A 122,500-nucleotide genomic window follows, 5' to 3' on the forward strand; every position below is an offset into this window, starting at 1 on the left:
CCAGACTTGTTGAGAAAAATGTGTTCTACTTGGACGGTTGTCCACACTTCTCCCCTTGTAGTTATCGCCACCTAGTGTTTACACGTAGTGTACATGTGTACAGTACAGTAAACCTTGTTTATTATTGAGGGTTACGTCCCAGTTATGTTCGACTTACCACAGTGAATATTATTACAAATAATAATATATTTTATTTGTAAGAACCACTTTACATTAAGTAAGCAACCTCAAAGTGCTACAGAGAAATAAAAAAAAGATAATAAAAATAAAAACTAGAACAGCCTAATAGCTAGAACTAGTATGCATTCATCTAAATTTTTTTTTTTTTTTTTTTTTTATATAAAGAAGGGGCTTTAAGCCTTTTTAAAAAGCATTAACAGTCTGTGGTGCCCTAAGGTGGTCAGGGAGAGTGTTCCATATGAAGACTTATACTTCCTTTTTATTGTCATTCAAATTTAAACTTTACAGCACGGATAAGAACGAAATTTCGTTGCATAAACTCATGGTAGTGCAGGATTAAAAAAAAAAAATTAGGTGCATATATAATTTAATATATGTAAATAATATATAAATATATACATATTATAAATATGTATAAATAAATAGATTACTGTACAGATAAATACATTGCACTTTTTCACATGCATCCACGTTTATGGATGTATGTTGTCTATTTTATTCCAGCGAGTTAATCCATTTTGGGGGGAGTTGAGGGGATAATTTAGTTATGATGCGTTCATGAGTCTTACGGCCAGAGGGAAGAATCTGTTACAGAACCTGGAGCTGCGGAACCTCTTTCTAGAGTCCAGCAGTAAAGAAGGGGTTTTAAGCCTCTTTTAAAAGCATTGACAGTCTGTGATGCCCTCAGGTGGTCAGGGAGTGTTCCATATAAAGACTTAGACTTCCTTTTTATTGTCATTCAATTTTAACTTTACAGCACAGATAAGAACGACATTTCGTTGCATAAACTCATGGTAGTGCAGGATTAAAAAAAAAAAAATTAGGGGCATATGTAATTAAATATTTATAAATATATATATATATATATATAAATAAATAGATCACTGTACAGATAAATATACTTCACTTTTTCACATGCATCCATGTTTATGGATATATGTTATATTATCTATTTTATTCCAGCGAGTTAATCCATTTTGGGGGGAGTTGAGGGGATAATTTAGTTATGATGCGTTCAGGTCTTACGGCCAGAGGGAAGAAGCTGTTACAGAACCTGGAGCATCTGCTTCGGAGGCTACGGAACCTCTTTCTAGAGTCCAGCAGTAAAGAAGGGGTTTTAAGCCTCTTTTAAAAGCATCCACAGTCTGTGGTGCCCTCAGGTGGTCAGGGAGAGTGTTCCATATGAAGACTTATACTTCCTTTTTATTGTCATTCAAATTTGAACATTACAGCACGGATAAGAACGAAATTTCGTTGCATAAACTCATGGTAGTGCAGGATTAAAAAAAAAAAACAATTAGGTGCATAGATAATTTAATATATGTAAATAATATATAAATATATATGTATTATAAATATATATAAATAAATAGATTACTGTACAGATAAATATACTGCACTTTTTAACATGCATCCACTTTTAAGGATGTATGTTATATTGTCTATTTTATTCCAACGAGTTAATCCGTTTTGGGGGGAGTTGAGGGGATAATTTAGCTATGATGCGTTCAAGAGTCTTACGACCAGAGGGAAGAAGCTGTTACAGAACCTGGAGCATCTGCTTCGGAGGCTTCGGAACCTCTTTCTAGAGTCCACCAGTAAAGAAGGGGTTTTGAGCTTTTTTTTAAAAGCATCCACAGTCTGTGGTGCCCTCAGGTGGTCAGGGAGAGTGTTCCATTTGAAGACTTAGACATCCTTTTTATTGTCATTCAAATTTGAGCTTTACAGCACGGATAAGAACGAAATTTCGTTGCATAAACTCATGGTAGTGCAGGATAAAAAAAACAAAAAACAATTAGGCGCATATGTAATTAAATATATATAAATAATATATAAATATATATACATAAATAAATGCATAAATTACTGTACAGATAAATATATTGCACTTTGAGGGGATAATTTAGTTATGATGCGTTCAAGAGTCTTACGACCAGAGGGAAGAAGCTGTTACAGAACCTGGAGCATCTGCTTCGGAGGCTTCGGAACCTCTTTCTAAAAGAATCCACCAGTAAAGAAGGGGTTTTAAGCTTTTTTAAAAAGCATCCACAGTATGTGGTGCCCTCAGGTGGTCAGGGAGAGCGTTCCACATTAGTATATCATTTCTTGAGCATTTGAAGATTGGATTTTTTTCACGTACAAGAAACTGGCAGCTCAACCGCAATAATTTTACCGTAAAATTTACTGTCAAAATAGCAGCTTTTTTTTTTCCTCACTAAAAATAAAACTCATCTGGCTCCTCTCGATGTGGAGGAGCAGCGGCTTCACTTTGAGCTCCTCCCGGATGGCAGAGCTTCTCACCCTATCTCTTAAGGGAGAGCTCCACCACCTGGCGGAGGACGCTCACCTGGTCAGGATGCCACCCAGGTGTTTCGGGCACGTTCGACCAGTAGGAGGCCACGGAGAAGACCCAGGACACGTTGGGAAGACTATGTCTCCCGGCTGGCCTGGGAACGCCTCAGGATCCCCCGGGAAGAGCTGGACCAAGTGGCTGGGGAGAGGAGAGACTTGGCTTCCCTGCTTTGGCTGCCGTCCCCGCGACACGACCTCGGATAATTTTGTCAATTGAGCTGCCTTTTTAAAAAATGTTTACAGTGAAAACCTTTGTTATGCTCTATTACTGTAAATAGTAAAACAGTATCAGTTTTTTTTTTACAGTAAAAGACTTGGTGCTTATTTGCCATATTGCTACTGTTTTTCCATTTACAGTAAAATGCTGGGGGGGGGGGGGACAGTCAACTTTACCGTATAATCTCTTGTCATTTTTGATGGACAACTTTGTAAGTGAAGCAGATAAAAAGTATAACCTATTTTAACACGACAAAATTAATTGAAAATATACAGTCGTGGTCAAAAGTTTACATACACTTGTAAAGAACATAAAGTCATGGCTGTCTTGAGTTTTTGCCAATCATTTCTACGACTTATTTTTTTGTGATGGAGTGATTGGAGCACACACTTGTTGAAGTTTGCTTCTTTTATGAATTTATTATGGCTCTACTGAAAATGTGAGCAAATGTGTTGGGTCATAAGTATACTTGCTTACATGTCCCTTGGCGAGTTTCACTGCAATAAGGCGCTTTTGGTAGCCATCCACAAGCTTCTGCTTACATTTTTGACCACTCTTGACAAAATTGGTGCAGTTCAGCTAAATGTGTTGGTTTTCTGACATGGACTTGTTTCTTCAGCATTTTCCACACGTTTTACGACATTATACAGTGGGGCAAAAAAGTAAAACCTCTTCTCACTCCAGCGCTTACCAAAGGCATGCGGTAAATTTAGGCCTGCACTTGAAAAATTTGAATGTGATGCAAGGATACCATCATGAAAAGCACATTTGATAAAAAAAAAAACGTTATTATGGTCTTACCTTTACTTATAAATTAAGTCCATGCGCAGCTCCTTCTGGTCAAAAGCATCGATAACTTGTTTATAGAAGTCTTCCTTATCTTTCTTCAGTTTTAAAAGTCTCTCTGTCTCGATGGAGATCTTCCTTTATTACCTCTTGCTTCGATTGAAAGTCCAGTTTTAAAAACTGTTTTATTTTAGATATGTAATCCTCCATGTTAAAAGTGCAAGTGAGAGGAAAAAATAAACGATCGCTGCTCACTCTTGCTGCTTGTTGTCACTTCTTCTGCAGCCGAGTAGTCGCAAGAAGAATCACTAGCGCCCTCTACCACCAGGAGGCGGGAGTCATTTAATGACTCATATTTGACACACGCAGCTACGGTATATTAATAAAACATAGCTGCTTACTGTTCTTTTTAGCATATTCAATAGCTTGGACCTTAAATCCGACTGAATAGCTCTTAATCTTCTTCCCTTTATGAGATTTCAAATTATAGAAATCAGCCTCCTGCATTTTGAAAAGGATGACAGGGGAAGTGTCACTCGTGACGTGACGAGTTTGACCCGGGGGGAATTCTAGACATGCGCTAATAAAAATATTTTGCGAAACGAGTTTGACCCGGCGTTAATCCTGAGGTGGCAGTAATGCTAAGCATGCACTAATTATTTTGCGAAACGAGTTTGACCCGGCAGTAATTCTAGGCAGGTGCATACTATATACCCGATGGCAATTCAAGGAAATACGGTAAGTCATCACAAAACTTTGTGTGGCAGACAAAAGCTGTCTTTAATCCCACCAAGCGGAAGGCTTGTAAAACTCCACTGTGTAGGACGGGTGTTCCGTTTCTTTCATGTATTGTAATCAACAGAAAGATATCGTCTTGACCCGAGAATCACACAACAAAGAGGAAGCATGACCCAACTCCTCTCCAGGTACCTTTTCTTTGAACTGTTTTAATCAAAGGCGATTGTCAGAAGTATTTGTTGTTGTTGAACCCCAAGATGCAGAGACGGAGGCAGGCATGGTATATGAAAACCTGATTGAATTAAACCTACACAAGAACAAACAAATAGCACGCACTTGGGCGGGATAACAAACTAAGAGAGCTAGCACTGGGAGCTAGAAAAACAACAACGAACTTTAGCATGGAAGCTAGAGGATAACAAACAGAAAAACTGGAAATAACTAATGCTAACAGAAACAGCTTACCGCTACGACGACCAGGACAAAATGTAGCATGACAGGTAGTAGCTGTAACAAAACGACACGACAGGTCGCACGAGAAGAGTGATATGTGGCAACGACAATACAACGATCCAGCAACTGACAAGACAAAGCAGGTACAAATAGGAGCAGGCTGATTGGCAACAGGTGTGGCCAGGTGCCAATCAGCCGCAGCTGAGGAGGAACACAGCACTCAGGGAACAAGACAGGAAGCTGACAAAATAAGAGCACTAGACAGGAGATACTAAACACAGAGGAAAGACAAATGCAGAGGAAAAAACTAAAACACAGACAAACTGTCAGGGGAAATCCTGACAGCGATGGCTGTTTACGACCCCGGTCTCTTAGAAACAGCTGTTGCCATGTAAAACCTACTCGGTGGCCTAGTGGGTAGAGTGTCCGCGCTAAGATCGGTAGTTCGGGAGTTCAAACCCCGGCCGAGTCATACCAAAGACTACAAAAAAGGAACCCATTACCTCCCTGCTTAGCACTCAGCATCAAGGGTTGGAATTGGGGGTTAAATCCCCACAAATGATTCCCGGGCGCTGCCCACTGCTCCCCTCACCTCCCAGGGGGTGAACAAGGGGATGGGTCGAATGCAGAAGACAAATTTCGCCACACCTAGTGTGTGTGACAATCATTGGTACTTTACTTTAATCAGGGAAAGTCCAAATAAAAGAGGAGGGGTGCAATCTGCAAGAGTACAGCCCAGGCGGCTCTCCTCAATTGAGCCGAATTGAATCCTGTCTCTGTTTAATTCCTTTCTTCTGGTCTTGTTTAATAGATGTCATCAGTGTTTGAACCTGACAAGGACAAAAAAAAGTGAAACAGGTGTGCAATAAGCGACACGGACTCATAATACTGTAAAATTTATTTTCATGGCATTAATATAATGTATGTGAGCAGACCTGCTATCAAAACAACAAAGAAAACAAAGAATATATTTTACAGGAAATAAGCATCAGCAGCATTACTACCACTCGTTGAGATGACTGAACAGGAAGTGGAGTCCAAGAACAGGAAGTGGAGTCCAAGAACAGGAGTGCTGGTGGGACTGGACCGGCGACTTTACCAAACCCGCCCTTGCTGAGTCAGGTACTTCTGTTTTTGCACTGAAATTACTACTCGGAATCCATTCCTTCTGTGGCATCACCAACCTAAAAAAAAAAAAAAAAGAAAGGTGTGGATTTAGACTAAGCAGCCAGACGTGTCCCACTTCCAATTCCGAACCGGCTTGCAGAGGCGAGACCCACAGCGGCCATGGGGCTACAGGTTCTGACAGCACTGCAGCTTGCCCCCCCTCTGGTGGTCCGTGGTGGGGGGGACGCTGATGTCCACCACGTTGTTCCCCGGGGACTCGTCGTGAGCCGATCGCTCCGCGATCTGTTTCTGCGACACGATGCGGTAGATTTCTGCGTCGGGAACACAAAGCTTCAGTTTCAGCCTGGAGCGCGGTGGCGATACTGGAAGACGCTCACCTGTGAGGATGTTCTTGAAGGCCTCTTCCACGTTTGTGGAGTCCAGGGCGGAAGTTTCTATGAACGACAAGTTGTTTTTCTCTGCAAAACACATTTCGACGTCAAACGTTTCGTCCGATGCACGGGAAAATTACCTTTTTTTTAATCAAGCCTGCACTTTTAACCAAGTGCATTTTTAATAAATGCAATTCATTCATTCATTCAAACACTGAAAAATAGCCTTTGTGTCCTGCTTCCCGACGTTGGACTTTTGCCATAAAAATAACTATTTGAATCCCTCAGAAATGTTATATTCAGGGGATCCCCCACCGAAATGTGTCAAAAAATGTCAATTAACAGAGAATTTGACCACTAAAATGCCTAGCCTCTTCCTGCTCTGGCACTGAAAATAATATAAAGGCAAACGGTGTAGAGCAGGGGTCCCCAAACTTTTTGACTCGGGGGACCGCATTGTGTTAAAAAAATTTATCCGGGGGCATATATATATATATATATATATATATTTGTATATATATATATATATATATATATTTGTATATATATATATATATATATATATGTATATATACACACACAAACACACGGGAAATAACACAGAGGCTATTTCATCCCTACAAGCCTGTTCCGCAGGTTTCCCTGCTCTTCAGGGGATTTTGTAATAACATAGGCTGCAGCACCCCCCGCGATCCCGAAAGGGATAAGCGGTAGAAAATGGATGCATCTATAATAAAATCCCCTGAAGAGCAGGGAAACCTGCGAAACTGGGGATTTTAGAATAAACTATATAATAAAATCCCCTGAAGAGCAGGAAAATCTGCAAAACAGGCTTGTAGGGATGAAATAGCCCCTGTGTTTTTTCCTGACCTAACGTATATTCCGTTCTACCCCGGTATTGAGTAATGTATAATGGATAAACCACAGTAACCTCGAGAGTGTGTGTGTGTATATATATATATATGTATATATATATATATATATATATATATATATATATATATATATATACACACATATATGACAACGAGAGTAACAAGCGGTAGAACATGTATTAGAAAGGACCGATTAAAAGAAATAATACAAAAAGAAAATAAAAATGTCAATATTTTAACTTGGGACTTTCCACGGGCCGGATTATGGATGCTTGCGGGCCGTATCTTGGGGACCCCTGGTGTAGAGTATGGGTGTCAAACTCTGGCCCGCGGTCCAAATTTGGCCCGCCGTGTAATTTCATTTGGCCCTTTAGGCAATATCAAATAAGCATTAGAGCTGGCCCGCCGGATTTATACACCGCATTTACCACTCATACTTGCCAACCCTCCCAATTTTCAGTGCCCCTCTAGAAAGTCTCCCGGGGCAACCATTCTCCCGAATTTCTCCCGTTTTCCACCCGGACAACAATATTGACAAACACATTTCGGGAGAACATCCGCACCGTAACACAACATGACAAATGCCCAGAACCCCTTGCAGCACTAACTCTTCCGGGATGCTACAATACACCCCCCCCTGCTACCCCCTACCAAAACCCCACCCCTCCTAATCCCGCCCACCTCAACCTCCTCATGTCCTAAATTCCAAGCTGCTGCTTTGAGGCATTTAAAAAAAAATAATAATGCACTTTGTGACTTCAATAATAAATATGGCAGTGCCATGTTGGCATAAACAACTTTAACACTGTTACAAATATGCGCCACACTGTGAACCCACACCAAACAAGAATGACGAACACATTTCGGGAGAACATCTGCACCGTAACACAACAGGACAAATACCTAGGATCCCTTGCAGCACTAACTCTTCCGGGACGCAACAATACACCCCCCCCCCCCCCCCTGAATGGTTGATTTATTCATTATTTTATTTTAAAATGTATTAGCCTGTGAAAAAAGTTCATGTTGATATTTACCTCAGAAGGCTGCAAATAGAAAAGAGGCATTTAATATATAATTAAATTGTATTTTAAATGCCATTGCTATTTTTGAATTATTATTATTTGGTACTGGATTTTGCATGTCACTATAAAGTTATATAGGCCTTGTATGTTCAATATTCAATGCAAAACTGGTTTGGGTCCCTATTAAAAGGTTCATTTGTTCAACCTTGGCCCGCAGCTTTGTTCAGTTTTAGAGTTTGTCCCACTCTGTATTTGAGTTTGACACCCCTGGTGTAGAGTGCGAGTGCTGGGCTGGTAAATAGTGGTAGTGGGATCTGTTCCTGGCTCAGGAGGCTATGGTTTATTTATTTTCTTAATTTTGACATTAGGCCAGCCAGCGACAGGAACCCCGTGCTGCCCGGAAGAGCCAGCAGCAGGCCGCAGAGGACAGCCAGCGAGAGACCACACCCCACACGGGCAAAAAGCCGGGACGCCCCGCCCGAGGGGCCCAGAGACTCCCCTCACCTGGACGGGAAGATCGCTCCTACCCCACCAGCAACCGGGCCCCCACGAGCCCAGCCCCTGAAGAGCACATGGGGCCCGCCCCAGGCCACCCCATGCAAGTCGGCCGCCCAGCACGGGACCACAGGAACCCAACGATGGAGATGGAACAACCCGCAACCGCCCTGTCGATTCCTTAAATTTAAATAATAATCATAAAACATAAAAATATATATAAAAAAAAATAATTAAAAGAAGATCACAGACGTGATGACACACAAGGTCACTACCCCAGCAGCACCTCGGAATACCTTATGGTGCACCAAGCTACCACAATAGACGCGGGGACTAGACCCTGCAGGCCCCAACCAAGACGGGCACCCGGAAGGGATGGACTGTGGGACCCAGGAGCTCCAGACACGCATTGTTGGAATTGGGGGGTTAAAACACCAAAATGATTCCCGGGGGCGCGGCCACTAATGCTGCTCACTACTCCCCTCACCTCCCAGGGGGTAAACAAGGGGGATGGGTCAAATGCAGAGATGAATTTCACTACACCTACTCTATTTTTGTAAAAAGAAACTGTTAAATGAATTCCCACGTTCATTAAATTAATGGAAATGTGTTCAAAACCGGAACGTAAGTGCTTCAAAATAAAAGCTGGTGGAATCTCTCTGTGAGCTGACTCGCTGCAGTCGGTTACATTTCGAAACGGTCTGCATTACTTGATTTACAATAAATTGATTGTGGGGGTCTACTAATCAATTTTAAAATCGTCCCTGTTCTAATTGCCAAGCATCTTAATCGATTATTCCCCTTACCACTAATATTTATATATATTTTTTTTAATTGGTCAGCTTGAAGCGTCCCTCTGTCTCTGACTCACTCGAGGTCATGTGACACGAGTGTCTGTAAGGATTTTACTTCCTGGTTTCGGCGACGAATGGACGTCTGTCAGGAGTACAAAGTTCATTGTACACGACCACACTTCAGTCCCATAAGGTATGACAGCCAGTAACAAGCTACATGTAGCTAAGCTACATGTAGCTAAGCTACATAGCTTAACTACATTTCCCAGAGCCATGTAGCAAGGTAGCTTACATCAAAGATACAAAGAGAGAAAATGGACTGTGAATCCAGGCTAAAAACACAATTGCAACACGGAACGACACAGAAGTTCTTTATACCGACCACAATCAGACTGTATAATGCACATGTTCCTTTTTATATAATAGACTGTATTTATGTTATTCTCATGTGAATAATGCTGTATAATAAACTGTATGTATATTATTCACATGTTAATAATGCTGTATAATAAACTGTATTTATATTATTCACATGTAATAATGGTGTATAATAGACTGTATTTATATTATTCACATGTGAATAATGCCGTATAATAGACTGTATTTATATTACTCACAAGTGAATAATGCTGTATAATAGACTGTATTTATATTATTCACATGTGAATAATGCTGTATAATAGACTGTATTTATGTTATTCACATGTGAATAATGCTGTATAATAGACTGTATTTATATTATTCACATGTGAATAATGCTGTATAATAGACTGTATATTTATATTATTCACATGTGAATAATGCTGTATAATGGACTGTATTTATAATATTCACATGTAAATAATGCCTTATAATAGACTGTATTATTCACATGTGAATAACGCTGTATAATATACTATTTATATTATTTACATGTGAATAATGCCGTATAATAGACTATATTATTCACATGTGAATAATGCTCTATAATGGACTGTATTTATATTATTCACATGTAAATAATGCCGTATAATAGACTATATTATTCACATGTGAATAATGCTGTATAATAGACTGTATTTATATTATCTACATGTAAATAATGCCGTATAATAGACTATATTATTCACATGTGAATAATGCTGTATAATAGACTATTTATATTATTAACATGTGAATAATGGTGTACAAGACTGTATTTTTTTACATTATTCACATGTGAATAATGCCGTATAATAGACTGTATTTATATTATTCACATGTGAATAATGCTGTATAATAGACTGTATTTAAATTATTCACGTGTGAATAATGCTGTATAATAGACTGTATTTATATTATTCACATGTGAATAATGCTGTATAATGGACTGTATATTATTCACATGTGAATAATGCTGTATAATGGACTGTATTTATAATATTCACATGTAAATAATGCCGTATAATAGACTATATTATTCACATGTGAATAATGCTGTATAATGGACTGTATTTATATTACTCACATGTGAATAATGCTGTATAATAGACTATTTATATTATTAACATGTGAATAATGGTGTACAAGACTGTATTTTTTTACATTATTCACATGTGAATAATGCCGTATAATAGACTGTATTCATATTATTCACATGTGAATAATGCTGTATAATAGGCTGTATTTATATTATTCACATGTGAATAATGCTGTATAATAGACTGTATTGATATTATTCACATGTGAATAATGCCGTATAATAGACTGTATTTATATTATTCACGTGTTAATAATGCTGTATAATAGACTGTATTTATATTATTCACGTGTGAATAATGCCGTATAATAGACTGTATTTATATTATTCACATGTGAATAATGCTGTATAATAGACTATTTATATTATTCACATGTAAATAATGCTGTATAATAGACTGCATTTATGTTATTCACATGTAAATAATGCCGTATAATAGACCGTATTTATATTATTCACGTGTGAATAATGCCGTATAATAGACCGTATTGATATTATTCACATGTGAATAATGCTGTATAATAGACTGTATTTATATTATTCACATGTGAATAATGCCGTATAATAGACTCTATTTATATTATTCACATGTGAATAATGCCGTATAATGGACTTTATTTATATTATTCACATGTGAATAATGCTGTATAATATAGACTGTATTTATATTATTCACATGTGAATAATGCCGTATAATAGAATGTATTTATATTATTATTATTATTATTATTAAGCCACGTTCCTCAGCTACATGTAGCTTGTTCCTGGCTGTTATACTTTAATGGACTGAATTTTAACAAACTTTGTTCTCCATTCCTTGTTTAGCTGCCATAACTGACAGCGCCGTTTCTTGTCCTCACAGCTAAAATTGATACTCGCTGACATGGCAAGTCTACCTGCGAAGGCGCGGGCCTCGTCCGTGGGCACGGCCCTCAGGTGGCGCAGGTCGCTCTTGTTGCCCACCAGCATGATGACGATGTTGTTGTCAGCGTGGTCCCTCAGCTCCTTCAGCCAGCGCTCCACGTTCTCATACGTCAGGTGCTTGGCGATGTCGTAGACCAGGAGCGCCCCCACTGCGCCCCTGTAGTAACTGAAGTCCACAAAGGGATCGCAATTAGGTCATCGTCATAGAAAATATGCGGCTTGGACAGAAGAGGTCATATTCAGCGTTTTATATGTATTTTATATGGATATATACATATATCCATATTTAGAAGTTATTTCTTTTCTTTAGTCATATTTGAAATAGCTAGTGTTCCATCTTGTAGTCTTTTTATCTTTTCTAATTATCTCCTCACCGATGGTACACTGTGGACTGCCTTGAGCTTGGAATGCAGGAGTAGCAATACTCCTTTTTCCTATCTCAAGGTAGTCTACAGCTGAGGAAAACTATGGATGTGTGGATTCACTCTGAAGACAAGACTTCCGCAGTGTTTTCAGATCAACTGGGCGATGCGAATTGAATGTGTTGTTTTTTAGGTTGGTCTCTCCAAAGCTTTGGAATAAATTGCAAAATACCTATTCTGTTCTGGGTGTTCATTTAAAATCAGCTTATGTGTCATCAAAAGAACTTGGGATTTGACCAGCAACTTAAATTCCCTCGGAGGAACATTTGGTCCAAACGCAACATAACCAAACTGTAGCAACATTGTTATTGTAAGAGGAACTATTTCTCTAGCGTGCTAACACAGCGACATGCTATGGTATTAGCCATAAAAGCTAACTATAGAAACTGATAAGTTAGCTTCTATGTCAGCACGAACACTGCGATAGGACACCAATTTGTACTGAGTGAAAAACATGAACAATGATATTACCGTATCTGTAAAGTATTATTTCATGTTTTGTTTGTACACTAAACAGTGTATGTACTGTCATGATCAATATTAAAGTGACTCCCTCCATGCACAGTTGTTCGTCTGGTGCATCTGGCCAGGGACCGTTTTTTTTATGTAAGCACTCCATTTATGTTGCAATTGCCCGCCTACAAATTCCACATTTGCAGCTTTGAGTGACTTTCACCTCACTCTTATCGGCTTCCTTCTGCTCCAACGTATTACTCTTCTGTCGTGCTTGCTTCTATTAGCAGCAATTCATCCTCAGTATATTCAGCTTAAAAAAAAATAAGTTTGTGAATTCTTATGTGTTCTATTTTACGCATTCAGTTCCAAATAACGTGACGATTTTTTTTTGCCCGGGGGTAAGATGGTATGTTTGAAGATGATTCCCCTGGAGCAGCAACACATGAAATACACTACTTGTTCAACTTTGCCATGCACGTTAGGTGTATTCACATTTAAGTATCAGATCGGTATCGCAGATACCTGCCTAAATTTTGACCAGTATCGCACGTGTGCTTCAAATCCTGACCTAAAAAGCTAACCAGACTGATGATTTAGTTTGACCCTCGTGATTTAGGTCTACATAAATAAACTTTGATCAATCGATCGAGGAACTCACGCCGAGGTGATGGCTCGGTAGCGTTCCTGTCCCGCTGTGTCCCAGATCTGGGCCTTTATCGTCTTGCCGTCCACCTGGATGCTGCGCGTGGCAAACTCCACGCCGATGGTGCTTTTGCTCTCCAGGTTGAACTCGTTCCGAGTGAATCGAGAGAGCAGGTTGCTCTTGCCGACCCCCGAGTCCCCGATTAACACAACTGGAGAAAAGACAGAGGACGGAAAAATGCGTCAGTGTGTATTTAAAAACAAAAACGTACCACAATGGACATTTTATTTGTTTTTTTACTTAACAAACTGCATCACAAAGAAAACACTTGGCGAGTAAACAATTTTTCAAGCAGCACTTGAAAGATACCGTCATCCAAGTAATGTTGCAATTTTCAACAAAAACAAAGCAAGAATGCCTGATAGAACATTCATAAAGTAAGTCTCCACTTTTCAAAATTCGCTAGCTTAATGCTAATTTACATTAGCTTTGCCATATACATGCTACTTATTAGCATTAGCGACTTTACATGGCAACTTTAACATAAAAAAATTGTAATAAAAAGGACAACAAAGATGCACGTTACAACCAACAGGTAATGTGTAACTTACAGTATAAACACTTTGTAGGGCGCAACATAAGACCGGACTGGCACACTCAGCTTCATGGCAAAGACTACTAAAACAAAATATAACAACTGGACAGCATGGTTATCAAAATCAGCTCATAATATATTTCATGGAAAAATGTACTATTTATTAATTAAAGTCCCGAAATATGGTACTGTTAAGTACCGGTATCTATTCCTAGGTTTTTCTCGGTAATGTCGCAATTTTCCACGATAACAAAGCAAGTATGCCTGATAGAACGTTCATAAAGTAAGTCTCCACTTTTCAAAATGCGCTAGCTTCATGCTAATTTACATTGGCTTTGCCATATACATGCTACTTATTAGCATTAGTGACTTTAACATCTCAAATTTAGGAATAAAAATGACATTGAAGATCCACGTTACAATCAAACAGCTAGTGTGTAACTTACAGTACAAACACTTTGTAGGGTGCAACATAAGACTGGACTGGCACGTTCAGCTTCATGACAAAGACTACTTCTTAGCTAGGCAACACACTTTGTAGCCTGTACACTACTGCCATCTAACGTCTTGAAAATGCAACTGCATACAAAGTCTATAATACTTGCAAATGAGACTGAGAAATGTAATAAGAAAACAAGTTATCATAATCAGATCATAATGTGTTTCATGGAAAAATTTAATATTTATGAACATATACAGAAGTCCCGAAATATGGTACTATTGAGTACCGATATCGACTCCTAGGTTTTTCTAAGTAATGTCACAATTTTCCACGATAACAAAGCAAGTATGCCTGATAAAACGTTCATAAAGTAAGTCTCCACTTTTCAAAATGCGCTAGCTTCATGCTAATTTACATTGGCTTTGCCATATACATGCTACCTATTAGCATTAGTGACTTTAACATCTCAAATTTAGGAATAAAAATGACATTGAAGATCCACGTTACAATCAAACAGCTAGTGTGTAACTTACAGTACAAACACTTGGTAGGGTGCAACATAAGACTGGACTGGCACGTTCAGCTTCATGGCAAAGACTACTTCTTAGCTAGGCAACACACTTTGTAGCCTGTACACTACTGCCATCTAACGTCTTGAAAATGCAACTGCATACAAAGTCTATAATACTTGCAAATGAGACTGAGAAATGTAATAAGAAAACAAGTTATCATAATCAGATCATAATGTGTTTCATGGAAAAATGTAATATTTCTGAACATATACAGAAGTCCCGAAATATGGTACTATTGAGTACCGATATCGACTCCTAGGTTTTTCTAAGTAATGTCGCAATTTTCCACAATAACAAAGCAAGTATGCCTGATGGAACGTTCATAAAGTAAGTCTCCACTTTTCAAAATGCGCTAGCTTCATGCTAATTTACATTGGCTTTGCCATATACATGCTACTTATTAGCATTAGCGACTTTACATGGCGACTTTAAAGGCCTACTGAAAGCCACTACTAGGGACCACGCAGTCTGATAGTTTATATATCAATGATGAAATATTAACATTGCAACACATGCCAATACGGCCTTTTTAGTTTACTAAATTACAATTTTAAATTTCTCACAGAGTTTTTTGTTGAAAATGTCATGGAATGATGACGCGTATTATGACGCGTGTTTGTGCCGTCTCGGGTTGGAGGGGACATATTAGCTCAGCACCACACACGGCTAAAAGTCGTCTCTTTTCATCGCATGATTACACAGTAATTTGGACATCTGTGTTGCTTAATCTTTTGCAAGTTGTTCAATTAATAATGGAGACATCAAAGAAGAATGCTGTTGGTGGAAAGCGGTGGATTGCAATTGCCTTTAGCACCAAAACACAGCCGGTGTTTCTTTGTTTGTTGTGAAGCTTTAACACAGAGCGGTCAAGCGAACATGTTTCTGTACGTCAACCAGCAAGTTTTTGGATGGGAAAATTGTGATATTAAGTCGGCTCTTACTGGAGACTTGAGTGGATTATGCGACCTCCTCCTGTAGCTGTCAAAAAGGCAGCTGTGATCTTGGCTCCGGCTTCTCTCAGAGACACTGGCGTTCACCGCAGCCCTCTGACTTTCAGGTATGACTTTATAATCTCACTAAGACACTATTAACACAATAGGCAGATAAGGGATTTTCCAGAATTATCCTAGTAAATGTGTCTAATAACATCTGAATCGCTCACACTGCCGTCGCCTGGAGCTGCCGCCTTTTTTTTTTTTCTTTTTCTAGTCCTTCACTCTAACTTTCCTCATCCACGAATCTTTCATCCTCGCTCAAATTAATGGGGAACTCGTCGCGTTCTCGGTCCGAATAGGTTTTGCTGATGGTGGCTATGATTATAAACAATGTTCAGATGTGAGGAGCTCCACAACCCGTGATGTCACGTGCACATCGTCTGCTACTTCCCGTACAGGCAAGGCTTTTTTATCAGCACCAAAAGTTGCGAACTTTATCGTCGATGTTCTCTACTAAATCCTTTCAGCAAAAATATGGCAATATGGCGAAATGATCAAGTATGACACATAGAATGGACCTGCTATCCCCGTTTAAATAAGAACATCTCATTTCAGTAGGCCTTTAACAGCTCAAATTTAGTAATAAAAAGGACATGGAAGATGCACGTTACAATCAAACAGCTAGTGTGTACAAACACCGTTTCCATGAGTTGGGAAATTGTGTTAAAGTACCAATGATTGTCACACACACACACACTAAGTGTGGTGAAATTTTTCCTCTGCATTTGACCCATCCCCTTGATCACCCCCTGGGAAGTGAGAGAGCAGTGAGCAGCAGCGGTGCCGCGCCCGGGAATAATTTTTTTGGGTGATTTAACCCCCAATTCCAACTCTTGATGCTGAGTGCCAAGCAGGGAGGCAATGGGTCCCGTTTTTTTATAGTCATTGGTATGACTCGGCCGGGGTTTGAACTCACAACCTTCTGATCTCAGGGCGGACATTCTAACCACTAAGCCACTGAGAACGTTAGAGGTAAATATAAACAGAATACAATGATTTGCAAATCATTTTCAACCCATATTCAGTTGAATATGCTACAAAGACAACATATTTGATGTTCAAACTGATAAACATTTTTTTGTGTGTGCAAATAATCATTAACTTTAGAATTTGATGCCAGCAACACGTGACAAAGAAGTTAGAAAAGGTGGCAATAAATACTGATAAAGTTGAGGAATGCTCATCAAACACTTATTTGGAACATCCCACAGGTGTGCAGGCTAATTGGGAACAGGTGGGTGCCATGATTGGGTATAAAAACAGCTTCCCAAAAAATTTCAGTCTTCCACAAGAAAGGATGCGGCGAGGTACACCCCTTTGTCCACAACTGTGTGAGCAAATAGTCAAACAGTTTAAGAACAACGTTTCTCAAAGTGCAATTGCAAGAATTTTAGGCATTTCAACATTTACGCTCCATAATATCATCAAAAGGTTCAGAGAATCTGGAGAAATCACTCCACGCAAGCGGCATGGCCGGAAATTGAATGACCGTGACCTTCGATCCCTTTGATGGCACTGTATCAAAAACCAACATCAATTTCGAAAGGATATCACCACATGGGCTCAGGAACACTTCAGAAAACCACTGTCACTAAATACAGTTTGTCGCTACATCTGTAAGTGCAAGTTAAAGCTCTACTATGCAAAGCAAAAGCCATTTATCAACAACAAACAGAAACGCCGCCGGCTTCTCTGGGCCCGAGATCACCTAAGATGGACTGATGCAAAGTGGAAAAGTGTTCTGTGGTCTGACGAGTCCCATTTCAAATTGTTTATGGAAATATTCGACATCGTGTCATGCGGACCAAAGGGGAAGCGAACCATCCAGACTGTTATCGACGCAAAGTTGAAAAGCCAGCATCTGTGATGGTATGGGGGTGCATTAGTGCCCAAGGCATGGGTAAATTACACATCTGTGAAGGCACCATTAATGCTGAAAGGTACATACAGGTTTTGGAACAACATATGCTGCCATCTAAGCGCCGTCTTTTTCATGGACGCCCCTGCTTATTTCAGTAAGACAATGCCAAGCCACATTCAACACGTGTTACAACAGCGTGGCTTTGTAAAAAAAAGACTGCGGGTACTTTCCTGGCCCGCCTGCAGTCCAGACCTGTCTCCCATGGAAAATGTGTGGCGCATTATGAAGCGTAAAATACGACAGCGGACAGTTGAACGACTGAAGCTCTACATAAAACAAGAATGGGAAAGAATTCCACTTCCAAAGCTTCAACAATTAGTTTCCTCATTTCCCGAACATTTATTGAGTGTTGTTAAAAGAAAAGGTGATGTAACACAGTGGTGAACATGCCCTTTCCCAACTACTTTGGCACATGTTGCAGCCATGAAATTCTAAGTTAATTATTATTTGCACAAAAAAAAAAAAGTTTATCAGTTTGAACATCAAATATGTTGCCTTTGTAGCATATTCAACTGAATATGGGTTGAAAAGGATTTGCAAATCATTGTATTCTGTTTATATTTACATCTAACACAATTTCCCAACTCATGGAAACAGGGTTTGTATGTATGTATGTATGTATGTATATATATATATATATATATATATATATATATATATATATATATATATATATATATATATATATATATATCAATCAGTAAGTGCTTCACAAATGACATTCCCTGATCCCCCCCCAAAACCAACCAGTTTCCCTAACATTGCACTAGGAAGTCAACACCTCCCGCGTTTGTTTTGACACCCGCGCGGTCCTTCGGCCTGAACCTTGTCCAAGATCTGCTATTGTCTCGAAGGAGCCCGACGAGCACCGGGCCTGAGGTCTGACTCAGTCCGCTCCAGGAGGGCCTCCTCTGTACCAAAACAACAGCTGCAGAGGTGGGGCCTTTCTTTTTATTCCCCCCCCCCCAATTTCTCCAAAAAGGAAACGGAGCCTAACTTTGACACCGTTCCAGTCCGGCCTGCAGGAAGCTGATAACGCGGGCTCCTTCCAAACCTGAATCGACACTTTCAAGCCGCCTTGCCCTTCCTGTCGTCCCCGCTGCCCCCTGGCAGAAAGGGCGAGATAGACAGAGAGAGAGAGAGAGAAAGCCCTGGCCTCCTGCAGATGCACTATTCATCCCACAGAGGATACTTTGTTACATCTAAATGGCCTTTTGCCGCCTGCACCCCCCCGGGATGTTAATGTGCCACAGGAGCTGATATCAGCATCAAAGAGGCATTCTGGATCCAGCTGAGCAGATGCATCAGCACAGAGCAGCCAGGATCCTCTCACATGAAGGCAAAAGTTGCACATGCAGGCCTACAAGAGCTCCTAGATCCTGCAGGCTTGCAATAAAAATCAGCCCACGTTCGGACTATCATCACCTGGTCAGCATCCAGACGCAATAAAAGACCATAAAGTGCGTTCGTAAAGCGAGGTCGGAGGAAAAGAAGAATGTGGTCAGCACCCCCCCCCCCCCCCCCCCCCCCAACCCCCTCTTCTTCCTCCTCCTCCTCCTTTTTTTTTCTGTTGTTGTTTTTACCTTTGAACAAAAAATCGTACTCATCGTCCCGGTTCCCCATTCTCGACGAGGCCACGCCGACGTCCGTCCACGGGGGGAAGATGCGGGTGGTCGCGGTGAAGAAGCAGGAGAAAAGTGGCGGAGGAGTGTGCGCCGGTGCTGCTGTCACAGGGCGAGCTCGGCTGCACAACCGCGGAGCTCCCAGCTCTGCAGAGGGAGGAGTCCCTGCGCTGCGAATAGCTGCCGCCAGAGGGCGCTGTCGATGGCGGTCAGGACCGCAGACTGGACGGGAAGAGGGACGTCCTACAAGAATCATTTCTGCCACCCCAAAAAATGTTTTATAGAATGTATAGGTTTTATATACATTTTATATATATACTTTTTTTTTAGAATGTATAGGTTTCATATACAGCGTATATAAACAAAATAATTATATAATGTGTAGGTTACATATACATTTTATATATTTACTTTTTTTTAATGTATAGGTTTCATATACATCGTATATAAACAAAATAATTATATAATGTATAGGTTTCATATACAGCGTATATAAAAAAATAAAAAATAGAGAATGTATATGTTTCATACACCGTATATAAAAAATAGAGAATGTATAGGTTTCATATACATCGTATGTACAAAATAATAATTATAAAATAGAGAATGTATAGGTTTCATATACATCATATATAAAAATAGAGAATGTATAGGTTTCATATACATCGTATGTACAAAATAATAATTATAAAATAGAGAATGTATAGGTTTCATATACATCATATATAAAAATATACAAAATGCATAGGTTTCATATACATTGTATATAAAATAATAATAAAATAGAGAATGTATAGGTTTCATAGAAAATATATAGGTTTCATATACAATGTATATAAAAAATAACAAACAGAGAATGTATAGGTTTCATATGCATCGTATATAAAAAATATATAGAATATATAGGTTTCACATACATCGTAAATTTTTTAAATAAAATAAAATAGAGAATGTATAGGTTTCATATACATTGTATATGCAAAAATTATAAAACATATAGGTTTCGTATACATCGTATCTAAAAAATAGAGAATGCATAGATTTCATATACATTGTATAAAAAATATAGAATGTATAGGTTTCATATACATTGTATATAAAAAATAATAAAATAGAGAATATATAGGTTTCATATACATTGTATATAAAAATAGAAAATGAATAGGTTTCATATACATCATATATAAAAAATAATAAAATATATAATGTATAGGTTTCGTGTGCATTGTATATAAAATAACAATAATAAAATAGAGAATATATAGGTTTCACATGCATTGTATATAAAAGATATAGAATGTATAGGTTTAATATACATCGTATATAAAAATATAGTAAAATAGAGAATGTATAGGTTTCATATACATTGTATATAAAAATAGTGAATGTATAGGTTTCATATATTCATTGTATATAAAAATAGAGAATGAATAGGTCCCATATACATCGTATATAAAAAATATATGTAGAATGTATAGGTTTTATATACATCATATATCAAATATAATAATAAAATAGAGAATACATAGGTTTCATATACATTGTATATAAAAAATGGGGAATGTATAGGTTTCATATACATTGTATATAAAAATATAGAATGTATAGGTGTCATATACATTGTATATAAAAAATTATGAAATGGAGAATGTATAGGTTTCATATACATTGTTTATAAAAACATAGAGTCTATAGATTTCATATACATCGTATATAAAAGATATATAGATTGTATAGGTTTCTTATACATTGTATATAAAAAATTATAGAATGTATAGGTCTCATGTACATCGTATAGTGTATATAAAAAAAGTTATAGAATGTATAGGTTGCATGGGCAGCACGGTGGCACAGGGGTTAGTGCATGTGCCTCAAGGTCCTGAGTACTCTTGAGTTCAATCCCAGGCTTGGAATCTTTCCGTGTGTAGTATGCATGTTCTGGATCTTTCTGTGTGTAGTATGCATGTTCTCCCTGTGACTGCATGGGTTCCCTCCTCCAACAAACATGCACCTGGGGATAGATTGATTGGCAACACTCAATAGTCCTAAGTGTGTGAATGTTGTCTATCTGTGTTGGCCCTGTCATGAGGCGGCGACTTGTCCAGGGTGCACCCTGCCTTCCGCCCGAATAGAAAAGGCTCCAGCACCCCCATTCCCAGCAAGTATGATCTCAATGGGTTGTGAGTTTTTCCTTGCCCTCATGTGGGCTCTGAACTGAGGATGTCGTTGTGGCTTGTGTGTGTGTGTGTGTGTGTGTGTGTGTGTGTGTGTGTGTGTGTGTGTGTGTGTATATATATATATATATATACTCTACACATAAAGATCCTGAGCCAGGGATTGAACCCAGGACTACTCAGGACCGTCGTATTGTGAGGCAGAGTCACTAACCCATCCTCCGCCGTGCTGCCACATGTATATATATATATACATATATATATATATATATATATATATATATATATATATAAAATCTCTTTGTATTTTGTAATTATTATTATTAGCTATCCATCCATTATCTACCGCTTATTCCCTTTGGATTATTATTATTATCATCCATCCATCCATTTTCTACCGCTTATTCCCTTTTGGGGTCACGGGGGGCGCTGGCGCCTATCTCAGCTACAATCGGGCGGAAGCCGGGGTACACCCTGGACAAGTCGCCACCTCATCGCAGATTATTATTATCATTATTTCCTTTTTCTTTATTTAATTGATTTATCCGTAAATGTTATTATTTAGTTTTGTTTTTTTGGGAGGGGATGGGGATTCAAACAAAAACATATTTTGACATTCCGGCCAGACACCAGCTATATGACGTATGTAAATATGATGTAATGGATAGGAATATCTGATGCTGGATGTCAATTAAAAATTAAATGAAACAAAATATATATTTGTTTTATTATGATCCGGAGAATCGGAACTATTTTGAATTGTATATTGGAAGTGCTTGGGTGTGTTTATTGTTCAACTAAAACAACACAAGTAAGAAGTCTTTTGGTGTCGAGTTTCCCTTTAAAAGCCACGCTGACACTTGGCTCCGCCCCTCCGCCGCAAACTCTCCTCCTATTGGTGGAGCGGCAGGTCAGCTGATGCGGCAATGTTGCACGTGCGTGACTCGCTCTGGATTCAAGATGGCGGCGTCACTGTGGCGGTGCTCCCAGGTAGTCTCTTCTATCTCTTTAAATCACATGAATACATATATTACATAATATCAGCATACACACTTTTAAGTTGTTTGTCTCTCTCGGTGTAGTTAGGCGGAGAACATCAATGACGTGACAAGATGAATGGGCTTCAGTTATTGTAACACGTAAAGCTCTTATTCTTATTAAAATGGAACACTACCAGCTAAATGTCATTATAACTTACTTTATTTCAAAGTTTAATTACCTCTAATGTGTGCCAAATAACGTTTATTTACTGCTAGTGGTCCACAGTACACATATATACAGTACAGGCCAAAAGTGTGGACACACCTTCTCATTCATCCATCCATCCATTTCCTACCGCTTATTCCCTTTGGGGTCGCGGGGGGCGCTGGTGCTTATCTCAGCTACAATCGGGCGGAAGGCGGACTACACCCTGGACAAGTCGCCACCTCATCGCAGGGCCCTTCTCATTCAATTCTTTATTTTCATGACTACCGTATTTCCTTGAATTGCCGCCGGGGCGCTAATTAATTTAAAACCTCTTCTCATTCCTGCGCTTACAAAAGGCATGTGGTAAAAGTAAGCATGCGCTAATTATTTTAAAACCATATCTCATTCCGGCACTTACCAAAGGTATGCAGTAAAAATTTGTGTGTGATGTAAGCTTGGACCTTAAATCCTACTTAATAGCTTATAATCTTCTTCCCTTTATGTGATTTCATCCATCCATCCATCCATTTTCTACCGCTTATTCCCTTTGGGGTCGCTGGTGCCTATCTCAGCTACAATCGGGCGGAAGGCGGAGTACACCCTGGACAAGTCGCCTCCTCATCGCAGGGCCCTTCTCATTCAATTATTTATTTTCATGACTACCGTATTTCCTTGAATTGATGCCGGGGCGCTAATTAATTTAAAACCTCTTCTCACTCCTGCGCTTACCAAAGGCATGCGGTAAAAGTAAGCATGCGCTAATTATTTTAAAACCTCTTCTCACTCCGGCACGTACCAAAGGTATGCAGTAAAAATTTGTGTGTGATGTAAGCTTGGACCTTAAATCCTACTTAATAAATAAATAAATAAATGATAAATGGGTTGTACTTGTATAGCGCTTTTCTACCTTTAAGGTAGCTTATAATCTTCTTCCCTTTATGTGATTTCATCCATCCATCCATTTCCTACCGCTTATTCCCTTTGGGGTGGCGGGGGGCGCTGGTGCCTATCTCAGCTACAATCGGGCGGAAGGCGGACTACACCCTGGACAAGTCGCCACCTCATCGCAGGGCCCTTCTCATTCAATTCTTTATTTTCATGACTACCGTATTTCCTTGAATTGCCGCCGGGGCGCTAATTAATTTAAAACCTCTTCTCACTCCTGCGCTTACCAAAGGCATGCGGTAAAAGTAAGCATGCGCTAATTATTTTAAAACCATATCTCACTCCGGCACGTACCAAAGGTATGCAGTAAAAATTTGTGTGTGATGTAAGCTTGGACCTTAAATCCTACTTAATAGCTTATAATCTTCTTCCCTTTATGTGATTTCATCCATCCATTTTCTACCGCTTATTCCCTTTGGGGTCGCGGGGGGCGCTGGTGCCTATCTCAGCTACAATCGGGCGGAAGGCGGACTACACCCTGGACAAGTCGCCACCTCATCGCAGGGCCCTTCTCATTCAATTCTTTATTTTCATGACTACCGTATTTTCTTGAATTGCCGCCGGGGCGCTAATTAATTTAAAACCTCTTCTCACTCCTGCGCTTACCAAAGGCATGTGGTAAAAGTAAGCAAGCGCTAATTATTTTAAAACCTCTTCTCACTCCGGCGCTTACCAAAGGCATGTGGTAAAAGTAAGCATGCGCTAATTATTTTAAAACCTCTTCTCACCCCGGCACTTAACCAAAGGTATGCAGTAAAAATTTGAGTGTGATGTAAGCTTGGACCTTAAATCCTACTGAATAGCTCTTAATTTTCTTCCCTTTATGCGATTTCAAATCACTGGTATTGAAATCAGCCTCCTCCATTTTGAAAATGATGACAGGGGAAGCGTCACGAGTTTGACCAGGCGGTAATACTAAGCATGCGCTAATTATTTTGCGAAGCGAGTTCGACCCGGCGGTAATTCAAGGCAGGTGCATACTTTATGCCCTGCGGCAATTCTAGGAAATACGATATTTACATTGTAAATTACATAATACAAATAGATAGTAAATAATAATAAAATTATATATATATTTATGTATTTTTTATTATTAATTTTTATTATTTACTATCTGTCACATCAAAACTATGAATGAACACACGTGGAGTTATGTACTTCACATCCATCCATTTTCTTCTGCTTATCCGAGGTCGGGTCACGGGGGCAGCAGCCTAAGCAGAGAATTCCAGACTTTCCTCTCCCCAGCCACTTGGTCCAGCTCCTCCCAGACGGGAGACATAGTCTACCCAACGTGTCCTGGGTCTTCCCCGTGGCCTCCTACCGGTGGGACATGCCCTAAACACCTCCCTAGGGAGGCGTTCGGGTGGCATCCTGACCAGATGCCCGAACTACCTCATATGGCTCCTCTCCATGTGGAGGAGCAGCGTCTTTACTTTGAGCTCCTCCCGGATGGCAGAGCTTCTCACCCTATCTCTAAGGGAGAGGAAACTCATTTGGGCCGCTTTTACCCGTGATCTTGTCCTTTTGGTCATGACCCAAAGCTCATGACCATAGGTGAGGATGGGAACGTAGATCGACCGGTAAATTAAGAGCTTCGCCTTCCGGCTCAGCTCCTTCTTCACCACAACGGATCGATACAGCGTCCGCATTACTGAAGACGCCACACCGATCCGCCTGTCGATCTCACGATCCACTCTTCCCTCACTCATGAACAAGACTCCGAGGCCACCAAAAAAAGGTGAAATAACCGAAAACACGTTTTATATTCTAGTTTCTTCAAAACAGCCACCCTTTGCTCTGATTACTGCTTTGCACACTCTCGGCATTCTCTCCATGGGCTTCAAGAGGTAGTTACCGGAAATGGTTCTCACTTCGCAGGTGTCATAGTTTTGATGCCTTCAGTGACAATCTACAATGTAAACAGTCATGAAAATAAAGAAAACGCTTTGAATAAGGTGTGTCCAAACTTTTGGCCTGTACTGTGTATGTATATATATATATATATATATATATATATATATATATATATATATATATATATATATGTGTGTCGTGAGGCGACTAGCCAAGTTCAGTATTTGTTTTCACCTTATTTGCACTACTTACTTTATTGTAATTGATATTATTACTTTTTTATTTGAATTTCTCAGTTCTTTTGTTTTGTGTTCATGTTTACAACTTTGTTCAATAACTAGAGTTTTGTTGTTGACCTTAAGTGTTTGTGTGTTTTGAGGCAACAAGCCAGGTTCAGTAGTTGTTTGCACCTTATTTGCATTACTTTATTGCAATTGATATTACTTTTGTAATAAATATTTAATTTTTTGACTTAAATCGTTGTCCGTGTGGTATTATTATCATAATCAATTAATAAAGGCTAAAGTACAAATTTGTTTTTCAAAAGTATCGATACCCCGAAGCCCCCCCCCCCATCAGATGACGACACTTACGGTATCGGCGATACTGGCCGGTATCGGATAGGATCGGTATCGATACCCAAATTTGCGACATTGCCCACCCCTATATATATATATATATATGTATATATATATATATATATATATATATATATACACACACACACACACACACAGTACAGGCCAAAAGTTTGGACACACCTTCTCATTCAATGTATTTTCTTTATTTTCATGACTATTTTTCCCAACTTTTGGCCTGTACTGTACTTTATCATTTCAACTGAGTAAATATTGCAAATTCAGTTGGGTTATGGCAATATTTCCCAATTTTATCTATTTAATAATTCCATGCTACTGTTCATACGATTACAATTTGTCATGTATGTTTTCATTATTGATGAAGAATTGAGGATGTTGTCTCCATTGCAGCTGCTTGGTAAAAATGTTTTGCCACCTCGCTCCCGGCCACTGGTGTCCTCCTGTTTTAGAGGAGATGCTTACAGATTACACAGGAGTGCAGCAGCATTGCAGGTAAACCATGAATTCTATTTTAAACGTGACATTGTGTCCCTCGTGTAGTTTGCTTTTTGTTTGTGTGTATAGTTAAGAAAAAAAGGTGTTTTTGTTGTCTGGGGAAAGTTCTTGTGTGGTCATTAAAGGCCTACTGAAAGCCACTACTACCAACCACGCAGTCTGATAGTTTATATATCAATGATGAAATATTAACATTGCAACACATGCCAATATGGCCTTTTTAGTTTACTAAAAGGCAATTTGAAATTTCGTGCGATGTATCCTGTTGAAAACGTCGGTATGATGACGCGTGACGTCTCAAATTGTAGCGGACATTTTGTTCTAGCCCCATCCCAGCTATAAATCGTCTGCTTTAATCGCATAATTCCACAGTATTCTGGACATCTGTGTTGCTGAATCTTTTGCAATTTGTTCAATTAATAATGGAGACCTCAAAGAAGAATGATGTATGTGGGAAGCGGTGTATTGCAGCTGCCTTTAGCAACACAAACACAGCCGGTGTTTCCTTGTTTACATTCCCGAAGGTGAAGCTTTACTATGGAACAGAGCGGTCAAGCGAACATGGTTCTCTACCACATGTTAACCGGCAGGTTTCGGTGAGAAAATTGTGGTAATAAGTCCGCTCTTACCGTAGACATGAGCGGAGCTTGCGTCGTTCCTCGTGCACCTGTCAAAGAGGCAGCTGCGGACTCTCTTGCCTCCTCCGACCGGCCGCCCCCGAACGTGGGATGCTTCCGTCGTGGAGGAGGGGGAAAAAAAAGCTCACCCCGGCCCAAACGGCTGCCTTCGCTTCGCCTTGTCGGGAAACGTGGCCTCCCTCAGAGACATTGGCGATCACCACACCCGTGGCCACGCCCCTCCGACTTTCAGGTACGATTGTATAATCTCACTAAAACACTAGTAACACAATAAGCAGATAAGGGATTTTCCAGAATTATCCTAGTAAATGTGTCTAATAACATCTGAATCGCTCCCACTGCCTCCCCCTTTTTTTTTTTTTCTTCCTCCAGTCCTTCACTCTCACTATCCTCATCCACAAATCTTTCATCCTCGCTCAAATTAATGGGGAAATCGTCGCTTTCTCTGCCCGAATCGCTCTCGCTGCTGGTGGCCATGATTGTAAACAATGTTTAGATGTGAGGAGCTCCACAACCCGTGACGTCACGCGCACATCGTCTGCTACTTCCGGTACAGGCAAGGCTTTTTTATTAGCGACCGAAAGTTGTGAACTTTATCATCGATGTTCTCTACTAAATCCTTTCAGCAAAAATATGGCAATATCGCGAAATGATCAAGTATGACACATAGAATGGACCTGCTATCCCCGTTTGAATAAGAAAATGTCACTTCAGTAGGCCTTTAAGTGTTGTTTTTATTTCCAAGAATGTAAGACTGCGCATTGTTTCATCAGGTGCGATATGCCTCAGGACGTAAAGGTTTCCTGGGAGAGTTTGTGGACAACCTTCGTCAGGAGTTCAGTGACAATCGGGAACTGAAGGAGAACATCAAGAAGTTCAGAGATGAGGCCAAGAGGCTGGAGGAATCCAATGCACTCCAACAGGCACGCAGGAAATATGTAAGAAATCCCCACTCTTATTAACTAATAGTTGCTGTTTTTATTGGTGCGTTTTCAGTACCAATTGCAATTATATTTTGATTTGTGTTGTTTTCCTGAAGAAATCTATAGAGTCGGAGACAGTGAGGACCTCTGAAGTATTTAAAAAGACACTGGACTTCTCGTTGGAATCTATGAAGGAGGTAAGTAACACAACAAAACCAAAATGCAGTCAAACCTGTTTATGTGGACAACCTGTTCAAGTTGACCAACTCATCAAGTTCCTGTTGTTGGTGCTCTTATTATACTCGCTTAAAGGGGAACTGCACTTTTTGGGGAATTTTGCCTATCGTCCACAATCATTATGAGATACAAGATGACAGGTCTTTTTTTAATTTTTAATTTCAAATATGATAAAAAACGCTTTCAAGTTGTGGCTAATGGGAGTCACTGTTGTAGTCTTCAAATCCTTTAAAACAACTTCAAAAGCCTCCAATATTTTATATAGACACTGAAAGTATATATACATTATCATGTAGTAACATACAACTTCATAACAATATGTAATATGTACAATATACACACTGCAAGTATATATATCATGTAGTAACAGACACTTTCATGACAATATGTAATATGTACAATATACACACTGCAATTATATATATAATGTAGTAACAGACACCTTCATAAAAATATGTAATATGTACAATATACACACTGCAAGTATATATATAATGTAGTAACAGACACCTTCATAACAATATGTAATATGTACAATACAAACACTACATATATATATGTATATATATATTAGGGCTGGGCAACGATTAAACATTTTAATCGAAGTTAATCGCACTATTTGTCCGATTAATCGTGATTAACTGCATTGTATACGCAAAGCCCAATAATGAATTCAAAAGTAGTGTGTAGTGCACCTTTATTGGAATATTCTCCCACATGAACAAAAGCACCAAAACAGTTGTGCAAACACAATTTAAATCAGTCCTTGTTAAATAGCATATTTTATGAAAATCAAGTCAAAAAATGTAAATACAAACATTTAAGCTTATTTCCACTGCCAGGGTATTTAAGTTATCCTGTTTGTTATGGAAAATAAATATAATCTACATACAAATCTCTGAGCCACAATCATAACATCTGAACAGGCAATTTCTGAGGTAACAGCAGAAACATTTTTTTTTTATCAGGGTCTTATGTTTAAAAAACCTATATTATAGGTAGTGGGCTGTTTTAGGGAATTTTTGATTAAATTATCCGTAGTAGCAATATTAATAATGTTGTGTTTATTCTGCGTCGTGCACTTAAAATAATTATGACCATATCCAGGAATTGATATGATGGGAATTTTCCGATTGTTTGCTTGGTGCTTTGATAAACTGAACGCATATACATGGTACTATATTGTGATGTTATGAGCCAGGGAAAAAAAGAACTACCCTACCCAGCATGCAACAGGAGTGACGAGCATGCGCGGTAGCCCGGTATAGGTTGTGTCGTCATGACGGCATCTTGTATGTTGTGATATGCACGCTCTGAAAGCAAACGTTAAGAACTCAGCCAACACTCCTCGTCTGCATTATTCATAAATAGACAGACAACACATATACTCGGCTGCTTCACAAACCGCTGGATGTAGCCGGCATAGTATTCCCATGCTAGCTAGCCGGTCTAGCAGGCACTCATCTATCAGTCCAAAACGGCCCGATCTATCCACATTCAGAATTGTCTGGCGGTCGTAAGTGATCCCGGAGTGACCACGCTGTAAGCCAGCCATGAAATTTGCAAAATTGTCCGGTATTTTTGCCAAATGTTCCATCTTTACCAAGAGCCCCTCGACGCCGAAGTACATCCGGGAGATGCCATCTTGTTAAGAAAAGGCGTTAACAAAATAAAAGCATGTAAACAACATACGCAAATGTGCGATAAAATAATTGTCGGCGTTAATAGATTGATGAGTTAACGTGTAATTAATGCATTAATTTGTCCACCCCTAAAATATATATATATATATATATATATATATATATATATATATATATATATATATATATGTAGGTGTGGGAAAAAATCACAAGACTACTTCCTCTCTACAGAACTGTTTCATGAGGGGTTGCCTCAATCATCGGGAGGTTTTGATGGAAGCATTCACATACAATGGTTTAACAGGCAGGCGTTGGGTGTGGTGATTGGCTCATGTGTTACCTAGGAGGTGTTTCAGTCTGTGGCGGCATGTTGAAATGATTTCACTGCGCTTGTTGAGGGATGATAGATCTGGATGATATATAATAAACAGTTTTTCTTTTAAGCATAGGTCGCATCTTTTATTACCACTGTTGTAAGGTCTGCTGGATTTAAGAATTTGCCATGTTATTGAATATTCAACATTATTGTCTTTGAGGTTCCAAATGTGTTTGCTGAGTTCTGTAGAATTCCGCAAAGTCTGGTTTCTAAAGGAGGCGTTGTGATTATTCCATCTTGTTTTGAACGCTCCTTCGGTTAATCCTAGGTACGTGTCGGATGTGTTAATGTCCTTGCATGTTACCTTTGCTTGGTAAACGACTGATGTCTGTAAGCACCCTCCGTTGAGAGGGCAATCAGGTTTCTTGCGACAGTTACATTCCTTATTGGTTTCAGAGTCGTTTAGTCTGGGGGTAGGCAGTCCTTTTGCAATTGCTTTGTTGTGGTTTGAAATGATTTGTTGCATGTTATTCATACAGCTGTAGCTCAATTTGCTTCCATTAAAACCTCCTGATGATTGAGGCAACCCCTCATGAAACAGTTCTGTAGAGATGAAGTAGTCTTGTGATTTTTTTCCCACACCTACATATTGCGCTCTACCACGGTATCGAGCACTATTCTCTGGATAATCCAATCAAGACATATATACATATATATATATATATATATATATATAATGTAGTAACAGACACCTTCATAACAATATGTAATATGTACAATATACACACTGCAAGTATATCTATAGTGTAGTAACAGACACTTTCACAACAATATCTAGTATGTACAATATACTTACTGCAAGTATATACATAATGTAGTAACAAACACCTTCATAACAATATGTAATATGTACAATATACACGCTGCAATTATATCTATATTGTAACAGACACCTTCATAACAATATGTAATATGTACAATATACACACTGCAAGTATATATATAATGTAGTAACAGACACCTTCATAACAATATGTAATATGTACAATATACACACTGCAAGTATATATATAATGTAGTAACAGACACCTTCATAACTATATGTAATATGTACAATATACACACTGCAAGTATATATATAATGTAGTAACAGACACCTTCATAACAATATGTAATATGTACAATATACACACTGCAAGTATATGTATGTATAAAACATAGTAACAGACACAATCATAACAATATATAATATGTAAAAACATTTGGGCATTTTATGCACAGCCGGAACTAATTGTTTGGCGCATTTATTTCCGTTTCCGTAGCAGCGCACTTCTGACTTCCTGCAACAAATATGTCCCTACTTCCGGAACCAAACGCAAGTGTTTTTCTAATCATGGCATACTTGGTAACAAACAACAAAGATGACTATCCATCTATCCATTTCCTACCGCTTATTCCCTTTTGAGGTTGCGGGGGGCGCTGGCGCCTATCTCAGCTACAATCGGGCGGAAGGCGGGGTACACTCTGGACAAGTCGCCACCTCATCGCAGGGCCAACACAGATAGACAGACACCTATTTTTGGACAAATGAGCATTCACAACCTTATCTTTTTGAAGCTGAATATACGGAGGATGAACTGCTGCTTATAGAAGCGAGAATGGAAAAAGACGCTGAAACGTTGGAGCAGACGTAAGCTGAGAGAGTGCGACATGGTCACGCTTCAAATTTGTAACTTTTGAGCCAAGCTATGCCGTATTACAGGGGTAGGGAACTTATGGCTCTAGAGCCAGATGTGGCTCTTTTGATGACTGCATCTGGCTCTCAGATAAATCTTAGCTGACATTGCTTAACACCATAATTATGAATAATTTCGCTGGTAATCATAGTACTAAAAATAACGTGCAAAATATAAAACATTTTCATGCATTTAAATCCATCCATCCGTTTTCTACCGCACCTGTTCAAGAAGTCGCATTAATGGTAAGAAGTATTTTATGTCACGATGGGGGGGGGGGGTCGCAGCTTGCTGCAGGGTCGTTCTCCCAGGAAGGCAGACGGACTACTCGGGACATGGCATTTAGGTAAAAACATGATTTAATTTTAACTAAAAAAAGATACAAACAATAATCGCTTATAGTGGAGGCACAACTTGGGCTAAGGAACAAAGCTAACGCATAAACAGACTATGAACATAAATCAAACAAAACTTACTTGGCATGGCATGAAGCACGAAACTATGGCAAGGCATGAAACAAGTCAGCACAGAGCAAGAAAAGATCACATTGACGCCAGGGCGAGTGACTGGCAAAGACGAGCTTAAATACTGCCTTTGATTAGTGCTCGGGAAGCAGGTGAGCAGGCATTTTGTCCACCAGAGACAGGTGGACAAAATGAGTAACCAAGGAAACCAGACAAAGGAGTGGAAAAAAACAGGAACTTAAAGAGTCGAAAGGACAAACAGCACATGGCCAAACAAAAACATGATCAACAGACATGACATTTTATTTTTTATTGGTTAGCTTCAGAATAACAATGTTATTAAAAAGAATAAAAGACTTATTATACTCTAAAAATGTTGGTCTTACTTAAAAATGCACACATTTTGTTGTATTCAGTGTTAAAAAATATGATAGGGCTCTCACGGAAATACATTTTGAAATATTTGGCTTTCATGGCTCTCTCAGCCAAAAAGGTTCCCGACCCCTGCCGTATTAGATTGTTTACCCAAATCTACTGGAAACATCCCCGGCCAGCTGGACCTAACAGACAACTGTCTATCGAGTGAGCCACTATAATATTGATCATGATACATGCAGCACATCACCGTACATTACAGTACATACACTGTCTGGCTAGCTGTGTACAAACAAAACATGCAATAATACTTTACAGATACTGTAATATAATTGGTGTTCTATCCCAGTGTTGTGTATTACGAACTCAAACACATTAAGTGCTGACGTAGAAGCTGGCTTATCTGTTTCGGCTAATACCGTAGCACGCCGATGTATTACTATGCTAGGAAAAAAAAGTTCCTCAATGTTCACTCTGACAATAACAATGTTGTTACAGTTTGGTTATTATCAGGTTACAGAACATTAATGAAGTATTGTTGACACTTTTTGAATGCATTTTTTAAGTGATTTAGAGGTAGAATTGATTGCTGCCATTCAGTGTTAATTTTGTTGCCGAAAAATTATTCGTCGTCATCGTCAGCGACCTTTTTAATCCGACTAAAACGAGACAATAACTAAATAAAAAATAATTTACGTGGACTAAGACGATGACGAGGTGTATTGACGAATAAAAACGAGACGAAAATGTCTGCCAGAGACGGGATCCAATCGGAACTTATTTCGTTAGGAAGAGGCGGGAGGAGTTGGGAAGAGAACCAATCAGAGCGACGTGGTAAGGAAGTTACGTAAACCTAGTTTGCGTTTGAGTCTGACTGAACATGTCAACGCCGGGGAGGAAGAGGAGAGAGGACATATGGGGAAATTTTATATTTGACGTCAAAGATAACAAGAAATGCAGCGCGAGGATTACGGGGAAAAACACAACAAACTTGAAACGACATTTACAGTCGAATCACCCCGAAATCCACACATAGGTAAGCATTTTCCACAACATACAACTCACTCGGCGTTATCCCGTTTATTACACAGCTTACTCGTGAAATACTAAATTTGAGACATGATTTTCATCCAAATAAGACTTTTATCGGTGATTTTTCCGCTGTTTTGCTTTGATTTTCAGAAATTGAAGGGAAAATTTACATATTACCCTTTAGTCGACTAAATCTACTGTAGTTTTCGTCGACTATAATCTTATATTTTGTCGACTAAAACTAAAACAATTTCCATCCATCCATCCATCATCTTCCGCTTATCCGAGGTCGGGTCGCGGGGGCAGCAGCCTAAGCAGGGAGCCCAGACTTCCCTCTCCCCAGCCACTTCGTCCAGCTCTTCCCGGGGGATCCTGAGGCGTTCCCAGGCCAGCCGGGAGACATAGTCTTCCCAACGTGTCCTGGGCCTCCTAACGGTTGGACGTGCCCTAAATAACTCCCTAGGGAGGCGTTCGGGTGGCATCCTGACCAGATGCCCGAACCACCTCATCTGGCTCCTCTCGATGTGGAGGAGCAGCGGCTTTACTTTGAGTTCCTCCCGGATGACAGAGCTTCTCACCCTATCTCTAAGGGAGAGCCTCGCCACCCGGCGGAGAAAGCTCATTTCGGCCGCTTGTACCCGTGATCTTATCCTTCCGGTCAAGACCCAAAGCTCATGACCATAGGTGAGGATGGGAACGTAGATCGACCGGTAAATTGAGAGCTTTGCCTTCCGGCTCAGCTCCTTCTTCACCACAACGGATCGATACAACGTCCGCATTACTGAAGACGCCGCACCGATCCGCCTGTCGATCTCACGATCCACTCTTCCCCCACTCATGAACAAGACTCCTAGGTTCTAGAAATCCTCCATACAACTCACTCGACGTTATCCCGTTTATTACACGGCTTACTCGTGAAATACTAAATTTGAGACATGATTTTCATCAAAATCCGACTTGTATCGGTGATTTTTCCGCTGTTTTGCTTGGACTTTCAGAAATTGAAGGGAAAGTTTACATATTACCCTTTAGTCGACTAAATCTACTGTAGTTTTCGTCGACTATGATCTTATATTTCGTCAACTAAAACTAAAACAATTTAAATAACTAAATTATGACTAAAACTAAATTACATTTTAGTCAAAAGACTATGACTAAATCAAATTTTGCTGTCAAAAATAACACTGCTCCCATTAGCTGCATTGCAAGCTACCAAGAACAAGCCGATTTTTTTTATGTTAGAAAGCAAAAATCACAAAAACGTATCTTCTTGTCTCTCATAACGATTGTAAACGATAGGGAAAAAAAAAAAAGAAAAAAAGTGCATTTCCCCTTTGAGCCGTCATCGAAATATACGGTCGACCGCTTTTATTGACACGCAATTTTAGACGCAAATGGGTCATTTGGAGAGAAGATGTAGGACCCACCTTCTTTCCTCTGTACGTAGTCAACTAACTCAGTGGTTCTCAAATGGGGGGTACGCATACACCTGGGGGTACTTGAAGGTACGACAAGGGGTACGTGAGATTTTAAAAAAATATTCAAAAAATAGCAACAATTCAAAAATCCTTTATAAATATATATATTCAATAATACTTCAACAAAATATGAATGTAAGTTCATAAACTGTGAAAAAAGAAATGCAACAATGCAATATTCAGTGTTGAAAGCTAGATTTTTTGTGGACATGTTCCATAAATATTGGTGTGAAGTGAATTATATTTATATAGCGCTTTTCTCTAATGACTCAAAGCGCTTTACATAGTGAAACCCAATATCTAAGTTACATTTAAACCAGTGTGGGTGGCACCGGGAGCAGGTGGGTAAAGTGTCTCTCCCAAGGACACAACGGCAGTGACTAGGATGGCGGAAGCGGGAATCGAACCTGCAACCCTCAAGTTGCTGGCACGGCCGCTCTACCAACCGAGCTAAGATTTCTTTTTTTGTGAAGAAATGTTTAGAACTAAGTTGATGAATCCAGATGGATCTCTATTACAATCCCCAAAGAGGGCACTTTAAGTTGATGATTACTTCTATGTGTAGAAATCTTTATTTACAATTGAATCACTTTTTAGTTATTTAAAAAAAATAGAAAATAGAAGATTGAAATAAAATTAAAAAATAGGTCTTAGCCTAGGCCCTGGAGTGGGGGTGCAGACTGAGGCCAAGGGGAAAAAAAACAACAACAACTCATAGCCATAGTACACATCCCTCCTTACTAACTAACTTACTCGCCAATGTTAGGAAGAATCAGAATCAGCTTTCTTGTCCAAGTATGTTAACATGCAAGGAATTTGACTTGATAGACTGCGCTCTCTATGTTCAATGGAAAAAATACAGAAAAACTCAACAACTACGAAAGAGGGCTTTACCGAATAGACCTCATCTTGGTATGGAAACATTAAAGAACACAAATGACTTAAGAGACATTAAAGAGCATATAACTGATGCTACTTCAGCTCTGCCATTTTTTCTTACAGCCACAAAGTCAAATGCAACATATAACCATAAATCACAAGAACAAAATATGACCAAAACAATAATAAAATAAAATAACACAGTTATTTTTTTTTTTAGTTACAGCTAAAGTTATTGCCATATTTTCCGCACCATAGTGCATACTTGCCAACCCTCCCGATTTTCCTGGGAGACTCCCAGGGCAACCATTCTCCCGATTACCACACGGAAAACAATATTGGGGGCGTGTCTTAAAGGCACTGCCTTCAGCGTCCTCTACAACCTGAAAATGAGACTATTATATTTCTCCATTATAAATAGGTTTATCTATAACCCATAAAGTAGGCAGGCACGGAGCTATTTCTCAGCGTGTGTTTATTCCAGCCGGCACGTTTTACCCTGACAAACATCTGGATTCTGTCGTGGAAATTTCTTAAAGACGATCGTTTAGTGACAAATAGCTTTAAAATGATTTATTAAAGCAGGGGTAGGGAACCTATGGCTCTCGAGCCAGATGTGGCTCTTTTGATGACTGTATGTGGCTCTCGGATAAATCTTAGCTGACATTGCTTAATATGATAAGTAATGAATGAGTCCACTTGTAATCACAGTGTTAAAAATAATGTTCAAAATATAAAACATTCTCATACATTTTTAATCCATCCATCTGTTTTCTACCGCACCTACCATAACAATTGGATTGCATTGTTATGGTATTGCTGTGTATTGTTTTGTTGGATTGATAAAAAAACAAATAAAAAATGAAATAGATTTTTTTTAAAATGAGAATAGATTCTGAATTGCACAAGGTGAGAATCGCGAATCGTATTCGAATCGATTTTTCCCCACACCACTAATATATATATACATACACACACACACACACACACACACACACACACACACACACACACACAGAAGGCGCACTGCTGATGAGCGGGTCTATTCAGGTCATTTTTAATACAAAAAGAGAACCACATTAAAGGAGTCATATTATGATTTTTTTTGTACATTTAAAAGACTTCCTTGTGGTCTACGTAACATGTAATGGTGGTTCTTTGGTCCAAATTTGGTATGGATGATGTTTTACAGACCATTTTCAAGTTGCTTTTTTTTTTCTTCGCTTTGTGTGTGTTTCCTGTACCTTTTTAACGCAGGCTATCAAGAAGGTGAGCCACACAGACATTGGGAAGAAGATGAAAGAAGGCGTGGAAGAAGCTGCACGCACTGCCATGCACTCGGCTGAAACTGTCTCCAAGGGAGGAGAACGATTGGGCAAGACCGATGCCTTCAAGGCTATCTCACAGGTGAGGAGGAGTAAGCTAGGTGTCAGTCATTTTAGCTCAGGGACTTCATGGAGGAAAATGTGTGCACACGCGGGGCGGACTATTAAAATCATGGCATTAAAACTCTTGCTGGCTTCACTATGGACTGGACTCTCACTATTATGTTAGATCCACTATGGACTGGACTCTCACTATTATGTTAGATCCACTATGGACTGGACTCTCACACTATTATGTTAGATCCACTATGGACTGGACTCTCACACTATTATGTTAGATCCAGTATGGACTGGACTCTGACACTATTATGTTAGATCCACTATGGACTGGACTCTCACTATTATGTTAGATCCACTATGGACTGGACTCTCACTATTATGTTAGATCCACTATGGACTGGACTCTCACTATTATGTTAGATCCACTATGGACTGGACTCTCACACTATTATGTTAGATCCACTATGGACTGGACTCTCACACTATTATGTTAGATCCAGTATGGACTGGACTCTGACACTATTATGTTAGATCCACTATGGACTGGACTCTCACTATTATGTTAGATCCACTATGGACTGGACTCTCACTATTATGTTGGATCCACTATGGACTGGACTCTCACTATTATGTTAGATCCACTATGGACTGGACTCTCACACTATTATGTTAGATCCACTATGGACTGGACTCTCACACTATTATGTTAGATCCACTATGGACTGGACTCTCACTATTATGTTGGATCCACTATGGACTGGACTCTCACTATTATGTTAGATCCACTATGGTCTGGACTCTCACATTATTATGTTTGATCCGCTATGGTCTGGACTCTCACATTATTATGTTTGATCCACTATGGACTGGACTGTCACACTATTATGTTAGATCCACTATGGAGTGGACTCTCACACTATTATGTTAGATCCACTATGGACTGGACTCTCACACTATTATGTTGGATCCACTATGGACTGGACTCTCACTATTATGTTAGATCCACTATGGACTGGACTCACACTATTATGTTGGATCCGCTATGGACTGGACTCTCACTATTATGTTAGATCCACTATGGACTGGACTCTCACTATTATGTTAGATCCACTATGGACTGGACTCTCACTATTATGTTACATCCACTATGGACTGGACTCTCACACTATTATGTTAGATCCACTATGGACTGGACTCTCACACTATTATGTTGGATCCACTATGGACTGGACTCTCACTATTATGTTAGATCCAATATGGACTGGACTCTCACTATTATGTTGGATCCACTATGGACTGGACTCTCACTATTATGTTAGATCCACTATGGACTGGACTCTCACTATTATGTTAGATCCACTATGGACTGGACTCTCACTATTATGTTAGATCCACTATGGACTGGACTCTCACTATTATGTTAGATCCACTATGGTCTGGACTCTCACATTATTATGTTTGATCCACTATGGTCTGGACTCTCACATTATTATGTTTGATCCACTATGGACTGGACTGTCACACTATTATGTTAGATCCACTATGGAGTGGACTCTCACACTATTATGTTAGATCCACTATGGACTGGACTCTCACACTATTATGTTAGATCCACTATGGACTGGACTCTCACACTATTATGTTGGATCCACTATGGACTGGACTCTCTCACTATTATGTTAGATCCATTATGGGCTAGACTCTCACTATTATGTTAGATCCACTATGGACTGGACTCTCACTATTATGTTAGATCCACTATGGACTGGACTCTTACTATTATGTTAGATCCACTATGGACTGGCCTCTCACTATTATGTTAGATCCACTATGAACTGGACTCTCACACTATTATATTAGATCCATTATGGACTGGACTCTCACTATTATGTTAGATCCACTATGGACTGGACTCACACTATTATGTTAGATCCACTATGGAGTGGACTCACACACTATTATGTTAGATCCACTATGGACTGGACTCTCACACTATTATGTTAGATCCACTATGGAGTGGACTCACACACTATTATGTTAGATCCACTATGGACTGGACTCTCACACTATTATGTTAGATCCACTATGGAGTGGACTCACACACTATTATGTTAGATCCACTATGGACTGGACTCACACTATTATGTTAGATCCACTATGGACTGGACTCTCACACTATTATGTTAGATCCACTATGGACTGGACTCTCACACTATTATGTTAGATCCACTATGGACTGGACTCAAACTATTATGTCAGACCCACTCGAGGTCCATTGCAACGGTCTCCCCCACATTTGTGGTCCTCTCCAAGGTTTCTCATCGTCATTCTCATCGACGTCCCACTGTGTTGTGAGTTTTTCCTTGCCCTTATGTGGGCGCTGATCCGCGGATGTCGTTGTGGCTTGTGCAGCCCTTTGAGACACTCGTGATTTAGGGCTGTATAAATAAACATTGATTGATTATAACTGAATAAATAAATATACAGACACATAAAAATGTCTTTTCTTATGTATTATTATTTTTTTTTTATGAAATAACTATCGTTTATGACAACCTTTTTCTAAAACAATATAGAATGTCAGCTACAACAGGAAAATGCATACATTTATCATTTGTTTTTAAAAATGGTTACAAAAAAGTGGGACCCCAGACATTTACTGTGGGATCCCATTTTTTATGACTTGATGGGGTCATTTTGAAAATTCTTAGCGCCAACACTGATGGAGTATTGGTGCACGCAAAAACAGCAGCAGGCGGCTGTGGCCCGTGGGCCGCTTCTAATACTAATCAAATATCATCCAATACTTGCCAACCTCGAGACCTCCGAATTGGGTAGGCGTATATTGTAGCGTCCCGGAAGAGTAAGTGCTGCAAGGGGTTCTGGGTACTTGTTCTGTTGTGTTTATGTTGTGTTACGGTGCGGATGTTCTACCCGAAATGTGTTTGTCATTCTTGTTTGGTGTGGGTTCACAATGTGGCATATATTTGTAACAGTGTTAAAGTTGTTTAAACGCCCACCCTCAGTGTGACCTGTATGGCTGTTGACCAAGTATGCTATGCATTCACTTAAGTTTGTGTGCAAAAGCCGCATATATCATGTGACTTTGCCGATGCGCTGTACGTATGGACGAAAATCGGACGTAACGACAGGTTAGAGGCAGTCCTTTTAAGGCACGCCTCCAATGCAGTTGTCTGGGTGGAAATCAGGAGAATTCCGGGAGAATGGTTGCCCCGGGAGGGGCACTGAAATTCGGGAGTCTCCAGGAAAAACTGGGAGGGTTGGCAAGTATGTTTCATCCCGGGAGCCATAGATCATTAATTTGCGGGCCAGATCTGGACCGCGGGCCTTGATTTTGACACATAGGAGCTACTGGCTTTGCTTTCTTCTATTCTGTTGCTCTTTGCTTTGTTCCTGGCTTGTTTGTGGTATTGTTACTGCCCAGCTGACTGTGACAGGGGCTGAAGAACTGGGTCATGGTTTTATACTTGTTGTTCTGTTCCACTCTTACTCTGTCTTGCACTCAAATCACATTATTCGGCAAGTTGAATTTCTAAGCTGCATCAGTGATGATTTTAAAAGCTGTGTGTCATCCATTCAGGGTGTGGAGAACATGAAGAAGGAGATCCACGTGGGTGATGCCGGACCGTATAGAGCTCCTTCTCAGCTGAGGAAGAGGAGTGATTTTTCGTCCAAAGGAGCTGCTGATGACACTGTAGTGTTTGAGCCGAATACGTAAGTTGTTCCAGCTGTGAATACAATACATATGTATTTTCCGGACAATAAGGTGCACTTAAATTTAATTTTTTTTCTCAAAATTCAACTGTGCGCCTAATGTAAGGAATACGTTTGGTTGAGCTTACCCACCACAAAGCTATTTTATTTGTTATGTGGTGTAATAAGTGTGACCAGTAGATGGCGGTCAACATAATAGAAACTTGTAGACTTTTTAAGTTAAAGTACCAATGATTGTCACACACATACTAGATGTGGTGAAATTATTCTCTGCATTTGACCTATCACCTTGATCACCCCCTGGGAGGTGAGGGGAGCAGTGGGCAGCAGCGGTGCCGCGCCCGGGAATCATTTATGGTGATTTAACCCCCAATTCCAACCCTTAATGCTGAGTGCCAAGCAGGGAGGTAATGGGTCCCATTTTTATAGTCTTTGGTATGACTCGGCCGGGATTTGAACTCACAACCTACTGATCTCAGGGCGGACACTCTACCCACAAGGCCACTGATTGATTGATTGAAACTTTTATTAGTAGATTGCACAGTACAGTACATATTCCGTACAATTGACCACTAAATGGTAACACCCCAATAAGTTTTTCAACTTGTTTAAGTCGGGGTCCACGTCAATCAATTCAGGGACTGCAATATGATGGCAATAGGACTCAAGTAAACAAACATCAACATTTTATATGTTCTATTGAAAATAAAGAACATTCCCACGGCGCTCAAAAATCTATAAAAATGTTTTATTGCGACTTTGGTAAGCTATTAAGCCGCACCGCCTGATGGATTGTACCGTGCTTCAACATAGGAGTTTTATTTTGGTGTGTGTATAAGATAAGACATATTATCTGGTAGGGGTGTGGGAAAAAATCGATTCGAATACGAATCGCGATTCTTACGTTGTGCGATTCAGAATCGATTCTCTTTTTTTTTTTCAATAGATTTTATTATTATTTTTATTTTTATTTCATTTTTTATCAATCCAACAAAACAATACACAGCAATACCATAACATCCATCCATCCATTTTGTACCGCTTATTCCCTTTTGGGATCGCGGGGGGCGCTGGCGCCTATCTCAGCTACAATCGGGCGGAAGGCGGGGTACACTCTGGACAAGTCGCCACCTCAACGCAGGGCCAACACAGATAGACAGACAACATTCACACTCACATTCACACACTAGGGACCATTTAGTGTTGCCAATCAACCTATCCCCAGGTGCATGCAATCCAATTCCAAAAGCAAACCTGACCCAGCAACACTCAGAACTGCAATAAACAGAGCAATTGAGAGGAGACACAAACACGACACAGAACAAACCAAAAGTAGTGAAACAAAAATGAATATTATCAACAACAGTATCAATTTTAGTTATAATTTCAGCATAGCAGTGATTAAAAATCCCTCACTGACATTATCATTAGACATTTTTAAAAATAATAAAAAAGAACAATAGTGTCACAGTGGCTTACACTTGCATCGCATCTCATAAGCTTGACAACACACTGTCCAATGTTTTCACAAAGATAAAATAAGTAATTTTTTTAGTTCTTTTAATAGTTAAAACAAATTTACATTACTGCAATCAGTTGATAAAACATTGTCCTTTACAATTATAAAAGCTTTTTTTATTCTTTAATCGACTACTCTGCTAGCATGTCAGCAGACTGGGGTAGATTCTGCTGAAATCATATGTATTGAATGAATAGAGAATCGTTTTTGAATCGAGAATTGCGTTGAATCAAAAAAATCGATATATAATCGAATCGCGACCCCAAGAATCGATATTGAATCGAATCGTGGGACACCCAAAGATTCCCAGCCCTATTATCTGGCGTTTTGTTTTGCGACATTATGCAAAAGCAACTTTTCTTACCTTCTGGTACCGGCTGATCTGTATTTGGGATCTGCATAAGTCCTGAAAAATTGCGTGCGTCCGCCTTTGTAGCTTTTTTTTTCTCTATCTTCTTGTTATGGGACAGTCATCCTCCGTTGTTGCTATTTCTAATATAAAGTAGTGTAAAGTTCTTACTTATATCTGTCAGTAAACTCCCCATGAAAGCACTAAAACATACCGGTGTAGTGAGTTTACTTTAATTAACCCAAGGAACTTTAGTTATTAGAGCGTTCCGGTCAGACGGTTTTTCACAAGATACATTTTCGGTGTTGTTCCCGGATGAGGAGATGCTGCTCCGTTATAGATCGAACTAAAGTCTGAATGTCATCAAAACAGTTAGCGCCATCTTTTGACACTAATTCCGCTCCCGTCCTTGCACGCTACACCACTACAACAAAGATGACGGAAGGTGAGCCACGTAAATAAGAAGCGACTGTCAGAAAGTGGCTTGAAGATGATGCGTAAAACACAATCTATGCAACATTTTGACCAAATAACCACCGTTACATGTTATGTAGACCACAATGAAGTCTGTTATATTTATAAAAAAAAAATAATAATATGACTCCTTTTAATGCGCCCTATATCCCCGGTGCGTTTTATATATGTAAAAAGAATCAAAAATAGACCATTCATCGGCAGTGCGCCCTATGGGTCCGGAAAATATGGTATGTAGTTTTACTGCTATATAGTACATGCTTCAGCTTAATAGCCCTGATTTTGTTGTGGTGCAGGGAAAGTGTCGGTGTTGTTGTCCACAATGACTCAAAGTGGGAACAGCAATGGAGGGACTTCAAAGACAATAACATGGTTTTTAACAGTATGTATCTCTAGGATTTACCATTCTTTTTAGACGCACCAAGCAAATGCAATAATGCTATATAAAATAAATAAATAAATGGGTTGTACTTGTATAGCGCTTTTCTACCTTCAAGGTACTCAAAGCGCTTTATATATGTAGATGCACTATGCCAGGGGTCACCAATGCGGTGCCCGCGGGCACCAGGTAGCCCACAAGGACCAGATGAGTCGCCCGCTGGCCTGTTCTAAAAATAGTTCAAATAGCTGCACTTACCAGTGAGCTGCCTTCATTTTTTAAATTTTATTTATTTACTAGCAAGCTGGTCTCGCTTTGCTCGACATTTTTAATTCTAAGAGAGACAAAAGTCAAATACAATATGAAAATCCAAGAAAATATTTTAAAGACTTGGTCTTCACTTGTTTAAATAAATTTTTTTATTTTTTTACTCTACTTCTTAAAACTTTCAGAAAGATAATTTTGGAGAAAAAATACAACCTTCAAAAATGATTTTAGGATTTTTAAACACATATAAATACCTTTTTACCTTTTAAATTCCTTCCTCTTCTTTCCTGATAATTTAAATCAATGTTCAAGTAAATTTATTTTTTTTACTGTAAAGAATAATAAATACATTTTGATTTAAATTTTCATTTTAGCTTCTGTTTTTTTTACGAAGAATATTTGTGAAATATTTCTTCAAATTTATTATGATTAAAATTCAAAAAAAATATTCAGAAAAATCTGTAGAATCAAATTCAAATCTTATTTCAAAGTCTTTTGAATTTCCTTTAAAATTTTTGTTTTGGAAAATCTAGAAGAAATAATGATTTGTCTTTGTTAGAAATATAGCTTGGTCCAATTTGTTATATATTCTAACAAAGTGCAGATTGGATTTTAACCTATTTAAAACATGTCATCAAAATTCCAAAATTAATCTTAATCAGGAAAAACTACTAATGATGTTCCATAAATTATTTTTTTTATTTTTTCAAAAAGATTCAAATTAGCTAGTTTTTCTCTTCTTTTTTTCGGTTGAATTTTAAAGAGTCAATTGAAGATAAACTATGTTTCAAATTTAAATTTTCATTTTTTTCGTGTTTTCTCCTCTTTTAAATCGTTCAATTAAGTGTTTTTTTCATCATTTATTCTCTACAAAAAACCTTCTGTAAAAGGAAAAAATTTTACGACGGAATGACAGACAGAAATACAATTTATTTAAGTGTGTATCAAACTGGTAGCCCTTCACATTAATCAGTACCCAAGAATAGCTCTTGGTTTCAAAAAGGTTGGTGACCCCTGCACTATGCAGTGGATGTCATTTTGTTTTCCAAGCAGCAGGTGGCAGTAGACTTACGTGGATTTCACAATAGTTTAACAGAGCTCTGTCTTCATGTCTATATAGTGATTCTTATGGTCACTCCTCCAGGAGTGATCCATAATCAACACATTGTGTCCTCAGTCTCCTTTCTCTCTTTTTGTAGGGTTCTTAAACATGAAGCTGAAATACGATGAGAGTGACAATGCACTCATCAGGGCATCCAGAGCCGTGACTAACCTCCTTGGTAATGAGATTCTCAGTCTTTTCTGAAACAGTAGATTAGTTCAACAACCGGATTGTAAAAATTGGTCACATTAGCTAAGCCAATGTTGTGGTCAGTCTGTGTTTTAACTAGTGCTTTAGCTAACTAGTAAGTGATTATTTGAAATTAATCACAGGTTATTGCTCACTTGCATGATTAAAATGAACTTAAATGGGGAAAGGGACAAGCGGTAGAAAATGGATGAATGGGAACTGCACTTCTATGGAAATTGTGCCAAACGTTCAGAATCCCAATGAGAGGCAAGAAGACACAATGTTTTTGTTTTTGCATTGCTGGCAATGCAACTAATGGGAGCAATAAATTCTACCTTTAAATCACTTTAAAGATGCATTTAAGATCTGCCAGCAATACTTTATTTACATTCCATAACCTGTATGTTAACCAAAATGTAGCAACATTGTTATTGTAAGAGCGACCTCACTCTCTCAGCTTTCGTCTGATCCAGGGTTTTGGTTTGTGCGTGCTGGCTTCTATAAGCAGCAGTTAATCCTCCGTATATTCAGCGTAGAAAATGAAGGTTGGGAATCCTTCCTTGTCCAAAAGTAGTCACACGCTCACGTTTGTTTCCGGAAGTAGAAACAACGCATTTGTGAAGTCGCAAATGTGTTGCTATGGAAACTGAAATAAATGCTCTCAGGAAAGAATATCAGGTAATTCATAAACTGACCAAAATACGGTAAATATTGTACGTATTACATATTGTTATGAAGGTGTCTGTTACTACATTATAGATATACTTGCAGTGTGTATATTGTACATATTACATATTGTTATGAAGGTGTCTGTTACTACATTATATATATACTTGCAGTGTGTATATTGTACATATTACATATTGTTATGAAGGTGTCTGTTACTACATTATATATATACTTGCAGTGTGTATATTGTACATATTACATATTGTTATGAAGGTGTCTGTTACTACATTATATATATACTTGCAGTGTGTATATTGTACATATTACATGTTGTTATGAAGGTGTCTGTAACTACATTATATATATACTTGCATATACTTTATATAATACACAATACATAATGTTATGAAGGTGTTTGTTATTACATTGTATATATTATGAAGGTCACTGTTACTACATTATATATATACTTGCATATACATTATATAAAACATATTACATATTGATATGAAGGTGTCTGTTGCTACATTATATATATACTTGCAGTGTGTATATCGTACATATTATATATTGTTATGAAGGTGTCTTTCATTACATTATATATATTTTGAAGGTGTCTGTTACAACTTTATATATATATATATATATATATATATATACATACATATATACTTGCATATACTTTATATAGAAAATAAATAGTTATAAAGGTGTTTGTTATTACATTATATTTATACTTGTACATACTTCATACAAATCATATTACATATATTTATAAAGGTGTCTGTTACTACATTATATATATACTTGCAGTGTGTATATTGTACATATTACATGTTGTTATGAAGGTGTCTGTAACTACATTATATATATACTTGCATATACTTTATATAAAACACAATACATAATGTTATGAAGGTGTTTGTTATTACATTGTATATATTATGAAGGTCACTGTTACTACATTATATATATACTTGCATATACTTTATATAAAACATATTACATATTGATATGAAGGTGTCTTTCATTACATTATATATATTTTTGAAGGTGTCTGTTACAACATTATATATATATATATATATATATATATATATATATATATACTTGCATATACTTTATATAGAAAATAAATAGTTATAAAGGTGTTTGTTATTACATTATATTTATACTTGTATATACTTCATACAAATCATATTACATATATTTATAAAGGTGTCTGTTACTACATTATATATATACTTGCAGTGTGTATATTGTACATTTTACATATTGTTATGAAAGAGTCTTTCATTACATCATATATATTGTGAAGGTGTCTGTTACATTATATGTACTATATACTTGCATATACTTTATATAAAACATATTACATATTGATATGAAGGTGTCTGTTACTACATTATATATATACTTGCAGTGTGTATTGTACATATTACATATTGTTATGAAGGTGTCATTCATTACATTATATATATTGTGAAGGTGTCTGTTACAACATTTTGTATATATATATATATATATATATATATATATATATATATATATATATATATATATATATATATACTTGCATATACTTTATATACAAAATTTAATAATGTTATAAAGGTGTCTGTTATTACATTGTATATATACTTGCATATACTTTATATAAAACACATTACATATTGTTATGAAGGTGTCTGTTACTACATTATATATATTCTTGCAGTGTGTATATGTGGAAACACCCAGTGGGTCAGGTTCCTCATCATGACCTTAATAAACTCATGAGTCTTGCGGGCCAAAGTGAAGATGCTGACTAGCCACACTTGGCCCTTGGGTTGTAGTTTGGACACCCTTGCAGTGACCTGGTCTTTGCCTATGTATCAACCAGTCCCTCCTTTTAGATAATCATCCACGGTTGCGGTAAAGCATGTGCGGTCAAAATAAATTGTGATTAATATGAGAATATAAATGAATAATGCAATATTTTTTGTGTGATTAAACACATGAGTTAACTCTTTATTTTTGACAGCCCGAGTTTGAACTGAATGCTTTTGTTGCTGCTGTTTATTTTCCTAGGTGGTCTTTTCTCCAAGACGGAGATTTCAGAAGTACTCACTGAGATCCTGAAGGCAGACCCCAAATTTGACAGAGAATCTTTCCTCAAACAGTGTGAGAAAGACATAATCCCAAACATATTAGAGGTGAACTGTTTGACTCATTTATTCCACACTCTAACACTTAGACTGTTTCAATATGGGAGCTGGTGACTTACTTAAAGTCAAGTGCTATTGGCAGACATATTGCTTATTTCATGTGACCGATACAATCAAAAGATTACAGATAATTGTTATCCATAGTCATTTAGGACTTGCTATAATATCAATCAGTAAGACCACGTGTCTTCCTAGTCAGTGTAGCTTTTTGCAGTAATGACGTCAGGGTGTTGTGGTTTAGTACATAAACCTGTCTGGAAAATGATCAATTATAATCAACTGGGTGCTGCTGCTCTTTCTGCAGGCAATGATTCGTGGAGAGTTGCATGTATTAAAGGATTGGTGCTATGAAGCGGTAAGTCTTACACAGGTGACACATCTTTAATTCATTCTCAGACCTTCTGCAGCTCTTATGTAGTTCATACACAAACCAGTGAAGTTGGCATGTTGTGTAAATGGTAAATAAAAAGAGAATACAATGATTTGCAAATCCTTTTCAACTTATATTCAATTGAATAGACTGCAAAGGCAAGATATTTAATGTTCAAACTGAGGAACTTACCGGGAATATTTTTATAGGCAAATAATCATTAACTTAGAATTTAATGGCAGCAACACATTGCAAACAAGTTTTCACAGGGGCATTTTTACCACTGTGTTACATGGCCTTTCCTTTTAACAACATTCCGTAAACATTTGGGAACTAAGGAGACACATTTCTGAAGCTTTTCAGGTCGAATTATTTCCCTTTTTTTTGCTTGATGTACAGCTTAAGTCGTTCAACAATCCGGGGTCTCCATTGTATTTTACGCTTCATGTTGCGCCACACATTTTCAATGGGAGACAGGTCTGGACTACAGGCAGGCTGGTCTAGTACCTGCACTCTTTTACTACAAAGCCCCGCTGTTGTAACACGTGCAGAATGTGGCTTGGTCTTGCAATAAGCAGGGGCGTCCATGAAAGACTAGTTACTGACTGGTTTTCTGAAGTGTTCCTGAGCCCATGTGGTGATATCCTTTACACACTGATGTCAGTTTTTGATGCAGTACCGCCTGAGGGATCTAAGGTCACAGGCATGCCACTTACGAGCAGTGATTTTTCCCGATTCTCTGAACCTTTTGACGATATTACAGACCATAGATGGTGAAATCCCTAAATTCCTTGCAATAGCTTGTTGGTTGACAAAGTGGTAGAGATGCGCGGATAGGCAATTATACCATCCGCAACCGCGTCACCAAAGTCGTCATCCACCCGCCGTCCACCCGAACCAACGTTTTATCAGAAACGCATCCGGCCGCTGAAATACATCTGAGGTTGGCCACCTTTACCACTCACAGAGCTGTCTACACCCGTTTCACAGAGTAACTTCTCGCGATTATCCAATTGGCGTTCTTCCTGATGACAATGTTGTGGGCGTGCTGTGAAGTCATTGCCTTTGACATCTACAACAACATGTACACACCGATTGTTAGTCAGGCATCATGTTGTGTGCAGTTTCCGCAATCACAAGTTCAAGATTGAAGGGCATACTGGGTGACACAGAGTACAGTGATGGTTGTGATATAAAGAACTTTAACACTTACTAATATGCGCCACGCTGTGAAGCCACACCAAACAAGATTGACAAACACATTTCGGGAGAACATCCTCACAGTAACACAACATAAACGCAACAGAACAAATACCCATAATCCTTTGTATTCGTGACACTTCCTGAATATGTTTTACACCCTCGCGCCCCCCAACCCCGCCCACCTTACCGACTCACGGGGTCGGGGGGAGACGGGGTTTGCTGCTACCGGGGTGTATAAAATAGTCAGGAACTGTCATGGATACAAAGGATTCTGGGTATTTGTTGTGTTGCGTTTATGTTGTGTTACTGGGAGGATGTCTTCTCGAAATGTGTTTGTCAATCTTGTTTGGTGTGGCTTCACAGCGTGGCGCATATTACTAAGAGTGTTAAAATTGTTTATATCACAACCATTAGTGTACTCTGTGTCACCCAGTATGCCTTGCAGTCGTGTGTGTGTTGCCGCGGAAGCCACACACATGTGGCTGAATTGACAAGCAGATCGTACATGCTGTAGAGGGCGACAAAGTCAATGGCTTCATAGCACGCCCTAATACTTATTATCTGGGTGACTGCGGGTGGTCACTCTAGAGAATATTAGCGTCTCCTTTTGTCTTCTTCGCTTTGTGACACGGGTCTTAAATGGCTCTTTGAAAGGCGAAGGATACCGATCGCAGAACCATGTATATCAAATGTTTCCGGATGATTCAACCGCCACCCGCCCGAATCTAATTAAAATCTATTTTTTCGTCATGTCGCCCGCCCGACCCGCGGTTTATCCTCGGACTCCGCGGATGAGACCGCAAACCGCGTATCTCCACAAAGGGGTGACCCTCGTCCCATCCTTGGTTGTGAATGACTGAGCATTTTATGAAAGCTGCTTTTATACCCAATCGTGGCACCCACCTGTTCCCAATGAGCCTGCACACCTGTGGGATGTTCCAAATAAGTGTTTGATGAGCAGTCATCAACTTTCTCAGTCTTTTTTTTCCACTTGTGCCAGCTTTTTTGAAAGGCATCAAATTCCAAATGAGCTAAAATTTTGAACGTTAAATATCTTGTGTTTGCAGTCTATTCAATTGAATATAGGTTGAAAAGGATTTGGAAATCATTGTATTCGGTTTTTCCTACGATTTACACAAGGTGCCAACTTGTCTGGTTTTGGGGTTTGTAGTTCATACACAATTGAACTAGTTTTATATGAGCTTTAGATCATTTGTTTCTAGCCAATTAGGACATTAATTTATCTTTGGATTTTCTTGACTGTTTTGGTTTCTGTCCTCAGACTTACAGTCAGCTTGCATATCCCATCCAGCAAGCCAAAGGTTTGGGGTTACTGTTACAGTCCAAAGTCCTTGATATTGATAATATTGATGTAAGTATTCTGATGTAAAAAGCAGCTTTCACACCATACACCATTACACACTACTCTTCCATGATCTAATTGAGTGTTAAATCCTTATCTTGGTCTTTGTTATAGTTGGCCATGGGGAAGATGATGGACCAAGGCCCAGTGTTGATCATCACCTTCCAGGCCCAAGTCGTCATGGTGATTCGTAGTCCCAAAGGGGACATAGTGGAAGGAGATCCGGTCAGTGTATTCATGTTTAAAGTACCGTAATGGTATATGATTTGATCCAATCCAACCTATCTATTTTATACCAGTCAAAGACATATTTTTAATTACAGAAACTTGGAGCTCTGGTTGAATTTTTTTTCATACAGTTGTGTCCCACCTGGCAAGCTAGTTTGATTTCGCTGTAAAATAATATTAATGTTTGTTGATTTCGATGCTCATATCTGCTGCGTTGACTTACTTTACAAAGCAGAAGAGTGATACTTCTTTTGCATTATTTATGTTTAACTTTATTAAAAGTTTGGGTATATTTAAAATAATACATTTAATAAATATAAGAATAGGTCATATGTGTGCATGTGTATATGTCAATTTGTTCTCGATATGTATGGAAGGGAGGGGACTGCCTCCAGTAATGTAAAGGCGTCTACATACAAACCCCGTTTCCATATGAGTTGGGAAATTGTGTTAGATGTAAATATAAACGAAATACAATGATTTGAAAATCTTTTTCAACCCATATTCAGTTGAATGCACTACAAAGACAACATATTTGATGTTCAAACTCATAAACTTTTTTTTTTTTTTTGAAAATAATAATTAATTTAGAATTTCATGGCTGCAACTTGTGCCAAAGTAGTTGGGAAAGGGCATGTTCACCACTGTGTTACATCACCTTTTCTTTTAACAAGACTCAATAAATGTTTGGCAACCGAGGATACTAATTGTTGAAGCTTTGAAAGTGGAATTCTTTCCCATTCTTGTTTTATGTAGAGCTTCAGTCCTTCCACTGTCGTATTTTACGCTTGATAATGCGCCACACATTTTCGACGGGAGACAGGTCTGGACTGCAGGCGGGCCAGGAAAGTACCCGCACTCTTTTTTTTTTTTTTTACGAAGCCACGTTGTTGTAACACGTGCTGAATGTGGATCTGGCATTGTCTTGCTGAAATAAGCAGGGGCGTCCATGAAAACACTTGGATTGCAGCATTTGTTGTTCCAAAACCCATGTATTTTTTAGCATTAATGGTGCCTTCACAAATGTGTAAGTTACCCATGCCTTGGGCACTAATACACCCTCACACCATCACAGATGCTGGCTTTTGAACTTTGCGTCGATAACAGTCTGGATCAGGGGTAGGGAACCTATGGCTCTTTTGATGGATGCATCTGGCTCTCAGATTAATCTTAGCTGACATTGCTTAACACGATAACAAATTAATATTTCCACTGATAATCGGAGTTAAAAATAATGTTCAAAATATAAAACATTCTCCTGCATTTTAATCCATCCATTCGTTTTCTAACGCATCTGTTCAAGAAGGCGCATTAATGGTAAGAAGTATTCTATTTGTTATTATTGGTTAGCTTCAGAATAAAAATGTTATTAAAAAGAATATGAGAGTTATTGTACTCAAGAAATGTTGACGTTACTTAAAAATGCACGCATTTAGTTGTATTCAGTGTTAAAAAAATAATATAAGGCTCTCACGGAAATACATTTCAAAATATTTGGCTTTCATGGCTCTCTCAGCCAAAAAGGTTCCCGACCCCAGGTCTGGATGGTTTGCTTCCCCTTTGGTCCGGATGACACAATGTCGAATATTTCCCCCCAAAATTTGAAATGTGGACTTGTCGGACCACAGGACACTTTTCCACTTTGCATCAGTCCATTTAGATAATCTCGGGCCCAGAGAAGCCTGCAGTGTTTCTGGATGTTGTTGATAAATGGCTTTCGTTTTGCATAGTAGAGCTTTAACTTGCACTTACAGTTTTAGGGACTGACTGTATTTAGTGACAGTGGTTTTCTGAAGTGTTCCTGAGCCCATGTGGTGATATCCTTTAGAGATTGATGTCGGTTTTTGATACAGTGCCATCTGAGGGATGGAAGGGCACGGTTATTCAATGTTGGTTTCCGGCCATGCCGCTTACGTGGAGTGATTTCTCCAGATTCTCTGAACCTTTTGATGATATTATGGACCGTAGATGTTGAAATCCCTAAATTTCTTGCAATTGCATTTTGAGAAACGTTGTTCTTAAACTGTTTGACTATTTGCTCACGCAGTTGTGGACAAAGGGGTGTACCTCGCCCCATCCTTTCTTGTGAAACACTGAGCAGGTTTTGGGAAGTTGTTTTTATACCCAATCATGGCACCCACCTGTTTCCAATTAGCCTGCACACCTGTGGGATGTTCCAAATAAGTGTTTGATGAGCATTCCTCAACTTTGTCAGTATTTATTGCCACCTTTCCCAACTTCTTTGTCACGTGTTGCTGGCATCAAATTCTAAAGTTAGTGAATATTTGCAACAACAAAAAAAAGTTTATCAGTTTGAACATCAAATATGTTTTTTTTGTAGCACTTTCAACTGAATATGGGTTGAAAATGATTTGCAAATCATTGAATCCGTTTATATTTGCATCTAACACAATTTCACAACTCATATGGAAACGGGGTTTGTAAGATGGGAAACATCTGAACTGAGCCTAAGAGTATAAGTGAGACTGCTCATAATTTTGTTGTATTCTACATCCAAACTGCTGGACTACATTATTACCATCTACTCCCGCAAAGATGGTAGTGTGATGTTCTTGAAAGTACGTCTCAAACCCCTTCTGTCTCTGAAGCGCCACTTTTCTGCCTCTAAACAGGAGAAAGTGCTGAGGATGATGTATGTGTGGGCGCTGTGTCGTGACCAGCAGGAGCTGAACCCCAGTGCGGCGTGGAGACTACTGGACATCTCCGCCTCCAGCACCGAGCAGGTTCTCTAGGACAAGAAAGAGAAGAGCAAAGTAGGGAGTGAAAAGAGACACACAAACGGAGAGATAAGGGCAGAAGGATAAGCCCGGTATGCTTGCACATACACAGACTGGTGGTATTTTGTGTCACTGCCTCTTTTTGCCATTTCATAGACTTTGTGTGTCGGTTTATGAAACCAGACAGTGAGCTGCTCGCCGAGTTGACTGAGATGCTGAAACTAATGACAAGAAGAGCCTAAACCAGGTGGCTAAATTTGTATTTATGGTGGAAAAGCTTCAAGTTGGACAGGTCTAAAAGGTATACTGCACTATTTAGGGAATTTTACCTACCGTTCACAATCATTATGAGAGACATGATGTCGGATGGATTTCTAACTTACAGCAGAGCCAATAGAAGCGTTACTATTCCGCCCATTAAATCCGATAAATAAACATTCAAAAAGCGCTAACAATACTTCATTTACATTTTTTTACTTGAATACAACCAAGTATTTGTCTTATTGTTATTATAATCACTAACGCATACAAATTATTTATACTTGTTTACATCGAGTGTTCTGCTGCTTCCTCGCTTCCCTGCTCCCTGTAAATTTATTTCAGACTATAAATCATGCCTCTGACCTGAAAAATAAATGGCTGAGAATATAATCCGACAAGTTGAAATACTTTGACAGCTATTTAGTAGGGATGTCTGATAATATCGGCCGATAAATGCTTCAAAATGTTTGTTTGTTTTTTTTACTTTTTATTCGACTCCTTTTACTATCTTGTTTAGCTCATTCATTGTTTATGTTCTTTGTTATTTTTTTTGCGTTTTTTTTTTTTTTTGCTCTATGCTTTTGAACCTGTAAAGCACTTTGGTTCAATTTAAAAATTGTTATAAATGTGCTATATAAATAAAGTTGCCTAGCCTTGACTTGGCTAATATCGGAAATTATCGGTATCTGTTTCAAAATTATTGGTATCTCTTTCAAAAAGTTAAATTTATGACTTTTTAAAACGCAGCTGTGTACACGGACGTAGGGAGAAGTACAGAGCACCAATAAACCTTAAAGGCACTGCCTTTGCGTGCCGGCCCAGTCACATATCTACGGCTTTTCACACATACAAGTGAATGCAACGCATACTTTGTCAACAGCCATACAAGTCACACTGAGGGTGGCCGTATAAACAACTTTAACACTGTTACAAATATGCGCCACACTGTTAACCCACACCAAACAAGAATGACAAACACATTTTGGGAGAACATCTGCACCGTAACACAACATAAACACAACAGAACAAATACCCCGAACCCCTTGCAGCACTAACCCTTCCGGGACGCTACAATATACAACCCCCCCTCCCTCCCTCCACACGCTCTCTCGGGGAGAGCATGTCCGAATTCCAAGCTGCTGTTTTGAGGCATGTTAATAAAATAATGCACTTTGTGACTTCAATAATAAATATGGCAGTGCCACGTTGGTATTTTTTCCATAACTTGAGTTGATTTATTTTTGGAAAACCTTGTTTCATTGTTTAATGCATCCAACAAAATGAGGCATAATAATGTGTTCATTCCACGACTGTATATAAAGCACTTTGGTTCAATTTAAAAATTCGGTTGATATCGGAATCTGTAATTAAGAGTTGGACAATATCGGATATCGGCAAAAAAGTCATTATGGGACATCTCTACTATTTAAGACCTGGAACTGGCGAGGACGACATGAAAAGTGCTTGTTTCCTCACCCCACCCTGTTTACTCGCGAGGATTATCAGACATTTCTCATCTAAATGGGAATATATGAACATCCGAGCAGTCTGCATTCTAATGACAGCAGACCTTGTACAGTAAATGTTTTATTATGTTTGTCGGCTCTTATAAAGTCTGCAGTGAGTATTAAGTGAAGAAGGAAAATAGCAAAATGTGATGTGTTTTTGAAATGAATGAAAATAAGTAAATATTAAATGTTATTATAAATGTTACTACATTACATCTATACTTACATCATTTAGATAAAACCTTAATGGAGGTGTTTGGATTTTCTTTAGAGGCTCTATAGGCAGAATTGAACATAAGCTCCATTGTAAACTGACGTTTGACCACATTTAATATTTAAAATGCTTTTTTTTTTTAATTCCATCTGTCATGTCTCTCATAATGATTGTGAACGATAGGAAAAAAAAAAGTGCAGTTCTACTCTAAGGATGCTCTGCTCTCTGTCAAATACTTGAAACTCTGTACGTTGTAGGCAAAAAACATGCACGGTAACTCCATATTATGCTTTCCAAACATGTCATAGCAAATAGGTTACCATAGATACCATCAAACAAATGCAAGATTCAAAGTTTTGGCAAAAAACAAAACGGGCAATATTCAAATAATTTATTTAACTGGGAATGAAACACATATTTTGTTACCATGACCACCCTTTTTTGTTATTTTCTCTGAAGCCCGTATAACAGGAGTCTCAAACAAGCGGCCAATTGCGGCTTGCGAGTTTTATATGAATGGCGTTTTACAGAGTCGTACTTGTATACCCTCAATTTTTCCGGGAGACTCCCAATTTTAAGTCCCCCCCAGAGGTAATCCCTCTCCCGAATTTCACCCAAACAACAATATTGAGGTGGCACCGTGGAGGCACTGCCTTTAGCATCCTCTACAACCTGTAAAAACAGTGTGCCAGCCCAGCCCCATGTTGTATTTGGCTTCTGTAAACGCAGTAAGCGACTGCAAGACAGACTTGATCAACAGCCACACAGGTCGCACTGAAGGTGGCCGTACAAACAACTTTATCACTGTTACAAATATGCGCCACATTGTGAACCCACACCGAACAAGAATGACAAACACATCCGCACCGTAACACATGATAAACACAACAGAACAAATACCCATAACCCCTTGCAGCACTAACTCTTCCGGGCTACAATATACACCCCTGCACCCCCCAACCCCGCCCCCTTATTTTAGCCCGGAAAAGTTAGGGCTGCATTGGTTTCTGGGTGTTTGTTCTGTTGTGTTTATATTGTGTTACGGTGGGGATGTTCTCCCAAAATGTGTTTGTCAATCTTGTTTGGTGTGGGTTCACAGTGTGGCGCATATTTGTAACAGTGATAAAGTTGTTTATATGGCCACCCTCAGTGTGACCTGTGTGGCTGTTGATCAACTATGTCTTGCAGTCACTTCCATTGGTCTGCAGAAACCTCGTACAATATGTTTGTATGGTGGAAAAGCGGACGGGACAGCAGGTTGTAGAGGACTCTAAAGGCAGTCACAAAAGGCACCCAGAAGTGAACCAGCGAAAGTGGGGGACAATTTGAGAAAAAGTTGGAAAAAGGTCTGAAATTGTTTAAAAATCCTACCCAGGATGGAGTTCCAGAAGTCCCGCAGTGAGCTGCACGAGCTCCGGGACCCCCGGGAATGACCAAAAGATACCCAGGAGTGAACCAGCCAAAGTCCTTAATAGTGTTGTCCGGGTGAAAACCGGGAGAATGATTGCCCCGGGAGATTGTTGGGAGGGTGCAGTGATATTCGGGTGTTTACCGGAAAGATCGCGAGAATTGACAAGTAAGCTTCTAGGGCGGTAAAGCCATTCTTTCATCCATCCATCCATCCATTTCTACCGCTCATTCCCTTTTGGGGTTAAAAAGTGCATGTTAGATTTTTTTAACAAATCTTTTCTTGCGGCCCAGCCTCACCCAGTTTCTGCATCCAGTGGCCCGCAGGTAAATTTGAGACCCCTGCCGTATAGAAAACATAAACTGTTGGCCGTAGACAAAGACACAAATTCTAAATCAACTTATAAGGATTATAATGTTCAATTTAGTCAAACCACATGTAGATGACATAGCTGTTTTTTATACTTGTGCATGAATTTTACTCAATTCCTATCAGAACTCATACTTAAGACATATTAGTAAGTGTATATTGTCTCACCCTGTGGAACAAATGTGCATGCTTGTGTCATCCGCTTGCAACATCTTCTCAAACTGGCTCTCTCACACTCGTCAGTGACGTGCGGTCGACTAAACACCAGGTGAGGCATACATACTTTTTTTTTCTTCTTAAATTCACATGTACAGCTCTAGGCATTGTTGATTTAGGTCGCACATTAGAGTAACAGGAAAAAAAAGGGAGTTATTTGCTTTCATAAAAACGTTATCATGATATTATGACATGATAAATTGGTCCAAAAACTATTTGATAAAGTTATTATTAAATACTTTCTGGTCCCATTTGCTTTTAACAAAATAAATCAAGTATTGTGATTGTATATTACCTTACTGTATTTGTATCTGAAGCAGCAATAGCTAAGTGCTTTGTATGATCGCATTCATTTTGTCTTAAAGTCCAGTTTAAAGAAGAATTTCATCTTGGATACAGTATACAATCCTCCAGAAACATTAATTTAATTCAATTTCATTCCAAGAAATTAAACAATATTTTTGCACCTCAAACGCTGGCTTACTCAAATAAAAATGCCGTGTTTGTTTTAAATAGTTAAAAAAAGAAAATTAAAAAATGCTGGCTTCCGCTGGAGAGACCTGTGTCTGCTAGCTTGAGCGCGCCCACTTCTCCCAGTGTGGCATTGAACTGCAAGTTGACAATATATCGCCCCCTACCTTGAGGCAGAGGTACTTGCTGCCTCAAGACCTGCCTTTTCCAGGTGGCAACAAGCATGCGGCCCCCAACACACACTGTGTGTAGCCGTGGAGGCACCGCCTGTGTCTGCCTCACTTCTCATCTGCTGCGTTGTTTTGATCAGGAAACATGGAATTTCCACGATTTTGACCATGAAAATTGTCAAAATATACAGGAACCACACCAAAATCACATAGAAAGCATAAACCAAAAGAAAAATATTAAAACTTATTTTACTTTATTACTTTGTTTTGGAACATCTCATGGTTAAGCCCCCTGGTGGCAGGTGAGGCACCGCCTCACTTGCCTCCCCTGACAGCACGTCACTGCCGATAGTGTAAGACCACGTGTATTATATCTACATTATAATGTTTAAGAGTTTATTGTACATATATGGGACCACGTTAACGGCAGCCTCACTGAGGATCTTTTTGAACTTATTGAGATGTGTGTTGATGAATGTGAAAAGCTGTGTTAAGAACTATATTTTTTATTTATTAATACTTGGTTGCCGCGTTTAACTCCAGAGTGAACATGGTGTAAATACACTACCACTTTTACTGTTGTTGTTTTTTTAATGATCTATAGACTTCTGTGAGTCAAGAACGGTAAATGTCCTGCAAAACCCCATGGGGGGGAATTCATGATTTTCTGTAGCATAAATGCTAATCCTGGTCAAAACAAGATATCAGACTTCATTCTTGGTTCACTGAAAAGCATTCATCTGTATTGTGAGTTGCCTTTTTTTTTCCATCCATCCATCCATCTTTTTCCGCTTATCCGAAGTCTGGTCTCTGGGGCAGAAGGCTAAGCAGGGAAGCCTGGACTTCCCTCTCCCCAGCTACTCCGTCTAGCTCTTCCTGGGGGATCCCAAGGCTTTCCCAGGCCAGCCGGGAGACATAGTCTTCCCAACGTGTCTTGGGTCTTCCCCGGTCGGGTGTGCCTGAAACACCTCCCTAGGGAGGCGTTCTGGTGGCCCGAACCACCTCATCTGGCTCCTCCCCATGTGGAGGAGCAGCGGCTTTACTTTGAGTTCTTCCCGGATGACAGAGCTTCTCACCCTATCTCTAAGGGAGATTCCCGCCACCCGGCGGAGGAAACTCATTTCGGTTGCTTGTACCCGTGATCTTATCCTTTCGGTCATGACCCAAAGCTCATGACCATAGGTGAGGATAAGAACGTAGATCGACCGGTAAATATAGAGCTTTGCCTTCCGGCTCAGCTCCTTCCTCACCACAACGGATCGATACAGCGTCCGCATTACTGAAGACGCCGCACCGATCCGCCTGTCGATCTCACCATCCACTCGGTGGATGGTGAGGCGGTACAGCTCGGTTGGTCGAGTGGCCGTGCCAGCAATTTGAGGGTTGCAGGTTCGATTCCCGCTTACGCCATCCTAGTCACTGCCGTTGTGTCCTTGGGCAAGACACTTTGCCCACGTGCTCCCAGTGCCACCCACACTGGTTTAAATGTAACTTGGATATTGGTTGTCACTATGTAAAGCGCTTTGAGTCATTAGAGAAAAGCGCTATATAAATGTAATTCACTTCACTCTTCCCTCGCTCTTGAACAAGAGGTACTTGAACTCCTCCACTTGGGGCAGGGTCTCCTCCCCAACCCGGAGATGGCACCCCATCCTTTTCTGAGCGAGAACCCTGGACTCGGACTTGAAGAAGACAGATCAAGGACCCCGATTTCCCTCACCTAGACGCGGGTCACCGGGGCCCCCCTCTAGAGCCAGGCCCTAAGGTGGGGCACGATGGCGAGCGCCTGTTCCCATGGGGCCCGGCCGGTCCCCCCTACAATGGGCTCATCACCCATAGCAGGGGCCATAGAGGTCGGGTGCGATGTGAGCTGGTCCGGCACTTGACGGACCGATCCTCGGCTACATAAGCTAGCTCTCTCCTTTTTTTATCGGCTAAAAATTACTTTTGCAACACAGGCTTTTTATTGATCGCTACAACACGCGACATGTGTCGCAGGACAAACAATCGATCAAACACCTACGTTGGGCCGGAATGTGCCAACCCCTCTGACATCCAAAGAGAAACACCTGAGAAAATTAAACGCCCCCTTGCGTCCTTTTGTTTTTCTCATTTCAAAGCTGACAGGCTTTGATAGATGTGTATGGATTTAGCCATCGTCATGGCGTGATAGACCTATGGATTGGCTAGTATGGGGATGATGGATCAGGCTTGAAAAAAAACAAAAAACAACACATGCCAGTGGATTGACACACTCAAGGCTGGATATATAGGGGAGCTCATCCTGTAGCTGTCTGTTGTGAAGGATGGCCGTGGACGTCTATACACTTACCAACCTCTATCCAGCTTCTTAGCCCTGTCTTGTAGGAATACTTGAAAGTGTATTGCATTGTAGCAGCTGCTTCCTGCTCTTTAGTGCATGTCCGGCAGCCCTGAGCGATAAGTACTTTGCATTGGGACTAAATGAATGACGTTGAATGCACCAACACAACAGACAAAGCTGGCGGCAGTGCAAGTCTCTGCTTATTGCAGCATCTTTGTGTACAAAAGCACGTCCAAGTATAAGAGAGCCGCTATACTATATAGTGGCGACATAGGACAGGATAGGATAGGTCTTTATTGTCATTGCACAAGTACAACAAAACTTTGTTTTCAGGACAAACCCATTCAAGATTAGGTTACAGAACAGGGACGGTGATGGGTCTCCACAAGGCTGAAACTGAAAAGTTCAGTCCGTAGTGGATCCAACACAGCCGCAGGAGTCAAGTTCAGCACACCTGATCATTCAGTGACGATATCACACATCCAGTTTGCACCCTTCGCAAAGAGAAGAGAGGGATTGGACACCCTCATCTGAGTCATCACTTGCTTTGCCACGCCGAGGGCCAGAGTTGTGCGATCTGTCACTTCATGCAGCCACGTACCCAGAACACAGAGTCATTGCTAGCTAGCTGCTAAGCTAGCGAGGCTAGCAGAGAAAGGCAGAACTGAACTGAACTCTCGCGGCTGTGTTGGATCCACTATGGATTGAACTTTCACAGTATCATGTTAGACCCGCTCGACATCCATTGCTTTCGGTCCCCTAGAGGGGGGGGGGGGGGGGGGGTTGCCCACATTTGAGGTCCTCTCCAAGGTTTCTCATAGTCAGCATTGTCACTGGCGTCCCACTGGATGTGAATTCTCCCTGCCCACTGGGTGTGAGTTTTCCTTGCCCTTTTGTGGGTTCTTCCGAGGATGTTGTAGTCGTAATGATTTGTGCAGTCCTTTGAGACATTTGTGATTTGGGGCTATATAAATAAACATTGATTGATTGATTGATTGAAGAGTCCAGTCCAAAGCGGATCCAACACAGCAGCGAGAGTCCCGTCCACAGCGGAGCCAGCAGGAAACCATCCCAAGCAGCGCAGAGATGTACCCAGCCGATACATAGGCGAGCGGTCCATCCTGGGTCCCGACTCTGGACAGCCAGAACTTCATCCATGGACATCGGACCGGACCCCCTCCACAAAGGAGAGTGGGACATAGGAGAAAAAGAAAAGAAACGGCAGATCAACTGGTCCAAAAAGGGAGTCTATTTGAAGGCTAGAGTATACAGATGAGATTTAACATGAGACTTAAATGTTTGCTCGACATCCATTGCTTTCGGTCCCCTAGAGGGTGGGGTTTCCCACATATGTGGTCCTCTCCAAGTTTCTCATAGTCCTCATTGTCACCGACGTCCCACTGGGTGTGAGTTTTCCTTGCCCTTATGTGGGCCTACCGAGGATGTCGTAGTGGTTTGTGTTGTGGTTTGTGCAGCCCTTTGAGACACTAGTGACTTAGATTGATTGAAATCTAGACTGGGAAATAACCTCCATAGCAAAGCACATGTACATATTACAACAGGGGTAGGGAACCTATGGCTCTAGAGCCAGATGTGGCTCTTTTGATGACTGCATCTGGCTCTCAGATAAATCTTAGCTGACATTGCTTAACACCATAATTATGAATAATTTCGCTGGTAATCACTGTGCTAAAAATAACGTGCAAAATACAAAAAATTCTCAATAATTTCAATCCATCCATCCGTTTCCTACCGCACCTGTTCAAGAAGTCGCATTAATGGTAAGAAGTATTTTATGTCACGATGGGGGGGGGGTTGCAGTTCTCCCAGGAAGGCAGACGGACTACTCGGGACATTGCATTTAGGTAAAAACATGATTTAATTTTAATTAAAAAAAGATACAAACAAAAAATCGCTCACAGCGGAGCCACAACATGGGCTAAAAGACAAAGCTAACGCATAAACAGACTAAGAACATAAATCAAACAAAACTTACTTGGCATGGCATGGAGCACGAAACTATGGCAAGGCATGAAACAAGTCAGCACAGGGCGACTGACTGGCAAAGACGAGCTTAAATACTGCCTCTGATTAGTGCTCAGGAAGCAGGTGAGCGGGCATTTTGTCCACCAGAGACAGGTGGACAAAATGACTAACCAAGGAAACCAGACAAGGGAGTGGAAAAAAAACAGGAACTTAAAGAGTCCAAAGGACAAACAGCACATGGCCAAACAAAAACATGATCAACATTATTGGTTAGCTTCAGAATAACAATGTTATTAAAAAGAATAAGAGACTTATTATACTCTAAAAATGTTGGTCTTACTTAAAAATGCCCGCATTTAGTTGTATTCAGTGTTAAAAAATATGATAAGGCTCTCACGGAAATACATTTTGAAATATTTGGCTTTCATGGCTCTCTCAGCCAAAAAGGTTCCCGACCCCTGTATCACAACATACATCTCGAGATATCTCGCAACAGAGGGAAGGGAGTGCGGGGTCATGGTGGTAGGCAGCAGCTCTGAGGCGCTGACCATCCTTTCATCACCCCTATGGCAGTGGTTCTCAACCTTTTTTCCAGTGATGTACCCCCTGTGAACATTTTTTTAATTCAAGTACCCCCTAATCAGAGCAAAGCAAGAAGTAAAATACAGCACTATGTCATCAGTTTGTGATTTATTCAATTGTTAACAGTGCAAAACATTGCTCATTTGTAGTGTTCTTTCTTGAACTATTTGGGAAAAAAAAGATATATAACGTGTTGAAAAATAAACAAGTGATTCAATTATAAATTAAAGCTGCAAGCAGCGTTGGTCGGGTCCGCCTTTGGCTGCTGCCCCCGAGACCCACAGCCGGATAAGCGTTAGAAGACGCCTTGGAGCCACTATTTTGAGAATCTAATGCATTGTGAAAGTAATGCAGTTGTTGTATTGAAGTGAAAATATCAAACTTCCTGTTGATTTTTGCTAAAGTATGTTAATTATTAAAATGTAGGTCTAAGTGAGACCTACATAGTGTTTTTTGTTTTCATGTCTCTCTGACATTCCTACCGGAAGTTACAAGCAGTTTTGTCTGTGTTTTCTTCCTAGGAGCAGTTTGTCCGTGTTGTACTCCTAGGGGGGCGGTAGAGCGCAATTTTGAGTTTTGAGGTGAGGTTTTTTCATCACATCGCAATTTTTGCCAGACCTGATGTGTGTGTCAAGTTTGGTGAGTTTAGAATCATTTTAAGGGGGTCAAATAACAGCTCAAAGAGGCAAAAATAAAAAAATTTTAGGAGACTTTCCACAGGGGTTCTTTGAAGGCGGGTAAAATCAAAACCTGAGAACTTATCAAAACTCTGTTCTATACTTTTAATCAGAAGGGTTCAATCTCTCTCCTGTGCGAGTTTGAAGCCAAAACTACAAACGCACTCAGAGGAGATAATGTTTGAAGAGAGGTGACCGGTGTTTACAAAACTTTTGTTTTGAAGGGGGGATTGCAAACTTCCTGTTGATTTTTGTTGGGGGTTGTCAATCTATGAAATGTAGGTCTAAGCGAGACCTACATAGAGGTTTTTCTTTCATGTCTCTCCGACATTCTTACCGGAAGTTACAAGCAGTTTTGTCTGTGTTTTCTTCCTAGGAGCAGTTTTTTCAGTGTTTTATTCAAAAATAGCGCTAGAGCGTGATTTTGAGTTTTGGGTTTTGTTTTTTTCATTAGATCGCAATATTCTCCAGTCCTTATGTGTGCGCCAAGTTTGGTGACTTTTGAAGCATTTTATTAGGGTCCGCAGGCCCATGGGCCAAGGACCCTATTGAAACTGCTGTGTTTTTTATTATTCCGCACCTACATGGGGCTTCAAAATAAAATTTTCGCAAAAAATGCAATTTTTGCCTCTTTGCGCTGTAATTTGACCCCTTTAAAATGCTTCAAAAGTCACCAAACTTGGCGCACACATAAGGACTGGAGAATATTGCATCTAATGAAAAAACCAAAACCCAAAACTAGGAGCATTTTTTTCAGTGTTTTATTCAAAAATAGCGCTAGAGCGCAATTTTGAGTTTTGGGGGTTTTTTTTTTCATTAGATCGCAATATTCTCCAGTCCTTATGTGTGCGCCAAGTTTGGTGACTTTTGAAGCATTTTAAAGGGGTCAAATTACAGCGCAAAGAGGCAAAAATGGCATTTTTTTGCGAACATTTTATTTTGAAGGGGTTTTTTGCCAACTTCCTGTAGATTTTTGCTGAAAGAAGTGTGTATGAAAATTGGGTCTAAGTCAGACCTACATAGGAGTTTTTGTTTCATGTCGCTATGACATTCCTGACAGAAGTTACATGCAGTTTTGTCTGTAATTTTTTCCTAGGGGGCGCTAGAGCGCAATTTTCATTTTGGGGGATCGGTTGCTTAATATGTTGGGAAGGTTTGCTATAGCGACGTGTGTGTCAAATTTGGTGAGTTTTGAAGTATGTTAAGGGGGTCAAATTACAGCGTGTAGGTGCGGAATAATAATAAAACACAGCAGTTTCCCATGGGTCTGCGGACCCTAATAAATATTTCATCCAAGAACAGCTGCCAGCCAGCAGGTTGTGTTCACAGGTACTGTAAGTTACCACGGTAACCCACTCTGAATATGTCCTTTTTTGGAAAAATGACTTTCCTTCATCTCATGAGTTGTCACTTCACCTGCTTTCTGCAATAACCCCCCCCCCAGGTGCCGTAGGTAAAGCTGGGGCCTTTGCAGAAGGCAGCTTCCCTCCCTAGGCTGACCTACTAACACCAAAAACCGGGGCCAGTTCCATAAGCGAGCATGCTGGCCAGGTTCAATTATGAACCCAGTGGGCGTCCTCCTGCTCACCGTGATTCCATTAACGAGCCCTTCAGGACGCGCTGCAATCAAGTGACTATTAACGACACCTTGAGGGACATGTTGACGCGCAACCTGTGTTTGTACACTTGTAATTGTGCTAATTAATTAAGTCTCACCGTGAGGACCTCCACATGTTTTTCCTCCTTCCACGTCTCCATTATGTCATTTGTGCCAACGCAGTCAGGATCAAGCTGTGGCCCTCGACGTTATGCAACCTGGTTTAGATCGCTACTGCCAGGGAAGTATTCATTTAACATAATTCTCCCCCACTTTTCATCCCATCGGAGCCGTTCAAGTATTAAGTAAAAGGGACAAGCGGTAGAAAAAGGCTGGACTTATATCAATCAATCAATCAACGGTGTAGCTCCATCCTATCTTGCCGATTGTATTGTACCATATGTCCCGGCAAGAAATCTGCGTTCAAAAGACTTCGGCTTATTAGTGATTCCTAGAGCCCAAAAAAAGTCTGCGGGCTATAGAGCGTTTTCCTTTCGGGCTCCAGTACTCTGTAATGGCCTCCCGGTAACAGTTCGAGATGCCACCTCAGTAGAAGCATTTAAGTCTCACCTTAAAACTCATTGGTATACTCTAGCCTTTAAATAGACTCCCTTTTTAGACCAGTTGATCTGCTGTTTCTTTTCTTTTTCTTCTATGTCCCACTCTCCCTCGTGGAGGGGGTTCGGTCCGATCCGGTGGCCATGTACTGCTTGCCTGTGTATCGGCTGGGGACATCTCTGCGCTGCTGATCCGCCTCCGCTTGGGATGGTTTCCTGCTGGCTTCGCTGTGAACGGGACTCTCGCTGCTGTGTTGGATCCGCTTTGGACTGAACTCTCGCGACTGTGTTTGATCCATTATGGATTGAACTTTCACAGTATCATGTTAGACCCGCTCGACATCCATTGCTTTCCTCCTCTCCAAGGTTCTCATAGTCATCATTGTCACCGATGTCCCACTGGGTGTGAGTTTTCCTTGCCCTTATGTGGGCCTACCGCAGATGTCGTAGTGGTTTGTGCAGCCCTTTGAGACACTAGTGATTTAGGGCTATATAAGTAAACATTGATTGATTGATTGATATACAAACCCCGTTTCCATATGAGTTGGGAAATTGTGTTAGATGTAAATATAAACGGATTACAGTGATTTGTAAATTGTTTTCAACCCATATTCAGTTGAATATGCTACAAAGACAACTTATTTGAAGTTAAAACTCATAAACTTTATTTATTTTTTGCAAATAATAATTAACTTAGAATTTCATGGCTGCCACATGTGCCAAAGTAGTTGGGAAAGGGCATGTTCACCACTGTGTTACATCACCTTTTCTTTCAACAACACTCAATAAACGTTTGGGAACTGAGGAAACAAATTGTTGAAGCTTTGGAAGTGGAATTCTTTCCCATTCTTGTTTTATTTAGAGCAGGGGTAGGGAACCTATGGCTCTAGAGCCAGATGTGGCTCTTTTGATGACTGCATCTGGCTCTCAGATAAATCTTAGCTGCCGTTGCTTAACACGATAAGTAATGAATAATTCCGCTGGTAATCACAGTGTTAAAAACAACTTTTGAAATTATAAAACATTCTCATGCATTTTAATCCAACCATCCATTTTCTAGAAGTTGCATCAATGGTAAAAAGTATTATATTTATTATTGGTTAACTTTAGGATAACAATGTTATTAAAAAGAATAAGAGACTTATTATGCTCTAAAAATGTTGGTCTTACTTAAAAATGCACGCATTTAGTTGTATTCATCCATCCATCCATCCATCCATTCATTCATTTTCTACCGCTTATTCCCTTTGGGTTTGTGGGGGGCGCTGGTGCCTATCTCAGTTACAATATGGCGGAAGGTGGGGTACACCCTGGACAAGTCGCCACCCATATGGCTCTCACGGGTATGCATTTTTAAATATCTGGCTTTCATGGCTCTCTCAGCCAAAAAGGTTCCCGACCTCTGATGTAGAGTTTCAGTCGTTCAACAATCCGGGGTCTCCGCTTACGCTTCATAATGCGCCACACATTTTCCATGGGAGACAGGTCTGGACTGCAGGCGGGCCAGGAAAGTACTTGCAGTCTTTTACTACAAAGCCACGCTGTTATAACACATAGCTCCATTATTCATTAAACAAATTACAGCAACACAGATTTATGCGATAAAACAGACAACTTATAGCTGCGAACTTGACTGCTCTGTTCCATAGTAAAGCTTCACCGTCATCTTTCGGGAATGTAAACAATGAAACACCGGCTGTGTTTGTGTTGCTAAAGGCAGCCGCAATACATCGCTTCCCACCTACAGCTTTCTTCTTTGACGTCTCCATTATTCATTAAACAAATTGCAAAAGATTCAGCGACACAGATTTATGCGATAAAACAGACAACTTATAGCTGCGAACTTGACTGCTCTGTTCCATAGTAAAGCTTCACCGTCATCTTTCGGGAATGTAAACAATGAAACACCGGCTGTGTTTGTGTTGCTAAAGGCGGCCGCAATACATCGCTTCCCGCCTACAGCTTTCTTCTTTGACATCTCCATTATTCATTTAAAAAATTGCAAAAGATTCAGCAACACAGATTTATGCGATAAAACCGACAACTTATAGCTTCGAACTTGACTGCTCTGTTCCATAGTAAAGCTTCACCATCTTTCGGGAATGTAAACAATGAAACACTGTTTGTGTTTGTGTTGCTAAAGGCGGCCGCAGTACATCGCTTCCCACCTACAGCTTTCTTCTTTGATGTCTCCATTATTCATTGAACAAATTGCAAAAGATTCAGCCACACAGATTTATGCGATAAAACAGACAACTTATAGCTGCGAACTTGACCGCTCTGTTCCATTGTAAAGCTTCACCGTCATCTTTCGGGAATGTAAACAATGAAACACCGGCTGTGTTTGTGTTGCTAAAGGCGGCCGCAATACATCGCTTCCCACCTACACCTTTCTTCTTTGACGTCTCCATTATTCATTAAACAAATTGCAAAAGATTCAGCAACACAGATTTCCGGAATACTGTGGAATTATGCGATGAAAACAGACGACTTATAGCTGGAAACGGTGCTGGAACAAAATCTCCTCTACAATGCATTGATATATAAACTATCAGACTGTGTGGTGAGTAGTAGTGGCTTTCAGTAGGCCTTTAAATTCTAAGTTAATGATTATTTGAAAAGTTTCTCACTGGGAACATTAAGTCTTTGCAGTCTATTCAATTGAATATAAGTCGAAAAGGATTTGCGAATCATTGTATTCTCTTTTTATTTACCATTTACACAACCTGCCAACTTCACTGCTTTTGCATTTTGTAAATCTCTTCCAGGTGTGAACATAACCACGTCATGTAACACAGTGACCACGTGTTACCCAGGCCCGGCACCTCTTTTTCCTCCTTACGTCCTGCGCTCTTTTCTGATGGTGACGCCATGATGAGCGCGTAGAAAGACAGCGCTGATGTGTCGTATTGACCCTCTGTCTTCATGCCCCCATGCACAGTCCGCTTACATAACGCCAAAGCTTCACGCCGCTCTCGGCGTTTTCCTCTTTCAGGGGGGAAAAAAAAAGAGGATTGTATGGAAAAGTCCTGTGGAGGGCGGAAGAGGAGGAGGAGGGAGGCGGGGCGGATCCCAGTAAGTGAGGAGCCCTTAAAGCTTGGCCGACACAGCGGAGGAGATGACATGCGAGCTGACCGTGGTGCTGGACATCTTCATCCGATCCTCTCGCGCGTGAGTAACTTTCCTTTTTGCTTAATAATACCATGTGTCGTTTTTTACCACGCTTTGACATTTCATGTAAAACACTGCTGAAAAATTGACTTCACTCGGGATGGCCGTGGAAGTTTTAAACTGAAAAGCAATGCGAAGCAACATGTTAAAAGTGGCAAAAAAATACATCATGGTAATCTAGTACCGTATTTTTCGGAGTATAAATCGCTCCGGAGTATAAATCGCACCTGCCGAAAATGCATAATAAAGAAGGGGGGAAAAATCATATATAAGTCGCATTTTGGGGGGAAATTTATTTGATAAAAGCCAACACCAAGAATAGACATTTGAAAGGCAATTTAAAATAAATAAAGAATAGTGAACAACAGGCTGAATAAGTGTAAGTTATATGAGGCATAAATACCGTATTTCCTTGAATTCCCACCGGGGCGCTAATTAATTTAAAACTTCTTCTCACTCCGGCACTTACCAAAGGCATGCGGTAAAGGCAAGCATGCGCTAATTATTTTAAAACCTCTTCTCACTCCGGCACTTACCATAGGCATGTGGTAAATTTAAGCCTGTGCTTACAAATTTGAGTGTGATGTAAGGATACCATCATGAAAAGCACATTTAGTAAAAAAAAAAACGTTATTATGGTCTTACCTTTATTTATAAATGAAGTCCATGCGCAGCTCCTTCCGATCAAAAGCATCGATAACTTGTTTATAGAAGTCCTCCTCATCTTTCTTCAGTTTTAAAAGCCTCTCTGTCTTGATGGAGATCTTCCTTTATTACCTCCTGCTTCGATTGAAAGTCCAGTTTAGAAAACTGTTTTATTTTAGGTATGTAATCCTCCATGTTAAAAGTGCAAGCGAGACGAAAAAATAAACGATCGTTGCTCACTCTTGCTGCTTGTTGTCACTTCTTCTGCAGCCGAGTAGTCGCAAGAAGGATCACTAGCGCCCTCTACCACCAGGAGGCGGGAGTCATTCAATGACTCATATTTGACACACGCAGCTACGGTATATTAATAAAACATAGCTGCTTACTGTTCTTTTTAGCATATTCAACAGCTTAGACCTTAAATCCTACTGAAAAGCTTTTAATCTTCTTCCCTTTATGCGATTTCAAATGATTTGAAATCAGCCTCCTCCATTTTGAAAATGATGACAGGTGAAGTGTCACTTGTGACGTGACGAGTTTGACCCGGTGGAAATTCTAGGCATGCGCTAATAAAAATAATATTTTGCGAAACGAGTTTGACCCGGCAGTAATTCTAGGCAGGCGCATACAATATACCCGGCGGCAATTCAAGGAAACACGGTATATAAGTCGCACTGGAGTATAAGTCGCATTTTTGGGGGAAATGTATTTGATAAAACCCAACACCAAGAATAGACATTTGAAAGGCAATTTAAAATAAATAAATAATAGTGAACAAAAGGCTGAATAAGTGTATGTTATATGAGGCATAAATACCGTATTTCCTTGAATTGCCTCCGGGGCGCTAATTAATTTAAAACCTCTTCTCACTCCGGCACTTACCATAGGCATGTGGTAAATTTAAGCCTGCGCTTATAAATTTGAGTGTGATGTAAGGAAACCATCATGAAAAGCACATTTAGTAAAAAAAACTTTATTATGGTCTTACCTTTATTTATAAATGAAGTCCATGTGCAGCTCCTTCTGATCAAAAGCATCGATAACTTGTTTATAGAAGTCTTCCTTATATTTTTTCAGTTTTAAATGTCTCGATGGAGATCTTCCTTTATTACCTCCTGCTTCGATTGAAAGTCCAGTTTAGAAAACATTTTTATTTTAGATATGTAATCCTCCATCTTAAAAGTGCAAGCGAGAGGAAAAAATAAACGATCGTTGCTCGCTCTTGCTGCTTGTTGTCACTTCTTCTGCAGCCGAGTAGTCGCAAGAGGGATCACTAGCGCCCTCTACCACCAGGAGGCGGGAGTCATTTAATGACTCATTTTTGACACACGCAGCTACGGTATATTAATAAAACATAGCTGCTTACTGTTCTTTTTAGCATATTAAATCTTACTGAATAGCTCTTAAACTTCTTCCCTTTATGCGATTTCAAATTGTTGAAATCACCCTCCTTCATTTTGAAAATGATGACAGGTGAAGTGTCACTCGTGACATGACGAGTTTGACCCGTCGGAAATTCTAGGCATATGCTAATAAAAATAATATTTTGCGGAACGAGTTTGACCCGGCAGTAATTCTAGGCAGGCGCATACTATATACCCGGCGGCAATTCAAGGAAATACGTTATATAAGTCGCACTGGAGTATAAGTCGCATTTTTGGGAGAATTATTTGATAAAACCCAACACCAAGAATAGACATTTGAAAGGTAATTTAAAATAAATAAAGAATAGTGAACAACATGCTGAATAAGTGTACGTTATATGAGGCATAAATAACCAACTGAGAAGGTGCCTGCTATGTTAACGTAACATATTATGGTAAGAGTCATTCAAATAACTATAACATATAGAACATGCTATATGTTTACCAAACAATCTGTCAATCCTAATCCATAAATCCCATGAAATCTTATACGTCTAGTCTCTTACGTGAATGAGCTAAATAATATTTCATATTTTTGTCATGTCTTTAGATCATGTTTTGTTTAGTTATGTTCTGTTTTGCTTAAGACTCCATTGTTTCCTGTTTTTGCACTTCCTTGTTTGTTTTGTTTCCATGACTAGCCATTACTTTTCACCTGTCCTCATGTCACGCACTTGTCTCACGTTTTGCACTCGCACGCCTGTCACTAATCATGTCTATTATTTAAAGCGAAAGTTCCCAGGAAGTCAGCCTGGCAACTTTACCTCTACTCACGTCATGCCATGCTACCTCCACTCTGCTTCATGCCATTTTTACGGTTTCATGCTTAGGTCACGCTGCTTGTTTCATAGTTCCATGCCAAGTAAGTTTTTGTTTATTGTTCATAGTTTCTGCCTTTGTGCAAGTTTTGTTTCATTAGTCAAGTTTGTTCTCCGCCATTGTGCGCGCCTTTTGTTTGCTTCCTTTTTTTGTAGTCATAGTGTTAAAATAAAAGATGCCATTACCTTCACGCCTTGCCCGCTCCAACTCTCCTTTGCTTTCCGGAAAAACAAACCCCAAAGTCCACGTACTGACAATTTTACGGTAATGTGTAAATAATTCCACACATAAGTCGCACCCCCGACCAAACTATGAATAAAAAACTGCGACTTATAGTCTGAAAAATACGGCATTTAAGTTTGAGAAATTATGGACTTTTCATCATACAAAGTTGATTTAAAAAAGAATAGACAAGTGGTTTTCAAAACTTTTTTCACCAAGTACCACTAAAGACAACACTAAAGGCTCTGCAAGTACAACCATCAAATACAGTAGCGTAGTAGGCCGAAGTATTCATCAGAAAAAATGCATGCTTGTGCGCAATATGCATTATTTATTGCTCAATGTTTTTATTTTGTTGTTTTACTTTGTAGTGTGTCTCCCTCACAATACGAAGGTCCTGAGTAGATCTGGGTTCAATCCCGGGCTCGGGATCTTTCTGTTTGGAGTTTGCATGTTCTCCCCGTGAATGCGTGGGTTCCCTCCGGGTACTCCGGCTTCCTCCCACTTCCAAAGACATGCACCTGGGGATAGGCCCCTCCCACTTCCAAAGACATGCACCTGGGGATAGGTTGATTGGCAACACTAAATTGTCCCTAGTGTGTGAATGTGAGTGTGAATGCTGTCTGTCTATCTGTGTTGGCCCTGCGATGAAGTGGCGACTTGTCCAGGGTTTACCCCGCCTTCGGCCCGATTGTAGCTGAGAGAGGCACCAGCGACCCCAAAGGGAATAAGCAGTAGATAATGGATGGATGTATAGACTGTATATGTGTATATATGTGTGTATATGTATATATTTAGACTGTATGTTTATATATATATGTGTGTGTGTCTGTGTATATATATATATATATATATATATATATATATATATATATTGTATATGTGTATATATGTATATATAGACTGTGTGTGTATATATATATATGGACTGTATATGTGTGTGTGTATATATAGATATGTATATATATGTGTATGTATATCTATTTTTGTGTATTTGTATATGTATATATATGTTTATATAAACTATATATATTTGTATGTATGTATTATATACGTACATATATAGACTGTATATATATATATGTATATATATGAGTGTGTGTGTGTATATATATATATATATATATATATATATATATATATATATATATATATATATATATATATATATTACACCTGTTAATCAGATTAATCACATGGTTGCTGCAGATTACTTTTTGTATTAATTCTGACAATTAAATATTATTCATTTTAAATGTAAGTAGCAAAGTTGAAAAGCCAGCATCTGTGATGGTATGGGGGTGTATTAGTGCCCAAGGCATGGGTAACTTACACATCTGTGAAGGTACTGCAACAAAAACCGACATCAGTGTGTATAGGATATCACCACATGGGCTCAGGAACACTTCCTAAAACCACTGTCAGTAACTACAGTTGGTCGTTAGATCTGTAAGTGCAAGTTAAAACTCTAATAAAACCCACTCATCAACAACACCCAGAAACGCCGCCGGCTTCGCTGGGCCCGAGCTCATCTAAGATGGACTGATGCAAAGTGGAAAAGTGTTCTGTGGTCTGACGAGTCCACATTTCAAATTATATCTGGAAACTGTGGACGTGGTGTCCTCCGGAACAAAGAGGAAAATAACCATCCGGATTGTTATAGGCACAAAGTTCAAAAGCCAGCGTCTGTGATGGTATGGGGGTGCATTAGTGCCCAAAGCATGGGTAACTTACACATCTGTGAAGGCACCATTAATGCTGAATGGTCCATACAGGTTTTGGAACAACATATGCTGCCATCCAAGAAATGTTATCATGGACGCCCCTGCTTATTTCAGCAAGACAATGCCAAGCCACGTGTTACAACAGCGTGGCTTGGTAGTAAAAGAGTGCGGGTACTGTCTGTAGTCCAGACCTGTACAAATGTACAGAAAAGTATTGAAATACATTTTGGTACCGGTACTACGAAATTGGTATCAGGACAACACTAGTTGGAAGTGGCGCTTGCTGTGTAAACTCAGCGCTCCCTTCATGGCGGGGTGTGGCGACCAAGTTGCCTCTGCCCAGATGTATCCACGTGGAGAGCCACCAGTGTGAGGATGTTCGGGGTCAGACAAAGAACTTGGGCACAGGTTCCTAGAATAGAACCTGCTGACTGGAAAGTGCATCCCAGGAAAAGTCTCCTCGCTCCGCCGCCCATTAAAGAGGTCACGGTGGAGAGTGTTTCTGCAACTTGCTGTGATTTATTTATTCTCCCGCTTTGCCACGCTCCAGTTCAGGACAAGGGCAGCCGCGTTTCGTTCGGGCGTAAGTCCTGTCACAGTTGGAAAGGAGACAAACGACGGTCCTTTCTCTTACTGTCGGATTTGTCATCCGATGGCGGCGGCCTGAACGGCAGAGACAACACGAATCCTTCCACCTCGCCTCTGAAATACAACTCAGCCGCGTGTTGCTAGGCAGACTTCACAGGGACGTCCATTTATTCCCTATTGGCCAATTAAATGCCATGTGTGAAATGTGGCAATGTCCTGATCTGTGGTCTGGATCGTGTTTTTTGTTATTTTCTCTTTAAGACTCCATTAGTTCCTGTTTGTGCTTCCTTGTTTTTGTCACCATGGCGACTCATTACTTTCACCTGCCTCATTTGTTTGGATCACACCTGTCGCTAATCATGATATTATTTAAGCCTGTCTTTGTCAGTTAGTCGTTCTGGCGACATTGTTCTTTTCATGCTGGTGTTCTTGTTCTATTGATGTGCTTTTCATGCTCTATTTGCACCAGAGGTCTTGCTGCAGCAAGTGTTGTGAAGTGAAGTGAATTATATTTATATAGCGCTTTTCTCTAGTGACTCAAAGCGCTTTACACAGTGAAACCCAATATCTAAGTTACATTTAACCCAGTGTGGGTGGCACTGGGAGTAGGTGGGTAAAGTGTCTTGCCCAAGAACACAACGGCAGTAACTAGGACGGCGGAAGTGGGAATCGAACCTGCAACCCTCAAGTTGCTGGCACGGCCACTCTACCAACCGAGCTATGCCGCCCCATGTTAGTTTTTGTTTTCCTTAGCTAAGTTGTGCCTTCACTTTGAGCGCTTTTTGTTGGTAGCCCTTTTATAGTCATAATTAAAATGTTCTTGGACAACTCCCTGGACTTCACCATGTTGCAAATACACCATTGACCATCTACAGCAGGGGTGTCAAACTCAAATACAGAGTGGGCCAAAATTCTAAACTGAACAAAGCCGCGGGCCAAAGTTGAACAACTTAACCTTTAATGGGGACCCAAACAAGTTTTGCATTGAATATTGAATAAGCAAGGCTTCTAGAACTTTATAGTGACATGCAAAATCGAAGTTTGTTGGTAGCGGGGGTGTATATTGTAGTGTCCCGGAAGAGTTAGTGCTGCAAGGGGTTCTGGGTATTTGTTCTGTTGTGTTAATGTTATGTTACAGTGCGGATGTTCTCCCGAAATGTGTTTGTCATACTTGTTTGGTGTGGGTTCACAGTGTGGCGCATATTTGTAACAGTGTTAAAGTTGTTTATAAGGCCACCCTCAGTGTGACCTGTATGACTGTTGACGAAGTATGCCTTGCATTCACTTGTGTTTGTGTGCGTGTGTAGAATCCACATATATTACGTGACAGGGCCGGAAAAGCGGACATGACAACAGGTTTTAGAAGACGCTAAAAGCAGTACTTTTAAGGCACGCCGGCGATATTGTTGTCCGAGTGGAAATCGGGAGAAATTCGAGAGAATGGTTGTCCCGGTAGATTTTCGTGGGGGGGGCACTGAAATTTGGGAGTCTCCTGGGAAAATCGTGAGGGTTGGCAAGTATTAGAATTAGCGGGCCAGCTCTAATGTTAATTTAATATTGTCTCAAGGGCCAAAATACATTACATGGCGGGCCAAATTTGGCCCGCGGGCCAGAGTTTGACACCAATGATCTACAGGAAGCTGAGCGTCAGTCTTTTTCAATCAGTTTAATTGTTGCTCGCTATTGAACTGTTTACAACCTTTTTTTCAACTGTTCTGCAACCAAAGGCGATGGCTGTTTACGACCCACGTCCCTTAGAAACAGTTTTCGCCGTGTCATTATGGGAAAGTCGAAATAAAAAGAGGTGGCATACAATCTTTCACCAGAGCGTGCCGAGACACTGTACAAGGATACAGTATCAAGGCGTCTCTCCTCAATTCAAGCCAAATTCAATTCCGTCTCTGTTTAATTCCTTGCTTCTTGTCTCGTTTAATAGTAGTGTGCCGAAAATGTAATTTCAGTTCTGATGTGTCTTGTACATGTTTGAACGGACAAATAAAAATTATTCTGATTCTGATATTGTTCTAATCACATCTACAGGTGGTTTCAACACCTGATTGAAAAGACCTTATTCAAATTCTGTTCTTAAGAGCTATGATCTTCAAGGGGTTGAATAATTTTGTCAATGAGATATTAAGAGAAATTACACTGTTTGGTATGTTACAAAATATAATGTAATTTAAGTTGCATTTGTCTATTTAATGCAGGGGTGTCAAACTCAAATACAGAATGGGCCAAAATTTTTAACTGAACAAAGCCGCGGGCCAAGGTTGAACAACTTAACCTTTTAATAGGGACCCAAACAAGCTTTGCATTGAATATTGAACGAGCAAGGCTTGTATAACTTTATAGTGACATGCAAAATCGATTTTCAAATATTGTAGCATCCCGGAAGAGTTAGTGCTGCAAGGGGTTCTGGGTATTTGTTCTGTTGGGTTACAGTGCGGATGTTCTCCCTAAATGTGGTTTTCATTCTTGTTTGGTGTGGGTTCACAGTGTGGCGCATATTTGTAACAGTGTTAAAGTTGTTTATACGGCCACCCTCAGTGTGACGTGTATGGCGGTTGACCAACTATGCATTGCATTCATTTGTTTGTGTGTAAAGTCCGCATATAGTATGTGACACAATGTTTGTATGGAGAAAAAGCGGACGAGACGACAGGTTGTAGAGGACGTTGAATGCAGTGCCTTTAAGGCACGTCCCCAATGATGTTGTTTGGGTGGAAATCGAGAGAAATTCGGGAGAATGTTTGCCCCGGGTGATTTTTGGCAAGGGCACTGAAATTCGTGAGTTTCCCGGGAAAATCGGGAGGGTTGGTGAGTATGAGTATTAGCGGTGAATGCGGTGTTATAATACTGGCGGGCCAGCTCTAATGTTATTTTGATATTGCCTCAAGGGCCAAATTAAATTACACAGAGGGCCAGAGTTTGACACCCATGATTTAATGCATCTTTATTTGATATGACTATAAACAAAATACGGAATAAACGTCCAACTTGCTAAAACACCAAAAATTGTGTGGGGGTTGAATCATTTTGATCACAACTGTTAGTGTGTATCAAACTGGTAGCCTTCCGCATTAATCAGTACCCAAGAAGTAGCTCCTCTCCAAGGTTTCTCATAGTCAGCATTGTCACTGGCGTCCCACTGGACGTGAAGTCTCCCTGCCCACTTGGTGTGAGTTTTCCTTGCCCTTTTGTGGGTTCTTCCGAGGATGTCGTAGTCGTAATGATTTGTGCAGTCCTTTGAGACATTTGTGATTTAGGGCTATATAAATAAACATTGATTGATTGAATAATTTTGATCACAACTGTAAGTGTGTATCAAACTGGTAGCCCTCCGCATTAATCAGTACCTAAGAAGTAGCTCTTGTTTTCAAAAAGGTTAGACCCGCTCGACATCCATTGCTTTCGGTCCCCTAGAGGGGGGGGGTTTCCTTGGAGGTCCTCTCCAAGGTTTCTCATAGTCATCATTGTCACTGGCGTCCCACTGGATGTGAATTCTCCCTGTGTGAGTTTTCCTTGCCCTTTTGTGGGTTCTTCCGAGGATGTCGTAGTCGTAATGGTTTGTGCAGTCCTTTGAGACAATTGTGATTTAGGGCTATATAAATAAACATTGATTGATTGAATAATTTTGATCACAACTGTAAGTGTGTATCAAACTGGTAGCCCTCCGCATTAATCAGTACCCTAAGAAGTAGTTCTTGTTTTCAAAAAGGTTAGACCCGCTTGACATCCATTGCTTTTGTTCCCCTAGAGGAGGGGGGGGGGGGGGGGGGTTGCCCACATCTGAGGTCCTCTCCAAGGTTTCTCATAGTCAGCATTGTCACTGGCGTCCCACTGGATGTGAATTCTCCCTGTGTGAGTTTTCCTTGCCCTTTTGTGGGTTCTTCCGAGGATGTCGTAGTCGTAATGATTTGTACAGTCCTTTGAGACATTTGTGATTTAGGGCTATATAAATAAACATTGATTGATTGAATAATTTTGATCACAACTGTAAGTGTGTATCAAACTGGTAGCCCTCCGCATTAATCAGTATCTAAGAAGTAGCTCTTGTTTTCAAAAAGGTTAGACCCGCTCGACATCCATTGCTTTCGGTCCCCTAGAGGGGGGGGGGTGTTTCCTTGGAGGTCCTCTCCAAGGTTTCTCATAGTCAGCATTGTCACTGGCGTCCCACTGGATGTGAATTTTCCTTGCCCTTTTTGGGTTCTTCCGAGGATGTCGTAGTCGTAATGGTTTGTGCAGTCCTTTGAGACATTTGTGATTTAGGGCTATATAAATAAACATTGATTGATTAAATAATTTTGATCACAACTGTAAGTGTGTATCAAACTGGTAGCCCTCCGCATTAATCAGTACCTAAGAAGTAGCTCTTGTTTTCAAAAAGGTTAGACCCGCTCGACATCCATTGCTTTCGGTCCCCTAGAGGGGGGGGGGGGGGGGGGGGGTTCTTGGAGGTCCTCTCCAAGGTTTCTCATAGTCAGCATTGTCACTGGCGTCCCACTGGATGTGAATTCTCCCTGCCCACTGGGTGTGAGTTTTCCTTGACCTTTTGTGGGTTCTTCCGAGGATGTCGTAGTCGTAATGGTTTGTGCAGTCCTTTGAGACATTTGTGATTTAGGGCTATATAAATAAACATTGATTGATTGATTGAATAATTTTGATCACAACTGTAAGTGTGTATCAAACTGGTAGCCCTCCGCATTAATCAGTACCTAAGAAGTAGCTCTTGTTTTCAAAAAGGTTAGACCCGCTAGACATCCATTGCTTTCGGTCCCCTAGAGGTGGGGGTGTTGCCCACATTTGAGGTACTCTCCAAGGTTTCTCATTGTCACTGGCGTCCCACTGGATGTGAATTCTCCCTGTGTGAGTTTTCCTTGCCCTTTTGTGGGTTCTTCCGAGGATGTCGTAGTCATAATGGTTTGTACAGTCCTTTGAGACATTTGTGATTTGGGGCTATATAAATAAACATTGATTGATTTAATAATTTTGATCACAACTATGTGTATCAAACTGGTAGCCCTCTGCATTAATCAGTACCCTAAGAAGTAGTTCTTGTTTTCAAAAAGGTTAGACCCGCTCGACATCCATTGCTTTCGTTCCCCTAGAGGGGGGGTGGGGTTGCCCACATCGTAGGTCCTCTCCAAGGTTTCTCATAGTCAGCATTGTCACTGGCGTCCCACTGGATGTGAATTCTCCCTGTGTGAGTTTTCCTTGCCCTTTTGTGGGTTCTTCCGAGGATGTCGTAGTCGTAATGGTTTGTACAGTCCTTTGAGACATTTGTGATTTAGGGCTATATAAATAAACATTGATTGATTGAATAATTTTGATCACAACTGTAAATGTGTATCAAACTGGTAGCCCTCCGCATTAATCAGTACCTAAGAAGTAGCTCTTGTTTTCAAAAAGGTTAGACCCGCTCGACATCCATTGCTTTCGGTCCCCTAGAGGGGGGGGTTCTTGGAGGTCCTCTCCAAGGTTTCTCATAGTCATCATTGTCACTGTCGTCCCACTGGGTATGAATTCTCCCTGTGTGAGTTTTCCTTGCCCTTTTGTGGGTTCTTCCGAGGATGTCGTAGTCGTAATGGTTTGTACAGTCCTTTGAGACATTTGTGATTTAGGGCTATATAAATAAACATTGATTGATTGATATATTGTATTGTTTTTTTAAACTAAAAAATAGGAAAATGGCCCCCACTGGCTATGATTTTTCAGTGTGCGGCCCTCAGTGGATAAAGTTTGGACACCCCTGTACTAAGTAAAGTCCTGCACAGAAACACTCATGCACTTGCTAATAAAAAGATTATTTTCCATCTTCCAAGCCTGCCTCAGCTTGCTGCCCGGCTCCTTAGTTTGTGTTCCTAATTGCTCCGTGAAATTCCAGTTTGCTCCATTCGAGATGAGACTTTAGTGGGCTTTCCGTGTTCATGACGTGCTCTTGTGTCGCTTCCAGCGGACCGCCTGACACCACAAGGAAGATGAGCAACACCGACTACTGGGTGGTGGACTACGACCTGTCCTCTCCGGCCCCGCCCGGCTTCGCCAGGGCCCCGGCGGACCTGGAGCCCATGGCGGGACACCCGGACCAGGGCACGGCCTTGTGCTTCCTGGGCCTCCTGCTGCTGCTGCTGCTCTTCCTCATGGTGCGCTGCGTGCGGATCCTCTTAGATCCTTACAGCAGCATGCCGGCCTCCTCCTGGACGGACCACAAGGAGGGTCTGGACAAAGGACACCTCGACTATGCGCTGGTGTGAGAACCAAGGACTACATACAGGTGTGCACGGAAGGTAGGGTTCTGTCTTCGCCTCGTCCCTCCACGGGTCCCGAAGAAAGAGATGATAGGTGTAATCTGCTCACAGATGCTCCCCTGCTGGTGGTTTGAGCACACTGCAGCCAGCCCTGGATAGTCCATCCATCCATCCATTTTCTACCGCTTATTCCCTTTGGGGTCGCGGGGGGCGCTGGCACCTATCTCAGCTACAATAGTCCCATCCCTTAATGCTTCAGGCAGTCGCAGGATTCTCACAGGAGTGAGGCCAAAGTACAACCTTGCCTACTGTACATCACACTCGGAGCTGTTTTGTTTATTTTTCGTTTACTGATGATGTCACTTTTCATACTCAAAATGTTTCATGTCTAACTGAAACATTGTTTTTTATTTATTTTTTATAACGTAGATCAGGGGTTCTTAGCCTTTTAGAACTTTTCCACTACAGAGGGGCCCCGGGGCCCCACTCAAATATTAACACGGACTATTCAATAATTGTATCTTGATTACTTATAGTTTACAACATCGTCCAATGATATGAAATCTACCGTTTCTTCTTCAACACTAAGTTAATTTCTTATTTAACTTATTTCGAGGATGTCGTTGTGGCTTGTGCAGCCCTTTGAGAAACTCGTGATTTAGGGCTATATAAGTAAACATCAATTGATTGGTTGATTGAACACATGAACCTAAGGCAAAATAAATCATTCAAATATAGTGTAATGTACATAAAGTTAAGCAGCGCTAAAATGCCTAAAATCTAATAATTTTTGTTTATTTACTAAAACGTCAATTGAAAATTTAGTCGTATTTTTTGCACTTAAGAAAAATTCTCTGAGGTAAGCTTCAGGCTTCTGTTTGCTAACTAAATAAGTTAGTTTCTTATTTAACTTATTTCGAGGATGCCGTTGTGGCTTGTGCAGCCCTTTGAGACACTCGTGATTTAGGGCTATATAAGTAAACATCGATTGATTGATTGAACACATGAACCTAAGGCAAAATAAATCAATCAAATATAGTGCAAAACAAAGGACTCATAAAAAGTATGAAAAATTAATGTACATAAAGTTAAGCAGCACTAAAATGCCTAAAATCTAATAATTTTTCGTTCATTTACTAAAATGTCAATTGAAAATTTAGTCGTAATTTTTTCACTTGAGAAAAATTCTCTGAGTTAAGCTTCAGGCTTCTTCTGTTTGATAACTAAATAATTTAGTTTCTTATTTAACTTATTTCGAGGATGTCGTTGTGACTTTTGCAGCCCTTTGAGACACTTGTGATTTAGGGCTATATAAGTAAACATCGATTGATTGATTGATTGATTGATTGATTGATTGATTGATTGAACACATGAACTTAAGGCAAAATAAATCAATCAAATATAGTGCAAAACAAAAGACTTATAAAAAGTATGAAAAATTAATGTACATAAAGTTAAGCAGCGCTAAAATGCCTAAAATCTAATAATTTTTTGTTTATTTACTAAAATATCAATTAAAAATTTAGTTGTAATTTTTTCACTTGAGAAAAATTATTTGAGTTTAGCTTTAGGCTTCTTCTGTTTGTTTGATAACTAAATAAGTTAGTTTCTTATTTAACTTATTTCGAGGATGTCGTTGTGGCTTGTGCAGCCCTTTGAGACACTGGTGATTTAGGGCTATATAAGTAAACATCGATTGATTGATTGTACACATGAACCTAAGGCAAAATAAATAAATCAAATATAGTGCAAAACAAAGGACTCATAAAAAATATGAAAAATTAATGTACATAAAGTTAAGCAGCGCTAAAATGCCTAAAATGTAATAATTTTTGGTTTATTTACTAAAACGTCAATTGAAAATGTAGTCGTATTTTTTGCACTTGAGAAAAATTCTCTGAGTTAAGCTTCAGGCTTCTGTTTGATAACTAAATAAGTTAGTTTCTTATTTAACTTATTTCGAGGATATCGTTGTGGCTTGTGCAGCCCTTTGAGACACTCGTGATTTAGGGCTATATAAGTAAACATCGATTGATTGATTGAACACATGAACCTAAGGCAAAATAAATCAATCAAATATAGTGCAAAACAAAGGACTCATAAAAAGTATGAAAAATTAATGTACATAAAGTTAAGCAGCACTAAAATGCCTAAAATCTAATAATTTTTCGTTCATTTACTAAAATGTCAATTGAAAATTTAGTCGTAATTTTTGCACTTGAGAAAAATTCTCTGAGTTAAACTTCAGGCTTCTTTTTGATAACTAAAGTTAGTTTCTTATTTAACTTATTTCAAGGATGTCCTTGTGAGTTGTGCAGCCCTTTGAGACACTCGTGATTTGGGGTTATGTAAGTAAACATTGATTGATTGATTGATTGATTGAACACATGAACCTAAGGCAAAAATCAATTAATCAAATATAATTCTAAAGAAGGGACTCATAAAATTTGATGAAAAATAAATGTACATAAAGTTAAAATGCTAAAATACATCAAATCTAATAGTATATGTTTATTTACTAAAATTTCAATGAAAAATGTAGTCTTAATTTTTTCACTTGAGAAAAATTATTTGAGTTTAGTTTCAGGCTTCTTCTGTTTTTTTTGATAACTAAATAAGTTAGTTTCTTATTTAACTTATTTCGAGGATGTCGTCGTGGCTTGTGCAGCCCTTTGAGACATTCGTAATTTGGGGTTATGTAAGTAAAGATTGATTGATTGATTGAACACATGAACCTAAGGCAAAAATAAATTAATCAAATATAATGCAAAAGAAGGGACTCATAAAAACTGATGAAAAATAAATGTACATAAAGTTAAAATGCTAAAATACATAAAATCTAATAGTTTATGTTTTACTAAAATTTCAATAAAAAATTTAGTCGTAATTTTTTCACTTGAGAAAAATTATTTGAGTTTAGCTTCAGCGTTCTTCGGTTTGTTTAACTAAATAAGTTAGTTTCTTATTGAACTTATTTTGAGGATGTCGTTGTGGCTTGTGCAGCCCTTTGAGACACTCGTGATTTAGGACTACATATGTAAACATTGATTGAACACATGGGCTTAAGGCAAAAATAAATCAATCAAATATAGTGCAAAAGAAAGGACTCATAAAAACTGATGAAAAACAAATGTACATAAAGTTAAACAATGCTAAAATCTAATATATATTTATTTACTAAAATGTCAAATGAAAATTGAGTCTTAATTTTTGCACTTGAGAAAAATTCTGAGTTTAGCTTCATGCTTCTTCTGTTTTGTTTGATATAATCATTACTGCCACACGTGGTGGAAAAGTGTATTACACCCGAGTACGCCGCAGCCCATACAGGAAGCCGATTTATTTTGGTGGCTCTCTAGAGGGCGCTTATGAGCCTGCTACGGTTCAAAATCGCTGACATCGACCATGTTTGACTTGTCCAGGTGATCCTCAGGTAAAAGTGTAATTGACCAAAGTTTAGTGTAGTTTTCCCAACTAGTTTCTTTTGTGCGACGTGTATCCCTTTAAGAGGCCTGCAATGCTCATGTCTGGTAAATAGAAGGCCTCAACATTAGGTACACTTGCGCAACGTTCAAGTACGAGTCACGTTTTGATCGGCGCTGTCAGAGATGGTTTCATTCTGAAAGCTGCTTCTGATATCATTCCAGCTGCATTATTATCTTAGTAAAGGCAGATTTTTTTTTTTATAATCCTCGCCATGTCGCACTTCAAATATTGCAGAGGTTTTTTTTTTACTAGATTTTTCTTTTAAAGCAAGTTAGAACATGTTTTGGTCCTAGATTGAGCATTGTCAAGCATAAACGTGGCTAAATGAACGGAAAATATCAGCGATACAGTCCGGATGAGACCGAACCAATCAGAAAGCGCTGTTCAGTATCGCGGCCACTGATTGGCTCAGCTCAGCCTGTATTGGATTAAAAGACTAAGGGTGTTATTTCATGTCCAGAGCAGTGTTTTTCAACCTTTTTTGAGGCAAGGCAATTTTTTTTTCCATTTCAAAATACACAGAGTTACACCACTAGCAGAAAATGTAAAAAAAAAAATGATACTCCACCAGGTCGTTGTCAGGTTCAAACACTGATGACCTCTATTAAACGAGACAAGAAGCAAGGAATTAAACAGAGACGGAATTGAATATGGCTCAATTTGAAACGCTCTGGCGAAAGATTGTATACCACCTCTTTTTATTTCGACTTTACAATAATTACAAGGCGAAAACTGCTTCTAAGGGACGTGGGTCGTAAACAGCCATCGCCTTTGATTGCAGAACAGTTAAAAAAACACAAAAAAGGTCGTAAACGGTTCAAAGAAGCAGTGCCTGGAGGGGAGTCTGGTCCTGCTTCCCCTTTGCTTTTGTCATTCTTGGGTCAAAACAATATCTTTCTGTTAATTACGATACATGAAAGAACAGAACAGCTCTGTGGAGTTTTACAAGCGTTCTTCTTGGTAAGTTCAAAGACAGCTTTTGTCTTCTCGCCGGGAACTCGTTTCAACACAAAGTATTGTGGTGACTTAGATACAATTATTTTAACAGTCGTGCCTTATTTTGAGTTTGTTGGTGTTTTCCTGTGCTTTAGTTCTTATTTTGGTGGCCCTTCCTGTTTTGTTGGTGTTTTCCTGTAGCAGTTTCACGTCTTCCTTTGAGGGCTTTGTGTTAGCAAGCAAGGCAATTTAAGTTGTTGCTATCCTTCTTCGTGCGGACATTGTTGGTTGTCATGTCACGCACGGGTGGACTTTGCGGACGCCGTAGGTTTTTGCTGTCGTCCAGCATTCTGTTTCTGCTAACTTTGCGAGATCAGTTTTACCTTTGTTTTGCATAGACTTTTCCTTTTCCTTTTTGTTCATTTTTGGTTTAAGCACCGATGACATTTATTAAACAGACAAGAAGCAAGGAATTAAATAGAGACAGAATTCAATTTAGCTCATTGAGGAGTGAAGTGAAGTGAATTATATTTATATAGCGCTTTTCTCGAGTGACTCAAAGCGCTTTACATAGTGAAACCCAATATCTAAGTTACATTTAAACCAGTGTGGGTGGGAATGGGAGCAGGTGGGTAAAGTGTCTTGCCTAAGGACACAACGGCAGTGACTAGGATGGCGGAAGCAGGAATTGAACCTGCAACCCTCGAGTTGCTGGCACCGCCACTCTACCAACCGAGCTATGAAACATCTGGGCTGTACTCCACCACACCCTGATTGTACGCCGCCTCTTTTATTTGGACTTTCCCTAATTACATGGCAACAGATGTTTTTAAGGGGAATGGGGTCGTAAACAGCCGTCGCATTTGGTTACAAAACAGTTCAAAGAAAATGTGCCTGGAGAGGGAAGAGGTCCTGCTTCCTCTCCGCTTTCTAGATCTCTGGTCAAGACAAAATCTTCCAGTGGATTACAATAGCTCAAAGAAACCGACGCCTTCATGTCGCTTCCCATCCTACAAAGTGGAGCTATACAAGCCTTCTGCTTGGTAAGATCAAAGACAGCTTTTGATTGCTCGCCGGGAACTCATTAAAACACAAAGTTTTGTGATCACTTAGATACAATTATTCAGACATACACCTTTTTACCTGCACACTGCCTGCCGCTGTGCTCTGCATGTCGGGATCACAGCAAACCGTCCTCGTCTCACCCGACACATTCCGACTTTTACAGAGCAATGAACTCCCTGCCACGGCACAATTATTGATTTGCAAAAACATTTTTGGGGGGACCAATTAGGAAAAGTTGCGTAATTTCCCACGGCACACCAGACACTAGTGTGCCGCGGCACAGTGGTTGAAAAACACTTGTCTGGAGGACTCTCATAAGGTTGAAAAACGCATTTAAAAGGTTGTAAAAAGTTTTTCATGAATGATTCCTGCTTTGCGGAAGTGTCCGGAACCAATTAATAGCGCTAACCTCTCATTTCTTATTGTTTGCCTTCCAGTCCTCATAGAGTCCAGCAGCTAATAAACATGTGCCTGTAGAAAGATGTCACTGCTGATTTTTGGCACTTGTTTTGTACGCCTTCCTCTCCTTCCTCTCTGAACTGCTATGCAATATTCGACCCTGACAGATGTTTTTATAATTGTGATGAGATGTGACAATAAAGTGTGACACAATGTACATGCTGCACGTGTTCATTTGTTCCCCGGAAGCTGACGACGACTACTACTACTGTGTCGGTCTACTCCGTGAAAACAGAAGCCGACAGTTGCAAAGACATCGAAGTTGATTCCCGTGGTTCTTGGTGTGGTTTTTAAATCAATTTAAACACGTTTTAAAGCTAAATCAATAATGTAAATAATCAGTTGGAGGCACTAAAAAGATTTAACCAGTTAAGTCATGGAAACCGTCCACAGATCATTTGATTATTTACAACCTTGTATACATATATATATATATGTGTGTATACGTGTACTGTTTACATATATACATAAATATATTTACATACATATATATGTGGATAAATGTGTATATATAGTGCATGTGTATATGTATGTTATACAGTATATATGTATGGATATATGTACTGTTTACATACATATATATGTGGATATACACATTTATGTATGTTTGTATATACAAATACACACATACTGCATCCATACATATATCAACATATACAGAATTTTTTATATATATATATACACACACATCTACATCTATATAGATGCGTGTGCATATGTAAGTATACATCTATTTACATAAATATATATACATACATGTACTCTCTATATATATGTATATACTCTGAATATATACTGTATATACACACATATACTGTATCCATATATACACATAAATATTGTATATATCCATACATACACAAATACTGGATATATATATATATATATGTGTGTGTGTATGTATGTATATATATATGTATATGAATGTTGTGTGTATATATATATATGTATTAAATATATGTATGTATATATGTACTGTTTACATACATACATATATATGTGGATATACACATTTATGTATGTGTTTATATATATATATACATACATATACTGTATATATGTATGTATATACTCTGAATATATACTGTTTATACACATATACTGTATCCATATATACACATAAATATTGTATATATCCATACATACAGAAATACTGGATATATATATATATATATAATGTGTGTGTATGTATGTATGTATATGTATATGAATGTTGTATATATATATATATGTATATATGTATTAAATATATGTATGTATATATGTACTGTTTACATACATATATATGTGGATATACACTTTTATGTATATATATATACATACATATATACTGCATCTATACATAGACACACATATATATATATACATATACATATATATATATACATATATATATATATATATATATATATATATATATATATATATATATGTGTTGATTGATTGATACTTTTATTAGTAGATTGCACAGTACAGTACATATTCCGTACAATTGACCACTAAATGGTAACACCCCGATAAGTTTTTCAACTTTTTTAAGTCGGAGTCCACGTTAATCAATTTGTGGTATTGTTTACATATATATATATGTGGATATACATATTTCTGTATGTGTGTATGTATACACACACATATACACACACACACACATATGTATATGTATATATATATATATATATATATATATATACATGCATGTTTAGTGAATTATATTTATCTAGAACTTTTCTCTAGTAAGTCAAAGCGCTTTACATAGTGAAACCCAATATCTAAGTTCCATTTAAAGCAGTGTGGGTGACACTGGGAGAAGGTGGGTGAAGTGTCTTGCACAAGGACACAAGGATGGAAGAAGTGGGAATCGAACCCGGAACCCTCAAGTTGCTAGTACAGCCGCCCTAACAAAAAATGTATATATATGTGCAATATATATACAATATATATGTGTATATATAAACATATAGTTTATATATAACTAATATAAGTAACTAATTTACTGTCTAAATGTTTGCTTTCTGTTGTAATATGTTCCATGTGCACTTCTGTTAAAATGTAATAATCACTTTTTCTTCTGCTTGGATACTGTACATTAGTTTTGGCAGATACTACACATTTGGGTATCGATCCGATACCAAGTAGTTACAGCGGCGGTTTTAATCATACTAATGATCATACTTTAAAAATTGTCATGATCAATAAATGATATTTTAGTGTAAACATCTCAATTCTTTCTTTAAATTATTTCCCTACGTCCTTTTATTACATAAAAATATATAATATAGTCAATAGTGCAAAAGTATTAAATAAACTAAAGCAAAAAAAAACTACTAGCTCTTTTTTCCATGAGTTTGGTAACACTGGGGAAAAAAAAAGGAAAAGAATTGGTGATAGTAAAAAAAAAATCGAAATAATCATAATAGTGTTGGCCATGTACTGAGACTATGCTGCTATCGTTTATGAATAATGAACGATTTAGCACTTCAGGAAGTGACGTCATGACCCAACCAGGATTCTCCATTTTCGACCAAAACAGTCTAGTTTGTGGTTCAAACAGTAATAAAATAGTTTCATTTGTTTTGGCTTTGTTTTGACGGTGTGTGTCGTTGTGTGTTTCGATCATTAATTAGTTTGTATTAACGTTTCAAAAGCGCATCTTGAACTACACCTCACTGCCACGTGGGGGCGGTAGACAGACTGGTACACCAGTGGAATTGGAAGTTTTAACGCAGTTTTATCAAATTTCACTTTCCCGTCTCAGTAAATACGACCATTAAAATTAAACATTTGGCCAAAGTAAGTTTGTTGGACCACTTAAGTTGTACACTAGTGGCTTTACTTAATTCACCCACGGTACTTTTAAACTTGAGTCATGGTTAGAGAGTTCCGGTCGGACGGCTTTGAAAGTGACGCATTTCCACCGTTGTGTACATAGGAGAGAGCCAGGTCTGTAGAGTACTGCTGTGTCGTTGTTGTTAAGTTGCTGAATGGCATTAAGAACGTCAACATTACACATTTAGCCAAAGTAAGTATGTTCGACCACTTAAGTTGTACACTCTTGTGGGTTGACTTTGTTTACCCACGGCCCTTGAAACTCGAGTTATGGATAGAGAGTTCCGGTCGGACGGGTTTGAAAGTGACGCATTTCCGTTGTGTACATATTTACATAGCAGTTTTAGACAACCCAACTTGTTGAAAGAGCCTTTTTAGAACATATTACAACACATAAGAACATATTAGAACACGGAACAAATTAGAACACATTAAAACATTAGAACACATTAGAATACATTAAAACATATTGGAACACATTAGGACATATTAGACAACTAAATTATTAGAACATACTAGGACACAGAACATATTACAACAAATTAAATCACATTAGAACATATTATAGTTCATTAGAACATATTACAACACATTAAAACATATTAGAACACATTAAAACACATTAGAACATACTAGAACTTAGAACATAGACCATATTAAAACATATTAGAACACATTAGAACATATCATAGCACATTAGAACATAGACACGTTAGAACATAGACCACATTAAAACATATTAGAACACATTAAAATAAATTAAAACATATTAGAACACATTAAAACATATTAGAACACAGTACATATTAGAACACATTAGGACATACTAGAACATAGCACATATTAGCACATTAGGACATATTAGGACACAAAACATATTATAGCATATTAGAACACATTAAAACATATTAAAACGTATTAGAACATATTAGAACACATTAGAACATATAACACATTAGAACACAGAACATATTAGAACACATTAAAACATATTAAACACATTACAACACATTAAAACACAGAACATATTAGAACACATTACAACACAGAACATATTAGAACACATTAAAACAGAACATATTAGAACACATTAAAACATATAACATATTAGAACACATTAGAACATAGAACATTTTAGAACACATTAAAACAGAAAACATTAGAACACATTAAAACATATTAGAACACAGAAAAGATTAACACATATTAGAACACATTAAAATACATTAAAACATATTAGAACACATTAAAACATATTAGAACACAGAACATATTAGAACACATTAGGACATACTAGAACATAGTACATATTAGAACATATTAAAACATATTAGGACACAGAACATATTATAGCATATTAGAACACATTAAAACATATTAGAACACATTAAAACACATTAGAACACAGAACATATTAGAACACATTACAACACATTAAAACATATTAGAACATATTAGAACACATTAAAACATATTAGAACATGTTAAACACATTACAACACATTAAAACATATTAGAACATATTAAAACACATTAGAACATATTAGAACACATTAGGACACATTAGAACACAGAAAATATTAGAACACATTAAAACAGAACATATTATAACACATTAAAACATAGAACATATTAGAACACATTAGAACATAGAACACATTAGAAAATATTATAACACATTAAAACAGAACATATTAGAACACATTAAAACAGACCACATTAGAACATATTAGAACACATTAAAACATATTAGAACACATTAGAACATATTCAAACACATTAAAACATATTAGAACATATTAGAACACATTACAACATAGACACATTAGAACATATTACAACATATTAAAACACATTAGAACATATAACACATTATAACACATTAAAACATATTAGAACACATTACAAAATATTAAAACATATTAGAACACATTAGAACACATGAAAACACATTAGAACATATTAGAACATACAACACATTAGAACACATGAAAACATATTAGAACACATTAGAACATATTAGAACACATTAGAACATATTAAAACACATTAAAACATATTAGAACATATTAGAACACATTACAACATAGACACATTAGAACATATTAAAACATATTAGAACACATTGGAACATATTAAAACACATTAAAACATATTAGAACATATTAGAACACATTACAACATAGACACATTAGAACATATTAGAACACATTACAAAATATTAAAACATATTAGAACACATGAAAACACATTAGAACATATTAGAACACATAAGAACATACAACACATTAGAACACATGAAAACACATTAGAACATATTAGAACACATAAGAACATACAACACATTAGAACACATGAAAACATATTAGAACATATTATAACACATTAAAACATATTAGAACACATTAAAACACATTAGAACATATTATAACACATTAGAACATATTAGAACACATTAAAACATATTAGAACACATTAGAACGTATTGGAACACAGAACACATTAAAACACATTAGAACATATTAGAACAAATTAAAACATATTAGAACACATTAGAATATATTAAAACACATTAGAACTTATTAGAACACAAATACAAAAAAGTAATAGGCCTTGAGCCGCAAAAAAATAAAATACTCATATAAGTGATATAATGAAGACAACATAAGATGTAAGTGTCTATATTCGCCTACTATCAAAAGGACTTTAGATGTCTTATGTAGGTGTTATAATGAAGGCAACACATGATGTAGCCTACTATCAAAATGACCTTAAAAGTCCTATATAAGTGGTATAATAAATAAATAAATGGGTTGTACTTGTATAGCTCTTTTCTACCTTCAAGGTACTCAAAGCGCTTTGACACTACTTCCACATTTACCCATTCACACACACATTCACACACTGATGGAGGGAGCTGCCATGCAAGGCGCTAACCAGCACCCATCAGGAGCAAGGGTGAAGTGTCTTGCTCAGGACACAACGGATGTGACGATGGAGGCAACACATGATGTAAATGTCTATATTAGCCTACTATCAAAATGAATTCCAAAGTCTTATATAAGTGTTATAATGAAGACAACACATGATGTAAGTGTCTATATTAGCCTAATATCAAAATGACTTTATGTGGTTGCCCACATATGCGGTCCTCTCCAAGGTTTCTCATAGTCATCATTGTCACAGACGTCCCACTGGGGTGAGTTTTTCCTTGCCCTTATGTGGGCTCTACCAAGGATGTCGTTGTGGTTTGTGCAGCCCTATGAGACACTTTTGATTTAGGGCTGTATAATTAAACATTGATTAATTGATTGATAAACAAAGAAATCTGAAGTTGTCTTTATTTTTAAGTTATCCTGCCGCCATCCACGTGGGAGTAGAGTTTTTTTCTCTTCTAAAATGAGTTTGACACCCCTGATGGACACCGTTTATACTTTCAATAAAAAGTCACATTTAGACCCTAACAAATCTGCTAAAAAGTCCAAAACGGGGCCATAAACAACATCTTGTTTTGCGCTGCACAAAAAGAAGGCTACGGATGGTTAAAAAATAAATAAATAAATAAAATGTCAGGCCGCTCATTAGTGTGGAAAATGAAAATATTTGTGCTTCAGTAGCTTTGCACAATTCCAACAGAGGCTCCTTCCATACTTCTCATCCCTGACTGGGCAGGAACAAAACACCCTGCTAACCAGGCGAAATCACACAAATCATCTCTTCACGATCACAGCTCGGTTGGGTGAGCGGCCGTGCCAGCAACTTGAGGGTTCCGGGTTCGATCCCTGCTTCCGCCGTCCTAGTCGCTGCCGTTGTGTCCTTGGGCAAGACACTTTACCCACCTGCACCCAGTGCCACCCACACTGCTTTAAAGGCCTACTGAAAGCCATGACTAGCGACCACGCAGTCTGATAGTTTATACATCAATGATGAAATATTAACATTGCAACACATGCCAATACGGCCTTTTTAGTTTACTAAATTGCAATTTTAAATTTCGCGCGAAGTATCCTGTTGATGACCGTAACCATTTTGTTCCAGCCCGATCCCAGCTATAAGTCATCTGCTTTAATCGCATAATTACACAGTATTCTGGACATCTGTGTTGCTGAATCTTTCGCAATTTGTTCAATTAATAATGGAGACGTCAAAGAAGAAAGATGTAGGTGGGAAGCGGTGTATTGCGGCCGCCTTTAGCAACACAAACACAGCCGGTGTTTCCATGTTTACATTCCCGAACGTGAAGCTTTACTATGGAACAGAGCGGTCAAGCGAACATGGTTCCCTACCACATGTCAACCGGCAGGTTTCGGTGAGAAAATTGTGGTAATAAGTCGGCTCTTACCGTAGACATGAGCGGAGCTTGCGTCCTTCCTCGTGCACCTGTCGAAGAGCCAGCTGCGGACTCTCTTGCCTCCTCCGACCGGCCGCCCCCGAAAGTGGGATGCTTCCACCGTGAAGGAGGGGGGAAGAAAACGGCTGCCTTAGCTTCGCCTCGTCGAGAAACGTGGCTTCCCTTAGAGACACTGGCGGTCACCACACCCCTCCGACTTTCAGGTACGACTATATAATCTCACTAAAACGCTAGTAACACGATAAGCAGATAAGGGATTTTCCAGAATTATCCTAGTAAATGTGTCTAATAACATCCTGTTTTTTTTCTAGTCCTTCACTCTCACTATTCTCAACCACGAATCGTTCATCCTCGCTCAAAATAATGGGGAAATTGTCGCTTTCTCGGTCCGAATCGCTTTGGCTGCTGGTGGCCATGATTGTAAACAATGTTCAGATGTGAGGAGCTCCACAACCCGTGACGTCACGCGCACATCGTCTGCTACTTCCGGTACAGGCAAGGCTTTTTTATTAGCGACCAAAAGTTGCAAACTTTATCGTCGATGTTCTCTACTAAATCCTTTCAGCAAAAATATGGCAAGATCGCGAAATGATCAAGTATGACACATAGAATGGACCTGCTATCCCCGTTTAAATAAGAACATCTAATTTCAGTCGGCCTTTAAATGTAACTTAGATATTGGCTTTCACTATGTAAAAGTGCTTTTAGTCACTAGGGAAAAGTGCTATATTGCATTGGGTTCATGTCAGGACTCTGTGCAGGCCAGTCAAGTTCATCCACGCCAGACTCCGTCATCCATGTCTTTGTGGACCTTGCTTTGTGCACTGGTGCTCAGTCATGTTGAAAGAGGAAGGGGCCTAGTCAAAACTGTTCCCACAAGGTTGGGAGCATGGAGTTGTCCAAAATGTTGGGGTATCCTGGAGCATTCAAAGTTTCTTTCACTGGAACTAGGGGGCCCAAGCCCAACTCTGGAAAAACCAACCCCCACCATAATTCCTCCTCCACCAAATTTCACACTCAATCAATCAATCAAAGTTTATTTATATAGCCCTAAATCAAAAGTGTCTCAAAGGGCTGCCCTTGTGTGCATGATCCTTTCCATCCTTAACTGAGGTACTGTGTGGAACAATTTCCCTTGTGGATCATTAAATTTGGTCTAAGTCTTAAGTTTAGTCTAAGATATTTTGCACAAAGTTTGCATTGTTGTCAGAGATATCTCTTCTGTCGTCTTCATGCCGTTATTTGATGGAATGACGGAACATGAAACTCGTGGCGCTCCTTTAACGAGGGGGCTTGTCAAGGGATTCGGTCGCTGCAGTAGCCAAAGCAAACCAAACGGGACCGGGAAGACGCCAAGAAAGAAGGACAAAAACAGGATTTCTCTGCAAAAAAAAGCGCACATTTTGACATTTATTCCTAAATTAATTAAAAAAGGGAGCTTTTCTCATGGAAAGGGAACAGATTGGTGCTTGAACAATGGTTAATTCCATCTACTTTTCTAAGTGTTATTTATTCTGATACTAAATTCTGGTATCATATGTGTATAATTTGTATCTGCTGATGTAGTCCGGTTGTACAAAAAAAGGCAGATACAAGGCTGCCAAATATCGGTCGGTGTCTACTCCAAACGACAAAAAGAAGTTTTCACTCACTCACTCGGCACAATTTAGTCCGAAATGTAGCGTTCTCCTGGCAACCTCCAAACCCAGACTCATCCATCAGATTGCCAGATGTAAAAGCTTGACTCAGCAGTCCAGAGAAGTGAATTATATTTATATAGCGCTTTTCTCTAGTGACTCAAAGCGCTTTACATAGTGAAACCCAATATCTAAGTTACATTTAAACCAGTGTGGCTGGCACTGGGAGCAGGTGTGTAAAGTGTCTTGCCCAAAGACACAACGGCAATCGAACCTGCAACCCTCAAGTTGCTGGCACGGCTGCTCTACCAACCGAGCTATGCCGCCCCGAAGGCGTCTCCACTGCTCTAGAGTCCAGTGGCGACATTCTTTACACCACTGCATCCCACACTTTGCATTGGACTTGGTGATGCATGGCTTAGATCCAGTCGCTCGGCCATGGAAACCCATATTCAATGTAGCTCTCTGCGTACTGTACGTGGGCTGATTGGAAGTTTGGAGCTTTGTAGCAACTGACCGTGCAGAAAGCCTTTGCACTATGCTGACCCATTTCTGTCAGTTTACATGGCCTACCACTTGGTGGCTGAGTTGCTGTTGTTCCCAAAAGTCATAATATAATAAAGTTGACTTTGGAATATTTCGGAGCAAAAACATTTCCAGACTGGATTTGTTGCACAGGTGGCATCCTATGACTGGAAATCATGTTCTTTCACAAATGTTTCTAGAAACAGTCTCCATGCCTATGTGCTTGATTTGATACAACGGGGCAGCTGATTTTTTTCATCGTTTGGATGGGTGGCCAAATACTTTTGGCAATATAGTGTGCATGCAAATGATGTCGGAGGAGCGCAAAACAACACAAAACACAGGATGTTGCACAAGTGGGACGCAGGTGACCTGGCACACCTGTGGAAATGTGTACCGGTTAATGGCACAGAGCGTGACAAAGATGAATGTATTTGCATGACAGGAGCGATGTTATCTGGCAGGCTTTATCTCTTATGATGACAAACACAAACGGCCGACAGGAGGATTGGTATGAGGAAAAAAAAATAAATATATATATATATATATATATCTATTGAGCAAACTTTTAGGTTCACTTTATTCTTGACTTCCGGTGTCTTTCTTTTAGTTTATTGGCTGCATTGTAATGAATGACAAAAGTCTCACTTCCTGACATTATTTATGCCATTTGTTTGTAAATATACACATGTGCCATTCAAAGTTTCATTGTTTGACTCAAAAGTAGTCTAAAAAGTGTTTGAGTGAACGTTTTCAGTTTCGTTTTAATTGCGGACTCGCTTCACCGTCGGAGCAACAAACCGGAAGTCCATTGAAAGCACGAAAACAATTACTCATTTGTACCTTAAGATTAGGTCGAAAATTTTCCCAAAATAGATTGTGAGAGACGATTTATATATCTTCTATTCGTTCCCCGCAGTCTAAATCCGTTTAGTTGCCATAGAATGGCAAAGCTGTGGTTTATTTTGAAAATGGAAGTTTACGCCACTTCCGGTTTCGCCGCTAACTTGACGCGGGGTGTGTCGTTGGGACAGGCGCAGCGAGGCAGCAGTGAAGCGGCGTCATCACAGATTTCATCTACCTGGCGGATCCACTGATAGGTGAGTTGCAAAAGCTGCATTTTTTTAACAGAAAAGTCAAATATAAGTTAAATGATCACTTTTTGCTTTTTGTTGGCATATTAATTAATAAAAAAAACATTTTATTTTATACAGCTCCTTTGGCCAAAAGGTCATTTTCACTCATATTTTATACCAAATGCCATTGATATTAATAATTCCACCTGAACTACTATGTTTTACTGATACTTTTCTTAACTTATCTCTCCTCTCATTATTAGGTTTACCTAACCTCTGTTCTTATGTTGTCTATAATATGTTTTTGAACGACAATATTTAGATTTTAGTGCTATTTGTGTCCTGTGTCGGTGAGCCAAAGACTATTTTTCACAAAGACGATTTATTCTATTCTATTCTATTGTGACTATTATTAAACCGAATGTGTATGCTTTTTTATATTTTATATTATGATTTAAGTCATGTTGCAAATATCTTGGCAACATAAATGTATTATAGTTGTTGTTATTCAATGTAGTTTAGTTGTTGTTATTCATGTATTTAAATAAATGTAGTTTAGTTGTTATTTTTGTATTTTAATAAATGTAGTTTAGTTGTTGTTATTCATCTATTTAAATACATTTATTGTAGTTGTTGTTATTCATTTATTTAAATAACCGTAGTTTAGTTGTTGTTATTCATGATTTAAATAAATGTAGTTTAGTTGTTATTATTCATGTAATTAATTAAATGTATTATAGTTGTTGTTATTCATGTATTTAAATGAATGTAGTTTAGTTTTTGTTATTTATGTATTTAAATACATGTATTTTAGATGTTGTTATTCATGTATTTAAATACATTTATTTTAGTTGTTGTTATTCATGTATTTAAGTAAATGTAGTTTAGTTGTTGTTATTCATGTATTTAAATAACTGTAGTTTAGTTGTTGTTATTCATGTATTTAAATAAATGTATTTTAGTTGTTGTTATTCATGTATTTAAATAAATGTAGTTTAGTTGTTGTTATTCATTTATTTAGTAAATGTAGTTTAGTTATTGTTATTCATGTATTTAAATACATTTATTTTAGTTGTTGTTATTCATGTATTTAAGTAAATGTAGTTTAGTTGTTGTTATTCATGTATCTAAATAGCTGTAGTTTAGTTGTTGCTATTCATGTATTTAAATAAATGTATTTTAGTTGTTGTTATTCATGTATTTAAATAAATGTAGTTTAGTTGTTGTTATTCATGTATTTAATTAAATGTCTTATAGTTGTTGTTATTCATGTATTTAATTAAATGTATTTTAGTTGTTGTTATTCATGTATTTAAGTAAATGTAGTTTAGTTCTTGTTATTCATGTATTTAAGTAAATGTATTTTAGTTGTTGTTATTCATGTATTTAAATAAATGTATTTTAGTTGTTGTTATTCATGTATTTAAATAAATGTAGTTTAGTTGTTGTTATTCATGTATTTAATGAAATGTATTATAGTTGCTGTTATTCATGTATTTAAATAAATGTAGTTTAATTTTTGTTATTCATGTATTTAAATATATCTATTATAGTTGTTGTTATTCATGTATTTAAAAAAATGTAGTTTAGTTGTTGTTATTCATGTATTTAAATAAATGTAGTTTAGTTGTTGTTATTCATGTATTTAAATAGATATATTTTAGTTGTTGTTATTCATGTATTTAAATAAATGTAGTTTAGTTGTTGTTATTCATGTATTTAAATAGATGTATTTTAGTTGTTGTTATTTATGTATTTAAATAAATGTATTTTAGTTGTTGTTATTCATGTATTTAAATAAATGTATTTTATTTGTTGTTATTCATGTGTTTAAATAAATGTATTTTAGTTGTTGTTATTCATGTATTCAAATAAATGTAGTTTAGTTGTTGTTATTCATGTATTTAATTAAATGTATTATAGTTGTTGTTATTCATGTATTTAAATAAATGTAGTTTAGTTTTTGTTATTCATGTATTTAAATATATCTATTATAGTTGTTGTTATTCATGTATTTAAAAAAATCCCCGAAAGGGAATAAGCGGTAGAAAATGGATGGATGGATGGATAGTTTAGTTGTTGTTATTCATGTATTTAAATAAATGTAGCTTAGTTGTTGTTATTCATGTATTTAAATAAATGTAGTTTAGTTGTTATTCATGTATTTGAATACATGAGTTTAGTTGTTGTTATGGTTGTATTTAAATAAATGTAGTTTAGTTGTTGTTATTCATGTATTTAAATAAATGTACTGTAGTTGTTGTTATTCATGTATTTATTTAAATGTAGTTTAGTTGTTGTTATTTTTTGGATTTAAATGCATGTATTTTAGTTGTTGTTATTCATGTATTTAAATAAATGTAGTTTAGTTGTTGTTATTCATGTATTTAAAGACATGTTTTTAGTTGTTGTTTTTCATGTATTTAAATAAATGCAGTTTAGTTGTTGTTATTCTTGTATTTAAATTAATGTGTTTTAGTTGTTGTTATTCATGTATTTAAATAAATGTAGTTCAGTTGTTGTTATTCATGTATTTAAATTAATGTGTTTTAGTTGTTGTTATTCATGTATTTAAATAAATGTAGTTCAGTTGTTGTTAGTCTTGTATTTAAATGAATGTGTTTTAGTTGTTGTTATTCATGTATTTAAATAAATGTAGTTTAGTTGTTATTCTTGTATTTAAATAAAACATTTTTAGTTGTTGTTATTCATGTATTTAATAAATGTAGTTTAGTTGTTGTTATTCTTGTATTTAAATAAATGTTTTTTAGTTGTTGTTATTCATGTATTTAAATAGATTTAGTTTAGTTGTTGTTATTGATGTATTTAAATAAATGTGTTTAGTTGTTGTTATTAATGTATTTAAATAAGTGTAGTTTAGTTGTTGTTAATCATGTATTTAATTAAATGTATTGTAGTTGTTGTTATTCATGTATTTATATACATGTAGTTTAGTTGTTGTCATTAATGTATTTAAATACATTTATTATAGTTATAACTATATTAAGATTATAATCATGTTGTTATTTGTCTCTTATGAATAACAAAAATATATCCACAGGCCTTAATTGAGGCTTTATATCAAGGCTGTCTAAATTAAAATGGATTTATCCAGGGGTTCTTAATCTTTTTGACCTCGGGGCCCAACTTTTTCACTACAGTGGGGCCCGGGGCATGGGGGCCCCTCATATATTAATATTGAAGTAGTAATCTAACACTTCAGTAATTTTATCTAACCTAGTTAAATAATGAATGTGTCAGTAACAAATATTATTTAAATAACACATAAATCTTAGGGTTAGGTCAGGCTGATGAGAAAATAAGTATATATACTGCATAAGAAGGGAATCATAAATAACTGAAAATAATTATGTTTACATACAATAACGTTGTGCTGAAATGATTAATTAATAATTAATATGTTTCCGAGATAAACTGTCAATAAAATTAAAGTGCAAATGAAAATAGCGCTTCACCACTTTAGTCATATTTTTTGCGCTTAAGCGACTTCTCAATGACTTTAGCTCCAGACTTCTGTTTTTTTGTGTGCGCCAGAAGAAACACTGGATTAATCCATCATGATTATTGATCAGATTACATTTTCAATTCCCCAAAAATCATGCACATGAAATTTTATGCCAACTCTGCAGCCCAAAATAGCACAAGAACAACACAAAAGGAGTAACAGGTAACAAATGGTTGTTTAAGTACCTTTATGTTCCCTTCTTGCTCATGCGAAATAAATACTGCATATGTTAGAAATGAATTACATTTAATTATGATGTATCTCAATTAATTAACAACAACCGTGTGAATAATCGGATTGAAAAATGTTTATTGTTTACTACTGTAGTACATGAAATAAAATCTAAAAGAGTGGTACGCCAGATACTCACTAAATCAAATATTCCAACACAGTGTTACTGTTCAAACTGTGTTTTTGTGAATATTTGACATACCGTCTAAATAAAACCTTGTTTTCAATGAATACTCAGGCCTTCTATGCTACTGTGTTATAAAGTTGCTCATTATGGTGGTACTTGGAGAGCCGAATGGACTACAAATACAGTTTCTTTCCACAGCCTAATGGATTTTCTGCCTGACGTGTGGAAAGAGGACTACTGGCTTCCTCCAGGCGTGACCTGGCAGGATATGGACCAGCTGCCCGACTCTGAGCGGCCTCTACCTGCAGACCTCCTCATGGTTCTGCCCCTGGCTCTGGGCTTTGTGCTCCTGCGTTACGTCTTCGAGAGGTAGGCGGCCGATAACAAATACACAAATCAAATAAAGCCTTGTTTACATTCTCCGCCCATGAGGGTGTCGTCCCGCTAATGCGTCAGGTGTTGTGTCCCGATGCAGAGTGTGTAGATGCAGAGTGTGTAAGAGGATGAGCTGCAGGGTGGAGAGCAGGTGTTTTGTCGGAACAAGCTTTGTTGGCATCATGGGAGGAAACCTTTAGGGAGCAGAAGCAGAGAGGCAGAGGTTTTTTCACCTGTGACGTCGTTAGTACTTTTAATGCTGCCTGCTTTCTCAGCTCTGGTTACATATGTATATATACATATACATATACATATATACATACATATATACTGTTTATATACATATATACTGTATACATATTCATATATACATACATATATACAGTTTATATACATATATACTGTACATATATATCAGGGGTCTCAAACTCAAACACAGAGTGGGCCAAAATTCTAAACTGAACAAAGTCGCGGGCCGAAGTTGAACAGCTTAACCCTTTAATAAGGACCCAAACAAGTTTTGCATTGAATATTGAACAAGCAAGCCTTATATAACTTTATAGTGACATGCAAAATTGAGTTTTGTTGGTAGCGGGGGTGTATATTGTAGTGTCCTGGAAGAGTTAGTGCTGCAAGGGGTTCTGGGTATTCGTTCTGTTGTGTTACAAGCGTTACTAAAACGGCCTTCTTTCATCTCCGTAATATCGCTAAAATTTGCTCCATTTTGTCCACTAAAGACGCCGAGATCATTATCCATGCGTTTGTTACGTCTCGTCTCGATTACTGTAACGTATTATTTTCGGGTCTCCCCATGTCTAGCATTAAAAGATTACAGTTGGTACAAAATGCGGCTGCCAGACTTTTGACAAGAACAAGAAAGTTTGATCATATTACGCCTGTACTGGCTCACCTGCACTGGCTTCCTGTGCACTTAAGATGTGACTTTAAGGTTTTACTACTTACGTATAAAATACTACACGGTCTAGCTCCATCCTATCTTGCTGATTGTATTGTACCATATGTCCCGGCAAGAAATCTGCGTTCAAAAGACTTATTAGTGATTCCTAGAGCCCAAAAAAAGTCTGCGGGCTATAGAGCGTTTTCCGTTCGGGCTCCAGTACTCTGGAATGCCCTCCCGGTAACAGTTCGAGATGCTACCTCAGTAGAAGCATTTAAGTCTCACCTTAAAACTCATCTGTATACTCTACTCTTTAAATAGACCTCCTTTTTAGACCAGTTGATCTGCCGCTTCTTTTCTTTCTCCTATGTCCCCCCCCCCCTTGTGGAGGGGGTCCGGTCCGATGACCATGGAGGAAGTACTGGCTGTCCAGAGTCGAGACCCAGGATGGACCGCTCGTCGGGACCCAGGATGGACCGCTCGCCTGTGTATGGGTTGGGGACATCTCTACGCTGCTGATCCGCCTCCGCTTGAGATGGTCTCCTGTGGACGGGACTCTTGCTGCTGTCTTGGATCCGCTTGAACTGAACTCTCGCGGCTGTGTTGGAGCCACTATGGATTGAACTTTCACAGTATCATGTTAGACCCGCTCGACATCCATTGCTTTCGGTCCCCTAGAAGGGGGGGGGGGGGGGTTGCCCACATCTGAGGTCCTCTCCAAGGTTTCTCATAGTCAGCATTGTCACTGGCGTCCCACTTGATGTGAATTCTCCCTGCCTACTGGGTGTGTGTTTTCCTTGCCCTTTTGTGGGTTCTTCCGAGGATGTTGTAGTCGTAATGATTTGTGCAGTCCTTTGAGACATTTGTGATTTGGGGCTATATAAATAAACATTGATTGATTGATTGATAATAATAATAATAATGGATTAGATTTATATCGCACTTTTCTATTGTTGTATACTCAAAGCGCTCACAAAGAAGTGGGAACCCATCATTCATTCACACCTGGTGGTGGTAAGCTACATCTGTAGCCACAGCTGCCCTGGGGTGGACTGACGGAAGCGTGGCTGCCAGTTTGCGCCTACGGCCCCTCCGACCATTCATTCATCATTCATTCACCGGTGTGAGCAGGCACCGGGGGCAAAGGGTGAAGTGTCCTGCCCAAGGACACAACGGCAGCGACTTTGATGTCCATAGGTGGGAAGCGAACCTGCAACCCACTACGACATACCGCCCCCACGGTGCGGATGTTCTCCCGAAATGTGTTTGTCATTCTTGTTTGGTGCGGTTTCACAGTGTGGTGTAACAGTGTTAAAGTTGTTTATCAATCAATCAATGTTTATTTATATAGCCCCAAATCACAAATGTCTCAAAGGACTGCACAAATCATTACGACTACAACATCCTCGGAAGAACCCACAAAAGGGCAAGGAAAACTCACACCCAGTGGGCAGGGAGAATTCACATCCAGTGGGACGCCAGTGACAATGATGACTATGAGAAACCTTGGAGAGGACCTCAGATGTGGGCAACCCCCCCTTCTAGGGGACTGAAAGCAATGGATGTCGAGCGGGTCTAACATGATACTGTGAAAGTTCAATCCATAGTGGCTCCAACATTGCCGCGAGAGTTCAGTTCAAAGCGGATCCAAGACAGCAGCGAGAGTCCCATCCACAGGAAACCATCTCAAGCGGAGGCGGATCAGCAGCGTAGAGATGTCCCCAACCGATACACAGGCGAGCGGTCCATCCTGGGTCCCGACGAGCGGTCCATCCTGGGTCTCGACTCTGGACAGCCAGTACTTCATCCATGGTCATCGGACCGGACCCCCTCCACAAGGGAGGGGGGGACATAGGAGAAAAAAGAAAAGAAGCGGCAGATCAGCTGGTCTAAAAAGGAGGTCTATTTAAAGGCTAGAGTATACAGATGAGTTTTAAGGTGAGACTTAAATGCTTCTACTGAGGTAGCATCTCGAACTGTTACCGGGAGGGCATTCCAGAGTACTGGAGCCCGAACGGAAAACGCTCTATAGCCCGCAGACTTTTTTTGGGCTCTAGGAATCACTAATAAGCCGGAGTCCTTTGAACGCAGATTTCTTGCCGGGACATATGGTACAATACAATCGGCAAGATAGGATGGAGCTAGACCGTGTAGTATTTTATACGTAAGTAGTAAAACCTTAAAGTCACATCTTAAGTGCACAGGAAGCCAGTGCAGGTGAGCCAGTACAGGCGTAATATGATCAAACTTTCTTGTTCTTGTCAAAAGTCTAGCAGCCGCATTTTGTACCAACTGTAATCTTTTAATGCTAGACATGGGGAGACCCGAAAATAATACGTTACAGTAATCGAGACGAGACGTAACAAACGCATGGATAATGATCATACGGCCACCCTCAGTGTGACCTGTATGGCTGTTGACCAAGTATGCATTGCATTCACTTGTGTGTGTGTGTAGAAGCCGCATATATTACGTGACTGGGCCGGCACGCTGTTTGTATGGAGGAAAAGCGGACGTGACTACAGGTTGTAGAGCAGGGGTAGGGAACCTATGGCTCTAGAGCCAGATGTGGCTCTTTTGATGACTGCATCTGGCTCTCAGATAAATCTGAGCTGACGTTGCTTAACACGATAAGTAATGAATAATTCCACTTGTAATCACAGTCTTAAAAATAACGTTCAAAATATAAAACATTCTCATGCATTTTTAATCCATCCATCTGTTTTCTACCGCACCCGTTCAAGAAGTTGCGTTAATGGTAAGAAGTTATTTATTTATTATTGGTTAGTGTGGGGCTTGCCCTCATGGGGGTTCTTCAGACCCCCAAGCACCGACATGAGAGCCTGTTTCAGGGTTACAATATTGTTTTATTTTTCAATAAGTCTCTCAGTTGCTTTCCAGCAATAATCTCCTCCTGGCTGCTGCTTATAACAGAGCGACAGGTGATTAGATAACAAGGCCCAGGTGGGCCATCTACGCACCTGTCGGTGCAGGCCCGCAGGCCACGCCCCCTCCACAGTTAGCTTCAGAATAAAAATGTTATTACAAAGAATAAGAGACCTATTATACTCTAGAAATGTTGGTCTTACTTAAAAATGCACGTGTTTAGTTGTGTTCAGTGTTAAAAAAAATATTATATGGCTCTTACGGAAATATATTTAAAAATATTTGACTTTTTGGCTCTCTCAGCCAAAAAGGTTCCCGACCCCTGTTGTAGAGGATGCTAAAAGCAGTACCTTTAAGGCTACCCCCAATATTGTTGTCCGGGTGGAAATTCGGGAGAATGATGTGACCTAGCGGCAGCATGTAGATGCTGAAGAGTGCAGGGCCAAGGACCGAACCCTGGGGAACTCCACATGTTACCTTAACGTAGTCCGAGGTCACATTGTTATGGGAGACACACTGCATCCTATCAGTAAGATAAAAGTTAAACCAAGATAGGGCTAAGTCTGACATACCAATTCGTGTTTTGATACGTTCTAATAAAATATTATGATCGACGGTATCGAAGGCAGCGCTAAGATCGAGGAGCAGCAACATAGATGACGCATCAGAATCCATCGTTAGCAATAGATCATTAGTCATTTTTGCGAGGGCTGTCTCCGTGGAGTGATTTACCCTGAAACCGGATTGAAAGGTTTCACATAGATTGTTAGACGCTAAGTGTTCATTTAACTGCTCCGCAACAATTTTTTCGAGGATTTTTGAAATAAAGGGAAGGTGAGACACCGGTCGGTAGTTTACCATGAGGTCAGGATCGAGGTTAGGTCTTTTAAGAAGAGGATGAATAACCGCTTTTTTGAATGCTAGGGGAACAGTGCCCGAGGAAAGTGATAAGTTTATAATATTTAGCACTGATGGACCTAATAATACAAAGAGCTCCTTGATCAGTTTCCCAGGAAGAGGGTCAAGTAAACATGTTGTTTGTTTCATTCCATTTACACGTTGTAACAATTCCTCTAATGTTATTTCCTCATAACGGGAGAAACTATTTTGGAGGGCAGTATCCGCCGTATATACAATCGTGTCAGTGTTAATAGAACCCAGTTGTAGCTGGGACGCATTGTCTTTAATCTCCTTTCTAATGACTTCAATTTTCTTACTAAAGAATTGCATAAAGTCATCAGCTGAGTGGGTGGAGCTACTGGAAGGAGTCCCTTGTTGGGTTAGCGATGCTACCGTACTAAACAAAAAATTAGGATCGTTTTTATATGCATATACATATATATGCACATATATACATGTATATACGTATATATATATATATATATATATATACATGTACATGTATGTATATACTTATATGTACATATATACCGTATTTTTCGGAGTATAAGTCGCACCTGCCGAAAATGCATAATAAAGAAGGAAAAAAATATATATAAGTCGCATTTTTGGGGGAAATTTATTTGATAAAAGCCAACACCACGAATAGACATTTGAAAGGCAATTTAAAATAAATAAAGAATAGTGAACAACAGGCTGAATAAGTGTATGTTATATGAGGCATAAATAACCAACTGAGAAGGTGCATGCTATGTTAACGTAAAATGGATACAGAGGATTGGGAGAATGTCATGTGGTCAGAAGAAACCAAAATAGAACTTTTTGGTATAAACTCAACTCGTGGTGTTTGGAGGAAGAAGAATACTGAGTTGCATCCCAAGAACACCATACCTACTGTGAAGCATGGGGGTGGAAACATCATGCTTTGGGGCTGTTTTTCTGCTAAGGGGACAGGACGATTGATCCGTGTTAAGGAAAGAATGAATGGGGCCATGTATCGTGAGATTTTGAGCCAAAACCTCCTTCCATCAGTGAGAGCTTTGAATGGTTGACCAAATACTTATTTTCCACCATAATTTACAAATAAATTCTTTAAAATTCCTACAATGTGAATTTCTGGATTTTTTTTTCACATTCTGTCTCTCACATTTGAAGTGTACCTATGATGAAAATTACAGACCTCTGTCATCATTTTAAGTGGGAGAACTTGCACAATCGCTGGCTGACTAAATACTTTTTTGCCCCACTGTATATACATACATACATACATACATATAAATATACAGTATACATATATATACACACATATATATAGATAAATACATGCATATACACATACACACATATATATAAATATATATACAATAAGATGGCGACTTGCCCGAATGCAGCTTGGATAGGCCCCAGCACCCCCTCGCGACCCTAAAAAGGCACAAGCGGTAGGAAATGGATGGATGAGATGGACAACATAGCCAACGTCACTGGTTTCGGGGTTTGTAATAAGTATGTTTTTGGCCACACAGTTTGAACAGTAACACTGTGTTTTAATATAGGAAATAAAACACCGTACTTTAATCAAGTGATTCTTTGGGGTACCACTAGATGGAGCCGGCGTATCGCTAGTGGTGCACGTTCCACAGTTTGAGGATCCCTGCTCTAAAGTGTGTCTGGGTTTCATTTAAACTGTAATGTTAGAGAATGTGTTCATATATATATATATATATATATGAACATATATATATATATGGGAAACTATATATATATATATATATGTACACACACATACATATATACACATATATATTAATATACATATATATATATATATATGTGTGTGTGTATATATATATATACATACATATATACACATATTTATATATGTGTGTATATATATATATATATGTGTGTATATACATATATATTTCATACATATATATATATATATATATATATATATATATATATATATATACATATAATATATATATATATATATATATATATATATATATATATATATATATATATATATATATATATATATATATATATATATATATATATATGATCATCCCACATGTTTTTGTTCCACCCTGCCCTCAGGTTCCTCGCCCCGCCCATGGGCAGATGTCTCGGGGTCAGCAACAGATCACAAGTGGCGGCGGAGCCCTGCCCGGAGCTGGAGTCATTTTACACGCAAAAAAACCGGCGACCCACACAGGTTAGTGTCAGTAAAAGCCCCTCCTCAACTCTTACCTTTGCTAATAGGAGAACTGAACCTGGGAAGTCACCCCTAAGTTTACACTGCCGACCAAAGTGGGCCAAGTGGGATTTGTTGGAAAATCTGATTTTTTTCCCATCTGACTGTTTACACTGCAAGGGAAATGTGGTTGTTATCAGACTGCTGTGTAAACACGCACAAGGGGGCCCCAATGTGGCTCCAATGTGGCCCCAAAGTGGCCCCAATATGGCCCCTATGTAACTCAAATGTGGCTCCAATGTGGCTCCAATGTGGCCCCAATCTGGGCCCAATGTGTCACGCCTATGGTTCATGTTTTGTTTCGGTCATGCTATGTTTAGTTTTTTGGACATTTTAGTTTGTTTTGCATTCCCTTGTTTGTCTTACCATGCCAACTGATTTAGTTTTCTGTCATGTCTGATCCTGAGTCTTGTATGGCCATGTTACCCTGAGCATCCCTAATCTTATCTGTTCTCAAAGCTAAGCAGTGTCTGACCTGGTTAGTACTTGGATGGGAGACTGCCTAGGAATAGCAGGTTCTTTGGACTCTAAATTCCCTTTTTTTTTCACTCCCTGTTTTGTTGCCATGACAACCAATCAGTTCACCTGTCTTGTCTCACACCTGTTTTCACTTATCATGTTCATTATTTAAGCCACAGTTACCAGTTAGTCAGTCTGGCAACATCACCTCATTCACGCCCTCGATTATCTGCTTCATGCCTTGCAATGCTGTCCATTTTGTCCACGTAAGTTTTTGTTATTCATGCCACTGCGCAAGTGTTTTTGTTTCATGTTTGTAGTTTATAGCCTTTGTGCTAGTCTTTTGTTTCATAGCCCAGTTTTTTTGTACTGCCATTGTTGGTTCCTGTTATTAGTTTTAGTGTTAAAATAAAGATGTCTTTACCTTCACGCCGTTTCCACTCCATTCGCTTTGCACCTCGGGAAAACAAACCAAGACCGAGTCCAAGCCTGACACAATGTGACTCTGAAGTGGCCCTAATGTGGCCCCATTGTTGCCCCAAAGTGGCTCCTATGTGGCCCCAATGTGGACTCAGTTTGGCCCCAATGTGGTACCATTGTGGCTCCAATGTGGCCCCAATGTGGCTCCAATATGGCCCCAATATAGGCTCAATCTGGCTCCAATGTGACCCCAATGTGGCCCCAATGTGGTTCCAATGTGGCCCCAATGTGGCGCCGATGTGGCTGCAATGTAGGCTCAATCTGGCTCCAATGTGACCCCAATGTGGCCCCAATGTGGTTCCAATGTGGCCCCAATGTGGCGCCGATGTGGCTGCAATGTAGGCTCAATCTGGCTCCAATGTGACCCCAATGTGGCCCCAATGTGGTTCCAATGTGGCCCCAATGTGGCGCCGATGTGGCGCCGATGTGGCTGCAATGTGGCCCCAATGTAGGCCCAATGTGGCTCTGATGTGGCCCTAACGTGGCCCCAATGTGGCCCGATTGTGGCCCCAATGTGAACTCAATTTGGCCCTGATGTGGCCCCAAAGCGGCTCCCATGTGGCCCAAATGTGGCCCCAATGTAAGCCCAAAGTGGCCTCAATGTGGCCCCAATTTTCCCCAATGTGGTTCCAATGTGGCTCAAGTTTGACCCCAAATTGGCCCCAATGTGGTTCCATTGTGGCTCTAAGGTGGCCCCAATATGGACCCAATGTAGGCTCAATTTGACTCCAATGTGACCCCAATGTTGCCCCAATGTAGGCCCAATGTGGCCCTGATGTGGCTCTGATGTGGCCCTAATGTGGTCCCAATGTGGCCCCATTGTGGCCCCAATGTGGACTCAATTTTGCCCCAACGTGGCCCCAATGTGGCTCCCATGTGGCCCAAATGTTGCCCCAATGTAAGCCCAATGTGGCCTCAATGTGGCCCCAATTCGCCCCCAATGTGGTTCCAATGTGGCTCAAGTTTGGCCCCAAATTGGCCCCAATGTGGTTCCATTGTGACTCCAAGGTGGCCCCAATGTGGCTCCAATGTGGCTCCAATGTGGCCCCAATGTGGTCCCAATGTGTCGCCCCAATGTGGCTGCAATGTGGCCCCAATGTGGCTCCAAAGTGGCCCAAATGTGGCCCCATTGTAGGCCCAATGTGGCCCTGATGTGGCTCTGATGTGACCCAAATGTGGACCCAATACGGCCCTATTGTGGCCCCAATGTGGACTCAATTTGGCCCCAACGTGGCCCCAATGTGGCTCCCGTGTGCCCCAAATGTTGCCCCAATGTAAGACCAATGTGGTCTCAATGTGACCCCAATGTGGTTCCAATGTGGCCCCAATTTGCCCCAATGTGGTTCCAGTGTGGCTCAAGTTTGACCCCAAATTGGCCCCAATGTGGTTCCATTGTGGCTCCAAGGTGGCCCCAATATGGACCCAATGTAGGCTCAATTTGGCTCCAATGTGACCCCAATGTGGCCCCAATGTAGGCCCAATGTGGCCCTGATGTGGCTCTGATGTGGCCCTAATGTGGCCCCAATGTGGCCCCATTGTGGCCCCAATGTGGACTCAATTTTGCCCCAACGTGGCCCCAATGTGGCTCCCATGTGGCCCAAATGTTGCCCCAATCTAAGCCCAATGTGGCCTCAATGTGGCCCCAATTTGCCCCCAATGTGGTTCCAATGTGGCTCAAGTTTGGCCCCAAATTGGCCCCAATGTGGTTCCATTGTGACTCCAAGGTGGCCCCAATGTGGCTCCAATCTGGCCCCCAATGTGGTCCCAATGTGTCGCCCCAATGTGGCTGCAATGTGGCTCCAAAGTGGCCAAATGTGGCCCCAATGTAGGCCCAATGTGGCCCTGATGTGGCTCTGATGTGGCCCAAATGTGGACCCAATACGGCCCTATTGTGTCCCCAATGTGGACTCAATTTGGCCCCAACGTGGCCCCAATGTGGCTCCCGTGTGCCCCAAATGTTGCCCCAATGTAAGACCAATGTGGCCTCAATGTGACCCCAATGTGATTCCAATGTGGCCCCAATTTGCCCCAATGTGGTTCCAATATGGCTCAAGTTTGACCCAAAATTGGCCCCAATGTGGTTCCATTGTGGCTCCAAGGTGGCCCCAATATGGACCCAATGTAGGCTCAATTTGGCTCCAATGTGACCCCAATGTGGCCCCAATGTGGTGACGATGTGGCTGCAATGTGGCCCAAATGTGGCCCCAATGTAGGCCCAATGTGGCCCTGATGTGGCTCTGATGTGGCCCTAATGTGGCTCCAATGTGGCCCGATTGTGGCGCAAATGTGGACTCAATTTGGCCCCTACGTGGCCCCAATGTGCCTCCCATGTGGCCCAAATGTTGCCCCCAATGTAAGCCCAATGTGGCCTCAATGTGGCCCCAATTTGCCCCCAATGTGGTTCCAATGTGGCTCAAGTTTGGCCCCAAATTGGCCCCAATGTGGTTCCATTGTGGCTCCAGGATGGCCTGAATCTGGCTCCAATGTGGCCCCAATGTGGCTCCAATGTGGCCCCAATGTGGTCCCAATGTGTCGCCCCAATGTGGCTGCAATGTGGCCCCAATGTGGCTCCAAAGTGGCCCAAATGTGGCCCCAATGTAGGCCCAATGTGGCCCTGATGTGGCTCTGATGTGGCACAAATGTGGCCCCAATGTGGCCCCAATTTGCCCCAATGTGGTTCCAATGTGGCTCAAGTTTGACCCCAAATTGGCCCCAATGTGGTTCCAATGTGGCTCCAAGGTGGCCCCAATATGGACCCAATGAAGGCTCAATTTGGCTCCAATGTGAACCAAATGTGGTGCCGATGTGGCTGCAATGTGGCCCAAATGTGGCCCCAATGTAGGCCCAATGTGGCCCTGATGTGGCTCTGTTGTGGCCCTAATGTGGCCCCAATGTGGGCCCGATTGTGGCCCCAATGTGGACTCAATTTGGCCCCAACGTGGCCCCAATGTGGCTCCCATGTGGCCCAAATGTTGCCCCAATGTAAGCCCAATGTGGCCTCAATGTGGCCCCAATTTTCCCCCAATGTGGTTCCAATGTGGCTCAAGTTTGGCCCCAAATTGGCCCCAATGTGGTTCCATTGTGGCTCCAAGGTGGCCCCAATGTGGCTCCAATGTTGCCCCAATGTGGTCCCAATGTGTCGCCCTAATGTGGCTGCAATGTGGCCCCAATGTGGCTCCAAAGTGGCCCAAATGTGGCCCCAATGTAGGCCCAATGTGACCCTGATGTTGCTCTGATGTGGCCCAAATGTGCCCCAATGTAGGCCCAATGTGGCCCTGATGTTGCTCTGATGTGGCCCAAATGTGGCCCCAATGTAGGCCCAATGTGGCCCTGATGTGGCCCCAATGTGGCCCCAAAAAGTGACCCCATTGTGGCCCTAATCTGGACTCAATTTGGCCCCAACGTGGCCCCAATGTGGCTCCCGTGTGACCCAAATGTGGCCCCAATGTAAGCCCAATGTGGCCTCAATGTGGCCCGAATTTGGCCCCAATGTAAGCCTAATGTGGTTCCAGTTTGGCATACATGTGGTTCCAATGTAGGCCCAATGTGGGTCCAATGTGGCCCCAATGTGGCTCCAATGTGGCCCAAATGTAAGACCAATGTGGCCTCAATGTGGCCTCAATGTGGCCCCAATGTGGCTCCAGTTTGGCCTCAATGTGGCTCCAATGTAGGCCCAATGTGGCCTCAATGTGGCCCAAATTTGGCCCCAATGTAAGCCTAATGTGGTTCCAGTTTGGCATACATGTGGTTCCAATGTAGGCCCAATGTGGGTCCAATGTGGCCCCAATGTGGCTCCAAATGTGGCCCCAATGTAAGACTAATGTGGCCTCAATGTGGCCTCAATGTGGCCCCAATGTGGTTCCAATGTGGCTCCAGTTTGGCCTCAATGTGGCTCCAATGTAGGCCCAATGTGGCTCCAATGTGGCCCCAATGTGGCTCCAAAGTGGCCCCAATGTGGCTCCGATGTGGCCCTAATGTGGTCCCAATGTGGCTCCAATGTGGCCCTAATGTGGTCCCAATGTGGCGCCGATGTGGCTCCAATGTAGGCCCAATGTGGCTCCAATGTGGCCCCAATGTGGCTCCAAAGTGGCCCCAATGTGGCTCCGATGTGGCCCAAATGTGGCCACAATGTGGCTCCAATGTGGCCCTAATGTGGTCCCAATCTGGCCCCGATGTGGCTCCAAAGTGGCTCCCATGTGGCCCAAATGTGGCCACAATGTGGCTCCAATGTGGCTCCATTGTGGCCCTAATGTGATCCAAATGTGTCCCCAATCTTTTGTGAAAGTTAAAATAAAAAAAATAAAAATGCCTTCCTTTGTGTTTTTTTGTTTTGCTTTTTCAGAGTGATGTTGTCCATTTAATGTTCCTGTGCAGCCGAAGCCAGAGACAAGTGGAGCGCTGGTTCCGACTTCGCAGGCACCAGGACCGGCCGTGTCGGACCAGGAAGTTTGCGGAGGCCGCGTAAGAATTTAACTCCATTGTCGTTCTGAAGCAAAAAAATTTTACAACTGGTTTTCACCTGAATTTTCCAAGTTGGAGATTCTTTTTCTACATCACAGCCTTTATTGCTGGGCTGGTCTGCTTGCTGGATGTAAGTTGTGTCGAACCTTAAAACCACTTTATTTGGCCTTTGCTTTTAATTGAAATGATCATTATAATTTCCCCATAGGCTCCTTGGTTCTGGGACCTCAGGGAATGTTGGCGACAATATCCAGTTCAGGTCAGAACATTGCAGTCTATGATCAACATTGTAGTCACAAAACGTGCATTGAAGATATATTAAAAAGAAGATCTGTATGAATAAAAAAGGCATTTACAAGGAAAATAACATTATGTTTATTATAGTGAGTGTACTTTTTAATGGTGTGGAACGGCATTGTGTCTGGAATTGTGGGACTTTTCCCGCAGAAACCGGAATGTCATATTTTGTAACTCCACCAGGTGGCAGTAGCAAGATTCAAAGTATGATGAGTGGTTAGATTCATATGTGGTACATTTTCCGTCATGTTGTTTATGTAATTTTATGACTATACACATGGATGCAAAGGATTATGGGTATTTGTTGTGTTGCGTTTATGTTGTGTTACTGTGAGGATGTTCTCCCATGAATTGATTAACGTGGACCCCGACTTAAACAAGTTGAAAAACTTATTCGGGTGTTACCATTTAGTGGTCAATTGTACGGAATATGTACTGTACTGTGCAATCTACTAATAAAAGTATCAATCAATCAATCAATCAATCCCGAAATGTGTTAGTCACTCTTGTTTGGTGTGGCTTCACAGTGTGGCGCATATTAGTAAGAGTGTTAAAATTGTTTTTATCACAACCATTACGGCATTGTGGAACGGCATTGTGTCTGGAATTGTGGGACTTTTCCCGCAGAAACCTGTTAGTCATATTTTGTAACTCCACCAGGTAGCAGTAGCAAGATTCAAAGTATGATGAGTGGTTAGATTCATATGTGGTACATTTTCCGTCATGTTGTTTATGTAATTTTATGACTAGACACATGGATGCAAAGGATTCTGGGTATTTGTTGTGTTGCGTTTATGTTGTGTTACTGTGAGGATGTTCTTCCGAAATGTGTTTGTCACTCTTGTTTGGTGTGGCTTCACAGTGTGGCGCATATTAGTAAGAGTGTTAAAATTGTTTATATCACAACCATTAGTGTACTCTGTGTCACCCAGTATGCCCTTCAATCTTGTACGTGTGTTTGCGGAAGCTGCATACAGCATGTTCGAACATTTTGTAGAAGGTGTCAAAGGCAATGGCTTCCCAGCACGCCCTTATTCCCGTTATCTGAATGAGCACCATCGGATATTCGCGAGAACGTTAGCTGCTCCCGTTGCCTTCTATACTCTGTGACACGGGTCAAACTAGCTCTTTAAGTGGTAAAGGTCGCCGTCTCCGGCTATATAGCAACGGGCGGGCGGTTGCGGTTCTGATAAAATGTTGGTTCGGGTGGATGGCGAGTGGATGACGACTTTAGTGATGCGGTTGCGGATGGTATAATTGCCTATCCACGCATGTGTATATACAATAGGGCAAAAAAGTATTCAGTCAGCTACCGATTGTGCAAGTTCTCCCACTTAAAATGATGACAGAGGTCTGTAATTTTCATCATAGGTACACTTCAACTGTGAGAGACAGAATGTGAAAAAGAAATATCCAGGAATTCACATTGTAGGAATTTTAAAGAATTTATTTGTAAATTATGTTGGAAAATAAGTATTTGGTCATTTCAAACAAGGAAGATCTCTGGCTCTCACAGACCTGTAACTTCTTCTTTAAGAAGCTCTTCTGTCCTCCACTCGTTACCTGTATTAATGGCCCTTGTTTGAACTTGTTATCTGTATAAAAGACACTTGTCCACAGCCTCAAACAGTCAGACTCCAAACTCCACTATGGCCAAGATCAAAGAACTGTCGAAGGACACCAGGAAAAGAATTGTAGACCTGCACCAGACTGGGAAGAGTGAATCTACAATAGGCAAGCAGCTTGGTGTGAAAAAAATCAACTGTGGGAGCAATTATCAGAAAATGGAAGACATACATGACCACTGATAATCTCCCTCGATCTGGGGCTCCACGCAAGATCTCCTCCCGTGGGGTCAAAATGATCATGAGAACGGTGAGCAAAAATCCCAGAACCACACGGGGGGACCTGGTGAATGACCTACAGAGAGCTGGGACCAAAGTAACAAAGGTTACCATCAGTAACACACTACGCCGACAGGGAATCAAATCCTGCAGTGCCAGACGTGTCCCCCTGATTAAGCCAGTGCATGTCCAGGCCCATCTGAAGTTTGCCAGAAAGCACATGGGAGAATGTCATGTGGTCAGATGAAACCAAAATAGAATTTTTTGGTATAAACTCAACTCCTCGTGTTTGGAGGAAGAAGAATACTGAGTTGCATCCCAAGAACACCATACCTACTGTGAAGCATGCGGGTGGAAACATCATGCTTTGGGGCTGTTTTTCTGCTAAGGGGACAGGACGATTGATCCGTGTTAAGGAAAGAATGAATGGGGCCATGTATCGTGAGATTTTGAGCCAAAACCTCCTCCCATCAGTGAGGGCTTTGAATAGTTGACCAAATACTTATTTTCCACCATAATTTACAAATAAATTCTTTAAAATTCCTACAATATGAATTCCTGGATTTTTTCCCCACATTCTGTCTCTCACAGTTGAAGTGTACCTATGATGAAAATTACAGACCTCTGTCATCATTTTAAGTGGGAGAACTTGCACAATCGCTGGCTGACTAAATACTTGTTTGCCCCACTGTACATATGTATGTATATATAAATGTGTATGTATGTGTATATGTATATTTATATATATATATATATATATATATATATATATATATATATATGCATATATATGTAGATATAAAGTTTTTAGTTTTTTTTAAATGTATTGTTTGAATATTTTTTTTAAATACCTTTATTCTTATTATTTGTGTTTTTCCCCATGTATGTTTTATATTATATTTTAAAACATTCTAAGGTGAGGGAAAATTATTTATAAGTACAAATAAATAATAATAATGATAATAATAATTATTATTATTTATATATATATATATATATATACATACTGTACCCTTGTGTATATATATATATATATATATATATATATATACATATATATATATGAATGTATATATATAGTATATATATTCATTATTTTTTCATTTATTATGTATGTGCATTATATATATATATATATATATTTTATATATACATATATACATGTGTAACACATAATTACAAAAAAATATATATATACATACATTTTTTATATATATATAATATATATGTTTATTATATATACATATATAACATATATAATTACAAAAATAATATATATATACATAGATAGTACAAAAATATATATATATTTACACACACACATATATTTATATATATATATATATATATATATATATATATATATATATATATATATATATATATATATATATATATATATATATATATAAACTTTCCTTCACCTAAGAATGTATTATAATATAATATAAAAAATATACGTGGGAAAATACACAAATAATAAGAATAACATGTATATAAAAATATTAAAGTTAGACTAAAAAGTCGGAAAATAAAATAAAATATGAAGACAAAATTGCACTACCCTAACTATTGCGTGTATGCTTAAATCAGAACAATGAACCAGAAAATTGAATCCAAATATAACATAAAAAATTAAAAACACTTTCCAAACAGTGTTACTGTTCAAACAGTGGGTAATGTTACAGTAGCCTAAAATATTAGTTGTACTTGTTAATTAAAACCTCTGCCTTGATTTGAATGAATACTTAGGTCTACTCTGCTACTGTATTTTACTGTTGGTCATTACGGTGGTACTTGAGCACATTTGAGGGGGGACCCCCCCCCCCCTTTTCCACTTCACCAGGTGCTCGCCATGGAGCCCCACCTCCAGGCCTGGGAAACCTTGGTCCTCGATCATCTTCTGTATAGAACTTCTTCAACATGTCCCTTTTATCTGCAATACTAAAGGTACATTTCCCCACAGCCCATGCAGCCAGAACTTTACTGGTACTACATGCTGGAGCTGGGCTTTTACGGCTCCCTGCTGCTCCGCATCTCTGCGGACATCAAGAGGAAGGTGCCATTTATTCCAGTCAAGTGTGGCTATGTTTCAAAAAACTTTTTATTGGATGTTGTGTTCTTGATTCACCAGGACTTTAAAGAACAAGTGCTCCACCACCTGGCCACCATCTTCCTGCTGAGTTTCTCCTACTGTGCCAACTACATCCGCATCGGCACCTTGGTCATGCTTCTTCACGACTCCTCTGACATCCTCCTCGAGGTAACAGTCATTTTTGCTCGGGCTGTCAAACGAGGCATTTTTAATCGGATGAACCAGGGTGCGGAATTTGGATTTAATCACGATTAAAAAAATGCATCATTCAAATTGGCTAAAAAAAAGACTTCCATATTTGTACATCATAGCCATTTTATTATCAGAATGTCATCCAGGAAGGATTTTAAAAGTCACGTCATTCATCTAAAGTTCTTCCGGGATGTCTTTTGGAGTGAACTTTCCCAGCGAGCACAACGGTCAAAGTCTCCTCAATCCTTCACGCCAGCATCGATGGTGAAGGTGAAAGAGCTTGAAGGATAGGAGAGGATAGCGCTTTGTTGTCATTGAGCTTAAAAACTACAACCAGGTGACATTTTCAGCACAGACTCTTTTCAGGCGATGTAGATCTTGAACCCCAAGATGCAGAGATGGCAGGAGTAGCGCAGGAAAACAGGACTTTAAAGTCAGAAAGGAAAGAGTGCGACGGGTAAGCGCACATGCAGGTACAACAGGAACCAGGCAACATGAAACAGGAACCTGGCACTAGGAACCAGGCAACATGAAAAAGGCAACATGAAACAGGCACCAGATACCAGGAAACAGGCAACAGGAAACGAGCAACATGAACCAGGCAACAGGAACCAGGCAACATGAAACTGGAACCAGGAACCTGGCAACATGAACCAGTCGCCAGGAACCAGGAATATGAGCCAGGCAACAGGCCAAGGAAACCAGAAACCAGGCAACATGAAACTGGAACCAGGAACCTGGCAACATGAACCAGGCACCAGGAATCAGGAACATGAACCAGGCAACAGGCCACGGAAACCAGAAACCAGGCAACAGGAACCAGGAAACATGAAACTGGAACCAGGAACCGGGCAACATGAAACAGGCACCAGGAACCAGGAACATGAACCAGGAAACAGACCAAGGAAACCAGAAACCGGGCAACAGGAACCAGGCAACATGAAACTGGAACCAGGAATCAGGCAACATGAACCAGGCACCAGGAACCAGGAACATGAACCAGGCAACAGGCCAAGGAAACCAGAAACCAGGCAACAGGAACCAGTAAACATGAAACTGGAACCAGGAACCGGGCAACATGAAACAGGCACCAGGGACCAGGAACATGAACCAGGCAACAGGCCAAGGAAACCAGAAACCAGGCAACAGGAACCAGGCAACATGAAACTGGAACCAGGAACCAGGCAACATGAAACTGGAACCAGGAACCTGGCAACATGAACCAGGCACCAGGAACCAGGAACATTAACCAGGCAACAGGCCAAGGAAACCAGAAACCAGGCAACATGAAACTGGAACCAGGAACCTGGCAACATGAACCAGGCACCAGGAACCAGGAACATGAACCAGGCAACAGACCAAGGAAACCAGAAACCAGGCAACAGGAACCAGGCAACATGAAACTGGAACCAGGAACCTGGCAACATGAACCAGGCACCAGGAACCAGGAACATGAACCAGGCAACAGGCCAAGGAAACCAGAAACCAGGCAACAGGAACCAGGAAACATGAAACTGGAACCAGGAAGCTGGCAACATGAACCAGGCACCAGGAACCAGAAACATGAACCAGGCAACAGGCCAAGGAAACCAGAAACCAGGCAACAGGAACCAGGCAACATGAAACTGGAACCAGGAACCTGGCAACATGAACCAGGCACCAGGAACCAGGAACATGAACCAGGCAACAGGCCAAGGAAACCAGAAACCAGGCAACAGGAACCAGGCAACATGAAACCGGAACCAGGAACCTGGCAACATGAACCAGGCACTAGGAACCAGAAACATGAACCAGGCAACAGGCCAAGGAAACCAGAAACCAGGCAACAGGAACCAGGCAACATGAACCAGGCACCAGGAACCAGGAACATGAACCAGGCAACAGGTCAAGGAAACCAGAAACCAGGCAACAGGAACCAGGCAACATGAAACTGGAACCAGGAACCTGGCAACATGAACCATGCACCAGGAACCAGGAACATTAACCAGGCAACAGGCCAAGGAAACCAGGAACCGGGCAACAGGAACTAAGCAACAGGAACGAGGCAACAGGCAACAATTATCGAGCCCCGACTGTAGGGCGAGGCAGGCATAAATAGCAGCCTGAATGGCAACTGCAACCAGGTGTGCCAGGCTGCCAATCAGGGTCAGGTGAGGAAAACGAGCGCTCAGGGAGACATGCGGGAAATGTAACAAAAAAAAGCGCGGCGACAGGAAGTGATTCTAAAACACAGGAGAACCCAAACATAGCCAAACTGAACCAGGCAATATGAATCATGAAACATGAAACAGGAACCAGGCTTAAGGCATCATGAAACATGAAGCATGAAGCATGAAACATGAAACAGGCAACATAAAACATGAACCATGAAACGGGAACCAGGCATCATGAAACATGAAGCATGAAACAGGAACCAGACTTCAGGCATCATGAAACATGAAGCATGAAACAGGGACCAGGCTTCAGGCATCATGAAACATGAAGCATGAAACAGGAACCAGGCTTCAGGCATTATGAAACATGAAGCATGAAACAGGAACCAGGCTTCAGGCATAATGACACATGAAGCCTGAAACATGAAACAGGAACCAGGCTTCAGGCGTCATGAAACATGAAACAGGAAACAAGTTTCAGTCATCAAGAAACATGAAACATGAAACGGTAACCAGGCATCATGAAACATAAAGCATGAAACAGGAACCAGGCTTCAGGTATCATGAAACATGAAGCATGAAACAGGAACCAGGCTTCAGGCATCATGAAACATGAAACAGGAAACAAGTTTCAGGCATCATGAAACATGAAACATGAAACGGTAACCAGGCATCATGAAACATTAAGCATGAAACAGGAACCAGGCTTCAGGCATCATGAAACATGAATCTTGAAACATGAAACAGGGACCAGGCTTCAGGCATCATGAAACATGAAGCATGAAACAGGAACCAGGCTTCAGGCATAATGAAACATGAAGCCTGAAACATGAAACAGGAACCAGGCTTTAGGCATCATGAAACATGAAACAGGAAACAAGTTTCAGGCATCATAAAACATGAAACATGAAACGGTAACCAGGCATCATGAAACATGAAACAGGAAACAGGTTTCAGTCATCAAGAAACATGAAACATGAAACGGTAACCAGGCATCATGAAACATGAAGCATGAAACAGGAACCAGGCTTCAGGTATCATGAAACATGAAGCATGAAACAGGAACCAGGCATCAGGCATCATGAAACATGAAACAAGAAACAAGTTTCAGGCAT

General features: G+C 39.6%; 4 protein-coding genes and 1 long non-coding RNA gene across 8 annotated transcripts in view; 4 read left to right on the forward strand and 1 right to left on the reverse strand.

Annotated features, from left to right (window-relative positions):
- Window positions 1-5,606: 5,606 nt before the first annotated feature.
- LOC133568072 (ras-related protein Rab-11B-like) lies at window positions 5,607-19,673 on the reverse strand. 2 transcript variants are annotated; one of them, XM_061919781.1, is made up of 6 exons: window positions 19,466-19,673; window positions 13,373-13,568; window positions 11,809-12,002; window positions 6,232-6,312; window positions 5,984-6,165; window positions 5,607-5,910 (listed from the first exon to the last, which is right to left on the reverse strand). In XM_061919781.1, exons 1-5 carry the CDS (start codon window positions 19,503-19,505, stop codon window positions 6,020-6,022), a joined length of 657 nt encoding a protein of 218 aa, XP_061775765.1. In that variant the 5' UTR covers window positions 19,506-19,673; the 3' UTR covers window positions 5,607-5,910; window positions 5,984-6,019. The 2 variants fall into 2 exon arrangements, with proteins under 2 accessions (XP_061775765.1, XP_061775764.1); XM_061919780.1 differs by having other exon boundaries at window positions 6,007-6,165; window positions 19,466-19,672.
- On the forward strand, window positions 7,863-12,818 carry LOC133568074 (uncharacterized). Its single transcript, XR_009809531.1, has 2 exons — window positions 7,863-9,607; window positions 11,775-12,818. It is a non-coding gene; the product is annotated as an uncharacterized LOC133568074 (long non-coding RNA).
- A 2,890-nt stretch (window positions 19,674-22,563) lies between the features above and the next one.
- LOC133568075 (mitochondrial import inner membrane translocase subunit TIM44-like) lies at window positions 22,564-62,371 on the forward strand. The gene is made up of 13 exons (XM_061919782.1): window positions 22,564-22,668; window positions 26,658-26,759; window positions 28,174-28,338; window positions 28,440-28,520; window positions 37,741-37,890; window positions 41,470-41,603; window positions 44,242-44,327; window positions 45,791-45,871; window positions 48,622-48,746; window positions 49,063-49,113; window positions 51,614-51,703; window positions 51,809-51,919; window positions 54,556-62,371. Exons 1-13 carry the CDS (start codon window positions 22,597-22,599, stop codon window positions 54,673-54,675), a joined length of 1,368 nt encoding a protein of 455 aa, XP_061775766.1. The 5' UTR covers window positions 22,564-22,596; the 3' UTR covers window positions 54,676-62,371.
- A 3,305-nt stretch (window positions 62,372-65,676) lies between these two features.
- On the forward strand, window positions 65,677-87,943 carry LOC133568076 (cortexin-1-like). The gene is made up of 2 exons (XM_061919783.1): window positions 65,677-70,170; window positions 81,546-87,943. The coding sequence occupies exons 1-2, from the start codon at window positions 70,118-70,120 to the stop codon at window positions 81,844-81,846; spliced, it is 354 nt and encodes a 117-aa protein (XP_061775767.1). The 5' UTR covers window positions 65,677-70,117; the 3' UTR covers window positions 81,847-87,943.
- Window positions 87,944-90,786: 2,843 nt separating this feature from the next.
- LOC133568079 (ceramide synthase 2-like) overlaps window positions 90,787-122,500 on the forward strand; it is a 39,808-nt gene continuing 8,094 nt past the window's right edge. For 2 of the 3 annotated variants that reach the window (XM_061919785.1, XM_061919786.1), the window contains exons 1-9: window positions 97,590-97,636; window positions 98,160-98,225; window positions 102,284-102,454; window positions 109,248-109,365; window positions 114,686-114,804; window positions 114,877-114,934; window positions 115,013-115,063; window positions 118,912-119,004; window positions 119,080-119,208. In XM_061919785.1, the coding sequence (XP_061775769.1) occupies window positions 97,602-97,636; window positions 98,160-98,225; window positions 102,284-102,454; window positions 109,248-109,365; window positions 114,686-114,804; window positions 114,877-114,934; window positions 115,013-115,063; window positions 118,912-119,004; window positions 119,080-119,208 (840 nt within the window). In that variant the 5' untranslated portion in view covers window positions 97,590-97,601. Of the gene's footprint in view, window positions 90,806-97,589; window positions 97,637-98,159; window positions 98,226-102,283; window positions 102,455-109,247; window positions 109,366-114,685; window positions 114,805-114,876; window positions 114,935-115,012; window positions 115,064-118,911; window positions 119,005-119,079; window positions 119,209-122,500 lie in introns of those variants that run through there. The other variant, XM_061919787.1, reaches the window with a different exon arrangement.

Source organism: Nerophis ophidion, linkage group LG14 (genome assembly GCF_033978795.1).
Source record: "Nerophis ophidion isolate RoL-2023_Sa linkage group LG14, RoL_Noph_v1.0, whole genome shotgun sequence".
Lineage (NCBI taxonomy): Eukaryota > Metazoa > Chordata > Actinopteri > Syngnathiformes > Syngnathidae > Nerophis > Nerophis ophidion.

Bases quoted from the DNA above. Each gene is read 5' to 3' on its own strand.
- LOC133568072 (XM_061919781.1), bottom strand. From the start codon at position 19,505: ATGGGGAACCGGGACGATGAGTACGATTTTTTGTTCAAAG. The intron at 13,569-19,465 runs GTAAAAACAACA...TCTTTTCTCCAG, and splicing joins GTACGATTTTTTGTTCAAAG to TTGTGTTAATCGGGGACTCG. The intron at 12,003-13,372 runs GTGAGTTCCTCG...TGTGGACTTCAG, and splicing joins TACCGAGCCATCACCTCGGC to TTACTACAGGGGCGCAGTGG.
- LOC133568075 (XM_061919782.1), top strand. From the start codon at position 22,597: ATGCGGCAATGTTGCACGTGCGTGACTCGCTCTGGATTCAAGATGGCG. The intron at 37,891-41,469 runs GTGAGGAGGAGT...TCATCCATTCAG, and splicing joins CCTTCAAGGCTATCTCACAG to GGTGTGGAGAACATGAAGAA. The intron at 48,747-49,062 runs GTGAACTGTTTG...CTCTTTCTGCAG, and splicing joins TAATCCCAAACATATTAGAG to GCAATGATTCGTGGAGAGTT.
- LOC133568076 (XM_061919783.1), top strand. From the start codon at position 70,118: ATGACATGCGAGCTGACCGTGGTGCTGGACATCTTCATCCGATCCTCT. The intron at 70,171-81,545 runs GTGAGTAACTTT...TGTCGCTTCCAG, and splicing joins TTCATCCGATCCTCTCGCGC to CGGACCGCCTGACACCACAA.